General features: G+C 35.4%; 1 protein-coding gene across 2 annotated transcripts; it reads right to left on the bottom strand.

Annotated features, from left to right (window-relative positions):
- Nucleotides 1-49534: 49534 nt before the first annotated feature.
- On the bottom strand, nucleotides 49535-120916 carry LOC149540037 (RNA-binding protein Y14-like). Of its 2 annotated transcripts, none has more exons than XM_089801227.1 (6): nucleotides 120779-120916; nucleotides 120575-120638; nucleotides 87714-88058; nucleotides 87309-87445; nucleotides 49940-50085; nucleotides 49535-49851 (listed from the first exon to the last, which is right to left on the bottom strand). In XM_089801227.1, exons 3-6 carry the CDS (start codon nucleotides 88027-88029, stop codon nucleotides 49803-49805), a joined length of 648 nt encoding a protein of 215 aa, XP_089657353.1. In that variant the 5' UTR covers nucleotides 88030-88058; nucleotides 120575-120638; nucleotides 120779-120916; the 3' UTR covers nucleotides 49535-49802. The 2 variants fall into 2 exon arrangements, with proteins under 2 accessions (XP_089657353.1, XP_089657354.1); XM_089801228.1 differs by having other exon boundaries at nucleotides 87714-88061.
- Nucleotides 120917-144179: the final 23263 nt, after the last annotated feature.

Raw genomic sequence — 144179 nt, forward strand, 5'->3', positions numbered from 1 at the left:
TAAAATTTGAAATGTTCCCTATTTATTTTGGCCTTCTTAATGTACACAACAAGTCTTTTACTTTGATCATTTTCTTTCCATTGTAGATAATTTGCTGATAGTGCATACCTATGCATACTTTTTTATATTGAACTATCTGCATCCAATTTTTATAATTGTAACAAGGTCCTACATACTCCATCAATTCAACAACCTTGTTATAACTGACCTTTATGCCATCCATGGAAAATAGGCCCAAATGATGTAATGATGATGGAGCTATGTGATACATCCTATCGTTAACATAAAAATCAAAGTTATTGGAGGTAATTCCTTGGGTAGCCATTCTTTCTCAAGATGTGTGTACATCAAGGGAACCTTGATGTTTCCATTTGTCTCATCATCATAAGAACATGACCCCCTTGAGAAAGGAAAAATTGCATGCTTTTATTGAATTTTCTTCTAATCTTTTGCCCTCTAGTTTGTCTCTCTTTCATAGACCTACTACATGTCTCATTGTCATCTTCTATTCTTGTATTTCCCTCACTAGAGGAAGACAAATATGATAGATACCTATTTGGTGGTACCTAGAGCCCATCAAATGAGAGATATAGTTGAAGGAACAAAATATTTTTCTTTAAAATGAGGCCAATACTGATGAGGTTTTCCTAAAGTTAATGTCGAAGGTAAAGAGAAAGCAAGCATGCAATAAACTTATACCTCTTGATCCATGTTACTTTGTACAATCCTTGTTAAAGGGGTATAATTTCTTGCATGTGCAAATAATTTGTCTTAAGTTAGTTACAAATTACATGATACTTATGCAACAAATTATGCATAGAACATAACATGAACAATATGCATGCATCGCAAAAAATATAACATTGTATATTTTTCAATTGGTTACCTCTACAAAAAATATATTATAAGTAATCAACACCTAATACATTTTCATTAATCATGTCATTGATCATCTTCTTTTTCCATCTCATCATCATTAACATGTCATCATTATCACCATCATCATCCAAATCATCAGAATGACCATTGTCAACATCATGATCGTCACTATGACCATCATTGTCATCATTATCGCCATCATCATCACCATCACCACCACCACCACCATCATCTTCACCACCACCACCACCACCACCACCATCAATGCCATCACCATCACCATGAACATCTTTTCCATCATCATCATCATCATCTCATTCATCTTTGCCATCATCAACATCATCATCTCCTTCTTCATCTTCACCACAATCATCATCTACTTCATCTTCCACTTCTTCAATATCTTCTTCCTCAATCACATTATACTTTACTGGTCTTCCTCTTGGATCATGCCTAATGACAAATGACCAACCTAATTTATGTGGAACACCAAAGTAAAACACTTGCTCACATTGGCTTGGAAGAATATAAGGCTCATTTCCAACTAGCTCAAATGACCTTGTATTAATCATTGTAAATCCATTATCATGTTCAATAACAATTCTATCAGGATTATTTTGATTAAGTTGCAACTTGTACCATTTGACATCGAATAGAACTTGTTTGTAGGAATTAAAGTCACACTCAATTATATCATCCAAAACACCATAGTATCTATTTTAAAATTATTGAGGATGCATGTCATTTCTAGATGAAATATTGGTGACCTCAAACATTGCAATTATCCCAAAATTACAAGTTCTCTTTTTCTCGTCCACCTTTTTTATGTGAAATTTATGACCATTGTAGTACATAGCTCTATGGTGCTTGACCTATTATTTTTCAAACATGTCAAAATTGTGCATCCATTCTTGAGTTGATATTAATAAAATGGGTCATGATAAATTAACTTATATGTACCTTTCCACCTCTTAAACCATTTGCTAGATCAATTACCATTGGCGTAACATTGGGATCTCCATTATGATGAGCTTCTTTAACTAATGAAGCAACACCTTCATATGTTAATGAGCGACCATTTTGTTGAGATCACTTAATCCGTACCATCATCGAATTAAGATTATTTGCAATATACAAATGAAATACATGCCTCTCACGAGCAACTATATAAAATAAATAGACTAGTTAGAAATAACTTATATTGATGATGGATAAGAATTAATTAACTACATAATATCTTATAATTACCTCTCACTTTTCTCAATCTACCTTTCTCCATTAAGTACTCCCCTTTGAATTTTTTCATGGAGTTGGGATCCCAAATGCGATCTACATGGATCTTTAATGCAAACTTGGGAAGATATTTACTAATGTAAACCATGGTCTGGTAGACTATATATCTCTCGACCATGGAAGCCTTAGGACATGCTCTCTATCAAACCAAGCCCTTCAAAAATTTTAAGTGCCTCTCAACCATCCACATTGACTTAGTTGGTACAGGTCCACACAATTTGATCTCCTCAACTAGATGTATGAGGTAGTGTTCTTATGCATTGAAAAAAATTGAAGGTAGACACTTTTTCATCTCACACAAAAGTTGAGGAATTATTCTCTTCCATTGCTTTATGTCTTTTAGTATCAATCTATTTATATGACAACCACTTAGAAGATATGCATCACAAAAAAAATATATTAACGATATTAATAACACTTCTATACAACAAATCTAAGAATTAACACTTCTAACTTCATGTATTTCCCAAGATCATATATAATGTGTTTGACACTCATGCTGTTGAATTTGTGTGGGAGAGATAGAGGTAGAACGTACTACAATAATAATAAAATGATCTTTTCAATATATTATAAAATAAAACAATCAAAGTACATGATGTTTTACAAATTTATTGTAAATAGAGAAGAACATGACTTACCTTAATGAAGGTATCCCAATCATGCATTTTTAACCCTGACCCAAAATCACCTTTCTTTGATATGACACTACTTATGTTTGCAACAAATCCTATGGGAATTTTTTTTTTTTTTATGGCTTTATATATGGCATCAGTTTGTTGCTGTGTTAATAACTAAGGAATGACACTCATATTAATCTGGTTTCCATTCCTATTTGATTCAATGAAAAACTTCAATGCATGATTGGATTCATCAATGTCATTACAAATTTTGACCAATTTTTCTTTGTCATGCCTTCCATTTAATATTTTCCATAGCGTCTCTGTTACATTCTTTCCAATATGTATAGCATCAAATAAATGCATGATTGGGAGGTTCTCGTAGTATGACAACCTACTAAATTGTCTAGGATAACTTTTAAGTCCTTTTGGAAGTATATCATTGATGCCTCAATGACCTTCAAGAACATCAATTATATCATTAGTAAACAAAAGACAGTATCCAAATTTAAATTTCATACAAAAACCTACATTAGATGGAATGCCATTAGCTCGATGATTCATTCTATTATATTCCAATTTCCACATGTGAGGTGTCAATCTTCGTGGATTTGATGTTGTGGAGAAAGTGTCTATGCTCATTGAACACCTACTTTCCTCAACTTTTTGAATGACGAGATTTCATCTTTGGACCACAAATTGGACATGCACATTTTTCCTTTTTCTGAAGACCTACAAGATCGTGTATAATTGAATGACATGTGTACTATAAGATTCATATTTACAATTATCACACACAACTTAAACATACAACAAAAAATATGTGTTAACAGTTTTACATACCACAAAAATGTGTTAGTCTAGGGGCATCATGTATCGTCCATACAAGCATTGCACGAAATTGAAATTGCCTTTCACCAATTGGTCTAGAGATGTCATACATAGTGATCCCATTTCATAACTCCAACAACTCATCAATCAAGGGTTCAATATATACACTCATATCATTCACTTGGTACTTCCCTAGTTGAATGAACACAAATAAAACATAATTATTACGACAATTTCAATATTGTGTTTATAAATTAATTTAGATGACTATTAAATAGAAAAATACTTGGTACAATCATTTCCAACATTATGTGCTCCCTTTTTTACGGACATCCAAGGGGGAATGTTATTGTTAATAACAAAAATAAGCCATTTGAGTAAACAGATCTCATCTCTCCAAATGGATTGACACTGTTTGCTACCAATGAAAGCTTTAAATTACAAGGTTCTTGTTTAAATACTAGCCACCTATCTTCTATGTTCTTAAATATAGAACCATCCACAAGCATTCAGATGATGTCATCTTGACTTCTATTGCGTGCATAGTAATCCATAAATTGTGCCAAGCTAGTACACTTGAATAATAATTGAAGACATGGAATAATAAGAATGTACTGAAGAACCTTATGAGGCACCTTTTTCATTATTTAATCTGATCAATATCTACTAATGTGACAACTAGGGTATTCTGTTGCAAATTCATGTTGTTTATGATATATAATATGATCATTGGGACATGCATGTATTATTTGATACTCCATTCCAATATCTTTCATAAAGGTCGATAATTCTGGGTAAGAGCGAGGTAGAATGTTTGATGGTGGTAACAAACACTCACCTATCAACCTATGAAAAAAATTGATATTAATATAAAGAACATTAATGGTATGCTAACATAGACAATGACAAAAATGACACTATACCTTAGCATACGTGAGATTGCTACATTGGATATACCATTCATAACCTTGAAGTTTACTAGCAACAATACAACAAAGAGAAGTGTTGTTTGAGAGCCTTGGTACAAAGGCTCGTATGCCTTTTCAATTATAGGTATATCAAAGTTTTCTTCATCATCATTAGATGCATGAATATCATCGTTTTCATCATCTTCATTAGTTGTGCCAGTAAAATCTTCTTCAATCTTGTTCTCTAGCACATTATCAATTGCACCAATACCAACATCTTCAATTGTGTTCTCTGCCTCAGAATCATCTTCTTCCATGGGAGTATTACCTTTTGCTTCGATATTCACACCTCCATGTTCCACCAGTTCGAAATCCACATTCACCAAAGGACAAAAATCCTTTCCCCCTTCAATGTGATCATGTTGCCTACAATGTCTCTGAGCTGATGTGATTATAATTCTTCAATTCTTTAAACCCTTGCATTTTTTGCAAGGACAATAACATTTTCCATCACCATTTCTTTTGAATTGAGACCACAATCTAGCAACTGCCACCTTATTTTGTTCTAGGTTCATATTGTTAGGTGTGGACGTTCTTCACAAGCAAATATTTGGGCTATAAAATTATAACAAATTTAAACATACGAGCATTAGTAGTATCTTGAATATAATCAATAATAAGTAGTATCTTGTATATAATCAATAATAATAAAATAATAAAATATTGCTATCTCTTTAGTACAAATGGCATCTAAACAAATCAAATGAATTATACAATATAAATATTGGCATTGATTTTGAACAATATAGCATTAGCATTGATTCTAGATTTCATTTAACTTGGTAGAAAGGTTTTGAACTACTACATCCATGAGGTAAGGAAGAAAGTACATAGTGCACTATGATGATCCATGCTACCTAACTATGTCCAAGGTGTCTACACACTAGAGGCATACTCTACCTACCAGGTTGCCTACATGCCCATATACATAGGATCAAGACCCTTGAACTACTCACTCTAACGAATATGTAGTTATGGTTTCTAATTGTTTTGATATAGTTGTATTCCTATAACCACTGGTGAAATTTACTCACTTAATATAGCTCTTCACCATCATACACCCACTCAAACGAATAAGATGGTTTTCTATAATTACAATCCTGTAGTACCCTAGTGAAACCTTTGTGTTGTAGTTTATAGTTAATGTAAGGTTAACACATATACGTCCTAACTCACTCCTTATATGGTTATGTTTAAAAGCCTGTGACAATAATCAATGTGTCTAAATAGACTAGTCAAGTTAATGCTAGCTGGGAACAACTGATTGTTCATTTTATTGTACCTAATCTAATGACAATTCCACGGGAATTTTTAATCAACCCAACTAATCAACAACTAGACCAATTGACCTGTATACATCCTAACTCATTCCTTATATAGTTATGTTTAAAAGCTTGTGGCCCTTGTTGAGTGAATTTTATTATTTATATACATACATACATATACACATATGTACATGTATTTATGTGTATATACATGCATACATACATACATACATATACATCGATGAAAATGACATGACAACGAAATCCTAGATTTTGGTGTAGGGGCCATAGGTCCTAAATAAGGTAGTCAAACACTAGGTAGGATAGTATAGAAGGTCAATAAGCATCCAAGTTGACACAAGATAGTTTAGGCAATCTCAAACATGCATTTAGGAAAGTTGTTCACATGTTGTAATAAGATTATAGGCAAGTCAAAGGTTGGTCAATGATTGGTCAAACATTGTAAGTTGACCAAAAATCTCTATTTTTATGTTTTATAATCTTTTTTCATATTGTGGTATAGTTTTGAAGGCATGTGGAGTCCTTTAGTTGTAATTTGTACATAATAGTTGTAAAAATTGCAAAAATTGCAATAAAAGTTGTCATGCAACTTTTTGCATTTTTTCTTGTAATCTGGAAGTCTAATAATAATATCATTATTTTGATCAGACCTAGAAGGATGAAATTTTAAGGTCAAGAGTTGTGACCTATAAACTTATTATGTTCAACCTAATCTGGGGTTGGAATAATACTATACAGATTTGGAATGAAATAACAATCCTTTTGGTGGGAAAATCATGCACAATCAAACTAAATCTTTCTAAAATCTATTTGCAGAGTGATAATGAGTTGTTTTTATGTTTTTAGAAAGTTGAGTTTTTGAGGATTGATGAATGCAATAACTTGTTTTTTTCGAATAAGAGAAAGTGGTTTTAGTTTTGGATTTTATTAAGCCTATTGTTTACCCTACCCTACAGTTAGGGTTTGAATGAAAATAACAAATACCTCCTAATTCCTATAGTGAAAAATCTTGATGGCTAGTGAGTGGAAGGGTATGAGGATGGGGAAGAAATTCTTGGTTTGTGTTTTAAAAAATTCCACCTATCTATACTGTTCCTTCAACATTTGAATCTCAAGTTTCAATAGTCAAACTGCTGGACGTGCTGACAGACTGTAATTACATTGCAGAGATCAAATACAGACTGCACATTCATTTAATAAGAAAGCCTTTGTTTTTGCAAGATTTATGAGTTTTGTTCATTTTTTTGGTTATCTTTGAAGAAAAGTTGATCTTTAATGAAACAAGGAAATTAACCTATGATCTAATCTTCCACTTTCATGATTTGATTGAAAGTTTCCAAAAGTGATTCCATTCATGTTTTGTTGACTATCATAATACTCTCCAATTTGTAGGTAGTTTTGATGACTCAAATATGAAATATTCATTCCATGAATGTAAGTTTTGGGTTCTAATGGAATGGCTTGTTTCCAATATGCACTATAGAAACTAACAATTCTACATGCATTTGTGGAGGGAATGAAGTATTTTGGTGATCACCATAATTAATTTAAGGAATTTTACATTGAAATTGTTGGGTATGCTACAATAGTAGCATATTGGCCTTAAGGGGTGGCTAATTTTATATTGGATTGTATCTACATATGGTAAGAACAAGGTGTTCCATCCATCAGTTGTTGAAGAAAGTGTTGGGAAAGTATAGATTGAGGAAGTCTTAGTTTTAAGGGTTTTGAAACACAAATTGGGGCTTTTGCAATTGTAGGGTCTATAAACTCAAACTAATTTCAAATTCCTTTAATTTAACTCATTTTATGAGACTGTGGAGAATCTTAAATTTTAGAGGTAAGTTTCACTCATAGTTGCTTTGCAAATCCATCATCTAGGAGGCCTAAATTGTTGATCAAGCATTAAAATAGAGATTGTTTTCCAAAGTAACCTTATCTATCATTTTTGGCATGTTGAAGAATTCAATAAAGGGTATCTAAAGAGGTTATATGTTTACTTAGTTTTTTGGAAGTCTTAAAAGTAGTTTTTTGGAAGTCTTAAAAGTTATGCATTTTAAAAGCTTGTTGGAGACCTATTTGGCAGGGCTGCTAGGCCTATCTTCTGCATTTTCTAGTTTATGACCACAGTGAATTTGTGGAAGGGAAGAACCAGTTGAATCACCTTATAGTTGATATTTTAAGACCATTCAGACCAACTTGGATCATACTATAGGTCTTCAACAATCATTTAGGTGGAGGCATTAAAGGTCATTTCATTACATTAAAACTTGTGGATTTTTGCTTTTTCCTCACTCTTGCTGATTTGGTCTTCATCCCATCATAACATATACATAGATACATATATACATATACATACATACATACATATATATACACATACATGCATGCATACATACATACATACATACATACATCTGCATATGCAATTTGATCACCTTATTTAACTAACTTTACTCTCAAATGAAAATTTAGGAACTAAAATATTTATGTACATTTTTAAAAAGCAACTAAAATTTTTAATGGATTAAAATATGATATTTTTTTTCATATGGATAATAATATTAATAATTGATCATTTTCTTACCCTTTTCAGAGGGTTGCATATAAGACATTTTACTGGTTTAGGATTCTTTGTTTCAAGCTTTGGCATTTCAGATGTTTCTGAGGTCTTGTATCTTAGGTTTGTCATCTTTTCTCATTCAATATTTCTCTTTAATTGATTATTATGTTCTTGATTTTCATTTTTAATTCTTTCTATTTTCTAACATTCTGGTCTTCTCCAAAGTAACAGAGTCATGAGAACTAGTGGCAACAATAACATTACATGGCAACCAATGATAGTCTTGTGCAGAGAATATGTATTTGTTTTATACCATGAAGGCATAGACCCATTTTATTATCACAATCAAGGGCACTTTTTTGGTTTAGTAAACACTTAAAAATCTTAAGTGACGAGGTCTTTATAGAATACAATTGAGAAATTGGGCAATATGAACAATGTTTGAATCGCCATAATCGATGGCCAAAGTAAAAATTACCTTGAATCGTCATCATGAAATTAAGCAAGTTGTAAACAAAAATTACCTTTAATCCTTACAATGAAAATGAAAAATACCTTGAACCCTTATGTTGAAATTAAGCAAGTTACAAATAGAACAGGATGAGACCTTACCTTGAAAGCAAGTTCCAAACAGAAGAGGATGCGGAGAATGAAAATTAATCCATCAACCTTACCTTGATGCCACTAAAAAGCTCTTGATTGGTCATGCCTGAAGCCTCATGCCCACACTTTTTGGCGTGATGAAATGAAGTTTCACTTTTAATTTTTTTTGTTTATATCCCTAACAATGTCAAAAGTTCGACACAAAACTTAACTTTCGTCAAAATTTTGACATTATCGGGATCAAATTTTATTAAAAATGAATTAGACAAGCCAAATTGGCCTTTTGTAGAAAATTAACATTGAAAATTACCCCCAAATGTACTAGTGTGTAAATCAAGGATATAGAATCCTAGGTTCAATACATAAACACACTTACACAACTCAAAGAGGGAATCAAGGAAATTGATTCTTTTAATGTAAATCCTAAAGGATTAGATCTATAAGGATTATGCTAGCCAAGAGAGAAAGGAGCACTAATTCAAGCTAGATCTAAAGGGGTAGAATAGGGGAAAAGATGCAAAAGTCATTGAAAACCCTTGAGATAATGGGAGCTAGCACTAGATATGTAAATAAAATAAATAGATATGTTGAAATGATTATGAAGATAGAGGAAAAAAATTTTAGATTTTATTTTATGCTTGTGTTGTTCAAAGTTGATAAATAATGTTAGATTTAGGCCTAAAATGTTGAAATCTACGAAATCCAGAAATCATTCGACGATTTGACAGAGGTGACTTCCGTAGACAGGGGTGACTTTTAATGACACCAAATTCAAGGGTGAATTTATTCAACCCTATAAAATTGTGTGAGGCACTAATTATGATTTCTCAATTTAGAAGAAAGCTAAAAAGGGTATTCAAATCTACAATTTGTTTGCTAATCTGAGGTTGCCAACTTGCACTAAAAAAGGGTTTTTGTTGTTGATGGGGGGTTTTCCTTGGTTAAACCCTATTTTAGCAATTAACATTAAATTGAAATAACTGAATTGCAAAGATTTAAAGTAAATTTAGGAATTCACCTTACAATAGTAGGATCTCTGAAATTGAATGCAATGTGCTTGCTTCACTAATTGTTTTAGATCAAGAAGATGAAGATGAATGGATGTAGAAGATGCAATAAAGGATATTGAATGGATTGAAGAAGATCTTGAAGATAAACTCCTTCAATTTCTTGAATGCTTGAATCCTTGATCGTAAATGGAGGAATTACTTGAAGGATGCTTATAAACTTGAAAATCTTGAATGCTCGAGAGATGGAGCACTAGAGTGCTTGTGCATATGTGATAGTTATGTCTTGATTGATGAAATGAAAAAAATGGAGGGATTTATAAAGGGCTCAAAATTGACTAACTCACGCATGTTGACCTACCTACAAGTTTGCACCCTAAAACTATTTGGATGCAAGATCAAAGCAAAGGACCCAACATAGGGCACAAATAAGGACACGCTATGTCCCTGATTGGCCCATCAGGGGTGCACTTCATCCATGATTGAATAGGGGTGCATTGCATCCCTAGAAACCAAGGCCAAGAACCTCTATAATTCCTTCAGAATCCCAAAATAGGTCCTAGATCTTGAAAATCTATTACATAATCTTAGATATATTTGTTTTGATGCAAATAAGAGGTTATGAGTAATTGGATAAAGGAAAGAGGTGACCTAAGTGGTTAGATTATACCTTGAGCTTTACACCATAAAAATAGGAGCTTTAAAGAGGATCCATTAGTTCTTTCTTGAATTTCACCTAGGTGAAAGGAGAAGAAAAGGGAAGAAAGAAGGAAAGATGCAAGGAGATGGTGATTTTGCATCAAGTAGGTGCTAAACCTTTATTAAATTGAAGTACTTCCAATTTAAGACACTACACAATTATTTTAATTTCAATGTTAATTCCTAAAATGGGGTTTGACTAAGGAAAACACCTATCAACAAAACAAAAACATTTTTATTGCAGGTTGCAGATCTTAGAAGGGAAATTAGGTTGTAGATTTGGATACCCTTTTCACCATACTTCATAGTTTTAGAAACGGTTTCACAATCAAGCCCTATTAAGAATTGACACACTATGTCCCTACCAAATTGACTCTACTATGGAAATTCAACCCTACTAACAAAATTTGACTTTACCAAACAACTAAACAATTTATGGATTTCAAAAATCTCGTAGTCGCAAGTTTGAGGCTTCGACTATTCACTGATCAAAGTTGCAAAGATAGCAAAAAATCAGATCCAATACTTCTCTTCATTTTCAATTGTTTTCTTTATTTCAACATATTTAATTTTTAAATCTATTATCTTAATTACATTTCATAGCTCTTTCTACAATAGGTTAAGCACCTTGCATTCTTTCTCTAATTCTATAACCATTAGATCTTTGTTTGCATTAGTTCCCCTTCATCATTTGAATTGACATTAATATCCTCATCTAATCACCTTAGAGTTAGAATTGAAAGGATCAATCTCCTTAGCTTCCCCTATGAAGTGTTAGGTTATGCGATGCACATAGGTTTATTTCCTTGCTTCACATTCCTCCCTACACAACATTATTGAAGTTTTCACCTTGGTCTTTTATAAGCTCACCTAAGTGTAACTATCAGTTTTTCTTTAGACCAGTCAACCTTTCTTTTTCCTGAAAAAAATATTGTAGAAGAAAATACATGTACCAATAAAGCTTCATACTTCATTGATTGCTTGTTATTTTTCTTTATACTTATTGTATTCTCTAGAAGTTGAGTCCTTGCCATCTTGCATAAGTCATAGATCACATCATTCTTTACCATTTCATGAGTCATGACATGTATAGAACCTATTGGTACACTATGGTTCTTCTTGATTGATATAATTTGTATCCAATAACCTGTGAAGAAAAATAAACTTCAATGTATTCAATAGTTTTAGCTTCTCCATCATAGCTCAACTTGGTTAGGTTAGTTACCAAGTGTGTTGAAATCTTCCTTACCATGCACTCCTTTCCTTGAGAACAATATAATGTTACTCTGTGAATGATTGTCTTTAACAACTTGTGTGTTTCTTCCAACCATATGTATTGGTCATGAACTCGATTGAGTACAAATCTTATCTAATCTACATGAAACTCAATGGGAATATCAAAAATGTAGGTTAAACATTTTGTATGTACATGTGTGCGCTCATCGTTTAAAACTACATTTGAGTACATCTCCCCATAATCCCTTTCGATTGATTATGCTCTCAATTCTTCAATCTTGCACTAAATATATGCCTAAACATCCTCCAATTGCAAGACTTCTGATGATATTGTGAACAACATTCTAGACATGTCCACTTCAAATTTTTGGTCCACTTGGGGTGTAAATTGTTCTATATTTCTCTTTGTTGTTGATCAATGTTAAATTGTAAAGGATCATTGTATTTGCATTGCTAAAGATAAGGAATGTTTGAATCACATAATTGTTATTGTTCTCTAGATCTTTCTTTGTATTTATTGATTTTGATACTTGCAAGAATGAATTCTTTTGATATAAATAATCTATGATAGGGTACGTGGGTGAATGGTCATGTCTGTAATGACCATTCACCCTTATATCTTAACATAGATTAGTTAACAATGACAATTGCTAATGTAAATTGGTTAGTATTACATTTATTCATTATTGTGTATGTATAACTCACACATTAAACTTAAATAAATGATAATGCCAAATAAGGATCAATGTTTCCAGTCAAATCAATAATCATGTGAGATAAACAATGGTTAGCATCTATAGCCATGCTGATTATCTTATGAACATATGAACTTTTATCAATGACATGTGTTTGTGTGTGTGTGTGTGTGTGTGTGCGCGTGCAGTAGTTGTATTCAGAAAATAATATCAAAATAGCATCAAGCTTGTGTATTGACAATATGTATATATGCATATAGTTCATATTTGTTATTCGTAGTGTTTTTCTAATCGAAGTTACATACTTTAATGCTCCCTCTTAGCTAGGGAAGATGAAATATATATTTCAATAAGTTCACCTTATTTGGAAGAGTGATATCACCTATCTTGTGACATAAAAAATAATATGCTTAAGAACATCAAGTCACATGATATTCTTCTTATATTTATATCTAAGTTATGGTATGTGCACAGACATCAAGTTTCATGATGTCGACTATAACACATCATGGCATCTCACCATGATTATCTCATAAAGAACATAGTGATCTGCAATAGGTATCACGTATCATGATATCCATCAAAATGCTCAAGAGATACAAGTATGACATATTTAGATATCGCCTCACTCATGATATCAAGGAGTATATTGAACATCAAGTCAACATGATATTCATATATCCTAGTTATGGTATGTGTATTGACATCATGTCGCATGATGTCTATCATAACTCATCATGGAATATCCATAGATATTATATCACATAATATCCACCATGATTATCTCATAAAGAAAATATTGATACACAACTAATATCAAGTCAACATGATACCTATCAATAAGTCCATGATATATTAACTATCAAGACATTTCTAATAATATCAAGTCAACATGATATTTGTCGTGATAGTAAGCTTTGTAAATTTGTCACCTTACAGTGCTAAATATAAGTGTATATTATTAGAAATATTGTCACCTTTTTATAATGTACATAGGGGGTAGGCCCATTAAAGTCATGGACTCACACACATGACATCAAATTTTTTTACATAAAGTCACCATGAATTCTCTCACATGGTGTTGTCATGGTGTCATAGTCATGACATCCACCATAAATCATATCATAGGGTGGCTCCACCATGGCCTCTTCCAAAGGGTGGAATAAGAACTTTCACCTAAAATTTCTCTCTCATAGTGAAGAATGCATTTCAAGGGATTACACTTAGAACTCCTCCACGAAGAAGAACTAATGAAGCAAACACTAGCCTTTTGACCTCCTCATCCAAGGTTACTTCTAATGAATTGTCAAAAAATTCCTTGGATATCATCCTCATGACCTTCTCATACAAGGTTTCCTGTGATGAATTTTTCAAACTCCCTCTAAATGTTAATTCTCCCTTTTTTGAAGAATTGATCTAGATATGTTCCACCAACTAATCCCCATGGTAGAAAACTTGACCCTGTGAATTTTGATCTTTTAATCACTAGAGAAATTTTCTCAACATGATTGACTTCCCTCTGAAAGAAAATGTTCAAGATCCTTTGATGTCAACTGAAGTAGATCCTCTCAATCATGAAAGATATCTTGTTCAAAGAGACTCATCATCAGACACATGATTTAATACTCACAACATTTTCCACAAGAGAAAATTCTCATACACAAATGTACTTGTTTGATTCATTGTAACATGAGTAAAATGTAGATTTATACCCATATTTGGCTACACTAGCCATTCATGCTAATTTGGCTTCCTTCTAAAGCTCTAAGTAGATTTGTCAACCTTCTGACCTCTTCATCCAAGGTTGTTTCTAATGTAATGTTAAAGTCCTTCTAAATTTTATTTTCCTCTTCTTCAAAAATTTTTTAGTCATTAACTTAGTCCCATGATTGTAAGCATTTAAATATCCATCTATTTGTGAAGATTAATTTAATCAGATTCTCTAGCTACTCCTTGTTATAGAGAGATATTCTTACATAATTCCAATAGAAGATAATATACTCACATCTTCTAGCATGATGAACATATGGTTAAGATCCAAAAAAACTTTGGAGCTTCAGTCAAGCTTTAGTCCTCTATAATGCCTCGACAACAAACCTAATGCACCATTCTTCTTTTAATGGATTCATATAAGAGTCTCCTGAAGCATTATTTGACATCAAAGACACTTTAATATGTCAAAGCCTATAAAGTCATTACTTATTGCTTTCCAGGTGAATGCAAATGTCTTGTTGACATGTCACGTATAGATAACATTGATTTGAATGATGGCTTTAATCTTCCAAAATCTTTAGTATTCTACCATGATTGGTTCTTTTAGTTAGACATCCTTGACACATTATTCAATACTGAGTTATGAGGTATATGAACCAATTTTGTTGTCGCATTTCTATAGGTAATGATATTCTAAAAATGTTACACACATCATATATGTCTATGTCTTACATAACAGTCACAATGCTTCAAGCCAGTAATATACATGTCACGAGTTTCTAGTTCTTTAACATCAATATTGACTTGTATGTTTGGATTATTCTGCTACCATATTGTTGCAAGAATGGCTCTCTACTAGAGATTTGCTGGAAGGACATTAACTAGTGGCCTGCAAGTGCAAGTTTAGGCATATTGATCTACCCCACCAAAGACTTCTACTGCTAAGACCCATGCTTTGTAAAGTTACATATGTTGGATTCCATAGGTTATGAACAATTACAATTTCAATTCTACCTTTATAGGTATCTACGTCATCTTACAAAAGTTCATCAATGCTTCGAACAATTCAATAGCATCCTCAATAGTTTGCTAAATGTGGGATTCGAAACCTAGTCTCCATTGAGTTAGTAACTAATGATACTTGATTCACACCCCATCTACCTATTTGCAATGATACTTGGCTCTCACCAACTAGGCTCCCACCCTTCTACTCATGAGCTTACCTTGTTGAAGTTGTGGGTCGACTGTGACTGGGTTTGAAGGAGTCAACATGGTCTCTTGGTCTCATCTTATTTTAGGAAATTTCAGATCCAAGACTTGGACCAAATGTCACATTAAATATCTACAATAATAAATCAATCAATCTTGACTAATATGAAAACATCTACTAATAATCTTGATCTACATATGATGCAAATCTATAATGCTTCTTATTGTATATACCTCCACATATATAAACCATGATCTGTTATTGGGTTGATTCAATTATGCTTGTGTATCGACCATATATAATTGCTTCCCATTGAGTTTCCTTTATTAATGCTAACCGATCTCTAAATTTTAATAGGTAGGAATCTTCCTTTAAGTGGTAAAGATCTGTTTAAAGGAGCATGGCTCTGATATCATGTTAAATTGCAAAGGATCATTGCAAATGTATTTGTACTGCTAAAGATAAGGAATGTTTGAATCACAAAACTATTATCATTCTCGAGATCTTGCTTTGTATTTATTAATTTTGATACTTGCAAGAATGAACTCATTTGATATAAATAATCTATGATAGGGTACGTAGGTGAATGGTCATGTTCGTAATGACCATTCACCCTTATATCTTAACATAGATTAGTTAACAATGACAATTGCTAATGCAAATTGGTTAGTATTACATCGATTCATTATTGTAAGAATTTGCCTTAGGGCAAAATCATCCAAGACCAAGAAGCTCAACAACTAGCACAAAATAGACCAATAGAGTATGATTAGAATAGAAATATGAAATTCAATTGATGTTGTATTGATATACAAGTACACTAGAAGTGTCTATATATAAAGGCCTCTAGAATGCTTCTAGAATGACTAGGAGTTAGCAATATGATAAGCCTCACAATTAAGAACATGTCCACCAAGAGTGGATTATCCTCCATTGATCACATGAGTTAGTGCGATGATGAGAGGATAAGCCTATAAAGGTGTTTCACATAATATTATGTTGTAGACACCATGTGCTTAATTAAGAGTGTGAACAATTGTGTTGTCTACATGACAACTCAGTTGATTATGAAAACTCTAGTGTTGTAGACACCATGTGCTAAAATAGAGTTTCTTAATCCTGTGTTGTCAACATGACAACTCATATGAGTATGCAAACTCTGAGGTGTCTAACCTAATAAATAATAAATAATGCATTTATCCTAAGTAAACTTAAGTGTAAATAATAATTATTTACACTAACGCCCTCCTTTAAGTGCAACTCAGGGGAATTCACTCAAGCTCACAAAAGTTATGATGAAATGCATAATGGGTGTTAGCTATTAGGCCATGTTAGGTGTTGGTCTGATTTTTCACAGTGTAGAGAAATTTTAAAATTTTAGTGAAAAATCATTTAAGTCATGGTATCCTATAGATTAGGGTTTTGTTCCTTATAATTTTTCAAACTCTTAGGTTATCCTAATCATGTCCTGGTCTCTGTGTTGTTTGAGTTCTATTAAATTCTCAAGGTTTGTCATCAACACAGTCTTTGAAAAGCCCTAAGTGTGTAAAAAACCCTAATGCCTTATCTTATTTTACCCTAGTTTTTGAAAATCCTTTTGAAAGTATTTTTTCAAATTTTTAGGCGGGACACATTTATCCTAAGGATGGGTTTATGCAAGGATGATCTCATTAAAATTTGATAAAAAAATTGTTAATGTTGCTTTGTTTGCAGTTTGCTCGAGGTATTTTACTAAAAAAATCAAATACAACACCTTTTCGCCAGCCATTGATCTTAGTTAGATCAACGGATGGCGCATCCCTACAATCTTGAAATTGAAGGTCTTTAAACAAAGCGGGCATGTGCCATTGTGACATGTAGCATGATGGGCCGGCCTCTTCATAAGGTGACAGTGGTATATCTTTCGTGGCAGTTGTCAGGTGAGTTGGACTAAAAGGACGTATTTCATTGGTTATTCCAGCTGACTTGATGTTATAAATATGCATGATTTCACGATCATTGATCTATGTATGATCCACGGTCAGCGTTTACCCACATTATGGAGTTGCTCAATTTTAAATAATGTGGGAAAGTATTATGATGACACATAGCAAGGTGGGACCAAGCATAAAAGGTATGTGCTATGTTGCGCCAGACTATAAGGAAAAGTTGATGTGTAATGCCAATTAGGCCAGTAAAATGATTTGTCAATTAAAAGGGTTGGAAGCTTTGCGATCATTGATCTATGTAGGATCAATGGCTAGTGCATGACCGCATTAAGAAACTGCTCGAGAAATAAGAAATGTGGGTATGCGCCCTTCTGCTGCATGTCATAGTGGGGCCAAGATCTGGGGAGAGTGTTGAGGCACACCACGCTATCTGACACATGTGCTTAGCTAGAAGTGTTGATTGTTATGTGCACAGAAACTTAAACATTAATGCAGCAGTTAGATTTGTTAGAGCATGAGGTTTAAGAGGAGTTATTTCATTGGTTCAAGTGGATGATGGGACCATAAGAGACAAAGTTCATACCTACCATCAATCTTGATCAGATCAATGATGGGTGCATGCTTGCATAAGGAATTTGGAGGGAGTTTAAGCAAAATGGGGATGCGCCAGCCTGACGTGTGGCAAAGATGACTTCAAGCACTCACTTTCTCAAAGGAATAATATGGGACCCACTTGTGTGGAAGCCTGTTAGTATGCACTAATTCACATGGATAATTCTTATTGGTCAATATAGTTGACTGGGCTTTATTCAATTATAAATTTGTGTGATCGTTGATCTTGTCTTGATCAATAGATGGTGCTTGCCCGCAATTTCAAGATGCAAGAAATTTAAGGAATGTGGGTAAGCGGTATGTGACACGTGGCCATTTTTTTAAAGCCATAAAGCTCGTTACTTTTTTGAATTAAAGCCATCCAATCTGGTGAAATCGACCGATAAGATTTAAATTTGGATGCAACTTGAGAATAATGACTACTAGAAGTTAATATGGTTCAGAGCTCATTCGTGTGATTTCAATGCTCAAATATAATTCATGATCTCACCATTATTGAACCACAGAATTGCAAAAGGTTATCAAAGCACAGAGAATTTCCAGAGCTAGGGCACAAAATTTTGCAGAGAAATCTAATGAATTGTAGCCAAAATTTCACAAAAAAAAGGAAAATTTTGTGGGTAAGTGCTATGAAACTTCTAAATAGCAAGAATTTGGTGTGGTAAAATTTTAAATCTTAGAAAATGCCTCTATGAAAGGAATTCTCTGGGCAAACTGATTACCTAAAAAGGGCTATGAATGACGATTTCCTTGAACAATTCCCATTATCTGTTAATGAAATCGCTAAGGGGAGAGAGTTGATTCCTAAGAACCCCATGGTAGTTGTAGCTGAGGGTTTTTATGATAGGGAAAATTGGGTAAGAGATGCCTAGGTCTCTGTGGGAGGTTTAGAATTGTTCAAAAAGTGGTTCTTGGAATGAAAATTAGATACCCCCATGAGCAATGTTTGGGAATTCGACATTGGGAAGTTAACAGTCCCTGCAATTTTCTTTGATAGTGATCTATTGACTGACCTAGCCAAGAAGTATGATCCTATCACGGGGTGGGTAAAGGATCATGCTGGAGTAATTCTTTTTAGATTTTTCCCTGAATTGATTAGTGAGGTTTTCAACCTCAATCCTAACCACGCCATGCATGAAATAGATGATATGGATGACCTTCAAGCAAGGTACGATGCACAAAGGATCTACTTAAGGACATGGTCATTCCAAGAACATGCTGCCAAGATTGGTACATTGTCTGTGATTACTGCTAGTACCCTAGAGCCATTATTAAGGAGGCATTTTAATATCAGGGCTCAAGCATTATATTTCTCTCTTTGCAATATTTTTGAGATGGATGAAGCCGAAAAAATTCCAGGCTCCATTGTTCTTATCATGGTTTAGACTCTTCAATTTAGGATGAACACTATTCTAGATTTTGCCACTTTTCTTGCATGAGAAATTCATAATGGTTTGGTGGGGATAGCACAAGGGAAAGTAAACAAACCATTATGTTGGTATTCATTTCTCATGCATGTATGTCTGTATAAGGGAGTTACCTACTTCTCTAAGGGCATGGAGCTAGAAGTAACCAAAGATGGAGAGAAGAATCTAGTCCAATTGTGGAGTGTTGACATGACCTCAGAGGCTAGAGATGCTAATTTTGTGAGGTTTGATAGATATTTTGCATCTCAGCTTAGATTGCTCTTAAGAGGAGACAACCCTAGGATTCCACAGTCACTACTTGAGCTGTTCAGGCCTAAGGACCATGCAAAAGGGCTTTTGGTTAGTCATAATTGAGGGGATATAATCCCATATAATTTTTCCATGGTAATAAGAGTATATGGCTTTTTGGGGAAGCCTCATGTACTACCATTCCATGTGCCTCTGAAGATAGGGATAGCAGAGTTGTTGTGGCAGATTGATACTATTGATGAAAGAGATTTTCCCAACAAAGGTACCTTTTTCCCAGTTGTCACTGTAGTACATGATTTTGTCTTTGTAAGAAAAGGACAGAAACACCTCAACTTATTTTTGGATAAGTATAACATTGCAGAGTCCCATGCACGATTTATGATCCAGAAGGGTTTTATGACCTCTTAAGAGAAAGGAAAAAAGTTTCTCGCATGGTACAATAGGTATACTTTCTTGAGGATATTATTAGAAAAAAAATTTCTTTATAGGAATAGGAATTAAGGAAATAAAAATGGATAGTGTTCAGTAAAACATTGGAATTTATCAATGATTTTGATTCTAATTATGACCCTTTGAAAGCTAAGAAATATTGGGGAGCCAAGATGCAAGCATTGATGAACAATTTTTCTATAATAATACAAACAATGAATGAAAAGAAGGCTGCATATGTCAAGACATATCCAAACATGGCTACAGAGATACATAGGAGGATAAATAGTAGAAACCTAGTAGCTCCTGGACAGTACACATTGCAGAAAAGGGCAAGTTATGTGATGGTGTAGAGTGTACAATAGGCTCCCCTTCAGCAAAGACCAAGACCAGAAAGTCCATCTACAACCAGTGCCCTAAAGAGGCAGAAATTGGAACAGGGATCCTCCTCTCAGGTAGAACAATACTCCCCAAGCCAAACCCCAATTCCAATAGATGATGAAGCATCTTTGAGGGATCAACTAAGGCAAATTGGTGGAGAAGGGGATGTTATTGTTACTACCACAGACCTAGAGATTGGGGAACCACAAGAGCCTCCTGCACCCTCCTTGGACCTTACTGTTGCTAACTATCAAGGTAAGGAGATAGATCCTATAATGGCCCAAGCTTTTGAGAAGTTTATCAATGATGAAAATTTTGTGAGATCTAGAGCTTTTGCACAGTTTTTGTGGAGATTAAATATAGGAAATTTTGAAAAAACTTGTGAGAAAATAAAAGCAGAGAAACCTAATAAATTAGACTCTTTTATCAAGGAGGAAGTAAAATTCAAAATTTTGAGTGATTTTGCCCAATTTACACTTGAGGCTAGGAGGCAATTAGTTAAGCAGTCAGGGGTTCTCATTTTGCCAGAATGGGACATAGCCAATGCAATGATTTTTGATTCAGTAAGGAAACAAAAGGATGTACAGTATAAGACTGAGGAAGAGGTACTGGAGGCTCATAGAGGAGTCAAATTTAGTGATGACCACTAGGCCCTGGTAATTTGGTCAATTGAGAAGAGGGCTAAAACCAAAATGTAGGAAATCTCTACTGCAGAGCATACTAGTGCATTAACAGTAATCAGGGCTGGTGAGGTTGGCAACGAGCAAATTATTGGAATGGCTTCAGAAATACTAAAATTTGGCTGTGTGGTGTCTAGTCAGGAAGAGGATAGGTTTTCCCAACTCAATGCTAGATCTGAGGAGGTTTTAAAAGCATATGAGGATAGGGGTAAACAGATACAATCATTAGAAAATCAAATATCTCAAATGGAGAAACAACTAGGGAAAAGAAAAGTAGGAGAATTAAGCAAACCCAGGATTGCATGCCCCAGGCCACCTATTGAGCCTTTTAAGTCAACTCCAATTATTGAGATACTAGACACCCCAAAAAGGCCTCAATTCTACACTGCAGAGGATTTTGAAGAGGAAAAGAATAAGTTGTATGCACTGCACGTAGAATTAAATAACCAGTATGACGAAAAGATAAGGCAAAGTGTAATGTATCTAATGCATAGGATAGAATGGCCAACATTTTTTGACCAGTTGGCAAGGATTGCAGCCATTAGGGATGAATTGAAAGGAAATGAAGAAAGAATGAAGCTTATTATACAGAAATGGACTAAGACAAATAATGATATTACCCTCATGTATGTATCTGTCATCCAGCTAACCTGTCACCAGATAGAGAGGATTTTTGACTTGTTAAATAAGCTAGAAAATTTTGATGACAAACAAGATTCTTTCAAATAAGAGTGATAGTTTGTTTCTCAAAGTACATAGCTAAAAAATTTGATCTATTTTCTAGTGCTCTCAAAACTATTGATAAAGTAAAGGAAAAGGAAGAGTGGAAAAAGGAGTTGGATGAATTGTTTTGTCAAAGATTAAATAATGTAATAAATGAAATGGGGCATTTATTATGGGTAAGACCAATGAGGCATTGGTTAAAGTGCAGTTGTTTTACAATGCCATCAGAAAAGATTTTGTTGAAATAGAAGCTATTGGAAATTATTTAATAATTGTACAAAGGGATGTCCTAAATTTTGATTGGCCTGATGACACTATTTACAATGAGTGGAAGGAACAATTTATGTCTACAGAAGATGACGAGGAAGAAGAAAATGCAAGAGTAACTATTACTTTAATTGTTGATGATGAAGACAAGGAAAACCCTCAACTTAAAGTAGTCTTGCAAGTAACTGAAGAGGACACATCACTTTCAAGCCTCATAGCCATTTATTCTAAAGATTTAGAATAACTAGATAATCAAATCATAAGGCTTCATCGTTCCAAGAAATGTAATAGAAATGGGGCCTACCAAAAGAATGTAATGACATTTAAGTTTTTTGTTACACACATTTTTGTCTTTTTGTGACAACTGCCTATAGAGATTCTTTGTAAAAGACAGCTATCAATTCTCTTTTCCTGAAGCTTGTTGCATCTCACATTATATAAGCGAGATCCTAGGGCTAGAGAAAAGGTCCGCACTTTTGTATGTTTGCAATTTTCAAGAAAGTGCAGTCGATCCAGTCATGTGTAGTTGTTTTTAAGTTTACTTCCAATTATGTACTTTCTAATGACAGATAAAACTGACAAAATTAGGATGAATTTATGGGTGTCTCATTGAGTTTCTATTGGACAGTGTATTAGTTAGCAAGAAGGATAATACAAAAGGGTATTTACACCATATTTGTGTCACCATTTTCTATCTCCATTTCATGAGTTTATTAATTTTGAGATCATTTGAATAATGTTCATTTGATTGAATGCAGTCTGGATGGGGTGTATATTGGTTATATTGTTTCTTTTAATTCAATGGATTATGTAAATGCTTCAATAAATCAGTAGAATTCATGAGTTTATGAAAAGGATATCTCATAAAAATGGAAATAGGTGATTATAGTTGATAAATTCAATTACAAGTTAATTGAACAAGATCTCTTGCTAATAGTTGACTCTTTGCCCCCATGGATAAGGCACTAGTCATATAAATTAGAGGTGGTTGAGAGTAAATTCTACTTCTACATGTCAAAACAATTATAGTTTCAAATTCATTTTCATTCCATTTTGTTCAAGGTTATAATTCTGGTCACCACTCATTTAAATTTAGTTTCTAAGTTTTAGGTAGCTACTATTTGCAAAAGTACTTGTAAACTCTAGGAGAATTATGACCAAATTTGCTTATGAGGGATGTATATAAACTTGTAAGTATTAAGGAAATTGGTAAACTGTGTATATGCCTAAGGATAAAAGATAAGAGTCAAAATGAAACTAAGATAATTTTCATACAATAGTTTGCATTAGAATCATCCCTAGGTATACCCACTTTGGTTTTGCAGAGCCTAAAGAGTAGGAATTCATCCTTGATTTTGTTGAAGTTGGGTCTGAATGGTGTACTTATGTAATTGTTAATAGAAATTGGCTAATCCTTAGGTTATATGAGTATTATCATGTTGGTACTAAGCATTTTGTTGTTCAGTAGTTTCAAACACCAACATTAGGTACCCAAGTACAAATGCAATGTTGTACACACAATGCAATGCAATCTCTCTAAAAATAGAGAAAGAGGGAAAACCTCATGGGAAAAACCCTCCCCCAAAAAGAGATATAAGTAAAATAAAGAAAGATGCATGTATGGATGGAGTAATCAAGACCCACCCACCCCCCGCCCCCCCCCCATTATGACATACATCATGCATATACAATAGAGAATCCCTCTATGAAATCTCCCCCTTAGTGAAGGATCTCCTAATGATGAGTGCTTGAAGACAAAAGAAAATCCAATGCCTACAAACAACATTTCTCCCTTTAGGAAGAAGATACACCAAGTATAGGTGCAAGAATGCTTCCCACTGTGGATAGGAAGATGGAAGAGGGATCCATATGTAGAATGGTGTGGATGTTGCCTCTAAAGTCTACTCATATGTCAACAAGTCCTGGATAAATGTAGATGCCACGAACTAATCTGGTGAATGCCCAAAAGATGGTGGCAAACAAGGTAACATGTCCATGTATGAAGCTAAATCAACCTCCAAAGATGATGAAGCATCTTAATAGGAAGATATGGGAAGAGAAGCAATGTTGCCTCCCCTCAATAATGAACGCACACCCATGAAAGAAGCTCCTTGATGATTGAAGAATCTACACCATGAAATTTGTTGCTCATTTTTGCGCCCCGCCAATATTCAAATTTTAAATGCTTAGTTGCCAACGGCTAGTTCTCAGAGTTAATATTATTTTAATGCCTAAGAAACATCAAAAAATAAAAAAATCAAACTTATGATATGTTTCTGCGGGCCCGCAAGTTCCTCATCGTTGGATCAATCTAGATCAACGGTTGGCACTATGTCGCTTTTGAAAGTTGCACAATGTTTTGCATTAGAAACATAGCGCCCTTCTGTCGTGTGTCAAGTGGGTCCCTCTTTGCTTGGTTGTTTCTCCGATGGTGGTTTTGGATAAATCAACAGAGGGTGCTATGGCGCTATCAAAAAATTTGGGGTTCTTTCCATTAGCGACATAGCGCCCAGATGGAAAGTGATCCTGCGGCAAGGTTTGGAAATACGGTGGTTCCCAAGTGTGCCCCGTCAGATATCGTGATGTGATTTGTCAGACGCATTGACAGTTGGTCAGTTTTCATTGGCTAAAGATGACTGTGCAGAATGTGGTTCCTATTTCACTTGGTGGGCCACAAATGAGGGTTGTTAGATAGGTTGGCATGTGGCCAGTTTCTATTAATCGGTATATTGGTAGGACAGACCCATCTTGCTCACCGCCAGATTAAGGAACATCTACGGTAGGCATTATCGTGCTTTTGAGAGTTGCACGATATGTACCCATAGCAACATAACACCTCGACGATGTGTGGCATAGAGGACGTAATGGGCCTGCCCTTCTCCAAAGTGATAGTACAGCTCGTCCTCAGTGGCAGTTATCAGATGGGTCATAGTACAATGGCAATTTTTCATTGGTCTATTCGGCCAGCTCGATGCATAGTAGTACAATTTTGTGGCTCACCGTAGATCTAAAGGAAGATCCACGGTAGGCGCTATCTCGCTATGGAGAACTGCGAGGATGTTAATGTTAGCAACATAGCGCCCTTTCGCCATGTGGATCAGTGGGGCCAAGTGCTATAAAGCTGCGGGGATGGTCCCAGTTCGGGCTGAGTCAAATGCCAGGTTGTGCCAAGTGTGCTGATAGTGGTCAGTGGGCCCAGAAGTCTCAAAGGCAAGCGCAGGAAACGACGAGTCCTCACGATTGTCATATTAAGGAAGATCTACGGTGGGTGCTATCTCGCTATGAGAAAGCGCTCAGAAGATAACCATAGCAACATAGCGCCTAGATGACACGTGTCCCGATGAGTCCAATGTAGGCAATAACAGTTAAAGGTTGGCAGTTATGTTGTAAGCCATCGCAGTCAAGTTTTAAAAGGTTGGCGCAGTTAGTGAAGAAAGAGAGTGGTCAACATGGGAAGACCTTGCGGGGTGGCAGAAAGAAATGCAGAGTTTAGTTGACTTGCTGACTCTGTTGATTCATGCACCAAAAATGATAAGAGATCAATTTTTCTGCATGATTTGATATCTATGATTGGTCCCAACCACCCAGAAATGAATGCTGAACGTGGAAGAACACTCTACCACCCCAATCCAATCTATCTACCTGGTCATAATGGCTTAATGGCACCGTTTCTGTCTTCTCAAGGCATTATTTGACACAAAAGATCAGATTTTCTTCAGATCCCCATGATTGTCCTTGGCAGAGCCTTGATGGTGGTGGTTGCAGGACAGTTTTGGAGGGAAAATCTCAGTTATGCCTGCACTATAAAGGCAAATTTTGTAGATTATGTAAAGGTTGACCTTTCTCTGACTTTTCTCTGTTGTTGCTCTGCAATTCCAGTGTAAATTCCCCTATGCCTCTGAACTGTATGATTCTCTACTTATCTCCTTCAGCCATTGGTGTGAAAGTGCAAGAATCCTTGCCTCTCATTGATGTTTTGTGGATATCTATAACCTACATGACTGTATCTCTGGTGGCCTGTGAATGATATATAAGTGAATCTCTCTTTCCTTATGTCATTCATCTTGGTTTTCTGATTTGCATGTGATTATTTGATTAAAGCAAGTCTAAATGTGTATATTCTTAGTTTCATTCTAGTTCAATAGTGCATATATGGGCAGAGATTGGTCTGAACACTCTATTTTGGTGCATCACCTCTTTAGATTAGATTAGGTAGATTTGCTTTTATACTCTCCTTCTCCATTTCCCTCTCCAAGAGTAGTTAGGTGCACCCTGATAATAAGAGGAAGTCGTCCTTCTCTGGAGACTCAACCTCACAGTTCAAGTCTCACAGCTTGGAGGTTGTTTCCATGTTTCACTAGGTTGTCCTCACGTATAGGCTCTGGACAAGGGTGCAAACCTAAGTGACAAAAAAAGTTGAATGAAGTTCCTCCTTGTAGGAAGAAGTGGTGCCATAGGTGTAGTAGAGAATGTTTCCCAACTAGTAGGAAGAATCCTCAGAAGATATGGTGTCTAAGGAAACTAGAAAACAATCTCCAAAGATTGGGATGTCTCCTCTACAGTGAAATAGTCCTTCTCCAACTGTTGTAAAGAAGTGTCCACAAGTATGTCAGTCTCAAAAGAAATCTCAAGTGGTTGAGGGTCAGAGTGTTCCCTCGCAACAAGTGAAGAAGTCTCCTCAACAAAGAGAAGATTGATGTCATCAATGATGTCTCCCACATCTTCAATGTAAGACTCCACAAACAACGCTGCAATGTCTAGAACGAAGTCATCCCATGAAGCTGAAGTAGGAAGACATGGTATATCCTATTGTACTAAATTAGGAGCATCTGTGGCTAGAACTAGATCAGTAGAAGCAACAGGAGCATCAGGAGGTAGGATCTCAACTAGAGTTGTAGGTACTATAACTGGAGTGATTGAAGATAGAATGTCCTCTGGAAATGGAGGAACTGTAGGATCTCCATATGCTTTTCAAAGATGCATCCAAACGTCATAAGGTTCAATTGCCTTTCTAATGACAGCTAAACCATCAGCATTGAGACTGAAAAAAATGACATTTAAAATTATTTTAACATGTGGTAGATCAATGGAAGAGGGCAATTCTTTGGAACATAGATAAGAAAATACTTTCTTATGGTTTCTTCTTAGATGATCAATTATCAAGGCACTCCATTTGTGATAGTTTCTTTTTGTCAAGCTTGGTCTAATAACAAATTGACATGTGAAACTCCATGAGATCAATAAATGTATGCACCCCCCAAAATGCAAAAATAAGCAATCAACCCCCCCTAATGTATGATTTGGCACTTTATACTTAGTGTGATTACAATAGGCCACTTTGTCAAAATGGACTTAGTGGACTTTTAATTTTTTTGTTTACAACCTCCTCTTATAATTCAAATATGGAACTTTACAATGTAGCTCAGAAATACAACAATTTTGAAGCAATATAACGCAAATAAAGGTCTTATTTTTTAAAGTGGTATTTTTGTCCACACAAGCCTATAATTTGATTGTATATCTAGAAAGTAGAAAAAAATTATTCATTTAAAAAAAAATGGAACCTATTGATGTGTCTAGATGAGTCTATATAGAGCATTTGAAGTTGCAAAATGTAGGATTGGACAGGTACAGTAACCAAAAACTACAATTTCTGACAAATCCATGCACCAAAACTAAAAAATAATAGCACCACTGAAAATTTCAAGAAATTCTAGCCAAAATTTTAAAAAATTGCACCCGATTTGGAGCTCGGATGAATGAGATATGGCCTCCCAAAGTCAGATTGTCAAATCAAAACTAAATTTGGAGAGGGGTCTGATTAGTAAACTGTGAGGTTAAATTTGATGTCCAAATGACTGTCACGACAATGCAATCTGAAAAAGGCCTCCTTGGGTGATGTGGCAGGTACAAATGTTGACATCACTCTATGAAATAGGTTGTGTTAGTGTACAGATTAGATGTGGAGTTGACGTATTAGGTTACAAGGATTCTCATGTTTGCTGATAAGGTAGACGACTACTGAGTCATTGCTTGCTGGCGTGGTCATCGATGTGGATGTCAACTGGGCACAATGCTAATGTGGCAGGCTCATTGCTAGCTCTCTAGATGCTGGTGGGAGGATTGTGATTGGTCAACGATGAGTTAATGTGTTAGGAGGGCAGAACTGCTAGCGAGGGTTTTAATGCTGCTGGTGAGGATGCAATGGCTAGATTTGATCATTGGTGCAATAGTTAAAAAGCCTGTAATGGGAGTTTAATCCCACATGCACAGTGGGGCAGTGTATTTGTGCTTAAAAACACAAATGTGCAATGTTAAAATAACTCGTGAGCTGCCAAGTAATGCAAATGAAAGCCAATTGCTGTGTTTGCAATGTGGTTGGCTATAATTGTTGGATCCACCGATTATGGAATATTCGCTAGATAATTTGAAATGCCACTAGAATATGCCAAAATTTGTGATGGAATATTACTCTACAAGGACCGAGATTTGACCACCCGGTTCCTATAAAAAAAATTCTCTGTAGGCCTGATGGCCTGGAAAAAAATTTTGAAAAAAAAATCTAAAAAATACAAAGAAAATACAAATCTGAAAATAAAATTCAGAGATCTGAAATGACCATATCGAATTTGCAAATTCAATCATTCGGTGCCAGTTTGCAAAAAAAACTTGCCTCAATTTTGACTATTGCCCAACATTGGCAAATTTGTAGTCAGATTTCAACGAATCGACACTCCGAACACAATGGTGAGGTCTGCTCTGGCTCTAAACGCTCCCAATATTTGCAGATTCTCTGGATCTAAATCGAGGTGCTCTCAGGGAGGTGAAGTAAGAATGGTCTCCAATGGCTATGAAATGATGCTCCTATGGCTCTAATACCATGTAAGAATTTGGTATACCTCTGATACCATCTAAGAATTTTCCTTAGGGAAAAATACCCAAGACCAAGAAGCTCAACAACTAGCACAAAATAGACTAATAGAGTATGATCAAAATAATAATATGAAATTCAATTGATGTTGTATTGATATACAAGTACACTAGAAGTGCCTGTTTATAAAGGCCTCTAGAATGCTTCTAGAATGACTAGGAGTTAGAAATATGATAAGCCTCACAACTAAGCACATATCCACCAAGAGTAGATTATCCTCCTTTGAGCACATGAGTTAGTGTGATAATGAGAGGATAAGCCTATAAAAGTGTACCACGTAATATTATGGTGTAGACACCATGTGCTAAAATAGAATTTCTTACTCATGTGTTGTCAACATGACAACTCATATGAGTACGCAAACTCCAAGGTGTCTAACCTAATAAATAATAAAATAATGTATTTATCCTAAGTAAACTTAAGTAAAGTGTAAATAATAATTATTTACACTAAAAATTATTGTGTATAACTCACACATAAAACTTGCATGAATGATAATGCCAAATAAGGATCGAAGTATCTAGTAAAACCAATAGTCATGTGAGATAAAAAATGGTCGGCATCTACAACCATGCCGACTATAATACGAACATATGAAATTTTATCATACACACACAAAGATATATATATGCAGTAGTTGTATTCAGAAAATAATATCAAAATAGCATTGAACTTGTGTATTGACAATATGTATATATGCATACAATTCATATTTGTTATTCATAGTGTTTGTCTAACCGAAGCTACATACTTTAACAATCAAGGCAAGCATCTTGACATTCTTTTTTGTTATTTCTCTTATAGAAACATTATTCTCAATCAATAATTCAAATTGATGGCTCGTAAAAGACCAATTAGGGCTCATGACACCCTCAATTGTAATTTCTCTTCTAAAATCTCAATACCTATCTTAATCAATCAATTTGATAGTGCTCAATGTTACCTTCGTATACACAAATGAAAGTAGAAGTGTGAAATAAGTCACTTTACCACTATTTTGTAAGATAGATGTTGCAATCTCTAATGTTTTAAATAATATCTTTACCAATGGTAAGAATAGTGTATTTTCAGCAATTAATGAATACTTATTGGTTAGTTCTTCTTTCAATAGATATGATAGGTTAACTCTTAGTGAAACTTTAGAATCTTTATGATTGGTTGATATTGACTAGTCAAACTTTCCAATTTCAAGACAAAATACCTTTGCACTATATCTTGTAATTTCATCCCTTCCTTTTTGCCAATGTCCATGTCAACATCAAAAGAGTAATTTAGTGTTTTTAATAATTAAATTAAAAATTATTTTAAAGTTTTATCTTAATTTTAAATTGAATTAAAAATTATCATTTTGATATTGGCATAGACATCACATTCCTTTCTTAGCTATGGGGACTGTTAGATAAGTTTCCTTTATGTGTATTCCCCCTAACTTCACTCAAGAAGCTTCACCACACAACACTAATTAGAACCTTCCATTAGATTCTCTCACTTGACTTGCCTTAACTTATTTAATAAATGACACTTTTCAATGATAACTCAACTCTCAACTTAAGTGAAATTATAACTTTATAATAAGCCATTTAATAATTATTAATAATTTGGCCACTAAAAATATAACAACTCCCGAAATACTCATCATTTAAATACGTCGTCTAAAATAGGAGTCATACGTATTATTTCTCCATTTGACCAAATGCACTTTCCAAAAATAGAAAGGGTCCATCTCAATCAACACCAACTTACCACAAATAGTAAATACACAAAACCAAGCCCAAATGAAGTTTGATCTGAGCCAAATGAAGACCAACCTGTAGCTTACTAAGATGTGAAAAAGATAAGACCCTCCCAAGCCAAGCCACTGCCACAAAAGACCCTCTATCCACAATAATTAGCCTATGAGGATCACAATAATAGGCTAACCCCTGAAACTCCACCATTGGGAAAAATGGGGACTTAATAGTCCTCCCTCCCTGAGATTGCTTGTCCTCACGCAATTCGGCATCACAGTGAACTCCAACCTCCACCCAGATCCCAAATGAAGAATTGTGTGACATCCCTGTCAACACTAAACCAACTACCCACTAGCATCATTAGGACCAACTGCATGTCCTCCAGCCTAACACCCAAAACTTATGTAGACGATGTAGAAGTTAGAATGTCACTAGAAGGCAACTCCGTAGAAGATCTATGCAACCTCTTCTTCCCTATATCCACCCACATAATATATATTGAACTAGAATCCTAAAACATACGTTGAAAAAGATGTAGCTATAGGTGAACCATATGCACTCATGTCAACTATATCAACAATAGGTGTAACCACATCAAAATATATGGACATGGGAACAATACTAACTGCTGCAACAAAAAACTGAACCAAATCTCCAGTTGATGAAAACTCATAATCATCAACATGTGTGCCATCATCAAAACACACATAAAAAATTGCATGCATATTGCTAAATTCCTCCATAGATGGCTTAATCGACCCAAAAGTAGCTACTAACACCAATGACTCTATCATCGCATGCTCTTACTCCCACTATCATCGCATCACTAGTGAATGCACAATCTTGGGGAATCATTCCAACAACTGCATCATTTGACTATTTTACAATACCCTGTAACTTAGATTCTCCATCCCTAAGGAGATAAGTATGTCCTCTAGGAGTATAATATCTACCTAGAATGAATCTCTTGTTACCATCCATGTCACCAAATCAATCAAAAAAATAATCAGACAATCTTAGAAGAAAGCACAGACCAAAATAATAATTGAGCTCAATTCCTGTAGGCTAGCAGGAAACTGCTCTAATACCACTATAAAAACCCTCACTTGGCCATTACTTGAACAACTCCTATTTCATCGACTTTTCTCACAAATCAGATTTTTTGACTTTTGTCAAACATTTGAACACCCAACTCTCTAGTAAAATAAATGGAAATGCATGTATAGTTAATGCTCTTTGATCTACACACCTTCCCTATTGTTTGCTCTTGATACCTTACTTTTCTATGATGGATTTATATAAATTTATGTGTCTTTTCCATATCATATAAAAATATTGAAACAATAGCGAAGTAGAGCTTTGCAAAGCAATATTTTTTCTCAATGAAACTTAACACCATAATTTACTTTAAAATTCACAACCTATGAACTTGGAAGAATAAGATTTGTTTAATGATGCAGGAGCATCCTGGGTGTAAGAGCAATCTTGCATCATCCAAAAATATTTCATTTCTAGTCTTTTCTATTTTAATAAGGACTAGTAGATAGGATGGTTACTATTTATGATGTTCACCATTGGAGGCCTTAGAGTGCCTAGATGATGTTATAATAGCCAATCGGAACAATTTTTTGAGAGTTATGGCCTTTCGAAGGTGGGCTGCTCAAAATATCTAAAATAATTGTCAAAGATGTATTTGGCTGACTCTATATGTATTGTTAAGGTCTGTCAGCCCTAGGTATTAGGTTTCAATGTCTAGAACCTTGTCGGGTAGAATAAAATTGCCTATTTTAGAAAGGCTCAAACATTGTCTAGGATAGCTCTGGGTGTTAGTTCGCAACTTAGTCTTGTAGATTACTATAATGAAAGCGCCCATGTGGGTTAGCATATTGTACTTGTGAATTTTGTAATTCCATATTTGCAGCACAAATAAGAAGTCCATATTTTGTTCTTGCATTTGTTGTTGTTTCTTTGTTTCTATTATGAGTTTGTGGTTTTAAGGGGAGCACCCTTCATCAAGACTGATCGAGTCATTATGTCTTCTTTGTTTCTTCAATTTCTCATTGAGCTTTGGCAAGATTTCATTGTATTATTTTAGCTTTTCATTTGCATCCTTCTATGTTTGTAGTTCTCTCTTTGATTTCTCATTTTCTTCCTTTAGCCTTAGGGTTCTAGTACAATTTCTTGATTCTCCACAGTCCTTGCATGAAGGTGTTCACACATTATGGCATTTTCTTGGAACATACTAAAGATTTTTTCATCTTTTTCATCTAGTGCATTCTCATAATTTCTCTTGGCATCTTCTGCAACTTTCCTAGCATCTTCAACAACTCTTTTTCCTTCTAGGTCTTCACACATTCTATCTAATTGGCTTTCCAATTTTCTTTTCAAGTTTTTGACTTTCTTTTAGCTATTCATTTTTCTCCATCATCTCTCAAATTCTTTTGATAAAGAACCTTTAGATAGTTATTCAATTTACTCAATGTAGTCATGACTTTCATTCAACTTTATAGCAAAGTCTCTTCTTATTGCAAGAGATTTTGTCATCTTTTCTTGTAGCTCATGAATCATGTTAGCTTGCTCCTCAAGCTCTTTCTCATACATATACCTTTCAACGAGTGTGTATCTTTCCTTCAAGTTACTTGCTAACTTCCAAATTAGAAATCAAATAACAAGTATCAAAAAATAAAGCGGAATAAGATCAAATCACCACACACATACCACAACATAGTTATTTTGGTTATGGGAAATCCTTTCTTAGAAGGTAAACCCCATGATGTGGATATGACACCCACAAATCTCACTAACACAATAAATGAGTTACCCTATTAGGATCATACAATTACCATTTCTGGGGGTTCACCATGTTAGGAGTGCTTTGTACATGGTTAGAAGTACAAATAGATTTTCTAGGATCTACCTTGTTAAAGGATTTTCAGAACTCTTTCGAGAATCTAACCTTTTAGGGGATTTACAACTAGAGTTGTACGAGTTCACCAAATTCAAGGATTTATCAATTATGACTATTAGGAAACAACTAAATCTCTAATATGGTTTCAGCACTCCTTGCTTGTCAAATCCAATTTTCTATTTGATCTGATTCCACTGCACTATGTACTTCTCTGCTCTATACCTTGATCACCACTGCTTGATCACTCTGCTTCTCTACTAGCTTTCCTTTCTTTCTACTTTGCCTTCTTACACTGTTCATTCTCTTTCTCCAATTTTTTTTCTCATCAACATCATACACTCATTCTATTACATAACTTATATGTTTACCTATATTATTTTTCCTCTTAATTGTCACCCTTCATTTCAATTTTAAGCTTCCTGCTCTAACTTCACATATCTCAATGAGTTACCTTGACTAGGTCAGCCTTCATATTGATTTACTTGTCCTCTACTTGGACTATCTCAAACGTGCTACCTCTCCCAATGTAACCTTACATTTTTCCTAACAATTTCACACTATCTAATGTGATTTACCTTACTAGATTTGATTTCCTTGACTAGTTGCAAATCCTCTAGACTCTGTCTGATGGTCACTGATCGTCACTTAGTGGTCATTGATTTGCACAAGTGTCCACATACCAATCATCCTTTCCCTTCACCATTTATCCTATTGGGATGTGCAAACTTAGTTCTCACCCATCAATTTTGTGGATAATGTGGATTGCCATCAATGACAACCATATTATAACCATATACTTCTCTAATCATGTACTATTGTCTCCAATAGGCAATGTCAATTATCTCCTAATAATCTCCTAATGCAAACATGATATATCTATTTAGGGTTGTTCTTATGGATTTGAGTCTTGACCTATTTGTTTGTAATATGTTCATCACATAGGAACAAGAGTAGGACCAAACCAAATAATTTGATCAATATGCTCAAAAGGAATGGAATCAGGTTGTGTGGTTGGAATTATTGGATCTTGATGATGTTACTAAGTGATTCTTACAAACACACATTGAATGGTGATCATTTGACAAAGTTATAGGATTTTGATGTCTAATAATGAAAAACATTCAATTAGATTATTGATTGGTAAAGACAAAAGTGTTTGTGGAATCGATCGATAATTGTAGGATATGTGATGTGCCCATACTGGTATGTAAAGTTAGGTATGAATTGTATTGGTTGATCTTATTGAAGTTTCATGATGAAGTGCATGTACCTAGGGAAGTGTAATATGTTTTCACTTATGTTGTCAAATTGATGCATGATTGGATCTTTTCGTCAGTGCAAGCTAGAGATCGTTTCAAAGTATTGAGGGGGGTGAAAAAACCCTAAATGAGGGAATGTATTTATATCATTTTATGCATGAAGAAAGAGTAAGAGACAATAAAGAATATAGTAGAAATTGTGTGTGGGTGGAAATATATTGTGAATCAAGGAGCGTGATTAAGATAAGAGTTAATGTGAATGCGAGGAAGAAGAGTGAGCTTAATTGGAAATGTACAAGCAATGCATTTTGTGATATTTATCAAATCAGTTTACTTGTTCCCTAACAGTGCCAGTGGGCAAAATCCCTTAACAAGGTATTCTTAATAGTGTGAGTAGGTTCTTTAACAGGATTTGAAAGATAAATCCTTTAACAGGGTAACTTATTAACTTATGGTTTGAATCTCTTAGCAAAGTAGTCTTTAACAAGACTTTCTAGCTCCTAATAGAGCTAAGATACTCTTAATCAAGTATAGCTTTAACAAGTGATTGTAATCAGTCCTAACAAGCCATATTTTCATGGAACTTGGTGAAATATTGTGTCATCCCCATCATGGGTTTTCCCTCTAAAAGGGTTTGTTAGAAACAATAATCCACCAAGATAACTGAAGGGGTGAATCAGTTATCCAATAATTAAAACATTTATTATCCTTAAACAATATTATACATTCAACCAAAGTAAACAACAACCATAGCAAGATGCACATAGAAAATTACACCAAATATGTTAACTAGGGAAACCCTTGATCAGAGGGAAAACCCTAGTGGGAATGATGCCCACAACAGGATGTACTAATATAAATATTCCTTGTTAGAGGATGGACCTTGTTAGGAGTCTATTACAACATTTAGTACATAAGAGTCCCTGTTAGGAGACTTTGAATCCCTATTAGGAGATTCCAACCCTATTAGGAGTTGTGCCAACATTGTTAGGAGTTTTAGAAGACAAAAGGATCCACTATCCAAACAGCTTTTGGGCCAAGACCACTAAACTCACTATCCAACTGATCTCTCAACCATTCCTTGTAGAATAATTGTGTGTATTGTACTTCAACTTCTTTCCTCTGTCCTATCAACTAAACCAATCACTATCAAACCTTGTAGACCAAGTCACAAACCTCGGATCCAAGTATCAAACTTTAGATCACACAATAAAACCTTAGAAATGAAGTTTCCTTCACTTCTACTCCACTCTACTCAACTTTGCATTTCACTCTTCGTGTTGCTTACAATCATCTCATATGTCACATCTAAGATAAAGGAAAATGTCCTTCCTTTATACTGAATCCATAAAATAATTCCTTGAGTCGGTTGTTACACCTTCTCAATTAATTATTATAGGACCACATTAAGAACATGTTACACTTAGCGATAACAATAATCTTTCGCCTTGCAACGTGAATAACTTTTCGTACACGTAACATTATGATGAGCGAGTTTAACCATGTCATCGCCAACATGTCTTCTTCATATCTGTAACATTGGCTTCTCAGAATAATAACTCTGCTAAGAGATATAACAAGTTTACCAGAACATGCCTCTGTAAACTCTATCTCAGAATAGTCTTCGCCAAAACTTCCATAACTTCTTCTAGACTTGATATATTATGCTTCTAAGGTTACCTTTGTATAATAGACACATAGTATAATCTCCCTTTAACCTCACTACTAAAAGTAATCAACGATCTGTTCGTACCAACTTGATCTTTCCACTGTTCTTCTGTCAAATACCACAAAAAACTGCTATGTTGACATCAATAACAAACACAGTCATGAATGTAACATATCATCACGATAATAATCTAATCATGTTTCTACAATACTCCCCCATAGGAATATCATCAACATTCATGCTTCCAACAATCTCCCCTTTGGCATTGATAGAAACATAGATGAAAAACATCTAATTCCAAGAATACCAACTGCAAAATATTATTAACCTTTCATTTGAAATCCTCTTCATCAATCATTCTCCCAAGCTATTAAACTTCTCCTGAACATGTTATTCTTGTTCTTGCTTGTTTTTCATGCTGAACTTCTCCCCCATTGACATCAATGTCAAAGGTTTCGGCAACCATCAAAACTCTGCAACAATATCCAACAAGAGTCCTTGATGACTTTGTCCATCACAGATACTCCCCCATACAGGAAGCATTAGCATTCAGTCCAGACAAACAATGGTGCTCTGTTACGCTAGATAGATGCATTCTTGCATCTTCTACTCTAATGTAGGAAGGGGCATAACCCCTAACATACCTTACAAATACTCAAAAGTCTCCTTGGGAAGAGGCTTAGTGAAAATATCTGTAATCTTCTCTTTAGTGCTCACATACTCCAATCTAATTTCCTTTTTTGCAACTTTCTCTCTCAACATGTGATACTTGATAGAAATGTGCTTGGTCTTAGAATGCAACATTGGATTCTTAGACATATTTATTGTGCTTGTATTGTCACAATGTATGACAACAGGTTTACTGAATTCTATCCTTAGATTCTTCAACATCTGCTTCATCCAAACAACTTAATTACAATTGTTTGTTGCTACAACATATTTTACTTCTGTTGTACTTTGTGAGGTACAATACTACTTCTTGCTTAGCCAAGAAACCAATCTTCCTCCAAGAAAGAAGGCTCCACCACCGATATTCTTTTTGTCATCCATACTACCTACCCAATCAACATCAATATAAGCACATAGAGTGAAATCATTAGACTTATCATACCACAATCTGAACTTTGGTGTTCCTTTTAGGTATTTAAATATCTTTTTGACTGCTGCATAATGTGTTTCTCTATGATCAGTTTGGAATCTAGCAACAATTCCAGCTGCATTTGCTATATCTGGCCTTGTGTGAGTCAGATACTGCAAACCTCTGATCATAGATCTGCACTTCTTCTGCTCAACAGTAGGTGTCTCATCCTTTGTAGATAATTTGTATCTAGTTAACATAGGTGTTCCAACAGGTTTACATGCTTCCAAATCAAACATTTTTAGTAAATCCTTCAAGTACTTAGTCTAAGAAATAAAGATTCATTTATCCTGCACGATTTGTAATCCTAGAAAAAATTTATTTCTTCTATCATACTCATTTCAAATTCCTTCTTCATTTCTTCTGCAAACTTGTCACTTTCATCATCATTTCCTCAAACTATGATATCATCAACAAATATTACCAAGATCATTAATCCATCATCAATTTCTTTCCAATACAGATTACTATTTGCCATACCTTTCCTATATCCAAGCTTTGTCAAATGCTTGTCCAACCTTACCAAGTTTTGGATGCTTGCTTCAAGCCATACAATGCTTTCTTCAATCTGCATACTATGTCATTGTCATCTATTAAAGGACAACCTTCAGGTTGTTCAATGTATACCTCTTCTTCAAGTTCTCTATTTAGAAATGCTAACTTGACATCCATTTGATATACTTTGAATTTCTTATATGTTGTATATGCTAAGAATAACCTTATTGCTTCTATTCTTGCCATAGGAGCATAGGTCTCATCATAGTCTATTCCTTCTTGCTATGAGTAACCTTGACATACCAATCTTGTTTTATTCCTTACAACATCACATTTTTCATTCATCTTGTTCCTGAATACCCATTTAGTTCCTATCACATTTTTGTCTGTTGGTCTAGGGACCAATTCTCATGTCTCATTCTTTACTATCTGATCCAATTCCTCTTTCATAGCTTGCTTCCAATAGTCATCTTTACATGCTTCATTTGCATTCTTAGGTTCAACTTGAGATATCAAACATAGTTCTTCATTGATTTTGATTCTTGGCATCACACTTTTATCTCTGCTTCTAATGATCTGTTTGGGTGGTTGATTCCTTGTCATATTCTTACCCGAAGTAGGAGTTGTTAGCTCAATTCTTAGCTCTGCTAAAGGTTCTGGGCTTTGTTCTTGCCTTGGCTCTCCTTCATTCTGCAAATCATTGCTAGTCTCAAGGAATACTTCATCATTCCTTGGTTTAATAACAACATCACCATCTGAATTGTAATCAATTATTCTTTCTTGTATCCTAAATTTCTCATCAACTCTCACATTTGCACTTCCCATAATAGTCTTAGTTCTCTGGTTATAAGTCTTTATTTTCAATGAATAACCAATAAACATACCTTCATCACTTCTAGCATCAAACTTACCAATATCATCATCTCTTTTGATATAACACTTACTGCCAAAAAATTTGAAATACTTAACTGTAGGTGAGTGACCAAACCACAGTTCATAAGGGGTCTTATTTGTGTTTTTCCTGACCTGTACTCTGTTCATAGTGTAAACCATTGTATTCACAACTTCTCTCCAAAACATCTTGGATACATCATTCTCAGCTAACATAGCTCTTGTTGCTTTTGTTACTAACATGTTTCTTCTTTCTGCTATACCATTCTATTCAAGGGTTCTTGGAGCTAGTAATTGTCTTTTGATTCCATTTGCTTCAAAAAAGATGTTAAACTCATTTGAAGTAAACTCTCCTTCTCTATCTGACCTTAAACATTTAATCTTCACACCTGATTCATTCTCAACTCTATTCTTGAATATCTTGAAATTATCAAATGCTTTAGATTTTTCTTTAAGCAATGCAACCCACATCATTCTAGAAAAATCATCAATCAAAATCATGAAATACCTTTCACCATAGAGTCCTTTAGTCTTCGTAAGACCATTGATATCTGTTTGTACAATCTCCAATTTTGTTGTAGTAAACTTCTTACAGGGAAAAGAAAGTTCTATTATGCTTTGCCAAAACACACTCCTTGAAAATTGCGTTAGAAAGTTTTATTATCTTAGGCAAATCTCTAACTGCAAACATACTACTAGTCTTCAAAATGTTGTCAAAGTTTATATGACAAAATCTCTTATGCCATCATCTACCTTTGCAACCAAACATCTCATTTCAGTAGGATTCAACTAAAATACATTACCTCTAGTAGATCTAGTTCCTATTCCAATTACCTTTCCATCTTTGTCTCAGATCATGCATGTCTTTTTTGTGAACTGCAACTGATAACCTTTATCCACTAGTTGTCCAACACTCAGAAGATTGTGCTTCAAACTATCAACAAAATATACATCCTCAGTGTTAGTTTTACCATCAAGAGTTATAGATCCAATACCTTTAACATAGTATGATGCATTATTTCCAACTCTGACAATGCCTCCATCCTAACTATTGAAGTTAACAAACTTGTTCATATCACCATTCATATGATATGAAAAACCACTATCAATTATCCAATAAGATTTCTTTTCAACTTGTGATACCAAAGCTACTTTTTCTAGACATTCTTCTTTGATTGCTACAAATTTTATTTCATCATCACTAGCATTTACTACTTGTTCATCAGATTCATCTTCTTCATTTGCATATAGACACTCTCTATCTCTTCTAGGTTTGAAATTTTCTTTATACTTTTTCTCTCTTTTAGGACACTTAGATGCATAATGACCAAATTCATTGCAAGTCCAACATTTAAAGATTTTCTTACCATCTTTTTCTCTTCTTACCAGAAGGACTACTTCTTCTCCAATCTTTTTGTCTTCACCAGATCTGCTATTGCTAGCAAAGTCTCCTCTAGCACTTGTGCTCCTTGATAAACTAAGTCGAATATTCAAGGCACTGAAAGTTGTTTCTGTTATGGTCAATTATCCGGACTGTCTAATCTCATTCTAACTTGCTTCAGTTCTTCCAAGCAATGTCTCATTTGTGAAATCTTTGGTACAAGATATCAACAACTATATCATTTGAACTATTGACTTAAATGGTAGTGTTAAGGTCTTCAATATCTTCCATATGACTTCATCATCTTCTTTGGTTCTTCCTTGAGATTTAATACCTGTAGTGATTTATGATATTTTGCCTACATATGATCTTATAGATTCATCTTCCATCATTTTAGCATCTTGAAATGCACAAATCCAATTTTGTAGCTTCAATTTCTTAGAATGTTCATCACCTTCTGTTATGTCCCCCGTATTTTTAGCCTCTCAATGGAGTTCTTAGCCTTTACATTCTCCAAAGGCTAAGTGGAGAAATAAAGAAAAATTGATTAAATTAATTTCTTATAAAGTTATTAAATAAATTAAAATTAAAATGTGACTTTATGTTTAATTAATTTAATTAAAAGTGACTAAAGTTAAATTAATTAATTAAAAGAATCTACTAGAAGGACGAATTAAATATTATTTTATTTCTTCTAGAAGGAGGTCCATCTATTGGAGGAAAAGAGTAAATAAGGAGGGCAACCTCATTGTTGAGCATCGAATGTGTTGTCTTCTACTCTTCCAGATAACTTGTGGAGCCAAGGGGTTTTTGCAGTTGCTACATTGATCATTGGGAACGAACACTGTCATTGATTTGCATAATTGAGGTGGTGAAATATCTTCCAAAGGGTTGTGGTTGTTGGAGAAGACAAATCAATCTTTTCATTGTGTCGAATTTGTGGCCTAGGGCAAGACTTGTGGAGAAGGAATAAGTTGGATATTGCTATAGGAACTCTGCTACAACATTGTTGCTACAATACCACTGGTACAGTAACTTTGCTATAGTATTGTTGCTATAGTACTGTTGTTACAATGATGTTGTTACAATGACATTGTTACCGTGCCGTCATTACAGTGTCATTGCTGCTACAGGAACTTGCTATAGGAAAAATTCAGATTCCCTTAAGCAGTTTCCTAGGTTCCTATCTATTTCATTTGTAATGCATGGAGTATAGATTTGAATATTTTAGGGCATGTGAAGAATTTAGAGATCATTTGTAATCTAATTTATATCATATTTTTACATCAAAATTGTTGCCCTAATGTCTTATTGATATAGATGCATATTTTCTCATTTATAGTCAATGCTCTATGTTTCCAAAAAAATACAAAACATTTGTTGTTGGTTGTTTGGAGTTTTGCAAGCGTATCAATTAAAGTTTGGCATTTAGAAAGTAATCAGACTTTAGATCTGCCATATATATATATATATATATATATATATATATATATATATATATATATATATCCCTTGTGTTTAAAGTGTTTGACGAAATTCTCAAGTTAGCAATCATGAAATAAAAATCAGAATTGCATAGGATTTTACAGTGGTATAAGAGTTTGCTTGCAAAGTGTTTGACAAAATGTCAAACAAGTGAATTAGAAAAGAATTTGTGGTTGAAGAATTTATAACCAGTTGGGGTTATTACACCTTCAAAACTAGTTTCCAAAGCTTTCCAAATCAAATGTGAAGTAACAAGTGACTTTACCTGATTGTATTCAATTTCAGGAAGTGCAGTCAATTGTGCTTCTCTAGCTCTCATGTGGCACATAAAAAGATCTCTTTCTTCCTAGTACAAGTTTCCAAATCTTTTTCAGCAATGATTGTCTTTGACGTTTTTGTCAAGATTAAATATCCTGGACCAATACATAGTAGATGTGTCTTCATCTTTTCCTTCCAATTGTCAAAATTTGCTCCATCAAACTTTGGACTATCTTTCCTGAACATGCTTGCCATGGATCTCCCAAAGTTGTTAAACTTTATCTTCAAGAACTTGATGCTCTAATACTAATTGTTGGAAAAAATAGTACACCAAGATTAACTTTAGAGACTCTTAGGGTTTGAAAGCTTGGGAAGGAGCTCTTCTACAACCATTCATTACCACTTTGCAAAAGGATTCAAGGTTGGTTTCTTCTTGCTCATGTATTATTTTTCTTCAAAACTTGCATAAAGGTACTGCATCCATGAGCATCTAGGGGATCGAGTTCATATTGTGATGTAGTATTCATGTAAATGTTTGAATGGTGTTTTTACCATGTAGTTAGTTTGATTTCATTTTGAAATTGAATGTTGGTATTGTATTCATGAGTATGTAGGTAAGCAGAATGCCATTGTAAGAAGAAAAATGTGATATCATCTTGTAGCTTGTTGTGTTGTATTGTGTTGTGATGAGCATGGAGTTTGGGTTTTCATTGTTCTTTTGTTTTTCTTGAGTTTCCATGATTTGTGCATGAGTGTTGTTATGGGTGTGAGGGCTTCACTCACCCTTTAGGAAGGGAAAAGAAGTCCAAGATGAAGGGCTTAGTTGGGCTTGAAAATGTATTTGAGAACCTTGGAGTATGTGCTCCATTGTATGCCATAATCATTCATATCTTGTTGGGGGGTGATAAGGGAAGTATGGTGCAAAGAGGAAATTTATGGATTATGTGTTCCAAGGAGGTTATAGCTAATGGTAGTGGGTTTGGAGGATGATTTGAGAAAGCCCCGAAAGGGCATGAAATTTGCTGATTTGTGATAGCCCCGAAAGGGCATGAAAATTGTTTATTGCAGATATTGTTTGATATGGCAAATCTCCATTTTTGAAGCACACCTTCTCCCTATGTTTATGGTTCCATTGGTGAACCATTGTGTTTTATCCTTGGGATGGGATTGTTCAAGCTTTGAGATGTAATGTATATATTTTTGCAAGTCTGTATGTAAATCCTAGTTTGAGCCTTATTTCGCTAGCGTGGGGGTGGTCTCTTTGGAGGCCTATGGTTGAGTGGAGAGCACCCATGGTACTTGTTGTTTTGTTTTGATGCATTTGCAGATCTGTGTTCAAAGGAGCAATGGAAAAAGGCTTGGAATGATCATCTTGTAGACATGCTTGAAGGAGGAAACTTGTCTTTGTGCATTGTGCATGTTATGGAGAATCTCTCTCCGTCCTTTTCCTATTGTAGCAAGGAATGGATTGCATTGTATCAAGGGAGGGGTGTGTTAGATCATAATGCATTTGCAAGGATGGATTCTTCCTCTGTTGTAGAATATTACATTGTAAAGATGAAACCTTCAATTTTGTCATTGTGTATTGTATTACAAAAGTGGAGTCCTCATTTTAGGTCCAGTTTTGTGAGAGATGCATCCATGAAAGAAATTAAGGAATTTGGATATTGTCCTATATAATTGTATTGAAAAATTCAAGGTCATGTATTTAGTTGCAATGAGATGGGAAGGTTGACAATCTTAATAGTTATCAATGGAGTATAAAAGAAACACATGTTATAAGATATAACATTTGTTGATCTGCATTGTTTTTATCCTGTTCATTTTGGAATCATGAGTGAATACACTTCCAAAATATTGTCCATTTAAAGAAATTAGATGATGCCATTAGTCTATAAGAAATATCTTTTCAAGTTCCATTGCTGATAGAATAGATTTACCTATTAGTTTCATACTTGATCGGGGTTTTAAAGAAAATTCATATGCTAAGTAGTCATTCTAGTGATTTATAATAGATCCATTTCATTTGATTGTACATTGAAATATCAAAATAACATCAAATTAATGCCAAGTCTGGACTCACAATAACATAATTGCATAGAGAAGATAATTCTAATTAATACTAGGACAAATATATCCTAAGGGAGATGTTATGTCAAAATAGATTATAGGTTGGGAGAGAGTTTTTCACTCTCTGGAATTGGTGTGGGAAGTGAGAAAATATCTCACTCCCAATTACAAAGCAATATAATATAAAGTAGGAATATACCTAGGACACTAATAAAATAGACATCCCCACCTATGAAGCTAGAAACAAATTTAAATAAGCAATTGCCTATGAGACATATATGTCTAATCACCTTGAGATAAAGAAACAAATATATATATATATATATAACACTTTACCTTGAAACAATCCCATGAGAGTTAAAGCGCCATCTTCCTATGGCATTAAACAAAGCAACAAATATATATATATATATATATATATAATCATCCCTAGACATCCTCACCTCTCTCTCTCTCTCTCTCTCTCTCTCTCTCTCTCTCTCTCTCTCTCACACACACACACACACACACACACACACACACATATATATATAATATATAATCATCCCTAGACGTCCTCACTTGTCTTGTATACACCTTGGGGCATGTAAAAAGGGTACTTTGAGGACTTTTATTCTGACATAATTATGATCCTCTTCCCCTTTTTTACACAACCATCTTCTTTGTGATTGGAAAAGGTAAAGGGCTTCAAATTTGGTTGGAGGATAGTGGTCCCCATCCCAACAATCCACCATCATGCTTGGGAGTAGCTAGGCGCGGGTTTCCATGTTGACAATGACTCTTGACTAGGCACCTTAAACTCCTTAGAACATTTGATGGGATTTAACTTATCCCTTGGTCTGACTTTATGTCAGACTTCCCTTCCTCCTCACGCCTTGGGAACATGGTGAAGGCGTCCCACTTTAGGAAGTAAGCCTATCTTCCATTATGTCACCTAGTAGGGGTTAAGGGTAGTAATTGGGGTTAGGAGGTGGTAATTAGACAGTTTAATGTTTGGAATGTAATGAATATTAAGGGATATAGGAAAGTGGGGTCTTGGGTATACTAGTAAAAGTTAGATTAGTTAATGCTAATAGTTTTAGATAGGATGTTGTTTGGTGTTAAAAGTATTGAATATTTTTAGATGTAAGTAAGTAGAGTTAGGAAATGTGTTTGTGGGAAAATTTGTATGATAAGTAGTAAGTATAGAGTATTTAGTAAGTAGACTAGTTAGGGACAACAACAAAATGCATTAAGCATAACATAGAATTTTAGTATTAATTTAGTTGGAGTAAGTTATAATTAGTTCTTTATCTAACCAAATTAATAAAGATAGTTAGTAGAAAGTAAAGGTTAGTAGTATTGTAGTTAAGGGTTGAGGTATTATAGGCAAGTATATTATGATGCAATGTATGACATGTATAATAAGTATATCTTAGATGTGATTTGCTATATGAGTGTTATAATATAGTGATAACATATATGTAGATTAATATAAATATACTTATATCATGTGATTAAGTAAGTGTGTGTGTGTGTGTGTGTGTGTGTGTGTGTGTGTGTGTGTGTGTATCGCGTAATTATAGTCTACATAGATCTAGGTAACTTTCAATATAAAAGAAGGATTGTGTGTTGGACATCTATATGAAATATGATCATAAATCAGTGGGTTAGAGGTCCCTCGAAAGTGGGGTAAAGATAGTTGTTAACTAATAGTTAAGTTATAGAATCTGAGACTAACAACAATTTAGTAATTTAACTTAGGAGATGGTAGGAATTAGTTTATAGATTTGTTTGGAGATATTTGATAGTTAATAGAATTGAACCTAGTCATTACAAAGCATCAAATGAATAGTAGGTACTTCAAATGGTTAGTTGATAAATTCATTTAGTTAATGGACCATGTTTTAGAATTTGGTTAGTAAATGGGAGATCAAATGATGGATAGCGTGGAAATTAAAATAACCCTAATAGTCAAGGTGATTAGATTTAAAAGTGAGTATTAGTAAAAGGGAGTTGGATGATAGTTGGTCATTTGAAGACGTGGATAGTTAGTTAGAGGTGGATTATCTAGTAAATATTTTATCGATGGAGTAGCTTAAGTATCATGTGTAGTTCCATATATGTTTGTGTGTGTGTGTGTGTGTGTGTGTGTGGTTTATATGCATGAATACATCTATGGCTATCTATGTATGCTAATAGTGAAAAAAAAACTTGAAGAATGGGATTTTCTTTTTTAATAGGGTAGTAACCACCGAAAGTCTCCTCTAACTTTGGATACCGTTCATGATGCACCTTTGACCAACTTAGTATGGACCGCTTTGGTTAGGGATTTGATAACATGTTGCAACACCATAAGCATGACATATATTCATTCACATCTTAAGTAAGAGTACCCCTTCATTGAAACCCTACCCTTGATGCAAGGTCAAGTTCATATTGAGTGAACGCCATGACTTGATAGCTAGTTAAACCTTATATATATAGTAACTCGAGAGCATAGAGGAGATTGATTTTTCATATAACCATGATGATGTATCTATAAAACTATTTCCCTACTTTCTGAAGCAAAGTAGAGATGAACCTTCATTCTACCTAGCAAGGGTCACTTCAGTTAAGTATGGTAAGTATGTCACAACCCTATGAAGATGAATATCAGATATTTTGTAGTCTTGGTCAATCACTAACCTAGTTGACAATGTATAGCCCTTGTGAGAGAATTCTTAAGAATTACCTTTCAAAAAAAAAAAATGTAGTCATCTTTTGCCCTAAATTTCGAGCATGGGGCTGAATAAGTTATCCAATAATTAAACCGCTTATTATCCTTAAATAATCTTATCCATTCAACCAAAGTAAATAGCAACCATAACAAGATGCACATAGACAATTACACCAAACATATTAACTAGGGAAACCCTTGATTAGAGGGAAAACCCTGATGGGCATGATGTCCACAAGATGATGTACTAATATAAATATTCATTGTTAGAGGATGGACCTTGTTAGGAGTCTATTACAATATTTAGTACATAAGAGTCTTTGTTAGGAGACTTTGAATCCCTATTAGGAGATTCCAACTTTGTTAAGAGTTGTAGAAGATAGAAGGACCCACTGTCCAAACAACTTCTGGGGCAAGACCACTAAATTCACTGTCCAACTGATCTCTCAACTATTCCTTGCAAAATAATTGTATATTGTACGTCAACTTCCCTCCTTTGTCCTATCAACTGGACCAATCATTGTCAGACCTTGTAGACCAAGTCACGAACCTCAAATCCAAGTATCAAATTTTGGATCATACAATAAAACATCGGCAATGAAGTTTCCTTCACTTCCACTCTACTCTACTCAACTTCGCATTTCACTCTTCATGTTGCTTACAATCATCTCATATGTCACATCTAAGATAAAGGAAAATGTCCTTCCTTTATACTGAATCCATAAAATAATTCCCTGAGTTAGTTGTTACAGCTTCTCAATTAATTATTATAGGACCACATTAAGAACACGCTACACTTAGCAATAACAATAATTTTTCGCCTTGCAACATGAATAACTTTCCGTGTACGTAACATTATGACGAGCGAGCTTAACCACGTCATCACCAGCATGTCTTTTTCACATCTGTAACTTTAGCTTCTTAGAATAATAACTTTGCTAAGAGATATAACAAGTTTACCAAAACATGTCTCTGTAAACTTTATGTCAGAACAGTCTTCACCGAAACTTGCATGACTTCTTCCAGACTTAATATCTTATGCTTCCGAGGTTACCTTTGTATACTAGACACATAGTATAATCTCTCTTTAACCTTGCTACTGAAACTACTCAACGATTTGTCCATACCAACTAAATATTTCCACTGTTCTTCTATCAGATACTATAAAAAACTGCTATGTTGATATCAATGACAAACACAGTCATGAATGTAACATATCATCATGATAATAATCTAATCATGTTTCTACAATACTCCCCCATATGAATATCATCAATATTCATGCTTCCAACAGTATTCTACCAAAAAACTTGGTGTCTTGAGATAAACTTTGTGGATGTTGGATGTAGTAGTGTTCTACACTGTTTTTAGTATTACATGTTGGTTGCTTTGGAAGTTTTCAAGTTCAATTATCATATTTGAGATTCAATTCTGACATTAAATTTGAGCATTTTGTCAAGACTGCATCTCACACCATCTCAAGCTACACAGTTTAATGTGAAAACAATTTTTTATTGAATAATAATAATAATAATTAATAAAGCCTTTTTTATTCCCCAACAAGTTTGGGTCCAAGATCATTTAAGCATACAACCAAGGTAATCTACCAATTAGAAAAGACAATATTCTATTCCAAACGAAAGAAAAAATATGTTGTGATATTGCTATCAGGGTTTAACTGTGTGATTTTGAGTCAAACTCATTGACCCATGCTTCATGAGTAGTGGTTCAACATGAATCCATCTCTCATGAGAATAAATGGAACACTTAGCACTCATTGGATCTAGGTGATGCTCACAAGGGTGAAGCAATGAGACTTCCCGGGAGGTCATCCATCCTAGTACTACTCCAGCTTGAGCGCGCTTAACTATGGAGTTTCCTCCACGGTTAAACCCAAAGCTTGCAACCCCATTTGCAAAACCTTCGCCAAGTGTTGTACCTTGTGAACCATTCATTTAGAAAGCCCCTTAAGCTCATCAATTGATAAGTAGGAGATAATTTCCACAGCAAGTCAAATTGTGATATTGCTATCAGGATTTAACTGTGTGATTTTGAGTCAAAACTCATTGACCCATGCTTCATGAGTAGTGATTCAACATGAATCCATCTCTCATGAGAATAAATGGAACACTTGGAATAAATGAACAATTTGACTTGCTATGGAAATTATCTTCTACTTGTCAAAAAATATATGGTTTTCAACTTTATTGCTGTTAATAACTGCTACCTACAAATTACTATCTCTGTGTCAATGCATATCTGAAAAAAGCATTGATTTCTAAAAAGGATCTTCAAAATTAAAAAAATTAGAGATCTTGTACATAACAAAGCAAACAAAACTGTTTTCAAATATGTAAATACACATGAATAAATGTCATTGCAATACCCTTACACATCAATAAAGGAGTTGCCAGCCCAAAAATAGATAAACGTTGTAAATGAACTGTCATGACAGTGATTTCTAATATGCAATTATATGCATGTAATATATAAATATTACAATCCAAATCTGCCAACCATGCTTGTAAATGATTATGAGTCAACATAACTTCCAGCTGCTTTATGAAATCATTACATAATATAACATAACTCAGTATCTTTTTCTGACAGGACTCCTTGAACGGTGTCCACGGGGTGACCTGAAAAATTTAATGAATACAAAATCCTTAGCTCTATTGCATTTCTCTTGCTAGTGAGTGGCTACAAAGAAAAGTAGACATTGCATACCTCCTCCGGATATTCCTGCGTCGAAATGGCCCATTGCTGAATGCCCAATCAACAGATATTGTTTGAGTCAGTAATTCTGCGCCATTCAGATTTGCTATTGCAGCTTGAGCTTCATTGTAAGTTTCATACTCAATCAATGCATATCCCTGATTTAGCAACACAACAATAAATTATGAGAAATATAGAAGCTGTTATCTAAAAGATATCTAAATGTGCAATAGTATATCAGTTTATTAACAATTCAGTAAGCAAGCACAAATTCCAACAATATATAGTCACAATAATTACAACATTGTCAGAGATGGATTCACTATTAAGTACCATGAGTATATTTATTACAGTGAACATCTATTGTTCGCCATGAACCAAGACAAGAAATATCAACAAATTCTTGGATAATCTTCTTAAAACGTATTGTTTGCCATCTGATTCACATATAGAAATGAGTTTTCTGATAATCAATCATGAAGTCTTCTGGATTTGTTTTGATTTTTTTTGAAGTCTTGTAAGTTATTTTGTTATAAATGATCTATTTGAACCATTGTAGCTGCACTTCTACTGAATTTACAAAGGCATACCATTGACATCCATTTTCCTTATATACAACAAATTGATCAGATTTCCTGTGTTAGTTGTCATGTCCCAATCAAATCACAAAGCTAGTTATTTGAAACCATTCAAATTCTTCAGGTCTCCTACAAAGACAAATCTGAATGAAAGATTTGGATTTGTAATGCTAAAAATAATAACTATAAAAACAAGTAATAAACACGGCGGTGCATTAAGAATCTCGCCGATAAATTCCTTCCACAGAGACATATATACTCGGCAAAATCAGAGTAAGACACAAACAATTCCCCATGTACTGCAAAGTATTGGTTGAGAAAGACCAAGCTTGTTAGAGGCATATGCAAGAGAGAACATTTGAAACAGCTTTAACAATACTCTCAGGCTTCAGCACCATCATGAATATCAGTTATCCAAGATGGTATGCATCAAGTGTATTTAATTGTTGAGCATAATCCATTATTAGGAGCAGTTACTTTCATCCACTGTTGATTTATTAGCCATTGAGCTATTAAGAATGGAAAATATATCAAGAAACAGAATTGCAGGTCAGCAATCATATTAGAAATAATCATCACTCTTGCACAGGTCAAAGGCATCAATGAAGTGGTAATAGAAAGACATGATTAATTGAACAAATCAATAGAAGCAAGAATCATTTATTATTGTCTGAGAAAGAGATTAATGAATAATTGCTCAACAGGAAGTTAATAAAGATGGGTGGGAACATACATTCAAATGACTTTGAAATAAGACAACAAAATATTGGCAGTTTGACGAAACTATAATTAAAGAGAGACTCATTAATGATAACTGGTTGCTAAGAGGACTCTATGCCTTTTGAAACAATAGTAAACCCTTTTCAAAGAGGTGCAACTAAGCATACAATAATAATTACTAAATGGTAAAGGAGGAAGCAAGGGATATAGAACAGAACTTATTAAAATAGAAGCAATTATGTTAACAGCAGTTAAGGATAGGAAGATCCTTGTCTATGTAGGAGGCATTTAAGAGAAAGAGACATTTCTTCACTTCCAAAGCATGCAACCCATCAGTATTACAAGACATTTATATCGAAATTGAATTCAGTCATTGGGGGAAGGGATGAGATCATGGAAAGGATCAGAATTATTATTATAGTTGGTGCTTATCAAAGGAAATGAATCGTATTATATGGCTGGAAAGCACCATGTGACGGAAAATTATCCCATAACTTATCTGAGTGAAATACTGATTCACAGAGTATTACATCTGAATACTATTAGGAATAAATGGCTGATCTACGGTCTAATATATATGCTGTAGCATTTACATCTATTAATAATAGTGAAATCAGAATTCTGTATACAAACACACACACATATATGTATATGGGATATTGGTATGTTCATAGCCTATTCCTTGGTCACTCACCATTGCCCCTTCTGAGGAGTGGTTGATTTTGTTGAGAGGTAGAGTGATTCCTCACAAGGTAGAGATGGGTTAAAAATGGGGTCCTAAAACCTTGGGGGAGCCTACTTGAAGATTGGTTTCCAAGCACCTTATGACAAGTAATTCTCCACCCTCCTTAGGGTTGCTAATTAGGAAAGAAGTATGTAACTGGGCCTTAAGTATGTTAACTGTCAAATGTATTGTGAATCATTAATTGTTTATTAATTTAATCAGATTTAAATGCATATTAATGTGTGTTAATCAATTGGAATTGGCAGCTTCCTAGAAGCGAACATTACAGAGACTAATTAAACTGCTGATTCTGAGTGCACTCCAAAGCCTAGTCGGGAATCTTAGGGTAAATCAAGTCCAGTCCCAGTAGGGGGCATTATATTAATGCTAGATTTCAAGGAAAAATAAATAACCAAGATCTAGTGTACTAGCATTAGCCACAAAAACACTATTCTTATCAATGTTCCAGAAACCAAAATGGAAGAATAATGCTATCCCATAAATCAAGATACTGAGGATGCATTGAATTTAAGTGGTGAGTACATTTCTATTAAATGGGAAACGGAGTTGCAAATACAGCCAATATAAAGTTAACTTCAGAATCTCTAAACGAGAAAAAGGTAATTTGTGCAAGGGACGATAAATCACACACAACTCATTCGAAGACAAGGCAAAGCAAGCTAAAACTAGGCGTGAGAAAACACACAAAAAACCAATAAATTTATAAAATGACATACAACCTACACCAACACCTGCCTCGCCTTCCAGCACCCCCACCAAGCATAGCTTAGGTGGGTGAACCGTGAAAAAAAGATCTTGCGAAATATGTAGCCATATAAGTACCCATGAACAAATGGTTCCCCTCATAAAGAAACAGCCCCCAAAAAAGAAAATGGAAACACTTCCCCAAGAAGTGTGAAGATAAAGAACGAGGTATCCCTAACCCCAAGGAATAGCCACCTGCAACCCCAACAAAGCTCATAAATGAAAGAATTAATTTCTAGGGACAGTTTGGCGAATTGTTTTCTATAGTTTGGTGAAGATATCCAAAATCTACTGTTGGATATCCAAAATCTAGAGTTTGCCACCCGTAATACCACAGTCCGAACAACATGAAATAGGGGGACACAAAGTAGAGGACAGGGAAAGAAGTTGAAGCCCTCCACCTAGAGATGCAGAGGGACAAGGGGATCATGAGGCCTCGGTTCACCAGATTGAGCCACCACTGATTATAGACACCGACAGTTGTGAGAGCCCCCAAAGATATAGGGGATGAGATTAGGGAGTTAATACGACTCCAACTACCTATTTTTACTGGAACCACAAATGGTACACAGGCACAGGCATGGTTACAAAGCTTAGAGAGGTGCTTTGGTTTGCGACTTTATGGGAGCAATCTAAGGCACGATTTTGCATACACCTATTACGAGATAATGCTTCCAACTGGTGGAAACAAGAAGAGGCCATAGGTGGTGTGAGGATAGACACTCTTACATGGGAGGCATTTGTGGCCAGATTGAGAGATGGGTATCTTTCAAAGCATTTCAAACAGAGTCAGATTGAGGAGTTTCATGACCTCCAGCAGAGGGGCCTTACAGTGGCACAGTATGAGAGCAGATTTCTAGGGCTCCTTATGTCGAGTACATGAAGGAGGACAAGCTTTGGATCTATCAACTCACCAAGGGTCTTAAATTATCCCTTCAGAATTCAATACGGCTAGCCTTTCTTGGCACCTTCAAGGAGGCAGAAGATCTCCGTAACAAACAGGATTCTCGGGATCAGTCTCATAAACGAAATTCCTCCCAGTATTCAAGATAGTAGAAACCCTCATGGAAGGGTAATCAAAGTCACTCAGTGGGGTCCTCTAAGGGGTTATCAAGGCTCTAAGCCCAAGCAATGGCAGTCATAGGGTTCCAAGCGAGACCGTAGGCCACAGACTCCTTATGCACAAACAGCTAGGGCTCAACAGTCCTTCAGGGGTGGTTATAGTGGATCCAATAGGACAGGGGGTCAATAGCAATCTAGGCCACAGGCCCAAAGGGTGTTCAAATTCAAACTCGTGGACCAAGTTATACTTGCAGTGGTATGGGCCACATAGCTAGAGAGTGTCCACAAGGACCAACAACCAGTAGTTAGCAGGGGGCCACTTCAGAGCCTACAGTGGGAGACATGGGTAGGTCCCACAGAGTATTTGCAATCACCATCTAAGCATCAGGCCACAGTTATTGAGGTCTCAGGTATAATCAAAAGCACTAGTGTTACTATATTATTTGATTTCAGAGCCACCGATTCTTTTATATCTCCTTTTCTAGTGGAGTGTTGCGGGCTACTGGCAGCTAGACAAGATGTAAATTGGGAAGTTGAATTGGTCTTAGGGGCTAGGGTGTGTGTTAGTTCTTTTATTCATGATTGTTAGATTCAAACTGGAGACATGATCATGACCTTAGAGCTACGTATCACTCCCTAGGATCCTCCGATGCAGTCCTTGGCATGGATTGGCTATGTGCCCACATCGCCAAGATGGATTGCAAACAGAAGAAAGTTGAGTGTTTAGATGATCATGGTACTCCTATGGTAATTTCGGGGGGAAAAGGCCAGTGTCTCTTTGTGTGATATATGGCATGCAACTTAAGCGGTGTCTGTGAAAGGGATGTCAGTTGTTTGCAATAACTATCAATGATAGGGAGGAAGAAGACGGGAGGGAACCTTCTCTAGATGATTATCCAATATTGCAAGAATTTGCAGACGTCTTTCCATCAAAGCTTCCGAGTATGCTACCACCTAGGGCAATTAACTTCCACATAGATCTCGTGTTGAGGGCTGAGCCTATCTCTAGATCTCCTTACAGGATGACTACACATGAGCTTAGCAAACTTAAGATCCAACTAGAACTCTTGGAGAAAGGACATATTTGTCCAAGTGTGTCACCTTGAGGTGCACCAGTGATCTTTGTGAAGAAGAAAGATGGGTCACTTAGATTGTGCATTGATTACCAACAATTGAATAAGGTAACCATCAAGAATCGCTACCCAATTCCCAGAATTGATGACCTATTTGATCAATTGCAGGGTGCCCGAGTATTCTACAAGATAGATTTGAAATCCGGGTACCATCAGTTACAGATTGTGGAGAGTGACATTCATAAGACTGCATTTCGCACAAGGTATGGCCATTATGAGTTCGTGGTGGTACCCTTTGGCCTCACGAATGCTCCAATTGTATTTATGAGCCTCGTGAATGGGGTATTTCGCACATTCTTGGATAAATTTGTCGTAGTGTTCCTAGATGACATATTGATATACTCCCAAGATGAGGAGGAACTCGAAGAGCACCTCAAACAAGTTTTGTAGCAACTAAGCGAGAATCAATTATATAGTAGTTTGTCTAAGTGTGCCTTTTTCAAACGAGAAGTGCACTACTTAGGTCATGTGATATCAGGAGAAGGGATTTCAGTGGATCCATCCAAGATCCAACCCACCCTAGATTGGCCAGCACCGACAAATGTTATAGACGTTAGAAGTTTCATGGGATTGACAAGATATTATAGGCAATTTGTGACAGGATTCTCTAGGATAGCTCATCCCTTCACATCCCTTTAGAGGAAAGGGAAGAAGTTCGAATGGACAAAAAAGTGCGAGAAGGCCTTCCAAGAACTCAAGAGGGCACTCACTAGCGCAACAATCCTAGTAGTACTCGATCCTTCATTAGATTTTGTAGTATGCATAGATGCCTCATTGGATGGGATTGGAGTCATCCTTATGTAGAATGGTCAGGCCATAGCTTACAAGTCTAGGAAACTTAAGACTCACCAGCTCAATTATCCTACCCATGATTTAGAGCTTGGAGTAGTAGTTCATGCCTTGACACAATGGCTCCACTTTCTCCTAGGTCATCACTTTGAGCTTCATTCAAATCACCAAAGTCTGCAATATATTTTCACGCAGCCGTATCTTAATGCCCGACAAAGGAGATGGATGGAATTCTTATGTGAGTATGGTTTTGATATACATTAGATAAAAGGCAAGGAGAATGTAGTTGCAGATGCCTTGAGTAGGAGGCGTCACGAGCTATCTTCTATGACCATTGAGATAGATTTGAGAGAGCACATATTACACCACCTGCTCGAAGATGTATTTTATGCAGAAGTCTGTCAGTTGATCCACTCTTAGAAACCCCTTGAGGGTAAATTTTCCGATTTCTCGTCAGATTCTGATGGATTACTACGCCATAAAGGGCACACTTATGTACCCTCCACTGATGACTTGCGTGAGTTCATTGTTTTGGAAGCCAATTGAGCACCCTATACAACACATCCGAGTGTTAAGAAGCTTCATGCTGATTTGAGACAGTTATATCATTGGTTGGGTATGAGAATGCAAATTGCCAACATCGTGGCCAAATGTCTAGAATGTCAAAGAGTTAAGGCAGAGCACGAACATCCAAGTGGACTCTTGCAACCACATGAGATACCTAAGTGGAAGTGGGACACTATCTCCATGGATTTCATTGTTGGTCTTTCGATGTCTTCTCGTCGTCACGATGCCATCATGGTAACAGTTGACACCTTGACCAAAGTTGCCCATTTTTCACCCGTTTGTACTACCTTCACAGCACCCGCAGTTGCCCAGGTGTTCTTGCGAGACATTGTCAGACTCCATGGCATTCCTCATAAGATCATCTCAAATAAAGACTCCTTATTTACATCATCCTTTTGGAGGGAATTGTAGTCATCATTAGGCACTAAGCTCAACTTTAGCACGACATCTCATCCTCAGACAGATGGACAAACAGAGAGAGTTAACTAGATCCTAGAGGATATGTTACGAATGTATGTGATGGACCACCAATCTAAATGGGAGGAATACCTACATCTTGCCGAATTTGCCTATAACAATGGGCATCATACTTCTATAGGCATGCCACACTATCAAGCCTTGTATGGAAGGTCCTGCAAAACACCCCTGAGCTAGGATAGGATTGAGGATAGGGTACCTATCGGGCCTTAGTTAGTCAAGGATATGGAGCAACAGGTGATTCTAATTAGACAACATCTTAGAGAAGCCCAAGATAGGCAGAAGAAGTATGCGGATGCGAAGAGGGTAGATAGAGAGTACATGGTTGGTGATAGTCTTCTTGAGAGTGCGACCACATAAGAGCCCAATCCGTTATAAAAAAAGCTCTAAGTTAGCACCTCGCTTTGTGGGTTCTTTTGAGATTTTGGAGTGGATAGGACCAGTTGCTTATCGTCTAGCCCTGCCACTTAGCCTGTCGTGCATCCACAATGTACTTCATGTTTCAGTATTGCGAAAACATATTTATGATGAACCTCACATCATAGATTGGGATGTTCTGCAGGTGGAATCAAACGGACAGATAGCGTTGGAGCCCATTCGCATTTTGGCCCAACGGACCCTCACACTACGAGGCAGAGAGCTAGACTAGGTTAGAGTCCAGTGGGGTTGCTACGATGAAGTCATGACTTCGTGGGAGGATGTAGCATAGATCAAATCTCGGTACCCATACCTTTTAGATGAACTCTAGGAGGAGGTTCATGTCTAGGGGGGAAGATGTGAGGCCTCACCTCGACCCCTCATAGCATAGTAATCTTATTTGCATTTTGACACTCGGGACTTGATACTTTGACATTTATTCGAGATTTTGATGAACTATGACTCATAATATCTACTTGATTTTGGTATTGATCTTGGTGATTTTCACCTATGATATGTATTAGGACCTAAATTTTATGTTGGATGATTTAACAAATATAGATTATGTATTTCACCATTATGTTAGGAATTGGATTATGATGTGGTTCAGAATGTTAATTTGATCATGTGATTAAGTATTAATGTGATATGCAGATTTTAATATCTTAATGTTTTAAATGCTTTATATGAAATGTTTACGAAACAAAAGTTAATAATGATGATTGAGTGTGTTAATGTAAATTATTCAATAAGAAATTGTCATGCACCTATATACATGTATTTTATATGATTTTTCATTGGGCTACTAATGTTTTGGTTTAGTGTGCAAGAAATTGAACCATGGAAAAATTAACTGAAAAAACAAGGTCCAAACTTATGTGGACATAGTTTAGCCAAGGCGAATCTTTGGAAGATTCAAAGTCTCGTTGTGATGTGTTTATTTCGTAAATTTAAGTTTGCATGTGTGTGATAAATTTAATTTCATTAATACATTAGGGACATGGCATGGTGATGTGTAATGTATTTTAATGTGTCACTTGACACTTGTAAATTGTTTATGTGTTGATGACATGTCACCTAGGATTTTAGTCATGGTTGCACTTAACCTTAAACTAATTGCCTTTCAAAGATTAAGTAAACCCACTTGGAGAAAGGATAGGATGGGTCACCATCAAGGGAAGTTCGAATTCAAACTTCAAAAGGATTTTGGAGAGTCAATAAGTGGTCCCAAGGTGCCATTTTTGTGAAAATAAGCCATCCATATGTTAGCATAACATGTTAGGGGCCTAAATTAGACCATTTTAGTGCTTAGCTAGCCTAGGGGACCCCTTAACCAATGCATTCTCCCACCAATTCGAAATATGAGTTGTTCTATGAGTTTATCCCCATCTTTCTACTTAGTCAAAAGTAGCAAAATTGGTAGGGACAAAGTTGTAAGAGATAGTGGCTTGATATTTTTGCCAAAATGAGTTAGTGGAAGAGCCTTTTTAGTGGACTTGGACAAACTAGTGGAGTGTTCACCCACTCTCTAAGTTTAGAGACAATTAGGGTTTGGAAAGGGGAAAGGACTAAGGAGAAGGCTCTTCAACAATTTCCATTTGCTTGTAGCTTGGACCAAGGTTGGTGCCCATGCTATGGCTCTCATTGCATTTGCTCAACGATGTTGTTCTTGCTCATTTTGTGTTAAAATTCATGTAATGTGTTTGTGTTGAGATTGTTGGTATGTATCATTGTTTGTGATGGATTTGTCTTGCAAATTTTCCTTGTTTTTGTGTGTATGAATGTTTATGGGTGTGAAAGCTTCACTCACCCTTGGGAGGGAAGAGAAGCCTTGGGTGGAGGGGTTAGTTGGGCTCAACAATGAAGTTGAAAAATTCTCCTCTTGGAGAGGGTTTAGTTGTTAATGGAGTATGGGCTTCATTGAAGCCATATGCCTTGTTTTGTGCTATGGGAGGTATAAGTGTATTGGTGTATTGAGGAGGATGAATTTGATGGCCTCGAAAGGGCATGATGCAATTGCAAATATATATACTTGTAAGGCTATGACATTCTCCTCTTTGGAGAGCTCACCTTCACCCATGTCTCATGATTCCAATAAAGAGTCAATTGTGTTAAACTTTGGGAGGGAGTTTATATGTGTTGTAATATTATGTTGTATGCATTGTTGGTGCTTGAGTGTAACCCGTTTGAGCCTTGTTTCCCCTCATTCGGTGGGTGGCTTCTTAGAAGCCTAGGATGGGAGGTGAGCCTCCATGGTTCTTGGTTTTATGTTTTTTTTGCAGGTTTGTCGGCATGGGGTCTAAGAAGAAGTTAGGGTTATCCCCTTGGCATTGTTGAAGAATCAAGTGTTGTGCTGATGCATCATTTAGTTGAAGGAATCAATCCTTCCCATGTCATTTTGTAATGCGTTGTGATGGCAAAATCTCCATTGTTGTTCTATGTAATATGAGAAGAATTTACACCCTATTGTATATTAATGAGAATGTGTAAATTGAGATTTGATGCTATGCATATAGTTGGCATTGTAAGAGAAAGATTGTATCATTTCCATGGTTGTATATGAAGGAAAGAAATAGTTACATGAGAAGGAATAACCATTGTTATGAAGTCCATGTAGAAGTTATGTAAATGGGATATTTCTTCTCATGTAGACTTATGAATCAAACAATAAATATATTGCATAGTTTGCTTGTGTGGGTGAAAATTACTGTTATAGCTAATTCAATTCAAAACTTAAAGTGATTGCATTGTAAGATTATATGTTATGTATTTAATACAATGGCAAGAAAATTCGTGTGTTACAATAGCCATATGTAGGTATGAGAGATATTTCACTATGTTTCAAGTTAATGAGAAATCTCATATGGAATTTTTGCAACAGTGGGAAGTATATATTTGCTCTTGTGCAATTGCATCCTTTGTGCTAGACTTTTGATTTTGTAAATATTAATAATCATGTAGATTAGATAGATGCAAAGCATAATATCAAAACATGCAATTGAGACTATTAGAGATTACAAATCAGACTAGCACCAAATCCTTAGTCATGGTCTCTTAAGTGAGAAGGCAGGAAAATGCATAAGATTCATAGTGAAACCTTGCTGTAGATGCACTTTTACTCTCCAGAATTTGTATGGGAGAGGAAATATTTACCCTCCCAATTACAGAACAGTATTTTAATCCTAGAGATATTCCTTGGAATCTTCCCTATAGGGTCCCTATAAAGTAAAACTTCTAAACCAAGTCAAAACAATAAAGTAATAATATCCTAAACATATTTAAAATATAATGATAGAGACACTGAACATATATGTGACACTTCCTTAATTTTACTTATTCATAATACCTAGGAAACCTCCCTTTGAAAATGCAGACCTATGTTGATAAAAGAACCACATTTATAATAGTATTATACCATCACTAAAATGGCCATCGAAATCCAAAGGGGACCAGGTACATGTCAGCAAAAGGAATACTGATAATATGTCTTAAAACTATACACTATCCTAGGGAGCGGCCACCTCACCCAACCTAACACATGTAATAAAGCAAAAAAATGGACAAACCTTAAACCTATCAACATCTGCAATGGGCTGACCACACCACCTTCAATGAAATAAAGCCAATCACGTGCATTGAGGGGACTCCTTTCCACCTCGTACCTCAGGCACACATTCACCCCAATGCATGGCATAGGGAAAAGAGCAAAGGGGGACGTTGGGCGTGGAAAAAAGGGGGCTTGTACTTTGACAAGGTCTTTCCCCCTCCCTAGACAAACATCCTTAGACCCATCATGACAGGCCGCCAACAATCAAGTCGGGTGGGGCCCCATACATTAGATGCATTCAAGCTGGGCAGGGTCACATGACTTAGGAAAGGGGGTGCCTTATGCTTGGGAGAAGGGTCTGCAATGTAGGAAGTTATCGTTAGGTCAGCAAGTGTATTATTAAGTGGTTGGGGTAAATTTTATTAGTTTACATTGATATATAAAAATAATAATAATAAAGTTAGTAAGATGGTTATTACGTAATTAGGATTTAGTGATTTTAAGTATGTTTATCATGAGGAGTGTTTTAGTGGTTAGAGTTAGAGTTAGTTTAGTATTAGTAAGTAGTTAATGGGATTTGGATAATGATTAGGACGGATAGTAAAGTGAAAATTATTAAAATGTAAGGTATCATATTTATATAATAAATAATGTTTAACCAATATGATTCGAATATATATAATATTTTGGATTCAGTAATTAAATATAATTGTACTTCTTTATATGGGATACATGGCAAAGTTTAAAAATATGTGTCAATCAACAAATAGATATTTACCATGGAGGAATCCAATGCAAATCCCTATAGCTGCTCCATGTAAATCTCCTTAAATATGCCCATGAGGAAATGCACTCTCCACGTTCATAAGATAAAACAATGATGTACTAGAACAAGTGTGAGGTGGATGGAGTTTTCTTTACAACAAGTGCAAAAGTCTCCATGTAGTCAATAATTGGAACCTGTCCCCCATGAATGTATGCCTATAGCTGCTCCATGTAAATCTCCTTAAATATGCTCATAAGGAAATGCACTCTCCATGTTCATAAGATGAAACAATGATGCGCTAGAACAAGTGTGAGGTGGACAGAGTTCATCTTTACAACAAGTGCAAAAGTCTCCATGTAGTCAATAATTGGAACCTATCCCCCATGAATGTATGTCTTACCGAACTTAACCATGTTTCTGATAGGATACATTTCAAGTACCAACAGACGAGTGGGAAACATCACATCCTTTCTACAAACTTACGAAAAAAAGGTAACATTTTAGCAACTAAAAATAAATAAAAAGCATCAAGCAAGGGAACAAGAAGTGGTTGATGAAGCTCCCACAAGCAACCCCAACATAAAAGAACCCTAGTTACTACCAAAAAAAAAGGCATACTTATTTTGACAATTCTCTAATTTGTGAAGAAGATGATGAAGGTAGCAACAGTCATAAGAGAACAGCAGTAAGAAGAAAGCATTAGAATATCAAATCTACATCATTTGAGGTGAGTTTATCATCCATTGTTCATTTGCTCGAATTCCTTTGCATTTTTGTTTTTGTTTTTGAAAGGGAGAGTTTTTGTTTGTTTTCTATTCTATGTTTCAACTTAAATTTGTGCTTTGAAGTTCAATCAAAAACAATATGAGAGATAATCAATGTTGTGTAAGTGAAGAAATATGAATTCAACAAAAGACTCACATTTCTAGAGGTTCTTCTAAAGGTGATATTGTTACAGAGATTGTGAGTTGAATAATCCATTTAAATGCCCTCCTAAAATTCACAAAATCTATTGAAAAAGCCCATTTTATCACATGCATAGGCAAAGACCAAAAAAAAAATACTAGTGTGGCTAGTCATTTAGACTACAAAGACTATAGGAGTAGCTGTTACAAGATTCAAGAATTGGCAGATTAATGGATTTCCGGATGATTGATTAATTAACAGAGGAACAAATGTGTTCCTTATAAAGAATTACAAGGAAGTTGTTTCTTTTATGCCCTCCTAAAATTCACAAAATCTATTGAAAAAGCCCATTTTATCACATGCATAGGCAAAGACCAGAAAAAAATACTAGAGTGTGGCTAGTCATTTAGACTACAAAGACTATAGGAGTAGTTGTTACAAGATTCAAGAATTGGCAGATTAACGGATTTTCGTATGATTGATTAATTAAAAAAGGAACAAATGTGTTCCTTATAAAGAATTACAAGGAAGTTGTTTCTTTTAGAATCAGCGTAGATTGAAGATGAAATTAGAAACAAAACTGAAGACAGGATAGGAAACATTCCTATCTAGATTGAAAGACGGACTACAGACAAGTAGTTGACCAATATAGAAAGTATTTAACTAAGGAGATAATATCTTAATACCCTCCCTTAATGGTCAACGTACGGATGTCGGAACATTCTGGGATAACTGAGACCCTCCCTGGATCTACAGAATGCTGAAACCAAGAAGCTTTGCCAGAAGAGCGCTATGACTCAAAACAAATTGCAATTACAAAACTTCGTTTTTGTGGAAAAAATGGTAAAACCCAGAATCTCACACAACCTAGCGTATTACAAACAACATGAAATGATTTTTAAGGAGAAAACCAACAAACCCAGAAAAACAGAAACAGATTCAGAAGGCAAAAAATGCAACTTCGCCTTGATCAAGAAGCTCGACAACTTGTGTTGTTGGCTAGGAATTTGATTTATTAAAAAACACAGAGCCGTTTGAAAATGACTGTGTTTGACCTCAAACAATGGCGGATTTGGCAGGTGCAAAGGTTTGTAAAAAAGTGCAAAGCCGCAAATTTCTAGTCGCAAGTGGAAACAACGACCAGAGCCAAGAGCCAATAAAAACGACTGATACCATGTGAGAGCTTGCTGAAGAAAAAACAAGATTTTCAGAGAAAAACTAGACGCCAAAACCTGTGTTTTTCAAAAAACAGATGCCAAACATAAACCCTAGCCATGATTAGGTGTACGAACACAAACCCTAGCCGGGTTGTTTGTGAAAAACCAGAAGTAATTTCGAAAAAAACTTAACAAATAATTTCAACAGAAATTATAATTTTTTCGAAAAAAATTGGAGTATTTGCTCCGATACCATGTTACAAGATTCAAGAATTGGCAGATTAACGGATTCCCAGATGATTGATTGATTAACAGATGAACAAATGTGTTCCTTATAAAGAATTACAAGGACGTTTCTAAAAGGAACAACGTAGACTGAAGACAAAATTAGAAACAAAACTGAAGACAGGATAGGAAACATTCCTATCTGGACTAAAGACAAAAGAGACAGGATAGGAAACATTCCTATCTAGACTAAAAGATGGACTACAGACAAGTAGTTGACCATTATAGAAAGTATTTAACTAAGGAGATAATATCTTAATAGTAGCTACATGAGTTTATAATCACTTTTTTTATCAATAATTTTTGTATATTTTATTAATAGTAATAAAGTACATTTTGAAAAAGTTTTTGCAAACCACACCATGAAACCTAACCCGCCTACCCCAAAACCACTATTGTAGCAATCCATCGAGCTTCTACCACCCTTACAGTCATATGTCATTCGGCTTTATACTTCAAAGAATTCTTAACATCATCAACAAACCTCCACCTTCCCAAACAAAAATAATATTCATAGAATATGAAATTCATGGAATCAAAAGTTCACATATATCATTATGAAAGCTAGAGCATAGAAGACTACAGCTTATAGTAGCCTATGTCCTCCTATGACTATGCTTAATATAGGTCATGGAAGATTCTAGAGCCATCCTCTCTCCTTGTGTTTGAAGTTGAACCTTACGGACATGCTCATCCCCCTCATCGTCATCCTCATAATCCTCATCATCAAAGTTGGATCCATCACTCTCAACCTCGAGGTCCTGCACCAGGTCTCCTCGTGCTCTAGCTTCCTCCACTACCATTGCTACAACCTCTGCCTCTTGATCCACCTGATCAACCCACTCCAAGTCTTCATCATTGAAGATGGGATCATCAATCTCAATGTTCCATTCTACTTGTGGATCAACCTTGTCTAATACAATAAGCGATGTATCAGTGCCCAAAATATGTCTATGACAAAGGCAATGGTTGTAGTGAACAAACACAAGATCATTCAACTTTTTCACTGCCAACCTATTGCTCTTCTTCGAGTGTACATGCTCGAACAAACTTCAATTGCGTTCACATCCTAAAGCACAAGATGGCTGGCCAAGATACAAATTGCAATTCTCTATAGATTTGGCACCTTAGTACCAAACATCTTCCACCATGCATCCCAATAAAGAAAATTTTATATTAATTTTATAACTTTGACTTTATCAATCTAAAATGGCAATAGAACTAGAAATTAGGATTTGGAATCATAATTTTTACCAGGCATCAACAATGTTCGATTTTTCTTGCATAACTCTCATGCAAGTATCCTTGTACTTTCTTATACATTTCTATCTCACGAACTACAATTGTTCCAATTGTTTCATCAAGTGACATTTTGTCTATAACATCATAGAGCCCACTCCACACATCATCATCAACCTTGAAATTTAGTTGCATTGGAACGTCGAATTAAGGAAGTGGACAGTTGCATGTATAGGCATCCCATATGTGACCATGTTTATCTCAACTTCCTACATAGAAAGCTCAAATGCCCTCTTGTGCCTTATCCATGCTCTCATAAATGTATTCCATTGAGGGCTTCTCTCCATCAGCAATCCATTGGACAATAATAAGAGGCTCTATGAATTGCAATCATTGTGAAAGGTACGATAAGCTTTAAGTTTTAAGTTTTTCTTTACAAAATGAACAATGAAAATAAATAAGTGCTTAACAAAAATGATGAAATGAAATGGAAATGAGCACAAAAAAGGAAAATTACCTCCACAATCTCCATAGCTGGTTGCCAAAGCCACTCTCATCAAAAACCCAATCAGCCATCTCAGCCCTTACATTGGTCTTTGCATATAATGATGTCATTAACTCCTCACATATAGACATGTTTTTCAAACCAGCCTTTGACTTAAGCAAGAATTGCAAGCTAAGAAAATTTGTTGCAAATCTAGTGACCCCTAGACGAGACAACTCTTTTTGCTTTGTGTATTGCCTCATAAGGTTGATGACCAAAGTATGATTATTTATGAATTTACAAATATTCCTTCCTTGCTCTACACATGTTTTTATTGAGGGAAGTTTACCAAGATCCTCCAACATGAGGTCAATGCAATGAGAAGTACAAGGGGTCCAAAACAAGTGGTGGTGTTTCTCCATAAGAAGTCTACCTATAGCAACATAATTTGTTGTATCAGTTGTGCACCACATCATCCTCATCCACCTCCTTCAATACTTCATCCATTACCTCACAAAGATGCTCTACATTTTTTGTTTTCCCCGAGGCCTTAATTGACTTCAAAAACACTGTGGCACCTCAAAAAAAATAAAACAATTTAGTATATTGATCAATCATGATTAATAACTTATAAGTTAAAAAGTTCAATACTTGACTACTAGTAAGTCCTACTACTAATTTATAGCTTTCTATCACAAACATTAACATCTATCACAATTTACTAATAAGGAGACCTAAAGAAAATTAAATAAACAAATGAGTATACTTATTAAGTTATTAGTATATTACTATTAACTTTTAGAACAAATGAAATAAACAAAATAACCAAATTCTTAAGTCTTGAAAGCAAGAGAAGTAGGACAGAGAAATTTTAAATTAAAATAATAAGTACCTTGTTGCATTAAATGGAAGGTTGTTGTAGAAAAAGAAATCTCCAAGTGTCATTTTTGCTTGCTAATGCTTCTTATTCCAATCCAATTCATCAAGCAAGGGTTGTGCACCTAGAATTGTGCATGGAACAAGGATGGAATCTAATGGCAATTTTTGCTTACAAATCCAAGGCCCAATGCTCACACTTATAGAAGCAACGGTAGTAGTAGGTGGAGAACGATAAGTTGAAGAGCCTCTCCAACTAAGTATGTCATTTCTCCGTGTTACTTCTTTCTTAATTATTTTTTCACTTGAGTTGTCTCTAAAAAAGCTTGCATATCACATATCACATCTAAGGGTGCTCCTTTGCATGGTTTAGCATCACGTCTTGGTATATGTTCAAGGTGATATTTCAATCTATTAATGCCTCCCCCATTATATGCATCATACAATGACAACATGTAACAACTCCTTTTTTATGGCCATGGATGGCATGTTTCCAAGCCCTATCCCTTGATACTACAACAAGGTTTACATCAAGGTTAGATTTAGGCTTACATCCACTACCCTTAGACTGACATATGATCTTATTACTTCTAAAATATATCATAAATAAAATAAGCATCTACAATAAAGAAAATCAGATTTTCAAACACTAGGTTTTCTTACTTTTCAAGTTTTTCATCAACATAAAATGGAACAAATCTAAAGACTAAAACAAATGCAAATAAAATGGAAAGCAAAATATAATTCATGAAAGTAAAAAAAAATTACAAAATAGTACAAAAAAATGTAACTTACCTCTTCAAATTTACTCTAAAAAAGGAAAAGCAACTCAAGTTTATAGAAGCCTCCTCCAAATGCTTCTTTTAACTCCTCTCAATGCTTAGATGCAAGCTACAAATTGGCACAAATGATCAACATCATGTCTCAGCCTAAGGGCAATGGATCTAGACCTAAATCTAACAATGATGCAAACCTCGTTACAGTATCAAGGGATAAGGTTTGGAAACACGTCATCCCTGGCCATAAAAAAGGAGTTATTACATGGTGGTATTGTATGATAGCATATAATGGGGGAGGCACTAACAGATTGAAATAATCACCTTGCAAATATACAAAGGCATAATGCTAAACCACACAAAGAAGCACCCTAAGATGTCATACGCGATATACAAGCTCTTTTAGAGGCAGCTCAAGAGAAAAAAGAATTAAGAAAAAAGAAACACGAAGAAATGGCATACTTAGTTGAAGAGGGCTCTTCAAGTTATGGTCCTATTTTGGCCTGACAGGTGACTAATGTAAAAGTTGAAATTGAGGAGCCACGTGAGGTATGGAGGGTGAAGGGTTGCACCATCATGACCGATGGTTGGACTGACAAAAGAAATAGAACAGTACTAAATTTCCTTGTATCCTCATTAGGTAACTGTAGACAATAAAACCTATACTGAAAAAGTTACAAGATAGTAGTAGTACTTACTAGTAATCAAGTATTGATCACGTTTTTAACTTATTAATCATGATTGATCATTGTACTAAATTGTTTTATTTTTTCTCGGGTGCCACAATGTTTTTGAAATCAATTGATGCCTCGAGGAAAACAAAAAAGGCAAAGTATTTTTGTGAGGTAATGGAGGAAGTGTTGAAGGAGGTGGATAAGAAGAATGTAGTGCAAATAGCCACAAATAATACAACAAATTATGTTGTTGTGTGTAAACTTCTTATGGAAAGGCACTCCCACTTGTTTTGGACCCCTTGTACTTGTTGCATCCCAATTTTTGACCTGGTTTAAAATATAGCCATTGAGGTTCACATGAAGTGAGTTGACAATTTAATTTGCTATAATCTTGCGAAATGGTAAGATGGTTGGTCATTATAATTTCAAGTGAGGATAACAAGTTGGTTGATCATTTATCACAAATTCATGGAATTGAGAAGATCGTTAACCATTATGATTATTTACAATTAAATAATTTATTATGATAATATAATTTAATTACGAAGAATTTCCTTGTAGGAAACATGTCGAAGGGGTGGAAGCATTGTCAGAAAATAATTGAGCACAAAAGCATCACCATCACTGGGCAGATGGGTTGAGAACTTAACAATTTGAAACAGGATATATTAGTAGGACCCGCATGAGCTATTTAAATAAATAAATTGAGAAACATAAAATAATTGAGTTAAAATATAAAACGTACCTCTAAGGATTTAATATGATCTTTCACCTTATTATTATAATAGATATATCTATATACGTACATATAGATATAAAAATGAGATGGCACCATTATATTATAATAATTTAATAAAGTGATGTCACCCCATTAATATTTACATGTGCATATATAATATAAAATTATAATAATATTCAAATATAATAACATTTGAATTATAATAATATTCGAATTATAATCTTCCAACTCTATTCTTTCCATTTTAATATTCTTGTTTTTAATCGATTGACATTTGGCATGTTAAATCGAATTTATGTTTTAGAAATTCGAATAGACATCTTGGAAACCGATAAAAGTCGAGGAGTCTCGGCAAGCATTTAAAGAAGTCATGGATCGACCAAGGCAAACATCATTCCTTCTCCTGTCAAATACTTCCACTTTTCAAGCCAAGTATAACCATTTCCAGCTAAACAATCATCCCAATTTCATAAACCAATATTGCCTTGTTTTCCCCTTAATCCGCCAGTGAAGGAAATCTACAAACAAGTCTCAGCTAGCGGGTGAAACAACTACCCAACTAGAGTTCCGGCCGAGAACAAAAGGAGCCACGCCAAACAAACCTCAAGCTGCTCTCAGGTCATGCTTTGTGATTCTTTATTCCTTTCTTTCCCAAGTTTAAGACCAACTGTAGCCGGCTTCACAAAGCTAGGACTTGAATTGATACATTATATGTTTTCGTATTCCTTCTTCTCTGAAGTTTAAGTCCGAATTGCAACCGGATATGCATTGCTAGGACTGTGAATAAGATACTACATGCATTTGTATGTCATAAGATTTCTTATAGCCGACTATACTTTGTTTGAAATCAAGTACTTTGTTGTTAATCTCTTGCAACCCCATAGAGTCATCGGGATCTTCCTAGCATTATCTTTGTGGAATGTATTATCATTTCGGATTCAATGGTAGCTGTAGCAATTTAAATGATTGTATGAACCAGCATTAAAAACCATGCTATCACAATTTCCGAACAAGAATCAAAATACTATAAATTCTCCAACACCTAGGATTCACCGGCAAAGATACCATGAAATGGTGAAGAGGTGTAAATAATAATAGAATGCTCATAATCTTATAGATATCGAGGAATTCACCAGCAAAAAAGCCATGAAATGGTGAAGAGGTGGAATGAATCTTCAAGAACGCAGAAGAGAAATCAGATATAATTAAATTAATTATTTAAACAATAAATTCTGCAATCCTTAAGAATATCATTTTGAAATCATAAATTCTAATAAGCTAGAATATATATGTTATTCATGAATTTGTTGGAAATCAATAGATAGAGCCGATTGCTCTGAGATCCGAACACCTAGGATTCACTGGCTGTATAGCCATGGAAAGGGTGAAGACATGAAATGGAGTCTGCAATGATTTAGAAAATAAAGTTAGATATGATACATTAATCTAGAATAATATCATTTAATAGCTCGTGCATGATCCTATTAATGTAACTCCTATTGTCAAGTCTAGTGGTGAACTCCTACTGTCGAGTCTAGTGGTGTGGTTAGATACCAGGATGCTCGGTAGATGACAGATGATCCAAATCCAATTCCGAGTAGAAAGGGTCTTTCTCGTTCGAGATTGTGTGGGGAATAAGTTAAGGTCCGAGGTTGGGTGGTAAAGCCCCTGACAATGTTTCACCTCTCCCCAAGTTGTCGGACTACAACAAACAAGATAAACTATACATTCAATTGTTGTCGGAAACAAGTATTGTTACTTTTATGATGTATATGCAAGAAGGTAAGATTAATTGAGTTATTTCATCGTTACAGTTATTTCACACCTAGATGCGAGAGATAGATGTATGGATTTTTTCATTCATATGAATATCGAATATGAGCATAGTTTCTAATCTTGAGTTATTGTGCCAGTTAAGCAATCAGAAGGAAAGGAATGATACAATGGTATCTGAAACCCTAAATGATACAATGGTATCTGAAGCCCTAATTGATTCAATGGTATTGGGAGCCTTAATTGATTCAATAGTATCTGAAGCCCTGATTGATACAGTGGTATCTGAAGCCCTAAATGATCCAATGGTAATCGATGCCCTAATTGATACAGTGGTATGTGATGCCCTAATTTTATGTAGTAGTATTTAATGGTAATCAACACTTGATTTTGATATAGCAGTATCGAATGGTAGTCGTTATATGATTTTGTTATAGTGGTATTTGTGGACTAATCTGGGTGATTGCAGAAACCTTCTTACAATGATTTATCGGTTCAAATTTCACAGTATGTGGATTTTAATTTCTATGGTAAATTCATTAATGGTATTTTAAGTTATTAGTTAAGAGATTTTGTTTTATTGATTTTAACGGTAAATCTCATTCACATGAACATGACTAATATGTCTTCCTATGAAATGAAGTAATAACTATATTTTCTTGAATATGTTAGTTGTTAATTTAGACCCAGGAAAACGGGATGTTACAGTACTTCTCATTGCATTGACCTCATGTTGGAGGATTTTGGTAAACTTCCTTGCATAAAAACATGTGTAGAGCAAGGAATGTTTGTAAATTCATATATAATCATGCTTGGGTCCTCAACCTTATGAGCCAATACACAAAGCAAAAAGAGTTGTCTTGTTAAGTGGTCACTAGATTTGCAACCAATTTTCTCACATTGCAATCTTTGCTTAAGTCAAAGGTCAATTTGAAACGCATATCTGTATGTGAGGAGTGGAAGACATCATTATATGCAAAGACCAATGCAAGGGCTGAGACCATTGATCAGGTTTTTTATGAGAGTAGCTTTTGGCAACCAGCCAAGGAGACTGCGATGGTAATTTTCCTTTCTTGTCCTCAGTTCCATTTCATTTCATCATTTTTATTAAACAATTGTTTATGTTCATTGTTCATTTTAAAAGAAAAACTTGAAGCTTAATGTTTCACCTTTCACGATGGTTGTAGTTCATAGAGCCTCTTATTGTTATCCTACAAATTGCTTGTTGTGATGTGGAGCCTAATCAAACTCAGAGATTTATTTGGCATGGTTTCCCCCCAGATTATTTCTATGGGGGTTTGGGGGCAACGCCTCTAGTGCACTCCCTATCACAGTATAGGGTGGGGTCAAGGGGCAATGCCCTTGAAGCCAAAAATGACTCTACTATTGTAAAAAGGCATTGGCTGTTATTTTTCTATTGGACAACTTATTCTAGCCCTAATTTTGCAAGCCACAAAAGCTTGTATAAAATGGCTTACAGTTAGGGCTTTATAATGTATGATGACATTGTAGCTTCTTGCGGTGGTATTGACCCGTAAGGGATTGCAGATTGTAATCACTAGATAATAATAATATTGGACTTGTTGTTGTTGGATGTAGTCTAGGGATCGAGTGAACCACATTAAACCCTTGTGTCTTGTGTTCTCTTTTGTGTGATTTATTATTTTTTGATATTGGTAATATTTGCATGTAATTCTTATTTTTGTTTGTGGTTAATCCTAACATTGCTGATGGAGAGAAGCCCCCAATGGAATACATTTATGAGAGGATAGGGTGAGAGAGGCCATTCAAACTTTTTATGCAGGAAATCACGATAAATATAGTCCATATGGGATGTGATTGATAGGCGATACTTCACACGCCTATACATCCAGCTACCCACTTCCTTACTTCGGCATTCCAATTCAGCCCAAGTTTCAAGGTTGATGACAAGGAGTGGGCTCTATGATGTTATAGAGTGAATAATGTCACCCGATGAAACAATTGGAATAGTTGTTTGTGAGATAGAAATGTATAAGAAAGCACAAGGAGACTTATTTGTACGAGAGTTGTGCAAGAAAAATCGAACAAAACTAGTGCCTGGTAAAAATCTAGAATTCCAAATTGTAATTTCTAATCCATGGTAGGAGATGTTTGGTACTAAGGTGTCATATCTATAGAGGATTGCATTTCTTATATTGAACCATCATCTAGTGCTTAAATATGCAAACCAATTGGAGTTTTTTCAAGCATATACACTAAAAGAAGCACAATAGGTCAGTAGCGAAAAAGTTGAATGATCTTGTGCTTGTTCACTATAACCTTTGCCTTCGTCATAGATAGATCTTGGGCTCTAACACATTGCCTATTGTATTAGAGGAGGTTGATCCACAAGCAAGGTGGAACACTAAGATTCATGATCATATCTTCACTGATGAAGAATTGGAGTGGGTTGATCAGGTGGATCAAGAGGCAAAGGTAGTAGCGATGGCAGTGGAGGATGCTAGAGCACAAGGAGACCTAGTGCAGGACCTTGAGGCTAAGAGTGATGGATCTAAATCTAATGATGAGAATTATGAGGACAAGGATGACGATGAGGAGGATGAGCATGTCCTTGAGGTTCAACCTCAAACACAAGGAGAGAGAATGACTCTAGAGTCTTTCATGACCTAAATTAGGCATACTCATAGCAAGAATAGGCTACTATGAACCTTAGTCTTGCTTTTATTTTGATATTTTTTTGAAATTATGATTCCATGAATATTGTAGACGTTTGACAGTGACACTATATTTCTAATATATTATTTCATTTAACTTTAACCAATTTCCTTCAGAAATTCGCATTTATACTTATGTGATCTATGCAAAGTTGTGTTTGTGTGCAAAGTAGCTTCTACTTATCTCAACTATTGTGTTTTTTATGTTAATTGACTAAATGATGCATATAAAAATTTGAAATCCTTAAAAATCTTTGAATTTCTTGGGTTTTTCGATTTGTCAAGTCTTTGCCAATTCCAGATGCCAAGTCCAAGTCCAAACTAGATCCTCAGCTTGCCAAGTCTGAGCCAATTCAAAGGCGTGTAACTATGGTCTATATTCATAAGACTCAGATTAGTAATTTGCGATATCATAGAGGCATCAACTTTCGAAAGTTGAGTTGATCATCAAAGACAAAGGGCATATGGAACTAAATTGTATATGACATGTTGGGTAAAGCAACAGAAATGTGACCATACAGTCTAAGGCACTTATCTTAAGGCCATGAGATATCCTATATAACCCTTTTACTTGAAGCAACATTATTGATAGTTATTTCCATTTGAAATATTTATAAGGTGCTAAAAGTTGGTCGGTTGTGAAACCATGATATAAAAATAAAGGAGATCACCAAAATCAAGCTTCGAAATTTTTACAAGTCTGTTAGGTGTTTCAACAGGATTTTACAGTGTCCAACTGATCACAACTTAGTAGTTTGAATTTAAATGAGTTCTTTCGATACCTTATATCATTTTGATATAACTTTAGCTGGAGCAGTTTATAGTCCTTAAGCATAGAGTATAAATCTACCTCCATTCTTGTTAAGTGATTAATCTCCTCTATTAGAGAGGAAAGATTATATTTCAATGATCTCCAGTTCATTATTAATATGAATTAATATTGTTACATTTAAATTTTTTTTAGACTAATACCTGAAGGAATGCTTAAAGTATAATTATAAATCAAAATCAAAATAAATAAGTACACCACTCTATGTTATATGAAAAAATCAACTCTTAAAAGAATAGGACCCAAGAAGAAGTCTAGATCTGAAAATTAAGGGGTTACAAAATTCCAAAATGTATAGTTAGTGTAATGATCCATTTCACTTTCGTCATGTTCCGAAAGGAGATGGCTATCAATCATTCACCAGAAACGCAATGGAAAGACTGTATGTTAGTGTCTGATGGCAGTGAACCCAATGGAGGCCATATATTGGGATGCAATTAGGAGTCCTACAAAGCTTTTGAAATGACCATACGGTATTAGGGAGATGGTCATACGGTATTTGGGGAATGATATACGGGTTGTGTCCATACGGTGATGATTTCTAAGCCATGGAGTGCAATGTCGTACAGTATGTGGTGTGTTACATCCCAAATTTTGACCTAATTTTAAATTTATTTATAGCCATTAGATTGAACGGATTTTCTTTCATAATCATGTGAAGAAGGTAGTTAAATATATCCGTTGTATTCATATGTTAACTGTTTAATGAAGATGGTCGTTATCCATTATTTGTCATGTGATGTTAAGCAGTTGCTTGATTTTGGAATTATGTTTAATAATTAAATTCTTTATCTATTAAATGTTATTGTGAAATTATTATGGAACTTGTTATTATCGTGGAAATATTGCACAGGTGATTGCAGGAGAAGATGAAGGAGGGGAGCATTGCTAAACGGGATCAACAGAATGGGATACTAGCTTAGTCCAATTATCAAGTTGACAGGTATGACCTTTAATTGCCTTGGCAAGGACCTAGCGACTTGAGCATCAGGATACAATCAATGGACCCGCATGAGCTATTAAATAAACATTAATTATTTTAATTAAAAATAATACGTACTTCAAATGGTTTTTGATTGATTTTCCCACCACATCATTATAATGTATACCTATGTATGTGCACATAGATATAGGAATAAAAATGACACCATAATATTATTTAAATAAATAATATGATGCTACCTCATCAGTATATCTACGTGCAAGTAGATAGATATATATTGTAATTAGTCTTGATTTATAACCTTCAAATCTTTTTTTCCATATTTATTCAATTTATTGCTAAACCCGAAATGCACATTTGGCATTTTTTGGTGATCAAGAGCCAAGTCTCTTCTTGGTAAGTTACGACTTCTTGGAAGCCAAAGAGACTTTCGAATACCTTTTTATTATGAAGCCAAGAGAGACAGAGGATATAAAACTTATCACCCACCTTCCCTTCGATATCATTCTAATTTCTTTTCATATCATAGGATACTCTGCATATGTCACACTATATCCCTGCAATACATTACCCGATAACTACTGCAACTTTCCTTGCAACGTTTTGCCTTTTTATTTGATATTTTGTTGAAGACATGATTAATAATCACACTGAGTTTGCACCTAAAGATTTATTCTGAGGAAGAACTAATCATTAGCGTCTAACACGACTCCATTTTATTCCAGATTTTACTAGGTTATGTGGTGTCCATATTCCAAGCATTTCAATATGTTTTATTATCAGATATTACTGCATTCCGATTTACTATAGCAGTAAGATACAATTTTGTATTATGATGCAAAACATCTTGCTTAAATATCATCAGTTAGACCTTCTCCAAGATAGAGTTGTTTACAATAAATGAAAGCCAAGTATCCATGACATGCTATCATATTTTATTTATGGCACTGAAAGTCAGAATCAAATGTTATTTATTCTGCAAGTCTTAAAGATTACATATCTCAGATCATAGATTATGATAAGTCGGAAACATATAATATTCATATATCAGTCGAGGATCAACAGACAAAGCTGATTGCTCTGAGATTTGAGCACCTAGGACTCACCGGCTATATAGCCATGGAAAAGGTGAAGAGGTGAGATGGAATCTGCAATAACATGGAAATAAAAGTCAGATATGACATAAAAAATCTAAATTAATTTCATTTAAGAGCTCATGCTTGTTCATACCATTGTTCCCTGTTGTCAAGTTGAGTGGTGGTGATCGGGTCATTGAACCCATTAGAAAACTTTGGCCAAGGTCATTTAAGGCATCTTTGCCATATATGATCACTTGATGTCAGTAGAGCCAGTTATTCAGACATGTCCGTCCATTAACTGTGCGGACATTCTAAACACCGGAATGCTCAGGTGGCTGGACTAAAAGTATCCCAAGCTTGATCCCGGGGTAGGGAGGTCCTTTCTGTTCAATAGATTGTGTGGGGATCAATATGCTCCGAGGTTGGGAGGTTAAGCCTAAGTCTGCTTCTCCTCTTGCCGAAAGTCGAGGCTTGCACAACCAATTAAAGATTCACCAGATACTTCTCGTATGTTCTTCTTTCTTTTTCATGTTATGCATTTACTTTACTTATATGCATGGAGAGATAGTAAATTGTTATTTTAGTTATTACAATTGATCATTGTTACAGTTATTTCAATTGAACGTTATCATAGTTATTTCTGTTAATCATTTTTATAGTTGATAAGTAGGAGATGATTTCCACAGCTAGTCAAATTATGATGTGAATATCAGGATTTAACTGTGTGATTTTTGAGTCAAACTCGATGACCCATGTTTCATGAGTAGTGATTCAACATGAATCCATCTCTCATGATAATAAATGGAACACTTAGCACTCATTGGATCTAGGTGATGCTCACAGGGGTGAAGCACCGGGACTTCCCGGGAGGTCACCCATCCCAGTACTACTCCAGCCTGAGCGCGCTTAACTACGGAGTTTCCTCCACAGTTAAACCCAAAGCTTGCAACCCCATTTGCAAAACCTTCACCACGTGTTGTGCCTTATGAACCATTCATTAGAAAGCCCCTTAAGCTCATCAATTGATAAGTAGGAGATGATTTCCACAGCTAGTCAAATTATGATGTGAATATCAGGATTTAACTGTGTGATTTTTGAGTCAAACTCGATGACCCATGTTTCATGAGTAGTGATTCAACATGAATCCATCTCTCATGATAATAAATGGAACACTTAGCACTCATTGGATCTAGGTGATGCTCACAGGGGTGAAGCACCGGGACTTCCCGGGAGGTCACCCATCCCAGTACTACTCCAGCCTGAGCGCGCTTAACTACGGAGTTTCCTCCACAGTTAAACCCAAAGCTTGCAACCCCATTTGCAAAACCTTCACCACGTGTTGTGCCTTATGAACCATTCATTAGAAAGCCCCTTAAGCTCATCAATTGATAAGTAGGAGATGATTTCCACAGCTAGTCAAATTATGATGTGAATATCAGGATTTAACTGTGTGATTTTTGAGTCAAACTCGATGACCCATGTTCCATGAGTAGTGATTCAACATGAATCCATCTCTCATGATAATAAATGGAACACTTAGCACTCATTGGATCTAGGTGATGCTCACAGGGGTGAAGCACCGGGACTTCCCGGGAGGTCACCCATCCCAGTACTACTCCAGCCTGAGCGCGCTTAACTACGGAGTTTCCTCCACAGTTAAACCCAAAGCTTGCAACCCCATTTGCAAAACCTTCACCACGTGTTGTGCCTTATGAACCATTCATTAGAAAGCCCCTTAAGCTCATCAATTGATAAGTAGGAGATGATTTCCACAGCTAGTCAAATTATGATGTGAATATCAGGATTTAACTGTGTGATTTTTGAGTCAAACTCGATGACCCATGTTTCATGAGTAGTGATTCAACATGAATCCATCTCTCATGATAATAAATGGAACACTTAGCACTCATTGGATCTAGGTGATGCTCACAGGGGTGAAGCACCGGGACTTCCCGGGAGGTCACCCATCCCAGTACTACTCCAGCCTGAGCGCGATTAACTACGGAGTTTCCTCCACAGTTAAACCCAAAGCTTGCAACCCCATTTGCAAAACCTTCACCACGTGTTGTGCCTTATGAACCATTCATTAGAAAGCCCCTTAAGCTCATCAATTGATAAGTAGGAGATGATTTCCACAGCTAGTCAAATTATGATGTGAATATCAGGATTTAACTGTGTGATTTTTGAGTCAAACTCGATGACCCATGTTCCATGAGTAGTGATTCAACATGAATCCATCTCTCATGATAATAAATGGAACACTTAGCACTCATTGGATCTAGGTGATGCTCACAGGGGTGAAGCACCGGGACTTCCCGGGAGGTCACCCATCCCAGTACTACTCCAGCCTGAGCGCGCTTAACTACGGAGTTTCCTCCACAGTTAAACCCAAAGCTTGCAACCCCATTTGCAAAACCTTCACCACGTGTTGTGCCTTATGAACCATTCATTAGAAAGCCCCTTAAGCTCATCAATTGATAAGTAGGAGATGATTTCCACAGCTAGTCAAATTATGATGTGAATATCAGGATTTAACTGTGTGATTTTTGAGTCAAACTCGATGACCCATGTTTCATGAGTAGTGATTCAACATGAATCCATCTCTCATGATAATAAATGGAACACTTAGCACTCATTGGATCTAGGTGATGCTCACAGGGGTGAAGCACCGGGACTTCCCGGGAGGTCACCCATCCCAGTACTACTCCAGCCTGAGCGCGCTTAACTACGGAGTTTCCTCCACAGTTAAACCCAAAAATCACACAGTTAAATCCTGATATTCACATCATAATTTTTATAGTTATTAAAGTTGATCATTATTACAGTTATTTCAGTTGAGCTTTGTTATCTCAGTTAATCGTTGATAGTTAAAAGCAGTTAATGTCTCATGAATAGAAATTCAATATATTTTGTTCAATAAATAGTTGAGGAAAACTCTTTCTAGATCGCCTTTAATTTTGTTATGACAATTCGTTTGTTACATGGTGTGGAAGTTGTCAAGCAAGAGGGACACCTAGGTCATACGGTGGAATAGTTAGGCTGTACAGTAGGAGGAACAACTAGGTCATACAGTAGAGCAGTTAGATCGTACGGTAAGTATTGTTTGGACCGCAAAACTGGTAATGGGTCATATGATGAGTGAAATTGAGCTATACTAAGTACCAGAGCAATACGTTCGCTAATTAATGCCAAAACAATTGATTCAATCCAATTCCAAAGATGTATGTATGCATCTACAACAAAGATGGTGCTCCAATTTGCCAAATACAAGCAAAGAAATACACAGACAGAATAGGGTGAGGGTTGAATTCCACTAAAACTAGAATAGCCAAGTAGGGAAGATCTTTCACTTCCGAAATGGCAAACAACAGTGAATCCCAACGGAAAATTGTGGTAAAAAGAAATAATCCAAAGCGCATAAAAACTACTACCAACAAGTCGTGCTTAAATACCAGTCGGGGAAACCTTTCCGAGGGTGTACAAAGATGGCCGACGGCCACACCTACCTATGAAAACAATTAAATAAAATGGGTTCGAGATATACTAAATCAATCGGCCCATTAACAAAGGTTTGATTAATTAATTATTTTATGATGGGAACATTACAGTCCTCTCGTCCCAAACTTTGCTTGTCTTCAAGCAAATGCAATTCCAGATGCTGCAAAATGTGTTCGCCTTCCCAGGTCGCGTCGTCCATCGACAAGTGTTTCTAGGATACCAAGTATTCCTTCAAAGTACAATTTCCTTCAAAGTACAATTCCACAGGGTCTTCTCACGTATATCAATGATCTCAGTCGATTCCAATATGAGCTTCCCTTCTTTATTGAGTTACGGAAGGTCTGCAGTTACTGTGATGTTTTGTCCCACAACTTTCTTTAGGCAGGAGACATGAAAAATGTTATGAATGCAGCTTCCCATTGGATGTTTCAGATCATAGGCAACTTCACCGATGCGGCGAGCTACATGATAAGGGCCATAAAATCGTGGCTTCAATTCTTCTTTCCCCTTTGCCTTCAATGAGGATTGTTTATATGGCTAGACCCTGAAATAGACCAAGTCTCCCACTTTGGAAATTCTCGATTCGGTGTTTGTCGGTGTACATCTTCTGTTGATTCTGCGCCCTTTGTAAATTCTCTTTCAAACATCCTAGGATGTCTTACCCTTCCTAAAGCCAGCCCCTAGCCCTTAGTGCATGATTGTCACCCAGCACCATGTCAACAAATAAAAGGGGTTCATACCCTATAGTGCTTTGAAGGGTACCATCCCGATGGACATGTGGCAAGTGGTGTTGTCACAATATTCCCACAGATGCATCCATTTGACCTATGCCCATTGTGTCGAAATGTAATTTTGAAGGTACCTTACTAACCACTTGTTTACAATCTCCGTTTGTCCATCTGTCTGAAGGTGGTAGCTAGTACTTAGCAACAATTTTGTTCCTGCCAACCAAAACAATTCTCTCTAGAAAATACTGATAAATCGACCATTCCGATCACTAACAATGTTTTGGGATAACCCGTATAGATGAAAGACTTATCTGAAAAATAATTCAGCTATCTATGTGACCTGGAAATCTAATGAGATGGTGAAGAAGTGTGCATACTTTGTCAGTCTGTCAACTACCATGAAGATACAATCCTTTCCGTTCACCTTGAGAAGTCTAGTAATGAAGTCCATCAAAATACTTTCCCACTTCTGTTCCGGTATAGGCAAAAGTTGCAGTAATCTGACGAGTAGAGTAGGTTCAGATTTGTTTTGCTGGCAGATTGCACACTCTCTTACATACTGCAATACATCTCCTTTAAGGCCTTTCCATGAAAACCTCTCCCTGAGTTGTCTGTAAGTTTTGAGGAAACCTGGGTGTCCCATGAAGGGTGAGACATGCATCTCCTTTAAGATTTTCTAGTCCAATTTGGATTCAGGCACTAAGTATATCCGATTCTTATAGTAAATGATGTCTTCCACCACTTTGTACCGATCATCCTAAGTGTTGCCATCCATAAGCTCACAAGAAAATGTGTTTTTGGAATATTCCAATAAATGTGTTTTCCAGTCAGCTGAAATTTGAGTCAGTACACAGATGGCAGGTTTCCTGGACAAGGCATCTGCAACCACATTGTTCTTTCCCTTCACATATTCAATGTCGAAATCAAAAGCCTGAACCTTGCTTACCCATTTTGTTGCCTCTTATTTAAGTCTCATTGCTCCATAAAATATCTCAAACTATTATGATCAATACGGACGAAAAACTTGACACCCACCAGATACTGTTGGAAGTTGATCAGTGCATGAACGATGCCTAACATCTCTTTGTCATAAATGCAATATAGATGCTCTGGTTGTGTAAGCTTCCAACTCTCATAGCCTATAGGGTGTCTATCTTGCATCAGTACCATGCCAATGCCTTCTTCGGATGCATCACACTCTAGAATGAATGGTTGATTGAAGTTAGGTAAGGCGAGTACTGGGCAAGTGCTCATTACTTCATTCAACTTATCAAAAGTGAGTTGTGCCTTTTCATTCCACTAGAAAGAGCCCTTTTTTGTCAGCTCTGTTAATGGTGTGTTGAGCTAAGAGAATCCTTTTACAAACCTTCAATAATAACTGCACAGTCCAAAACACCCTCGCAACTCAAAAGAGCGTTTGGGGGGGGGGGGGCAATCAAGGATAGCCTGAATCTTCTCTTGATGAACCTGTACTCCATATTTATTGACAACGTGCCCCAGGTACAATATTTTTGTCATCCCGAATTCACACTTGGATTGCTTGGCGAACAAGGACTAAGCCTTCATGATCCTTAGGACTTCATCCAGATGCTTCAGGTGTTCTTCCCACGTCTTGCTATAAATAAGGATATCATCAAAGAAAACCAGTAAGCATTTATGCAATTGTTTGAAGATGTGATTCATACATGACTGCAACGTAGCAGGTTCATTCGTTAATCCAAACGGCATGACCAAGAACTCATAATGCCCGTAGTGACAACAAAAAGTCATCTTCTCTATGTCTTCTTCCCTCATGTGGATCTGACGGTATCTGGAATGGAGATCTATTTTTGAAAAATAAACCGCACCATATAATTCATCCAACAATTCATCGATCCTAGGAATAGGATATCTATTTATTATTGTCTTTTTGTTCAATGCACGGTAATCCACACACATGAGCATTGTTTCGTCCTTTTTAACCAATACTATTGAGGATGCAAAAGGGCTATAACTGGGACGGATCCATCCTTTCTCAAGCACCTAAATCGTCTTTTCGATCTCATCTTTGAATTTCTTGGGATGGCGGTAGTGTGTGGTTATGATTGGTTTGGCGCCTACTTCCAATTCAATGGTATGCTCAAACCCATGATGGGGAGGTATGCCAGAAAAAATGTCTATATAAACTTTATCATGAGCACTCAAGATATTCTAAAGATCGTCATCCTAGTGAGGTGTCTGTTGTCCTTTTACGAGTTCTGTCGAAAAAAATAGTGTGCAACCCATACAATGTCATCATGCCAAAAGATTGCTTCCATCCGCTGTACCGAAACTTCCTTCAGTCCCTCACTGGCCATTCCACGGAGAACCACCTTCTTCCCACCGACAACAAAAGTGAAGTCCATCTATTTGAAACTGAGCGTATTCATCAAGTGTCTCCATCCACTGTATGCCCAAAATAACCTCCATATCATCTAGGTCTACTATAACGAAATCCTCTGTCACAGTGTGGTTAGAAATGGTGATAGTTGGGGAACAAGGTGTGTACATGGTAGAAGGGTCCCTCCAACGACCTTAAACTGGAATCCCATGTGCACCTTAGTAGGTAGACCTCTTTGTTTTACCAAAGACGAGTTTCTAAAGTTTAGAGTGACTTAGCTATTGAGCATCACAATGACCCTTTGTCCTTGAAGGGTTCCCCATACACGAAACACCGTACGCCTCAGGCTCCCAGCTAAGGCGATAGTTCCTCCGCGCCATAACAAAGCCGCAATTCTCTTCGTACGGTTCAGGCTAACCATTTTAGTGTCCTCGTGGGGATGGTTGTCTTTGGTAGGTAGATCCTCCTAATCGTCCTCGGCATTGGATACGACTTCAATGTAGTGTATTTTTCCTTTACCGAGACATTTGTGCCTAGGCTCCCATGGTCCCTTGCAATTGGAGCATAATTTCTTCCTTCATAGCTCCTGTCTAGTGGCTTCGTCCAATGGAGGTCTCTTTGGTAGAGGTTTGTTATCTCTGTCATTGGAAAATACTAGCAGTTTCGAGCGTGCGTAATCTCGAGAGGATGATTTCGATGATGATGCCATTCTCCAAACCTTCTTTATAGCCTCCGAAAGGGTCGCGGGATTGAAACTTTTTACCCAACCTTTCAGTGGTTCCATCAATCCGTCCATGAAGAGCACTATCCATCTCCTTTCGGAAATGTTTGTGACCAAAACAGAGAGTTTTTGAAATTCTGTGATGTACTGGTCCACAGATCCAGTTTGCCTCAATTGTGCCAATCTTTGAAATTAAGTTCTGGATCTTTACCATCAAATTGATCTATCAATCTTTTAGTGAATTCTGCATAAGTATTTATTTGATCGTGCCCTAGTGTGATGGTGTCGTGATGCCACCATAAACACGCCACTCCCTCCAAGTGTAGCACTACAAATTTGATTCCTTCTTTTGGCATTAGATTAAGTTGGAAGTAAGTATCGACCTTCATTACCCATGCATGAGCAAATATGGATCCGGATCCCTCAAATGGTGAAAAATTTATCTTAACTTCCTTCTGAGATCATCATTAAAATATCATCGATTTCCGCCTCGAAAATATCTCATTCTCAATTCTGTGTAATCTTTGTAGGATATATCCTCCTCCAGATTTGCATTCTTCCAGTCTTCTCTCGACTATTCTTGAACTTCCTCAAAGGTTCTCTGCTTTCTTCTGTGTGGTACCTTCGTCTATGGAGAGAAAGACAACATGGAGGGTTGAGTGTGTGTTGTATGAGGGCTTGGCTTACATGACACCGAGTCCGTGATGTGACCATTTTATTCACCGGATTTTTTATTGTTCGCCAATTTCCTGAGAATTTCTTCCATAAGTCGTTGAGTATCATTGGTCTATGTCTGATTCCTCGAAAGATCTCTTAGTAGTGGAATGAGTTCGGCGGCAGTGGGTTCTTGTTCCGCCATTCTATCAACTGAATGGGACCTTCTCTTCTGGCTATAAACTCTCATTCATTGTCCATAGGCTAGCAGGATGATTAGCTCTGATACCACTGTAATGATCTATTTCACTTTCGTCATGTTCCTACAGGAAAAGGCTATCAATCGTTCGCCAAAAAATGGAAAGGCCGTACGTTAATGTTTGACAACAGTGAACCCAATGGAGGTTGTATGGTGATATTGGGATGCAGTTAGGAGTCCTACAAAGCTTCTGAAATGACCATACGGTATTAGGGAGATGACCGTACAATATTTGGGGAATGATGTACGGATGGTGATATTTTGGAGCTGTGGAGTGCAATGTTGTACGATATGTGGTGTGGAAGTAGTCAAGCAAGAGGAACAACTAGGTCGTACGGTGGAACACTTAGGCCATACGGTGGAGCAGTTAGGTCGTACGGTGGGTTTTGTTTGGACCACAAAGCTGGTAATGGGTCGTACGATGAGTGAAACTGAGCTATAATAAGTACCAGAGCAATATGTTCGCTAATTAATGCCAAAACAATTGATTCAATCTGATTCCAAAGATATATATATGCATCTGAAACAAAGATGGTGTTCTGATATGCCAGATCCGAGTAAAGAAATACACAGACGAAATAGGGTGAGGGTTAAATCCCAACGAAACCGGAATAGCCAAGTAGGGAAGATCTTTCACTTCTGAAATGGCGAACAATAGTGAATCCCAACGGGAATTCGCAGTACAAGGAAATAATCCAAATCACATAAAAACTACTACCTACAAGTCGTGCTTAAATACCTTTCGGGGAAACCTTTCCGAGAGTGTGCAAAGATAGCCGACGGCCACACCTACCTATGGAAACAATTAAATAAAATGGGTCCGAGATATACTAAATCAATCGGCCCATTAACAAAGGTTTGATTAATTAATTATTTTATGACGAGAATATTACAGTTAGACAGCACGAAAAAATTTGGAAAACTGCTAGCAAAAAACGAAGGAATAAAAGCAAAAATGATCTCACCAACATACAACTAGGAAAAAGAAACCCAGTATTACAAATAATGTGACTAAAGTCAAACACTTAATGGTTACAAAAAGGCCTCCCAAAGTCAGGTGAGAAAAGAGAAAACTCCCAATTGTGCAAAATGCCCTCTCCATAAGATAGTGTTGACATTGGTACTATGCAAGTGGCATACACAGTTAATAAAGGCACCTAGCAGCAAGTGGAAGGGTTTAAGTTGGTGTGATAATATTATCATTGCAATAAATGGGCTCTCCTAACACATACAGGGGCCACTTAATGGATGTCCTTAACTAGTGTGGTACTTAGTCCAAGTAAAGGAGCAACTCACCAATTTATTATCAAAGATTCATGAGACACCCTCTAACAAACATAACAACAAAAATATACAAACGACTCAAGGTGTTGTTGATGGGAGGACATTACAATGAACCTATCCACAGTGCAACACTTTGGTGGTAATAGGATTTCAAATAGGTACGAGCTAAAGATGAGGCGACACAACAAACACAAAGAGCCATGAGGGTATTACCAAGATAGATTAACTAATTTTGAAAAGAATCTTAAACTTCAAAAAAAAATACAATTACTCTCCTACCAACAATTTAATATTTGAATTTTGGTGGATGTTAAAAGATCCTTGACCTCGCGAATGCAAGCTCGTACACCATACAAACATTGAAGAATGTAGAATAGAAAACTTTAACGAAGGCCTTAAGAAAAGTTCTCTTATTTCAGCAGACAAATAGTCATTCCTAAATTTTTAGCCCTCCCTAATGTAATGAGAGGCACAAAAACTCAACATAATCCTCTAAAAGTTGTTAAACCTACAAATGATAACCCAAAAAATAGAACCCAAAAGTTCATTTTGGGGGGAAAAAAAGCCAAAACCAACTATACCAAGCCTTGTAAGAATCTAAACATAACGGTGAGCACAAAATCACTACACCATTCACTAAAATCAGCTCAACTCACAAACATTTAAACCCTAGCACTCTCAAAATGAGAAAAAATAAATTTAACTACACACACAGCTCTAATATTGTATTAGATTTGGCAGTAAGTACTAAATAGACAAGACTTAGCATACGAATGCTAGCCACGAAAAAATAATGGTAACTGATGAACCAGAGACCAAAAATAGAAGATTGTTATTCCACTAATCAAGATGTTTATGACACATTAAATGCAAATGAATACATTTATGACAAATATGAGGAAGGTGGCAAAGACAATGCAACTCTTGAATCTCTACATGAGAAAAAAATAACTCCAACTGAAGATGTCAATGCTCACACCCTATTACACATTCCAAGCCAAGCCGATGCAAGCTTAACCTAAATCTTAGAAAATACATTATAAACTAATAAATTCTTTTAAAATGCCTACGTCATCAACTAAAAAAAGATTATTTTATGTAATGGACAAATTTGAAAAATATTGAACATAGAAGCAACAACTTCATGATAGATGGAGAATTGAGAACACAGCATATACAGTAACAAGAGGTTCACCAAATACGCCACCCCCTCCCTCAGTATGCATACTGATATACTTAGTATGGGTACACGCATGATACCATGCCTACCCATACCCAAAATCAGGGCAAATTTTTTGCTGCACCAAACACATCTGGATATGGTAATGTGTTCATCTGTGTTGTATCCAGGTGAAATAAACAAATAAAACTAAATCCTAAAACATTACAAACCCCTCTTGTTTGCATACTTTTGAATATGAATTGTCTCCCCTACAATTATTTGCTGTCTTGACTTTTTTCCACTGCCCTAAACTACTCTGCCCTCTTCTGCATAAACACCAAATCAACCTCTGTTGACTGAATTGTTTTTGTTGCCATCTAGAATATGAATAAAGAATGCATGATAGAGTATTAAACATTCACACAGATGTTGGAAAACTACATCTGTTATTTCACCCTGACAAAGTAAGAATATGTGGAGGAACAACTTATTAGATTTGTCAAAGCTTATCTATTAGTTATGTGAAGACACACTTGGTAATATAAAATTTTCAACTCATATACTAGCAAACTAAGCACATTCTTTTTATTAAATAAGGAGCAGACATTTTCGCACACATTTAAACCAGTAAACATAAGCATTATCCAAATTTGTATAACACAATAAGCAAATAAAATGAAAAGTAATAATTAAAAACTCTAGACCATTGACGAACCTTTACAAATCCAGTTCTGCGATCTAAATTCAGGTGCAGGTTTTTTATTTCTCCATACTCGCCAAAAAGCTCCTGAAGATCAACCTCTTGGGCCTCTTCGTGTACTCCAGTAACCAAAATGATCCACCCCTCGATAGCTAGTGTGATTAAAGATAAACAATCAAAGAAAATTTTGATTTGACAATATGCATGAATAAATTCACACAAATGACATTCTAACAAACACAGAGACATGAATTAACATTATCAATTGCCACAAGGCTAAGTAAACATTATAGAATGAAAAACATATTTTCATGTGTACAAAAAAATTTGCAATTTCATCGCAGCTGTCTGAACCATTTACAACTGTATGATAGTCAGGGATCAGTAAAAGGACATCACATTCGAAAAACAAAAGGATACATCTCTGTGGGCCAGGGCCACCACCAGAATCAAGAGAGTCAAAGTCTCTAGCTGCGAACCGGGTATTGCGTTCAACATCAATTTCTTCTTTGAAACCCCTGCCTTTTGTCTTCTTGGGTGGACCTTGCTCATGCTTATCATGTAGCTGCAGCTGTGAGGTGGTGCCAGTTATTGTAGATTTTAATTTAGGCGTTGGAACTGAAGGTACCATCTCTGCATTCCCATTGCCACTTGCCTCCTCCATTGTTGCATCATCATCCATAAGATCATCATCTTCTGGCTCGAAATCCACTGCATCGACCTCTGCACCAGCCATTTTCGCTCTGACAGAAACTTTGTTTCTTTCTGCTAATGGAACAAATGAAATCAGGGAGCAAAAGATGCAGAGCAATTTGCTTTCATAGTCAACTATTTGCTATTCAATTAATGAAAATAAATAAAAAGAATAGCTTTATCCAATAGGAGAAACGAACTAAAATGACAATTTCTAATACAATAGGAGAAACGAATAATAATACTGATATCCACAAACGACAAAGTAGACTATGAGACTCAAAAGTAACGCCTGTTCAGATATACAGGCAAACAGAACCTAAAAAGATGAAGCTACCTATAATTGTACTAAGCCCAAAAAAAGTAGAACCTAAAAAGATGAAGCTACCTATAATTGTACTAATCCCAAAAAAAGGAGTAGAACCCAAAAACATTTGAATCCAATTCGAACCTGCATTCAACTAGGGTCTAGGCCCAGCCTAGCTATTCAGCCCAAATACATTTGACAAAGTTGGGCCCCAACCAAGTACCCAGGACAAAACTGAACAAATTTGAGGTGAACCCACAGGTTTCTTGAAAAAAGTGTATTTTAAAATCATTTTTTTAGAAAAATACATAATTAACCCTAACTTATTCCAGAACTGCATCTGTCGAAGGATTTATAGCTTGGTTAAACTTAAAAGCGATAGAACTATGAACATGGTGTGCCCCAAGAAGGTTCTTGTGTCCTCAAAGGCCTAAATTTGGGTCTGCTGACAGCGATGCCCCTCAACCCCACTGGGAACTTCTACCTCCAGACACCCACTCTGGGTTTAAAAAGCGAGAACATAAAACTGCTTTGTGCTGAACCAGATGGAAAAGTGACATTTTTTCCATTAATTTGGATTGAAATAATGAAAACAGTGATCTAAAATCTATTTCCTTGCTTTTATGAATGTTTCAGCATTCTTTAGTTTCTCAAGCTTTCCCGAGTTTTTCTTGATTAAGTTCTTTGTAGTGGAAATCAATTAATACTTTTGGTTTAGTCTCCATTAATACTTTGGTGAAGTCAATCCGTAATGTCCCCTAATAGGTTTAGTCTCCATTATTACCAAATTAGCACAAATTTGATATTTTTGTCCCAAGCTAAGGCATATAAGACATTTGAAGTTAAAAGAACTACTCATTTATTTATTCAGATTAAGTTATCTGTGATTCTGTATATTAGTTACTCATATCCTACCTTATTACTATTCCAGCTCAACTACGGAAGGAGTAGGTGTTATCCAAGTTGCCCAGATACCAGCTGCGATGGGCTCCCTCAAAGTTTACAGATCCAAGCCCTTAGTTATTATTGGGTCTATGCCCGCCAAGAGCTCAGGGTCACTAATCCCTACCCTATCTTGGGACAGATAGCCATTGCTTGGATTTATACAAGCCCCTCCTTGGACACATCTCTTTCTTCTCTTCTCAAATTACGTCATAGAGCGTATACATAGTTTTATTTATTAAAGAATGCATATGTATATATATATAATCATGTGATGGCCTTTCACTCTTAATAGCATGTATAAAAAATATACACACACATATATATAAGACCACACATATACTCTTTGTTAGTTACATACCAAATTTTGATACATTAAACAATATACTAGCCATTGGAAAAACTTATTGTGAAGTTAGTTATTTAGTAAATTTGTTGGGAGTTATGGTTCATGTGAAATTGATTTATCAATAAAGTTTTGATGATATTTTGATTCTTGTGAAATGGAAATTTAGTTATTAGATAATATGTCATGTGACATGTTAGGTAACTGTTATGATGAATTTGGAAAGTGAATATCTTACGAATTTAAAGTGATTATGCGATATTTTTGTTATTTCAAATTATTGGAAATATGTTATTATCTGGGACCATTTCCATTTTGCAGGAGCATGATGACGAGGTGAAGTGTTGCCAAAATGAGAGTTAGGAAGCGGACACCCGAATCCATCGTCAAGCCATCAAGTATGAACTTAACTGCCTAGAACAAGGACTAAAACGGCTAGGCAAGCAAGAAAGTACAAGGATTACCATGAGCTATCCAGATAAACAAAACACTATAAAGAATTAAATAAGAAATGCCACCTTCATTTTGTAATGATCTTTGTGTACCTTGCAACCTATCATGTCTTAGTATAGTAATATCATCATGTCTATACTCATACTTAGGTGGGTATGAAATATGTACATATGTACACACACACACACACACATATATATGTTTATCATAATTAGTAATTACTCAAGCAAGCATGAATATATAGGAATGACATTAATATACTAAGGCATGGTTCGGGCGTATGTTGCCACCTTTACTTTACATAGTTTCTTGACCTTGACTTTGGTCATTTATTTAATTGCTTGGAACGACCACCTGTATTGTATCTGCCACCTTATGGCATCAGGCCATAACATTCTTTTTTTCTTAATACTTTGAATTTAAAGTTCTTGCAACATTCTTGCCACCTTAGTCTTGGCGTAACTAAGCACGCCGCAGGTGACCTTTACCATCTTGGTCAATTCCTTGTCTTCCATTTATACTCTTTGTTCTTGTTGCGGGGGCATACCGGGCTTTGCTCATTGTTCATAGCATTTCAATTATTTCTTTCTTTATTATACCACTGTGCTCTCGGTTCGAACTCCAAAAACAAGAGTTCTCAATAGTGATTATCATTACCAAGCCGAAGCTGTGAGTCAAGTTTGCAACTCACATTGAGCACCATTGGAATCATGGTGTCGGCATGCTGCAATCTGTTATACCAACAGTCCCCACCGATTTGATCAGGTCATGCTTTTGTTTACTTCCACATTTACTATCTTGTACATGTCGAATTTCTTAATAATCTTCGGCCTCTCTTTTAATTTGCAAGTTCAAAGTCAAATGTGATAAATTTTCCACAGTGATCTTATAGTTTCACCGATATGCTCAGTCTGAAAATAATTGCTGTATGCATTTACATATGTTCTAAATGAATGAGTACCATACAGGGATATAAAATATAGATCTCTGAGATGGAATATTTCTCTCATTGAATGATATCAAACAGAAAGAAAACCATATTAACTTATGATGCCATAGGCCGAAATTGGCATGAAGCATGGTAAAGGAATAAGTGTTCATGAATCCAGAAATTATAATATGAAACTCCCGAGTAATGAGGACCTTTATGGTCGAGCTAAGGGGAGAAAAGAGTGGGAAAAAATCCTACAATTTAAAGAAAGAATGTAATCAGTATTGACATCTAAAACGAATATAAAGATAGCTCATGGGAAGCCATTGTATTTTTCTTCTTGTCAAATCGAGTGGTGGGTGATCGGGTACATAAGTTGACCACCCTACATCCTTGGCCAAGGTAGTTAATGGTGTGTTGCCACCATGATCACCAGAGGTCAGGGTGCTAGCAATTGTAAGATAGGTTGATTGGAATGAGTCCACAATTTCGATAGTTGACTAGTCGAGACTCTCACCAAGATGCTTAGCAGTTGGATAAGGGTGTCCCAAGCCAACTCCCAGGGTAGGAAGGGCCTTTCTCGTTGGAGATTGTATGGGGGATACATGGGTCCGTGGTTGGGAGGTTAAGCCCATGGCAATGCTTCTACTCTCTTCTAGATGCCAAGGCTTGTACAACTTAGTAACATCAACTGCTTTTATTCTAGTAACCCTTTCATGTTCTTCTTGTACTTTATTTGCTATATATGTTGCTTCCATCAGAATATTTGCTATTTATGTTGCTTCCTTCAAAATATTTCAGAATTGTTTTTGCAAGTGAAATTGTAGTTATTAACTGATTGTCATATGAATATGGTAGTTAGATGGTTGTTCGTTCCTAAATATATTGAAATGTGGTTATAGTTAGTTCATATTTCCATTTCATGTGAAAGAGTTGAATAACTACTTTAACAATATTTCCTTTTAATTGGTTAAGAATTGTGATTAGTTTTCCTTAATTAAGGATTAGCTAGTTTTTGAAATTTTAGTATGTTACACTATTTACTCCTAATTGATTTCAGATATAATATACTATAGATGTAGAGAAATATTGATTCATAGATAAGCCATAGCATGATAGTTTGTGGTCACATGATATTTGCCCGCAATAAATATAACTTATTTTTATTCTTTTGTCTTCCTTGTGATGAATACCAAAAATATTTGTAACCTCTATTTGAATGAGATATACATATGGATCTTTCTTTAGTAAAAGCCTGATCTCTTTCTTATATTCCTTTGATGGTGATTTCAAAGGATTACAACTCTTCACAAGGATGTGATGTATCTGTCCATCACCCTTCTTCGTAAAAAGTGCTCAGCTAACATGCAAGTTGGTAACGACAATTATTGTTATCCTCAATCATCATCATTGATGTACTAACATAATCAACGGCACAATTGTGGTGCTTCGCCAACTTTATTGCAAACATTATTGATTGGGATTAGTATTAATCACAATCATTGTATCCCTTAAGAGCCCGTTCCATTATATGACTCAATATTGATCAACGATGACCATGCTATCTTTGTCGGATCTATCTCTATTAGGTATCGGGGATATGTAGAACATTTTATCTTTACGCTACTATAATATCATCATCCCACTTGATAAGAAACATCGTCTCATTAGTCAATTCCTAGTAAAGGCATTTGTGTTATGTAATGTCCCTTTTTGAGGACATTATAAAATTACAAGTCCAACTTAAAAAACAAATTAAAAGTGACTTTGAGTTGAATTAAAACTATATAAATAGTCTCTTTTAATTAAAAAGGGGAAAAGGTGAGAAAGGGGAAATAAGACGGAAGACGGAATGGGAATCTCAAGAGTCGTTGTTGAGCATTAAAAGAGGAAGTCGCATTCATATTGGGCATGCTCAGATATTGATTTGGTTTGAGATTTCTCTTGGAGAAAATAAAGAAGCTTTAGCTTCTATTTAGTATCCGAGGACGCAAACCCTCAAGATCTTCTTGGATGGATTGGACGTAGCCTCGATACATCATTTGTGGTGAATTCGCAATGGAGTTCATAGTTGCATTTAAGGTTCATTTCTGGTTATCCAATTTGACTGATGTCACTATTTTTATGATTGGATTGGATTATGTTTTGTAGCTTTGCTCGGATAAATTACATCAGGATATATATATATATATAATAGTTTAATTATGATAATGAACAAACATATCCTATGAAGGGACATGTCTATTCTCTCACTTGCTTATAAATATAAGGGGAGGCTGCAATAGGAAAACACATACCAAGTATTATGGCAGTGTTATTACATTTGCAAAGAACTCTGAAAATCAACATGGTATCAGAGCAGTTACAAAATACTAAGAGAAAATAATCAATCTTATTTGAACCTATGATAATCCTCTAACTTGAACAGGTTGTTTATACCATAGAAATTTTAAAATTGCAGAATGCAAGACGCTGAAGAGGTTGTCCACAGTTGAATTGTACATTTCCTTGAGGCTTTGAAATTTTAAGCAATCATACATCAATCGCATTCCACGAGAAATGGTCCACTTGGGTATTGGTGTTTGTGCTTTTCATCTTCACATGCCTCCTCATCTTCAGAGCTAGGTTGCATAAGAATAGAATAAAATAGAAAAGAAAGTTCAACAAAGAAGCAGCAGTGGAAGCATAGTCTACAAAGGAGGAAACAATTTTGTGATCATTTAAAAGGTCAGTACTTCACGAGAGCAATCTCTTATGAGAACAAGGCATCAAAAACTACCAAGCGTACATTGGGACATATTGTGAGAATGAAGGACCGAAGGATGATGTTTGACCCAAGCATGTTGATGTCCTTACATCCAACAATGGGCGCTCATTCATCTACACAAATATCTCAACCCTCGAATTGTCCACTGCCATTAGTGGTCATTTATAAGGTCAATGCTTCATAAGAGCAATCTCTTATGAGAATAAGGCATCAAAAACTACTGAACGTAAATTGGAATATAATCTGAGAATGAAGAACCAAAGGGTAATGTTTGGCCTGAGCAAGTGTGTTGATGTCCTCACATCTAGCACTAGGGTGCTCATTCATTTGCACAAACATTGCAACCCTCGAATTGTCCACTACCATTTATAGTTGTCTCAATAAATATTAAACATGTGCACTAAATAAGGAAATGAATTAATATTGAAGCTGACAATGCAATAGAGAGAAGAAGAAAGTCGATAAGAAAGGTTGGAGGGAGAATAAAGAAGGTAACGCGCATAGGAAAGTTGGTCTAAGCCACATTGATTAAAGACAGCCTCATATTCTTTATTGGACAGGTTCTCTATTTTTTACTACTTGCACAAGCCTCTTTATATAATAGCCAACGTGGCTCTTAGAGCCCACGTGGCCCTCCACTATACTCCAATTGATCATTGTTCAATACCAGCACTTCTAAGCCAACGTGGCTTTTCAAAAGACCAATGCACACACAAGACGAATCAACATATTTATTTCATTAAGGTTGCAGCATTTACATATGCCGAAGCATACAAATTACATTGGAGGTATAGAGTCACAATGAGTCGTATGTAAATAAAGGAATTCTTAAAATGTGTGAAGAAGTGTGATTAAATGTATCTACCAAATACATTCAAGGAAGTTGTGATTAGTATTTATCATCTAAAGAAAGTAAAAGTTAACGTTGGATGCAAAAGACCAAAGGTGTTATCAGTCTAACACAGTTCTTGAGGGCTAAGGCAAGTATACATATGTAGGTACTATTTCATTCTTATGATTTCATTTCAAATATGTTTTGCATTTCTATATATAATATGATGAATATGAAACATTTTGAGTGATATAAAACAAGGTGAATATATATTAAAGTTTCCTCTACATTATTAAACCAATGAATAATATGATATTAAATATATGGTGATTATACATTAAGTCAAATATATTTTCTAAATGGGAGATGACAAGGGGAAAATGGTTGAACGGTGGAGAGCAGGCTTCTCGAGCAGGACTGGGGGTGGTTACAGTAAACAAGGTAGAAGTTTTCAGCATCCTAGAAGGTTTGAACCATTCCTGCAAAACTCAGATTGGCTTGTCGGAACTCTAATAAATAGAGATGGGCCCTATGGGAACCGGATTCTAGTTTAGAACACTCATAAATTGAACCGGCAAATTGGTTTAGATGCAGGGAAATTCTGCATGCACAAGGGAATTCTGCATGCATAGTTGGCCGGCTCATTTCTTAATGTTACGTATAGAATCTGGCAACATGAACTGCAGGATAAGCTATAATCTCATTTTCCGATTATCCGCCTTGCTGCGGCAAATACCCAATTCTCAATGCCAACATGGGGTAGGGCTGCTCGTTGAACAATCATTGCCCTATAGTTGGAAGGGGAAGAGGCTTGTTGAACATAATAGTGCTCCTCCGTGCCCCACCCTCGGGCAAGAGTGGAAAGGGCAGGCAGGCTGCCAAACTACTAGGGTAATAGAAATGGAAGATGGTAGGGGGAAGGAAGAAATTTTCAAAAGAGGGTTCAATGAAAAAAAGTGGAACAGCAAAAGGGGGGAGTTGGCAAAATGAAGGTGAGAGGAAGGGCTTCTATGGACAAAGGAGCCACCCAATGTAGAGATTCACATCTTTTAATTAAGGGGGAAGTAGATTTTGAAGAGATTGCAAAGTGAATGAGGAAACCACAAGTAGTGGAGAACTAGGAGAAACAACAGATTGAGGATCAGCAAATGATAAGATGCACAGTGGAAAGGGTTGTTTTAGAACAAGGCCCTATGAAGGAGAAGAAGGATTTTTTGGAAAAGAATGCTTTCTTTTTAAAGTGAGGAGGACCATGGCCTGCAAATAGGGAAGTTAAAAAACTGGTATGATGAAAAGTGGGGAAGGGTGAAAGACTTCAAAACTTTGGAGAATGGGTTTTGTATGGTAACGGTGGAGCTGGCACAAGATAGAGACTGGATTTTAAATGGGGGACCGTATTTCCTTGAAGGGTTTGGTTTTTACATGAAAGCGTGGGTTCCAAACTTTGATTCCACAAAAGAAATAATAAAGCAATTTCCTATATGAGTAGGCTTGAGAAACCTCCCTCAGGAGTATTGAAATGAACACTGTTACAGGAAGATAGGCAATAAACTGGGGACATTTGTAAAGGTGGTCGAAATGGTGGATAAGGAAACTCGACAAATGTTCCTGAGAATATGCATAATGTGGAATGACTGTCATCCTATACCAGAAATGATTGAGGTTTTTAGTGAAGGGGAGGTTTGGAGGCAACCTCTTTCAATGGAAGAAGGTCTAATGGTGTGTGAGCATTGTCTATGTGAGGACCATGAATCAGAAAAATGTAGGCAAGAGGGATGACAAAAGGGGAAGGAGGATGAAAGGTTACTAAATAGGGTGATAGTGTTGGCTGAAGCAAAAGTAGGGATGCAGAAAAGAAGAGAGAAGAGCTCAAGGGGGGCTGCTGCGAAAACGGAACACATTATGATCTAGAAAACCAAAGAAAACAATTGTAGAGTAGAAAAAAGGGAGGGAGTGAAAAGATGGTGAATGAGCAAGGGTGCTAATCGGTGAGAAATTGTTTAGGAATATGCAGCAAGAAAGCGAGGAAGAGAAGGGAGGTGAAGTTGTAGTCCAAACTAAAGTTTTGGAAGGAATAGTAGGTAGTGAGGATGTGCAGTGGGTGGGGGTCAAAGAACAAGGGGAAGACTGTGGGGTGGGGGGAAGATCCACTAGTAGTACCTACTAGAGAGGAACCTCAAAATTTTAGAAGAGAAATTTGTTGTGAAGAGGATGGGGTTAGAATGGCCGTGGAAGTGCATAAGGGCAATGTGGAAGCAAAAGACTATAGGTCTGTTATAGAGGAGGACAAGGATAGAGCTGAGGCTGAGGTCTTTAAAGATATTGAAATCTCCCCAATCACAAATTTGAAGGGGTGCTCTGGAGACTCAAGTTTTGATGAGAGCTCGAATGAGGAAGAAATAAGAAGGGAGGATATGCTGGAGGAGGATTACCTAGGTTTGGAGGAGAAGATGGCTCTTAAAGAAAAAAGGACCATGGCTAGTTTAGAAAGAAAGAGTCACAAAGTTCAAGTGGGGGAAAGTCAAAAGAGAAGAAGCAGAACACTAAATGCTTTGATTCAAATTGCTGGAAGTACAAGAGGCCAAAGTAAGCTGAAGACGGGAAGGGGGAAAAACCCTTCCCGGAAGGAATGAAGATCCTCTCGTAGAATGTCAGGGGATGTAATGCCCCTAACAAATATCGCTTAATCAAGAGAGGTCTAGATCAAGCAAGACCAAATGCGATTCTTTTTCAGGAAACAGAGATAAAAGTAGATGATATAGGAGGTGCTAAAAGGAAGTTTGGGAAGTAGCAAAGTAAATCGGTAGCTACAGAAGGAGCTTCAAGAGGAATATGTGTTTTATGGAAGGAAGATTCAATCAGTGTTGTGGTGATGCAGCAGGAGAGAAATTGGCAATGGTTCATGGTAAGCTCAAAACAACTGGGGACAGAATTTTATGTGATCAATGTTTATGGGCTGGTTCAGTGTAGGGAAAAGAGAGTGTTATGGAGATCTTTGGCAGAGGTTTTGGAGGTTCTACAAGATGAAATCACAATCTTGGGTGGTGATTACAATGTTATTCTCCACCCGAGAGAGAAAAAAGAGGGGAGGGATTGGAGATCAGTTAAGCAGGAAGACTTCTCAGCCTTGGTGACTAATAATGGATTAGTGAATATCCCCTTCAAGAAAGGTGAATTCACATGGAATAATAGAAGACCGAGGCTTGTGAACATAGCAGAAAAGTTGGATGACTAGACACAAGTTAAATGGATGGTGGAAGCTGAAATATTACCTATCCATGATTAGATCATTTTCCAATAAGTCTGAGAACCAGGAAGATTGTTCCCCAGATAGATGCCCTTTCAGATTTGAAGCAATGTGGCTAAGAGCGGATGGCTTTAAGGAGCTAGTTGAACAATGGTGGAAAAGAGCCCCTGCGTATGAAGGGAATTAAGCTTTCAAAATGTTTTAAAAGTTGCAATATATAAAAGGGAAATCAAAGGTCTGGAACAGGGAAGCCTTCCAAAATATTTTCAAGCGGAAAGAAGAGCTGGAACTCTCTTTGAAAGACTTAAATGAAGGAATACTTATGCATGGAATGAGGGAGAAGAATTTCATAGAAGAAATGAAGTTAAAAAAGGAATATGAGGAAATCCTATCAAGAGAAGAGGTGTATTGGAAGCAGAAATCAAGGAAGACATGGCTAAAAGGAAACAGAAACACCAAGTTTTTCCATAATTCAGTCAAAGTGAGAAGAGCACACAATAAGATTTTCTCGATAGAAAATTCGGAAGGGTTGATGGTATATGACCTGGAGATAATAAAGGAGGTTGTAACCTTTTTCAAGGATAGAGGAAGAAGGTGGGGAATTTGAAGGGGAAGTTTTGGGGTGTATTCCAACTTGTGTTTCAAAGATGGGTTTAGGAAAGGATAAAAGTCAAGGTCTAGATGGTTTCACAGGGAGTTTTTTCATATTTTTTTTGGGACTGCTTGGGGATGAAATGTGGAAGATGGTTGAGGAATCTAGACAAGGAGGGTTTGTATTAAAAGACATAAATAACACCTTCATAGCTCTAGTGCCAAAGAAGGAAGCTTGTCGGACTTTTGAAGATTTCAGGCCTATCTCTTTGTGTAATATTTTGTATAAAATCATCTCCAAAGTGATTGCAAATCGGCTAAAGCTAGTTCTAAGTGATTTGATCTCAAAGGAACAGAGTGGGTTTGCACCAGGGAGATCTATCTTCGAAGGTGTTATAATAGCCCATGAAATGATTCATTCTATTGGAACAAAGAAACTAAGTAAAATTATGGTGAAATTAGATATAAGAAGAGCTTATGATGAGATGAATAAGGGTTTTTTGTTCAAAGTTCTGAAAAGCATGGTTTCAATGAAGAATGGATAAGATGGGTCAAAGGTTATTTGAGTTTTATTAGATTCTTGGTTTTGGTTAATGGCAGTCCTTAAGGTTTTTTTGAGTTAGAAAAAGGAATAATATAAAGGGATCCATTGTCCCTTTTTCTCTTTATCATTTTAGCAGAAGTATTGGGAAGATTGATTAGTGTAAAAAGAGCTAGAGGCCTTTGGAAAGGTGTAAAAGTGGCTAGGGGTGTAGATGCTATCTCCCATCTCCAGTTTGTGAATGACACCTTTTTAACAGGGGAAGTCTTAGAATAGGAAGCCAGAACAATGAAAAGGACTTTGGAGACATATGGGAAAGTTTCATGACAGAAGATTAATTGGGCAAAATCAGAAATTTTCTTCTTTGGAGACATATGGGAAAGTTTCATGACAGAAGATTAATTGGGCAAAATCAGAAATTTTCTTCTTTAATACCCCTATTAGCAAAAAAGTGGCAAGTTGTAAAATCCTGAACATAAAGCAAGGGTTACTTCCAAGTAGATATTTGGGGATTCCTTTGTTCCAGGGCAGAAATAAAAGTGATGTGTGGAAATGTTTAGCAGAAAAGAGTTTTCAAAAAATAGAAGGACGGAAAGGTAAGTGGCTATCATCTGCAGGGAGAAATTTAATGTTAATATTAGTAGTGTCTGTAGTTACAATCTTCTCAATGATGTGTCTTAAAATCCCAAAAAAGGTAATTAATAATGTGGAAAAATAGATGCATAGGTTCTTTTGGAGTGGTGCAAGGAAATGTAAGAAATTACCTTTGTTAAAATGGGAGAAAATATGCAGACCAAAAAAGAATGGGGGAGCTGGAATAAGAGATTGGAATCTTATGAATATAGCTTTAGGAGCTAGATTAGTATGGCAGATGGTAACAGATGTTGATCAGATTTGGACTAAAATTCTAGGAGCAAAATACTTGGATTCAGATGAAGGAACAAGGATTTTAATAGTCCAAAACCCCTTAAAAGGGTCGGTAATTTGGAACTTTATTATTTCATGTCGACATGTTATAACAGACCACATTTCTTGGGTGATTGGTGATGGTAACAAAGCAAATTTTTGGGAGGATTCATGGAATAGATATAAAACTCTAGATGAAGAATGTTAGAATGGTGACCTGAAACAAATCTTATGTGGTCTATGGGGAGAAAAAGTTAGAGATATCTAATTGAGAAGGAAGGAGGCCTAGGAAAGGTTTGTGAATAGAAGGATTGGAGGGTTGAGAGCTTGTCTCAGAGGCACCAAGAATCTCTTAAAGATATTTTTGCAAGAAGGGAAGTTTGTATAATTGCAAAAGGGGATCAGATAAGTTGGTTAGTTGCAGCTTCAGATAAGTTTTCTGTAAAACTAGGCTATGAATTAATAGCAAATAGAGAGGATATTAGTTTTGAAGCCAATGATTTATGTTGGAATTAAGATATTTTGCCGAAGGCAGGAACCTTTTCATGGTTAGCTATTCAAGGCAGAATTTTGACTGGGGATAGAAGGAAGAAATTAGGTATTCAAGGTCCAACTAAATGTGTAATGGGTGGTAAAGAGGAAGAAAATGTGGATCATCTATTGTTAAATTGTGAGGTAGCAACAAAATGTTGGAGTCATGTCCAAAGTAAGTTGGGATGGATAGGACCAATGAGTCCCTCTCTAATGGACTTCTTCATCTCATGGCCAAGAATGAGGAAAAGAAATATGTTGGAATGTGTGTGGAGGATAAGCCCTTCAATAGTAATATGGGAGGTGTGGAAGGAGAGAAATAGGAGAATCTTTCAGGAGGTGATTAAATCGGTGGAACAACTCTTGAGAAGGATTGACCACTCTATTGAAGAAGTGGTAAATGCAACGGTTTTTAAGAAAGATTTGTTAAAGAGTGTTTTTATGAGAATTGATAGAGATATTCAGAAGGAATGGCCTCAGATCAATATTAGAAAAGTTGGAGCAAAGAGGGGGAACATTTCAATGATGAAATTGAGAGAAAATGCAAGGTGGGAAGCTCCAAAGGAAGGATGGATAAAAGTAAACTTTTATGGGGCTGCAAGGACTAATCCGGGCAAATCAAGGGCAGGATTCATAGTGAGAGATCATAATGGAGATTGCCAACAGTGGCATGTTGTGATGGTTAAGTTGTTGCATTGTTATCCTTGCCATCAAGGTTCAAATCTCATGGGGATGAGGTCCCCCGTTTGTGGCCTCACTGGTTCATAGCTCCAGGTCAAAGTGTTTACCCCTCTTCAAACAAAAAAGAGAGATCATAATGGAGATATGTAAGCAATAGGGGCAAAAAGATTATCAGATGGCACAAACAATGAAGCTGAATTCCAAACAGCACTCTTACCAATTCAATGTGCTAAGAAGGTGGGGAAGTTAAAGTTATTGTGGAAGGAGATTCCATGGTGGCGGTGCAAGCAATAAGAAGTAACATGATTTTTGCTTGGCACTTAGAAATTTTTTTGATAAATATTAATGAAGAGCTAAAATCGTTGGAGGACTTTAAAGTGTGTCATGTTTATCGAGAAGCTGACAGGGAAGCAGATCAACTTTCAAAATGGGCAACAGATTGTTTGCCGGCGAGGTCAGAGTGTTTTCAATGGTGTAGCCGTTGGGAGGGGGTGTTGGATGATGATTGAAGGAAAATAGAAGTTAAGTTTAAAAAGTGATGTAAATGATCAAGTGGAGGATGACAATTAAAGGAGTGTCAGAATAAGTAAGGATGTAAGATTTGGGTGATTTGTAATAAATGCTCACATAATGAAAAGACCAGCTAAAAGCAAAGGACAGAATGTGAAGTTACTTAGTGAATGGAAAAAAGTGCAAAAAAGGAGCTACACGACATGCTATAAATAAAGTAGCTGAAAAGGAAATTTTAACAACTTTGAATAGTAATTTGCAGATTTGGTGATAGTAACAAGAAGGAAATTTAAATAAGAAGATGGAAGCTACCTTCATGTTCAAAACGACCAGACAGCACAAGGCACTTTATGGCCCGATTCAAAATCAGAGGCTGAGGTTGTTGCTTCAATGCCCATCACAAGGTGTCTTGGAGGCAGTTAAGGGAACGGTGAGGGAATTGTTCCAAAATTCAACCCACCATTGGAAAATCAATGTGGATATAGCAGCTACAATGATGGCGTGGGGATTAGAATTGGCATTTCCAAAAAAGGAAGTAGAATGGGTGATGAAGTCATTATTTCCCAAAGATTTAATAGTGGGGATTGATTCTCTGCTGGAATGGGCATGGCCAAGGCAGGGTTTCAATTACAGCGAATGTTTTGAAGATGAAGAGAAAGGGAAAGCTTGACGTAAATTCGGTTTTATATGGTGGCCACCAAGAGAGGATAGGAAGGCTTACAAGGCAAAGATTAGAGTAGCATGGCTTCAGTTGGTGGAGGGGATCTGCAATTTCAAAGAGAGGGAAGGATGGAAGGTGATAGGGTTTTTGGTCTCCCATCCAAAATGTCGAAGAACTATAGGAAATAGGAAGAAGAGAAGGGTGGTGAGTGTTTTATTCCTGGTAAAGGTGGAAGAATAATCGGAAGGAGAGACAAATTTTGCCTTTTTGTTTTGTTTTTTTCACAGATTAAAACTAGGGCAAGGTTTTTTAATTTGGGTTTTACATAGTAAATTCAAAGGATAAGCCTCGGAAATGGAAAGCCAAAGGGGTCAAAGTTTAAGCAGAAGATGGGCAGCCTACAGAAAAATGGTTATAAATGCTAAGGGTTGGTTTTGATGGTGATATGCAAAAGGAGAAGCTACAGAGGACTGTCAAGGAAAGAATTTGGCAATGAAAAAAGTGGTTTAGCGAGCGGAAAAAAAGGAAATTTTTTTGCAAACATGGGACAGAGCCGAAGAAGGGCAGATAGCAGATTTTTAAGGGTCTCACATATATTTCGGTCAAGGTGGATATTGTAATGTGTATTATGTATAGCCCAATTAAAGGGGTAATATGTGAATAGGATAGAAGATTAGTTGTGTAGAGGAAGATGGCATAAGTTGTAATAGGTGTGGAAAGGCTATTTTTTTTGGCCTATATATGTATCTTTGAAAGCTTTTATATGAATAAATAAAATATTATTATCCACCAAAAAAAAACATTCTAAATAATTTGTAAATAATATAAGTGAAATTGGTCAACTTAGATTATTATGTGGCATTAATAAGAAAACAATATGTTGAAAATATAGATTTGAATTAGATCTATATTATATTGAAATGATCTTATTATGCAGAATTATTATCCTTGAGTATTATAGTAGTCTCTCTCTTATTTATATTTCTATACGAGCTATTTGCCTTGATCTTTTCCTTCGAAAATGTTCTTGCAGGAAAAAGAGGGAGCTTAACATTTCATTAGAGGCAACCCTAAAAGAGAAGGAGCAGATAGAGGATATGATTCAGTGAATCTTCGGTGATATCAGTCATATTGATTCAGAGAGAGTAAACCATGTTGAGATGGATTTTCCAGTAATCAATAAATTGTAGCAATCAAGAGGTCTGTGATTCATGAATATACCACATGACTGTGATTTTAATGGGCCTATCCCCTGTGTACATCATGAGGAAGTGACAACTTCCAAATTATGTCACTTGTATTTGCAAAAGTTATTGAAAGGTGACAATCTTACAATAACTTAATTTTCTATTATGATGGATATCTTACGATGTCTATGTAGATCATGATAGATTATACTTTGCATAATGGATGTTTATATGGTAAGCATTATGAGAATGCGCGTACACATACCTTATAAACATTTTTTTTGAGTACATGGTGAATGTTATGCAAATTGATGTTATGGAGAGCCATTATACAGAGTACTTGGTGAATATCATGTGACTTGATGTTCTAGAAGGCCATTACTCACGGTACTTGGTGAATATCTTGCATCTCAACATTCAGGAAGGCCATTACTCAAAGAGTAATTGGTGAATATAATGAATTCTGGGAGACTAATACTCATAATATCACATGTGATGTCAAACATTTGAGTAATCGGTGAATACCATGTATTCTAGGAGACCAATACTCATGATATCAAATGTGATATCAAAACTTTTTGAGTACTTGGTTAAAATTGAATGTTGATATTCTAGGAGACCAATACTCATGATATCAGATGTGATATCAAAAACTTTTTGAGTACTTGGTGAATATTGAATGTCGATATTCTAGGAGACCAATACTCACAATACTAGATGTGATATCAAACCTTACTGAGTAATTGGTGAATATCATATGTTGATATTCTGGAAGACCAATACTCATGATATAAAAATGTTGAATATCTTTTGATCAAAGATATTCTTATATTACATTGAGGTAATATATGGTCATGTGTTTAGCCTCGCTAGCTAAGAGGGAGTGATGATGTTTGTAGTTTTGCTCAGATAAATTACATCAAGACATATATGTGTGTGTGTGTGTGTGTGTGTGTGTGTGTGTGTGTGTGTGTGTGTAATTATTAGAGTTTAATTATGATAATGAATAGACATGTCTATTATCTATTATCTCACTCTCATATAAGGGGAGGCTGCAATTGGAAAACACGTACCAAATATTATGGAAGTGTTATACATTTGCAGTGATCCTCTTATATTTATGAGAGTGAGAGATTAGACATGTCCCTTCATGAGACATGTCTGTTCATTATCATAATTAAACTCTTATAATTATAATGCAATAATGTATTTGAGGTATTTTTAATGAGCATTTATTGGTTCCTTTGGTGGTTTGATTTGCATAAGTTATCTATTATGTGCTGAAATCTGTTTATGAGAAGAATTAGTACAATATCCATTTGGGATATTACATGTTACTACTTCTTAACTTATAGTGCATGATTGATCTGATGATTTATCAAATTATTTGTTTAGTTGTTACATGCCTCTCATGAACACTATTCATTATTTATTTATATATTATATTATTATCATATGATATTACAATGTGTCATTTATTTATTAGTTCCTGCCTTTGGCAGGAAACTAATGGAATCACCAAGTTCCATATTAGTTCTATAATCTAAAAATTTCATTGATATACCAATGTTTGCAAAAGGTTTATTAATTTGCATTTTTTTTTTAAATTGAAAAATATAATTGTTTTAAAACTTTATTGGTTCATGATGAAAAAGGCAATGAAAAAATTCGATTTTCTTCATAAAAAATACAACTACTTTTTTCAACACCTCTATTAATGCAAGATTAATTGCAACCTTATCTTTTCTTGTGACAAGTGGATAAACTTTTTTTTAAATAATCATTTTTCTAACACCTCTATTAATGAATGCATTAATTTCAATTTTATCTTTTCCACATTTGTGACAAGTGGATAAACTTTTTTAAAAAAAGACAATTAGTTTTAATTGATGTTTATCTTTGTAATTTGTAAAATGTTATTCAAATATAGATATTTTAATCATTGATATTCCCACATAAACTATCTATTCCCCTATTCCCATAAACTCCTCCAAACCAACCACCACAATAAATTCCCTTCCCCCCCCCCCTCACCCTACCAGCCGCCCATAAAAGCCTTTTAGGCTGCCCTCTATTCATTGGCAGGGCTTCAAGTGCAGAGGTATATTATCGTAGGGGCGAGTGGGAGTTTGAAGAATATAATAATAGGGCCATAGGTGGCATTGATGGATAGTGGCCCACAGAAACTATTCCGAGGATTGAACCAACCGGAGATAGCAATCCGATGTCGTCATCAGTTTCAATCACTAGCCCCTCCCTGCCTTTGGCAGGAAACTAATGGAATCACCAAGTTCCATATTAGTTCTATAATCTAAAAATTTCATTGATATACCAATGTTTGCAAAAGGTTTATTAATTTGCATATTTTTTTGAAATTGAAAAATACAATTTTTTTTGAACTTTATTGGTTCATGATGAAAAAGGCAATGAAAAAATTCAATTTTCTTCATAAAAAATACAACTATCTTTTTCAACACCTCTATTAATGCAAGCATTAATTGCAACCTTATCTTTTCTTGTGACAAGTGGATAAACTTTTTTTTAAAATAATCATTTTTCTAACACCTCTATTAATGAATGCATTAATTTCAATTTTATCTTTTCCACATTTGTGACAAGTGGATAAACTTTTTTAAAAAAAGACAATTAGTTTTAATTGATGTTTATCTTTGTAATTTGTAAAATGTTATTCAAATATAGATATTTTAATCAAATAAAGACATTTTAACTCTTTTAAATTGTCAATTTTCAAAAATTATTTCTTATATAGTTTAATTTCATATTTATTTTACTTTTAATTTGTATATAAGTTTAAATTAGAATTTAATTATTTTTATTTTTACATATCTAAACCAATGCTTTTAATACATTTTCTTTTATTTTTTATTTATATATATAATTTTATTAGATTATACATTTATTTAACATATATAATTTTTACTATATTGATATTTTTAATTTATACTTTAAAATACATAATATTAATTTTGTATCAATTTTAATAAAGTTCAAATTATTTAGCTTGGTATATTATCAACTTTATTTATTATAAGTGTGTTTGGTTTTTTTAAAGCATAAATGTTATTTTTAAATTAATATATGTTTTTTTTTTCATGCATTATATTTAACCTTAAGAATATTGTCCAACTTCTACAATTGGATGAATTTATCACTTGAACAAGATATATCAAACAATTTAATAATTGAAATTAATCAATTTAACTTTTTTTTAAAAAAATTTACAATTTTATCTATATCTCATGTATAATTAATTGACCAATATCTTTGGTATGATAAATGTTCTTTAGGATGTCATCTAATTTTAATTTAGCATGATACTATAATGTTTATTTATATATTTTTTTACTATTTTAATTAATATACATCATTGCAGTTATATAATTTAATAATTTACTAACTATACTTGTAATTTAATTTAGTTTAACACTGTAATATTATATTTTTCATTACTATTTATTTGTTATTTTATTAAATTAAATATATTATATTTTAACCAAAATCTACTTCAATCAACCATAAAATCATGAAGGCAGGAACTTTGGCGCATGCGCCCCTTGTTAAATCTTTCTTTTGCAATTAATATTTATTTAATATGATTCTACTATTTCACATTTATTTATTATTAAATTCTACATTGGAACAAGGACATGACACAATCCCTACTCCAACCAATGCTCCTATAATTTAAACCATAGTAACGGAAAAAATGAAAAACACACAATGCTTGCATTTTAAACATACATGTAACCTTTGGCTGAAATTCTAACAAATTCACCTAGAATCGTTTACAAGGTCAAACTGGGAAAAATTGCCTCTAATTGAAATAAAATGCATTTGAAAAGCATGTGCATTTGAAAAATATAAAGGCTTTTCAACACGGTATTGAGTTTTTAAATGTTCTCTAATTTTTTCATTGGCTGCCCCAAACATCTAGTGCTTATATGAGGAAATATACAACTCTTTCCACTAAACTTCAATATTATACATTCTAATTGTGTTAGCCCTTTGCTTGTGAGAACTTTCTTACATTTCTGCTCTATTTGGTAGAATCCTACTTAATCACAAGACCAGTGGTCTTGACATTTAATATTATAACTTTATATCAGTCTCAGAATTGATATATTGTTCCCTGAACTTCCCAGGCATTGGATCAGCATCACTAGTTTTTAATGATCTATGGATATTAAAGAGCTTTCTGCCTTACTATTCCTCCAGCTTTCAAGTCTTCCTCTATGAAGACAATTCTTATAATAAATGTCTAGGAAACCAATCACAAACATAGAACTGCAATATACACAGTCAGGAAAATCTCAATGAAGCATCTCCAAAAGCTAATTCACACAATGCAAATGAATATCAGATCTACTGCAATGAATATCATGCTCAATAAAATATGCAAAAATGAATTAAAGACCCTTAAAAATGTGACAATTAACCTAAGCATCAACAATAACTGATTAATCCTATTATTCAACATGATTTCAACTTACGGTCAATTCAGTACTACTATTACAAGACCTTTCAAGGAATAACAGCAGCAACTTTTATTAATTGAAAATGTAGAAAATATACTATACTGGTGCTCGAGGAGCCACGTCATGATTACAAACCCTAGGCATTAATGTAGCCACCTATCACCTTAACACATATGCACTGTAGGAGTTGCCAAAACAACAAGAGTGGCACTATGACAGTCACTTGATACCAGAAGTAATGGCAATTAGAACACCATCCCCAAGAATGATCTCTGCTCTGAAAATTTGCCATATAACCAGCAATTAGTTGCAGCTTAAGCATAATGCATGTAGAATTGCACTAGTTTGAACCGGGGGCCTCCGTCTGCTAAACCACTCATGGAAATTAGGGGGTTCCATCTTCCAATCTCTGGTGAGGGACAAAAAAGATATACAATTTAGTTGAGAATGTCAATTAAATAAACAAGCATACCATCTTTCATCCTTGGTTTAGCTCAAATAGGCACATAAGCACCCAACTTTGCCCCAATTAGACATGTTCAAATTCTTCCATTTTTCCCTCCAAAAGAACCTTACAACCATGACCCATGCAACCTAAGAAATAACTTAATTACATAACTCGAAAGGCCTCATAAACTTGCCACCCTCTTCAACAACACTTAAGTGGTTCTTTATAATAACACCCTTATGTAATACAGTTCATTTCCCTAATGATAATTCCCTAAACACACAGGAAATGACAAATGTGCTATCAAATCGTCATGGCAGTTTATCGGAAATGGGAACAATACTGTCAAGCCTCCCCAAATTTGCTTTCCCTCGAGCAATGCAAATTTGACCTTCCAACTAAATCCTCTTCGGAATACCAGGTTTCCAAATTGACCTAGAGAACTGGCACGTCGATCTATTCAATCTATCAAAGGGTGGGACAACTTTTGCAAACTCTATTATTTGTTTTGTCCATGCAATTTTAAACTTTTGGGGGACTCGTTTGTTTGAAGGATGAGATCGGCATCATGCTTGCATTGTGCTTTTCTAATATAATTAGAAGCCGACTTCTATTTTTCTTAATGTCATTAAGCAATTCTTTCATTTAAGTGCTACCAATTCCGTGTAGACTCAACTCATTTCATACAAAAGGTATCATACCAAACCCAATGCAAGAAAAAAAAATGCTGCTGCTTTGTTTAGCAAACTGAAAAGTTTATATGGAGGGCAGCCTTTGTTCTTCATATCAAATGTTTAAATGAAATATGTGGGAACATTCACTCTGTATTGACAACCTTGAGCAAAAGAATACAAGTGCCCTTTGCTGTGAGTTATATTCTCATCCTTCGCTTAAATCCTTTAGGACTTTGCATTATGACAAAAGTCTTGCCATAAGCCTCTACTAATATCAATATTTTCGTACCATAAGCCTCTACTTATATCAGTACTTACATACTGGTGACAAACTTTTCTCATGTTTGAAAAATTCAGTCGAAGGGTGGACCCACAATAATGAGTATACACTTTTTTGCCTAAACTGACACTGAACTGTGAATTTTCAAGAAAAAATTCACTTTCGGATGCAAATTGTCATTTAACGGTTAGAAATTTGAAGATGAAGTAAAATAGAGTCTTTTAGGATTTTCTGTGTATATATATATTTTTTAATTGATTTGATTGAATTATTTTTTCTCCCACAAAGATTGGTATGTTATCAAAAACCTGATTTTTAAAAAGTGACATTGTTTTTTACACAACTTTTTTTCTACAATAGATATCAATGTGATTCTTTCGAATTTAGTTTGTTAACATCCATACCAAAACCGTGGAGGTGATCTGAAGTCTTTATCCTTAATATTTCATATTTTATCAGAGTTTAAAGTTGACCTAACACCAATTTGGACATACATGGCTTTTCACACATGTAACCTATTATATATTTACCCAATTTCAAATTTATTTATTTTTATTGAAATAGGACTCAAATAAGGAGACCGTGGTTATTTTTCAAAAGTTTTGTTCACTTAGTTACTACTTTTCCATGAGCGTTCAATATATAGGTATATTTTTTATAACAACCCTCTATTCAATTAATGTAAAAAAACGTATACTTAAAATATTCAAAATGTATCAAATCCATAGTCATTAGAAAGCTCGTTCTAAGTACTTGTGTCATGCAAAATGACATGTCTTTGGTGCTCCTTCTGAACCTAGCAATTGAGCCTGGAAGCCATGAAAACAACTGAAAATATTATAGACTTTGTAAAAGCCATCTAGCTTGCTAGTTTCGATAGAAACTAACTTTCTATCGAAAGTTTTTAGATAGTTCCTATAGAAACTATTTGTATTTAATTTCAATAAAAACTAAATAGTTTCTATCTAAACTATTTACGCTGTTGATTTGTTGTGCTTGCTTAGTTTCGATCGAAACTAAATAGTTTCTATCACCCATTTTTTGTTTAATTAGTTTCAATCGAAACTACCTTCAAAAGTAGTTTTGATCGAAACTATATGATTACTTTCTATCAAAAGTTTTTGGGCCAAAAATCCGTCTTTCACGATTTTGGAGGAATGTTTTCCTCCAAAAAAGTGTAACCCACTATTGTGGGTTCATCCCAAATCTTGTATCAGTGTTGTGAATTCACAATTATTAGTCCCCAATCCTTCTCGTGATGCAGTCAACTTTTGTTAACACAACCTCTAGACGGGAGCAAGAAGATATAATAGCATTCAAACAAAAGAAAGGTTATCAAAATATATTTCTAAATCCATCTTTGAATGTGTGTAATTTAAAAGAGATTAAAAGTTGATGTTTCTCTTTGAAAGAATCTTTGTATTACACCAAATTTTGGGTCATATTCTTCCAACATCATCTTGTTTGTTCCCAACTACCTCTTCCTCAAGCTGCTTTGATTATTGAGCTTAAATCCCTTGCCAAACTGTCTCATTAAGCCTGAGTTGGTATTTACAACTTCTATCTTCCTTAGAAACTGTTTTAAATCAAAATCCTCTTAAAGCAATCCAATTATCTACTTGATTTCATTTGCCTTTGCTTCATTCTCTTGAGCCCTAAAACTTGCTAGAGCATTAAACTGTTCTTTACGTCCAGAATCACTATTTGAATTTTCTAGAGAGTCCTTGGTTAATTTAAGCTCTAAGGTAAGTTCATCAAACTTTTCCTTCTTCTCCTTAAATGCATTTATAGCTATTTCCTACAAATCTAATGACCATATCTCCATCTTTAATAAAATGCAGATATTCTGATTTCATCGATATCCCAAGTATTCTTCACTATTTGCAAATCTGCAACAGTGACTGTAGATTTAATCCTAAAAATATCCATTTCATTTGTCTCCTGACCCCTCTTACAACTTAGTGTTAGCTCTTCAATAACCTTTTAGAGCTATCCATCTCAATTAGGACTTGCACCTCTTTCTCTTTTGTTACCAACAATTGCCCTTCCCATTCATGTAGCTCTTTAGGCCTATACAAAACAATGGAAAAATAACATTTCTTGCCTTGTTCTTGGATACAAAATCTATAATCTCCACTTAAGATCTTGGAAGTGTTTTGAGGATAATCACTTGAAATGAAAAGAAATGGAAGGGTTTTAATGATGTCTGCAAGACCACCGGTCCAAGGGACCAAAAGAGGTGCCAATAAAGAAGGCTGCTGTAACTTCTCTAGGTTGTTCTATTTGTTGTGTATCTGCATTAGGAAGGTAGCCATCTTGTGTAATCTTGTCTCCTTGAAAAGTTCCTTCATGCTGCTCACTTGTAGGTTGTACTTGTATTGGTTACAAATATATTGGTATGTAGCACAATCTTTGACAAAGCACCATTCCATCATTCCCACCATTCCCTTCTTGTAAAAAGTACAGATTCTTTCCTCCCATCCCTCTCTACGAACCTTCCATCTACCGATTTCACATCATAAATGATGAGAGTTGGTCCTCAATTGAGCAATTAAAATTTTGGCCTTTCCTTTAACTATAGATCCTAAATATTCTCCATCCCCATCTTCCCATGTGTGATTAAATTCTTTGACATAATAAGTGTTTTTCTACCTATCTAGTTTGACCACATGGCAGTCCTAAATTTCTCTAACACCCATTTCTTTATCTCTATATTGTTGTTCGGGCACTCCTGAGGATTAATGTTCCATTTGTTCAACCACTTGCTATTTTGTTTCCTCCACGTTCTCTTTCTACGTTTTAGCTCCTCGTCAACGACCAACTTAGGCCAGCGATGCTTATCCATATTTCCCAATTTTTTTAAATAGCTTAGCAATTGGATAATCGTTGAAGCCTCAACTAGAAATGTGACCACATCTGCAAAAAGGATCTCATAAAGAACCGTTGACTTGACCTTGAGGTTAATACTAACTAGATGTTCATGGATTCTTTCTATTTACAGCCAATTTTGATGTGTTGCTCCCCCAAACCTTACATCCATAAAGAACAACCAAAACCACCAAAAGACCAAGGAGGGTCTTCCTAGTCTTCCAATCCCACAACTCCGCTTTCTTGCATCTATTCCAAAGAAGGTAAGAGGCATTCCATCCCCCCTGTATTCTTTTTTATCCGCATGTCTCCCAACTTAATCTATAATGGAAATCAATTCCTAGATATTTGTAATCCACAATTTCTAACGAGCTGCCCTCGAATATGAATGTGTGCTGCTGCTTTTTCTTTTTCAAAGACAAGATCATGACTTTAAACTTAGCGATATTGACTTCCATTCGTACCTCCAAGCAAAAGGTCTCTAAATTTTTCAAATGCTCTCTCAAACATTGAGCAGTTTTTGCAATAAAGATAAGGTCATCAGCATAAATAAGCAGTTTTATCACATAACCTATTAGTTGTATGCCTTCCCTATTGGCTTTGTTTGGCCACTCTTCCAACTAATCAATGTAAAGGCCGAATAAAGTAGGGGACAAAGGGCATTCCTATTTGACCCCAATGTCACTCCCAAAACATTCAAATGTGCCCTCTTTAGTTCTGATTTTTGCTTTAAATCATTCATACAACATATAAACAAAGCCATGTACTCTTTTGGGACTTCTAATTCTTCCATCCTATGCCATAGTTTATCCCTAGGGACGGTGTCAAAAGCTTTCTTAAAGTCCACAAAGCAGAAAAAAGCCTCCTCTCCCTGTCTCTCCCACACTCTTTCAATGAAATATCTTAGAGTGATGCAAAGGTCAATGGTTGAGTGTTTTGGTCTGAAACCAGCTTGATCCATTGCTCTTTTCTCCCCTATTTCTTCCCAACCATTGATTCTATGCTCTAACATACTACCAAAGAGTTTGCCTGAAAGAGGATTCACCATTATGGTACAGTAATTGGAGGCATTGTTGATGTCGCCAATCTTTTGCAGGGGAATAACCACACTGGTAGTCCAATCAATAGGGAAGCAACCCTATGTGACCCTCTTAGAAAATGTTTTTGATGTGTGGGACCAAGAGATCTACGCCCCACTTTTAAAATTTCTGCCTAGAGCCCATCAATATCCTAAGCTTTGTCACTTGCTAACCTCTTTATACCCACCTTAATGTATTTAATAGATAATAACTCAGCAGAAGTATTAGCTATAGGAGGGGGAGCCTCCGCAGTTGGCCTCTCATATAAATCATTGCATACTTCAACCATTGATTATTTGTAATATTGTTTTCTTAATTGTTGTAACTCTCAACTAAAGCCCTTAGGATTATGTTTCCCTAATGAGATTAGCACTTTCCTACAAGCAATCACATAATTATCTTTTTTTAAATTTTATCAATTGCTTGTATTCCTTTAGATTTCCTTTGCTTTCTTTCCTCCCTTTAAGAGCTCTCTTCGCAGCATTGCATACTTCATCGTACCATGGTTTAGCTAGAAAAGTGTTTGAAATGCTCTCTTTGGTCTTGATCTCTAACATCCTTGTAAGACAATTTGAACTAGAGGGGTCATCATACAATTTGAACTAGAGGGGTCATCATACTATTGTTTAAGTGCTCATTCTCTCCATTGTTGTCCTTGGAATTATTGTTGTAACTAGTTATTTGGATATGTTGTTCAAGAGCATCACAAAATAGCTCTTTATTCTCACATTTATAAGGATTTTACCCGGTTTATGACCTTTAGTGCTAACACTTTGGGTTTGTTCACTTTGCGGTCTTCTTGCTCTTACGTAATATTTAACAAATAGAGGCATTGATAAGTAGGAGATAATTTCCACAGCAAGCCAAATTGTGATATTGCTATCCGGATTTAACTATGTGATTTTGAGTCAAACTCATTGACCCATGTTACATGAGTAGTGATTCAAGCTTTGGGTTTAACCATGGAGGAAACTTTGTAGTTAAGCGCACTCAAGCTGGAGTAGTACTCATGTTGAATCACTACTCATGTAACATGGGTCAATGAATTTGACTCAAAATCACACAATTAAATCCTGATAGCAATATCACAAATAGAGGCATGTCATCAGAGTTTAATTCCATAGGGCAGCGTTCAATATTGAAATCCATTAATTCTTCATCATATCACAGATTAGCTAGAAAAATGTTTGAAATGCTCTCTTTGGTCTTGATCTCTTACATCCTTTTACGGCACTCTGAACTAGGGGGGTCATCATACTATTGTTTAAGTGCTCATTCTCTCCATTTTTGTCCTTGGAATTGTTGTTGTAACTAATCATTTGGAAATGTTGTTCAAAAGCGACACAAAATAGCTCTTTATTCTCATAATTTGTAAGGATTTTACTCGGTCTATGACCTTTTGTGCTAATACTTTGGGTATGTTCACTTTGTGGTCCTCTTGCTCTTATGTCATATTTAATAAATAGAAGCATGTGGTCAAAGTTTAATTCCATAGGGCAATGTTCAACACTGAGATCCACTAATTTGGAAATAGATGAGTGACAGCATATCACATAATCCACCACGCTTTGACCATTGTATGTTTTACAAGTGATTCCATTTGATCTTGGTCAATACTTCATGTCATTGCAAAAACCAATTCAAAAAGGCTACAAAGCTCCAACAACTCTGCTCCAAAGTGTGACACACATTCCTTTTCACCCTGAGAAATCCTTTTACTGAAGTTATCTTCACATTCCTTTAGCCACAAAGGGTTACTGTCCTCTCCTAAATCACTGCCCTGTTGAATAGATTGGTTAACTATTGTCCTAGCACTGAAATCTCCTAGAAAGATTGTGTTTCTTGTAAAGCTAAAAGCAGAAATATCTTTCTTTAAAGCTGCCAAAGGGTTTTCATTGTCTAGATTGCTCCTCTTGTTAAAAATTGTGCATTTAGGCACAAAATACATGCAGCCAGCCATGTGATCCCCTTGCTATCCTCAATTTTCAGCCATATAAATTGTTTATTTGGGTCTTCTTTCTCCACTTTTACATTTTTGCTCCAAGTTTCCTTTATTAGTATTGTGATCCCACCACGACCTTTACCTATTTCCATCTCTTCATTCCAAATAGAGATTTTATCATATCCTTCAAATTCTGGAATTCATCCTTCATGTTCATGTGTTTCTATGAGACAAATAATGTCTTGTCCCTCGGCCTAAGTTATTGATGTTGGTTCTGATGCTGAAGCTGATGCGGATGCGGGTTGCTGATGCGTGGATGAATGAATTTTTTTTATAGGGGATTTTGGATGCATTTGGCTGCATTCATATATATATATATATGCAAAGAAATGCAAGAAATATACAAAAATAAACCATTCCATTCCACAGCATGATACTTCACCATTGATTGTTCAAATTGAAATAAGGTGAGCTGCAAACAAAATGGGAAGAATGAGCAATGAATGACCTCTTTTAGGGCTGTTTAGGGTTTAGGGGCAAAAAAGGGATTAAGAAAGTCAATTAACACATGCTTTTTAAAGTCACTTCAGTGACTGGGCATTGAAAAAGTCACAGGTGCTCTCTAGATGCTCCCAGATGTTATCTAGATGCTCTTGGAAGCATCTCAAGCGCATCCACAAACACTCACCGGTGCAGCATCCAAAAGCACTAGCGCATCCTAACACACCAGCATCAGCACCCTGGGTCTTTTGGAGAAAATCACTATCTAAGCCCTCGGCTATGGGCCCCAACACTGGTCCTCTTCTCCACGAGTATCCTCGGCAATTATAACTCACCATGTTTAGATACTCTCGTGGGGCCCTAAATTCCTATTTTTGTGTCATTGGTCTATAAGCGATCTGTGCTTTACCATTTTCCAGCTATGCCCATTTACCTGCAGCTCTTGTTGTTTTTACTTTCTCTTGTTCTTTCCCCCTCTCCTCTTGCTGGATAATTGTTAAATTATCATCTAGATAAATCTAAGCATCCCTAAGTGACCCCTTGTTCTTCAAAATCACATTCTTGTCCTCTATGCTACCTAAAGTAATTCTCATATGTTTGTCTTTCCCTACTCCCTTACTTCTGCCAATCCTTTTTGCTTGTATTATATTCCCTATCCATTTCAGCTTGTCCTTGAAGAAGACTCGTGCTAGAATATCTGTTTTTCACAATCCCCGTAGTCCTTCAATCCTTTAATAATGATGGTTACCACTTTCTACTGTTTGTCCTTTTCCTCTCAAATTTATTTCTTCATTTGCTTTCAATTACTTGGGCCCAAGATTTGGCCTCTTTTATCTGCTCCTTTAATTTGTTTTCTCTCAATAGCATATCTGCTAGTGCTGCATGAACTTCCTCTATTTGTGTTGGTTCAGGGCTGCTTCTCTCTGTTATTTCCTTGTAGTCCATATCTTGTTTGAGGCTGATTAATTCTTGCTGAGCTATCTTGGTGTCATTTTGTAGACTTAAACCTACTTTTTCAGCCATTTGTTCTCTCTCAAGTTCCCAACTAGCTACTGTAACTTCCTGCAACTTTTCACTCTCTTGTTGCCCCTTTGCCTCTAAAGCTTCAAGTCTCCTTTTCATGAGCATAAGGTCACTTGGTACAGCTCTGATGACCAAAGCAAAGGGCGGGAGCAGGGGCTTTAAGTCGATTGTAAAAGGTGTCTTGTGGTGGATTTTGCTCCACATTATTAATAATTCGAGTATTGAAGTCCTTTTGATGACCCCCATAATATTCTTTTGAACTTTTGATCTCTCTCTCTCTCTCTCTGGTTTCTTTTAGATTCAAGGACCATGTCAGGGTTGAATAGTGCAGACTGCAGCAAATGATAGATCATTCTGAACTTCTGGCTCAAGAGCTCTGTATTCACTTAATAAAGGCCTTAAAAATATTTTGAATCTCTCTCTCTCGCTCAACTCTTCTATGGTGCCCTGTATTCTCATCAATAGACATTCAGTGTTAACTGGTTTCTTTTGGATTCAAGGACCATTTCAGGGTTGAATGTCGCAGGCTGCAGCAAATGATAGATCATTCTGAAATTCTGCCTCAAGAGCTCTGTATTTGCTAAATAAAGGGCTTAAAAATATTTTATTGAATCAAATTGCCTCTTCTTTTGGTGGATCTTCACTTTTGTGAAGGAATTTGAGTTGGAATTCTGACATTCTACGAGCTTTCTACCCTGGATAGCTTGCATCATCATTGCCATCATGACTTTGAGTGCTTCAAACATTTTCCTCTGCACAACAATCAGATTGACCACTACTTCAAACACTGTGTGCACCTTTTCTTCTTTGTCGAATTGTGCCTCATCCTTTCTAGCATCTCGTGTCTCCTTTGATATACTGCTATCTACTCCTCAGCAAATAGTGTCAACCCTTGTTCCCTAGGTTAATAGGATCAATGTTTTGATACCACTGTAACATACTTAATAAACATGTCTAGATCTTACTTCAAAATCAGATCTACTGCAACAAATTTTATGTTCAATATAATATGCAGAAATAAATTAAAAAACCCTTCAGAATATGACAATCGACACAAACATCCACGATAAGAGATTAATGTTATTATTCAATATGATTTCAACATACAGTCAAGTCAATATTACCATATCTTTCGAGGAATAGCGGCAACAAATTTTATTATTTGAATCCACAGTTATGGCACTAAAGTAGCCACCTCAAGATTACAAACCCTAGGCACTAAGTTAGCTGCACATCATTCAAACACAGGCATTGTACGAGTTGCCTAAAAAACAAAAATGGCAATATGAGGGTCGCCTAATACCAAAAGCAATGGCACTTAGAAACGCCATACCCAAAAATGAACTCTGCCCTGAGAACTCACCATGTATAATCAGCAATTACAGCTCAACGACACTATGTGGAATTGCAGTAGTTCATATCCACTAATCCTGCAATGGAAACTGGGTAATTTCTATCCTCCAGCCTGACATAATAGACAGACAAGATGTCCAATCTATTACATGACATGAAAGGACCCATAACTTTGCCACCCTCTTTAACAACAGTAACATGGTTCCTGAATACAAAACTCTTATATAATATAATTAATTTCCCTATGATAATTTCCTAAGCCCACAAAAACTGGAAAATGTGCTTCCAGATCATCATAGAATTTTATGGGAAAAGGGGACATTTCACTCAATGGGGTTTTCTCACCTCCCTGAATAGCTGTATTTTGTCTTTTCATTATGTCATGTAATAGTGCCAGTAATTGGTTTTTATCTGCTATATCTGCTTGTGTATGCAGGATCCTAGTTTCCTCATCTCTGTATGGTTTTATTGGTTTTTGGCTTTAGGCTGGGGTCCCTTAATTAAGATCACAATAATTATATTAAAAATGCCATACCACTGAACACGAACCAGCAACATAGCTATGAACAGGTCCTGCTTCATATCCACAACAGACAAGATGAACCACTCAACTTCATAGTATGCAATGTCCGACAATAGCAAAATAGATTACTCAGATTAAAAACAATACTGTCAATGTTGTGGAAAATAAATATTCAACTCTTCTGTGGCAGTTCTCAACCAGATAACAGAGAAGCATCCTATAAAACGAATGGGTGAGAGAATGATTGAATGATGTTCTTTTAAAAATTATCTCCTTGTTTATAGTATATACTCTCCCAGGATTACGTAAACCCCAACATTGCATAATGTAAAAGAATCCAATGTGTACTGGAAACGCCATATTATATCATGGTAATCTTACGCCCAATTTTATCGGTGCCAGCTAATTCACCTCGAAGAATCATACTCATCAAACAAATTAATAATATGTCTTTTGCTCTGAATGTCTTCCAGGCCTTTTCAAATGGCATCTTTCCCAAAGTCGGTAACATAATGGTCATCCACTGCCCTATTTTATACATCACTCCCGCTCTGTAGTGATTTTTCATCCAATGCCAGGGACACTTCTTAGTTCTTTGTGTAAGTCATCCATGTATACATGTTTTATAGTATTGTATTGAATCATTGATAGATATAACACTGTATGTGGTAGCTCAATGGCATTTCCCTGTTATTTAGATTTCCATGATAATTACAACACTAGAGCTCCAATTGTTCTGGTAATTTTTATCATCTAAGCCAACGAGTGAAGAAGCAAAGCAAGGGCTTCGTATTGTGTGTATTAGCTAGCTCAATGACATTTCCCTGTTATTTAGATACAAGGCTCGAATTTGAATATGGTTTTGTCAATCATAAAATTCAGATGAAATTTGGCAAGGGTAAAAATCCAAAAAACAATTGCTATTAAATTTATCTTATATAAATTTATTTACTTTTAAATATAAGTAATATATCCACAAAATTGTCAAAATAGTTTGACATTGCTAAATTGTTAAACTAAACAAGTCAATATAATTTTAAAATAAAACAATATAATATTAAATATCATAAAATTTGGATGAAGTTCTGAAAGGGTAAAAATTTGCTCAAATTCGAATTTCATGGATGAAACTCGACATACCCTGTGACTTAGGTTACAACACTAAGCTCCAATTGTTCTGAAATTTTATATCCTCTAATCCAATGAATGAAGAAGCAAAGCAAGGGCTTCGTATTCTGCATGCAATGTTTCTTAGTTAATCTCTGTTTTCCAACACACGCTGGGATGAAGATCGAAACAGAAACGTGTTATCCTTTTTTAGCACAAAATTACAGTCTCAAAGTCAAGAGAGATAAAAAAGGAACGCGTCTAAATCAAGGATGACATGTTTATCATATTCCGGGTGATGAGTTCTGGGTTATATAAATTACCTGAAAAGAAAAAGCTTCAACGAGAATTCGGGTCTCACGAGGTAAGATGGTATCCTAAAGGGGATGCTGCAGCCGACATTACCATTGGACGCTTTAATGTTTGCTCGATTGCAAAAAATAGTCTGATAGACGTTGTTTACCACCAAAGGAATGCTTAGTCTAGAAAAATATATCCGTTGCAGTTAAGAATGCCTACTTAAAAATCAAAACACGGTGAAGACCTCCTTAAAAATAGAGAACTCTTGATGAAACCTACTTGACTCACTTGTTCGGAAATTTTCCCAGAAGTTACTGTCTACGCAGAATCATATTCACGGTAAAGCTTAAAAAAAAGTTTTTCTTAATTTTAGTGCATCTTCGGAGAGATTTATAGCCATGTACATGGCTAGTTAAAGCCTCGAAGATTTTTATGTTTAGTCCTGGAAAAAAGCAATGAACCATTGGCTTACTCACCAGAGCAATGTAGAAGATCGCATTTACCACTATAATATCATTTTTAACCAAAACTCAAATGCAGAAAGTGAAGAAAAAACCCTACCTCTGTCCCCAACTGCAGTGCCAAGTTGGATACCGAGCAACAAAATTACTTTGCCTGCCCCTTCCTGTCAGATCAGAGAGATTAATAATAATGATTTCGACAGCTTGAAACCTATCTCGCCCTTAAATTTTGAAAAGCCTTTAGTGAGCGTAAGTGTCTGAAATTGAATTGCTTAATGATTCTTAGAGCCACAACTCTGCTTACAGTGTTGCAGACGTAGGGCGACTCTAAATTTTCTTAGCAGAATTTCACTGAAGAACGAAGAGTCTGTCCTTCAAAAGCTGTGCGATTAAGAGATTGGAATCCTCCTTTTCCGCTTCGCCCTTTCCTTATTGTTGAAGTTTAAACTAGCAGTTATATTTGATTATAGATAATTTTGTCATAGGTAAAATGTTTAATTACATTCAAAATCTAAAATTGCATTCCTTATAGAGAAATACTTTTAAATTATTTTTGAAAATAAGGTTGCATTGTTATTTTGTTATAATAATATAGAATGTTAAGTAATTGTAGAAATGTGTAGAAGCAACATGTGAGATGATGACTTGATTTTATTCTTGCAAAAGAAAGATCTCACCATGTATAGATATCAGCATCCTCTGTCTATATATAGAGGATTATAGTATTATGAGTAAGCATACATCTAAACTAGAAGCTTCCTTCGATTAAGTAGCACATGTAGAGGGATCACGTTCGTCAAATTCATTCGGGTGTCAAATCCAGCCCAAACGCACCTTTAGGGGTGTGAACCTTGATGGATGACATTATATCCCCTTACCATCACCCTCACCAATTGTGCGCAATCTATTGAAGATTTTAATATCATATTGTTTGTGCTAAAAATTGTGTTAGATGTTAGTAAAGACATGAAGAAAGATTGTGACATTTTTTTTTCTAGAGTTTCCATCTAAATAGTATATTTATGTCTCAACTTTAAATATAGCAAAAATATAAAAAGCTAAGAAGAAATATGATGTATAATATATAAATTTTCAAAAGTAATAAGTTTGGTATTATGTGAAAATAATTTTGGCAATATTTTCATTAATAATAACAACAATAATCGACAATACTAAGAGTTTGTGAGAAAACCATAATATGTTACAAACGGGAAGATAATCCATTCTCTATTAATTACTAATTTTCTTTATGAATGTAAATGTCTAGGGCTTCTAAACTATTTTGTGGATGACTACCTTGTATAAATATATTTTGGGCTATACCCTTAGACAATTTTTGGTGAGGAAGATAGAACCAAAGAATCATCAACTACTACGTGTTGCTTGGCAATATTGGGCATGAATTTGATTGCTTGGTATTGTTCCTTGCAATAGCAATGAGTTTTCTAAACCAAAGGACTGTCCTCTAAAAAAATGAGAATGGTACGAGTTAGTCAGGCAAAAGATTTTTATTTTGAACTTTACTACTTTTGAGAAATGTTAGAAATGTGAGGGGTGGGTCTAAACATGGTAGGGAAAAAAACAATGATGATGTCGTGCTTCTCCCATTTGATTTCTTTAAGTCGTCCTAATGGATGCACCATTGATGTTCTTTCTTTCTGAGTGATCTTGTTAGGACACGTGAGTGGTCTACACCCCTAGGGTGATTTGTTTATGTTATTGTATCAGTAGGATTAAGTTATGCGTACACCTAAAATTGTGGTCATGATGTATTTGATGGTTTCACTAAGGTTTGTGCCTATGGTTACCTGGATCCATATGGTATCACGATGTTGTTTCGTGAGTACCCCTAAGATGGGAACAATGGTTGCATTGTGTGTTATTAATAGGTTTGTTGTAGTTGATTGGATTCTTGCAACAGTGATTGACTCATGCAATTGACCATGTTGACTTATGGTATTTTGGTCATATATATTCTTAGTAATTTATGTTGTTGCTTTAGGATGACTATTTGAGATTCATGTATATCGTTCATTTTTATGTTGTTCAGTAATTGTTATTATTTCTATTATTAAATGCTTGAAAAATGAGAATATGAGATACATATTGGATTCATTGATGTATGTGCTATGAATATTCGCCCTATCTCTTCCAATAAAATGATGTAAAATGGCTTATTTAATGATTATTTAAATGGGGTTAATTAGATGCTCTAGTTACACGATTATGCATGCTTGTTGCTTTGGGTATGATATATTGTGCATCTACACTTAATTGTGTTTGTTTAAAATGCAGGACTTATATCCCTGGTAGTAGCACGTAGAGTTAGTGATCAGACCTTTCATATTGAGTCAATATCATCCATGTATGGGTGATGCATCTTTATTATGTTGCTTTAACCCTCTAATAATTGGTAAATCCATATTCATAATGCATTATGTGATTAGAATCATAAGCTTGTTTGTGCATTTAGGATTATGCAATTGTCACAGAAAAGATTAAATTAAATGTTATTTTAATAGCATAAAGGGATTTTATTTATTTGATTTAATCTTTATTGTTGGATAATTTATCGTAGTTGAATTCCAATTTAATTGGAGTTGCTTGATTTTATTTGGGTTAAGGGAGTTAATTATTTTATTTTATTTTGATAATCTAATTTAAATGTCACTCTGTAAAAGTGCTTACATTGGCTAAAAAGTTTGTTTGTTCTCACTTCTCACTTTGGAATTTTGGATTTTGGAGCAAATCCTCCAAAACTCTTGTGGGAGTAATTTGGTTTTATGTTTGTTGTGTGAGTTGTGTTCATGGGATCGCCACGAGATTAGGCTCGTTGGATTTCTAGCAAGGAACTCCCCCTTTATTGAGTGTTTCATCACTTTTGAAACCCCTATTATTTTGTGGTGTCTCTTTCTATTTCTGCCCTTTTGGTTGTGAGGTATGGATATTTCATTTTAATTTGTTTGGCTCATTTTAACTTTCATTTTTTATTGCTTTATGGTTGGAGTTTGAGAACTAATGTTCCCCTCTATTTTCTTAGGTTAGTTTGGCCCAGTTGGGTGGGAAAGAGTAAATAGGACTCTTTTGATGTATTAATTTGAAAGTTTGTGATGTTATGTTGTCCAAATTTTCATACAAACTTGTAACTTGTAATTTATTTGATATTTGGGTGTTTTACCCCACTTTGGGAAATGGGTTTTAATTTCGTTGACTTTTGACAGCTTTTATTTTTTAGCAATTTTTGCATCACCTCATTTTGCAATAGTAGTTGGATAGGAATACTATTAGAATTTGTAGTTGTTATGGATAGAATAAATTTCTAACCCTACTTCCATTTTGTGTGCATCAAAAGGGAATAATGATATTGTTGTTGGAAACTACAATTGGAACAATTGTTATTTTGTCATTGATGTCAAACCTTATTGGTAAGACATTTACTAATAGTGTAGGGTGTCATATCAGTTGATTGATGAAGAGGATTCGAAAAGAGAGATAAAAAGATGAACTACTAAATTTGTTGAGTAAAAAGAAGTAAGAATGATGGAATTACAATGGGCACTTGATCAATTGGTATTTGACAAGATAATGTGTTGTTTGATCATTGTATTAAGTGAAAAATAAAGTTGAGTTGAATTCTGGAAGAGATGATTGATGAAAGACAGGAAGTTGATTAAAATACTAAGGTTAATTGAGTGACAGATCACTACGTCAATGAAGAAGTTGAAGCAGAAGATTAAGAACTTAAGAAATAGCTGAGCAAAATAATATTAGTTGAATAGTTGTAAAGACCAAGTGCAATGTAAGTCGAGCAAGACTGAACAGTAGAGACCAAGCTACCCAATGATGATCGAGTTGTAGAACATAATGATGATTGAGTGTTAGCAGATTAACAATTTTTGAAAGAATCAAAATTTAAAGTTAACACAATTGAATTCATGAATTGGTCAAAATCTGTAGAAGATAAGGATTGATGAGCTAGAGTATTTAATGCACAAATTGAGTTTGTTAAGCGATCTAAGGTGAAGATTTCATGAGAAGTTTCTAAAAGTTTCAAGGAATGAGTGGAAGGACAAAATGATGGATAGATTTAATGAATATGATCAAAACCTAAGATTTACAATTATGTTTAAGAAACAAAAGATTAACCTACCTATTTAAGGAGATTGAATTTGTGAACAAGTGAAGAATGGTGTTGTAGAAGAAAACTGAGAAGTTGGTAAACCTGAGATTACTTGAAGAGTTTCCAAGCAAATCAAAGATGGAGAATGTAATGAAGTCCATCCAATGAACCAAGAATGAGCCAAATGGAGATCTGAATTTACAAAGGTTGACTCTTAAATGAGGTCAGTTTAGAAGAGTGAAAAAGTGGTAACATGTTACTTGGTGGTTTTTTCCAAACTGGATTTCCACGTTAAATCCTATTGTCATAGTTTTGTGAATGTTGTTTTCATGTTTCATGTTTTTTATTGTTATATGTTTCTGTTATTTGACATATACTAAATAGAGAGCTAAGTGTTGAATGAATAAGTTGGATTACTGATGAGTTATTGTATTGGTTGAGTGGATTTATAAGTTTGATTAGGTTGTTTAAAGTTTTTAAAAGAGGAATTGGTACATCTAGTCCTAAGGATAACTAATTCACTCACCCCCCCCCCCCCCCAAGTTATTCTAATCACTCTAACAATTGCCTCTCCCCCTCTAGAATTGAGTGTGTGTGTGTGTGTGTGTGTGTGTGTGTGTGTGTGTGTGTGTGTGTGTGTGTGTGTGTGTGTGTATTTACATTAATGTGTATATATTAGATAGATAATAATTACATTTTTATTTCATGTGTTGCTTCATTCTTCACAAAAATGCATATATTTTGTGTTAGATGCATCGCATATATTTTGTGTTAGATGCATCTTTGTAATATTTTAATTATTTTGCTTAGAACCTTACATAATGGTATTGGCACACTTCTTAATTATTAATATGTTATGTTTGGATATATTAGTGTTTGATTAGTATTATAGCTAGACTACATGTTCATTTATCTACGTAACTATGTATGAATTTGCCTTAGGGTAAAATCACCCAAGACCAGGAAGCTCAACAACTAGCACAAAATAGACCGATAGAGTATGATCAGAATAACAATATGAAATTCTATTGATGTACAAGTACACTAGGAGTGCATGTATATAAAGGCCTCTAGAATGCTTCTAGAATGTCTAGTAGTTAGCAATATGATAAGCCTCACAACTAAGAACATGTCCACCAAGAGTGGATTATCCTCCATTAAGCACAAGAGTTAGTGTGATGATGAGAGGATAAGCCTACAAAGGTGTGTCACATAAAATTATGACGTAGACATCACATGCTTAATTAAGAGTATGAACAACTATGTTGTAAACATGAAAACTCAATTGATTATGCAAACTCCAATGTTTTAGACACCATTTGCTAAAATAGAGTTACTAACTCTTGTGTTGTCAACATGACAACTCATATGAGTATGCAAACTCCTAGGTGTCTAACCTAATAAACAATAAAATAATGCATTTATCCTAAGTAAACTTAAGTAAAGTGTAAATAATAATTATTTACACTAACACCCCCCCTTAAGTACAACTTAGGGGAATGCATTTAAGCTCACAAAAGCTATGATGAAATGTATAAAGGGTCTCGACTACTAGGCCATGTTTGGTACCCAAGTACAAATGTAATGCTGAAATGCAATCAAATCTCTTTGAAAATGAAGAAAGAGGGAAAACCTCATGGGAAAAGCCCTCCTCCAAAAAAATAGATATGTACAATATAGAAGAGAAGAGTCATGTGACCCCCCTGGTGAAAAATCCCTCACCCCCAAGAGATCTCACGAGTGAAGAAACTTGACCTCCATGAAGGGCTTGGTGAAGATGTTAGCTACCTATTACTCAGTAGGACAATACCGCAATGCAATGACATGCTCATGAATCAGCTCTCTGATATAGTGCATACGAACCTCAATATGTTTGGTGCGCTAATGTTGCACTAGATGTTTTGAGATTTCAATAGCACTTTGATTATCACAATGGATGATTGTGGTTCTGGGTAGATCAAAACCAAACTCTTTTCAGAATTTGTTGCAACCAAATAGCCTCTATTACTACATTCACAACTCCTCAATACTCAACTTCAGTCGATAAAAAGAGCCATGGTGTTTTGGTTTTTACTTTGCCAACAAATGGGGTCGGAACCAAGATGAAACATATATCCTAAAGTAGACTTGCGAGAAACAAGATCCCCTGCATAGTCTGAGTTTGTATAACCTACTAACTGAAGTCTTGTACCAGCTGCATAGTGTATCCCATGTGTATGTGTACCCTAAATATAATGCAAGATTCATTTGGCTACCTTCCAATGAAGTTCATGTGGCTCTTGCATGAAGTGAGAAACCATGCCAACTGCAAATGAGATGTTGGGGCATGTATGTGTCAAGTACATGAGGCTTCCAACCAACTGTCTATACAAAGTCACATCAACAAGTGGAGTGGAACACTTGGTTTCTAACTTAACACTTGAAAGAAAAGGGAGTAGGTGCAGCCTTGCAGTCACTCATGCGAAATCGAGCAAGTAGATCAAGAGCATACTTGGGTTGTGAAATGTTATCCCTGATGAAGACTGATGTATCTTGATACCAAGGAAATAGTGTAGTAGACCCAAGTCTAACATTGAAAACATGTCTTGCAAAGTAGCCTGGACACTATCAATAATGGATGTTGTGCTCCCTATAATGATCAAGTCATCAACATAAAGCACAAGAAGCAAATGTGAATCATCCCTCTAAAGAATGTAGACATTCGGATTGAAATGACATCTGGTGAACCCTGTTGAGAGAAGGAAGGAATCCACCTTGGTATACCAAGCTCTGGGAGCTTGTTTAAGTCCATGGATAGACTTGTTCAATTTCCAAACCAAGGTAGAATCCTATATGAATCCTTGTGGCTGCTCCATATAAATCTCCTCATGAAGATCCCCATTCGAGAATGTGTTTTTCACATCCATCTGATGAACAACCCATTTCTGAGCTATTGTGATAGCTAGTGTTAAATGAATGGAATTCATCTTTGCAATTGGTGCAAAGGTCTCAGTGTAATCAATACCAGGTAACTAAAAAAAACCTTTTGCAACAAGTTGAGCCTTATGTTTATCAACACTTCCATCCACTGTGAATTTGGTCTGATAGATCCACTTACATCGAACCAATTTTCTTCCCTTAGGAATAGAGACTAAGTCCCACATATCATTTCTCATGAGAGAATTATATTCTTCCTCCATTACTCTATCCCATTCTAGAATACCTAATGCTTCTTTGAATGATTGTGGATATGAAGCAACTGCAATATAAGCACGTGGGAGTGAATTGTGTTGTGATATGTCCTTCTAGAATCTGAAGGATTCCCTACCAATGGTCTTGCCACATCCAATGTCTACTTAGCCCATCTAGATCTAGTGGAAGAAGATGTAGAAGGTTTATCCTCAATCTCAACTATTTGATGCCTCTGTTTTGGTCATGGACGCACATCTTCCAAGTCACTATTATCACTATCACTCTCTTTAATGAAGGAGGAAGAAGGAGGAGTTTAAGAAGTAAAGCTTGGACAACTTTCTTCAAAGTGAACACTCCTCTTATAGAATAGAGGCTTTATGTGAGTCTGCATATCCAACAAAGATGCAAGGTTTGCTTTGAGCTTCCAATGCCTTGCATTTTTGTGGAGGTATTTGTGCCCATACTGGACAACCAAAGACTCTGAAGTGCTTAACTGTAGGTTTCCTGCCAGTCCATGCTTCAAAAGGAGTTATACCATCCAAAGCTTTATGAAGACTTCTATTCTGAATATAGTTAGCACAATTCATTGCTTCAACCCAAAAAACTTAATCAAGAGACTTGTTTAGTAGCATGCAAGTGGTCATCTCTTTGAGAGTTTTGTTTTTCCTTTCAACAACACCATTCTAATGTGTTGTATATGGTATTGAATGCTAAAGGTCAATGCCCTCTTGAGTACACAAGTCTATTAGTCTTGAGTTCACATACTCCCCCCATTATTTGTTCGAAGAACTTTGATGGCTTTTCCTAACTGCTTTTCTACTTGAGCCTTAAAGCTAAGAAATATTTCAAACACTTCACTCTTATGAGCCATGAAGAAAACCCAAGTAAAGCGAGAGTAGTCAACTATGAAGGTGAGTGCATAGTGAGACTTGCCAAATGATGGCACTACAAATGGGCCTGCCACATAACTATGAACCAATTCAAGAACACATTGTGCTCTCCAAGACTTCTCCTTTTCATACAATTTTTTTGGTTCCAAGTGAGCAACTTGAACAAACACCTTCTAAAAATTGTACTTGAGGGAGATCATTAACCATTTTCTTGTTGCTAAGTTATTGAAGAATTCTATAGTTGAGATGTCCAAATCTCTCATGCCACAGTTTGCTTTCTGCATTTGAATGTAGTAACAAGGCTTGTGCATTTAATTTTGGCACAAAGGAGGAGAAAGTGTAAAGCCTTAAATCATGATTGGCTTCATGTATTGCAATCATAGATTCATCCTTGATGCTTTTCACTACTATTGAATTTGGAAGAAATTCAACTTTATTTCCACCTCTATGGTGAGTCATTTGGTAGACTAAAAGAAGGTTGGAGGTAAGATTAGGAACATATAAAACATCCTTGAACGCTCCATTGTCCATTTCAACTTCACCTTTACCTTCAAATTCCACTTTAGTATCATCACCTACAAAGATGTGTGGTACCTCTGAATGTGTCATGGAAGAAAAATCTCTCTTTAATGCACCCATATGATGTGTGGCACCTGAATCAATGATCCAATCTCCCTGACTAACAGTGTTTGTAAGTAAAGCATGCCCTCTGCCCTTATAATATGAAGATGAAGATGCTTTCTCTTTATAAGCATTAGGTAGTGGAACATTATGTTTCTTCATGATGCTCTTCAACTCATTAATCTATTTATGATAACACTTATGTTCATCATGACCCATCTTCTTACAATGGGCACACTTTTTCTTCTCTTGATTAATGTCCCCCTTTTTGTTGGTATTAGGGGAAGACCTGCCTTGTTGATTTGATGTTGGTGTTGTCTTTTGCATATCCTCTTGTTCGTTATTCTTCCACTTCTTCTTTTTGCCCTTTCCTTTGTTTGAACTTTGACCAACTGAATTATGAGAACCCTCATTATTAGCCACCAATGCCTTAGATTCTGAAGACTTGAGAATTCCCATTGTTTGCAACTTAGTTTTTTCATCCTCTAACAGTTGAGCATAATCATCCAAAGTGATTTTCTTATAGGAAGCTCGTAAGGTAGTCTCTGTGGTGTTGAAAGAAGAGACAAATGTGGAGTACTCAGATGACAACTTATTATGAATGAGATAGATTATCCTGTCATCTTTAATAGGATTGCCACAATCATCAAGTTTTGTTCTTAATTCATTCACCTTAATGATAAAATCTTGAATAGAATTAAAGGTCTTGGGATCTAGGGAGACAAGCTCATCTTCAATTTTGTAAACATCCTGCTCAGTCACTTTACCATATAGGTTTTTGAGGGCATCCCAAGTTTCCTTAGATGTATCATACTTCATAATCTGATAGAGGATCTTGTCTTCAACCCCTAACCTAATATCACTTAAGGCTTTCCTATCTACCTTTACCCAAGCTTTGATATCACTTTGAGATACTTTATCACCTGTTAGTTTAGGAAAGGAACCATCTACATATTGAGAAACTTCATCATGCATCAATTCATGCCATTTTTTAATAGACCATGTGGCATAGTTATGTGGTGTTAATGTTGGAATCTTAAGATTTCCCATGATGCAAGAAATGAAAGATAACAATAGGAAAAGAGGAAAAGAGGAACACAACACCAAGAGACAACCCCCATATTCACTCAATCAAGAAACCCCCCCAAATGAAAGATTTTGGCACTTTATACTTAGTGTGATTACAATAGCCACTTGCCAATTTTGGCCTCAGTGGTCATCTGATTTTTCTATTTATAACCTCCTCTTGGAGTTCAAATCTAGAACTTTACAATGTATCTTAGATATACAACAATTCTAAAGTTTTATCAAAGCATTACAATGCAAAAAAGGACCTAATTCTAAAAGTGGTATTTTTGTCCACACAAACCTATAATCTGATTGCAGATCTAGAAAGTAGATGAAAATTTATTTACTTAAAAAAAAAAAAAATTGATTTGGAGTCCAGACGATCTCGTACAGAGCAATTGAAGTTGCAAAATGTAGGATTAGACAGGTACAACGAGCAAAAAACTATAATTTCTAACAAATTCGTGCACCAAAACTAGAAAATAATAGCACCACTGAAAAGTTTAGGAAATACTACACAAAATCAAAAAAATTGCACTTGATTTAGAGCCCGGATGACTGAGATATGGCTTCCCAAAGTTGGACTGTCAAATCAAAACTAAATCTGGAGAGGGGTTTGATCAACAAACTATGAGGTTAAATTTGGCATCCAAATGACCATCACAACAGTGCAATTGGCCCTACAATTGATGGTCGAATAGTTGTCAAATTTAAGATAGTATTTTGATGACATCAACAAAAAAGCCTCCCTTGGTGACATGGCAGGTACAGATGTTGATGTCATTGTACAAAATAGGTTGAGGTGACAAGGCCATTTGGCTACTAATATGTGCACTACATTTAATGCTAACATGGGGATACGTAGGCAGCTTAGGTGGCAGACTAGGGCATGACTAGGCTACTGACTGTATAGTCTCTACATGGCTCGCTGCTTTGGATGTTGACTAGGCATGACACTGATGTGGCAGGGTCGTTGCTAACTCTCTAGTTGCCAGTGGGAGGATTGTGATCAACCAACAATGAGTTAATGCACTAGGAGGGCAGAATGGCAGGCAAGGGCTTAATGCCACCGGCGAGGATGCAGTGGTTGGATTTGAACTCTAGTGGAACAATTAAAAAATTGACAATGGGAGTTTAATCCCACATGCGTGGTGGGGGCAGTATATTTTTGTTTAAAACCATAAATGCACAATGTTGCAAAGTGGATGTGAGACTGCTGGTAATACAAAGGCAGTCGTCATGGTATGTAGTGTCGTTGTCATACTTTGATTGAATTCGTAGGAATTGGATATGTGGTGCTCACCGATGTGTGATGCCAATGGAATATTCAGTCGCAATTTGGTTGTGGTTGTCGAAATATGGAATATTCTGTCGAATATCTTGTGAGGCCAAGATTTGACCACCCGATTCCTGCAAAAAAAAAATATTTGTAGGCTTAATAAGTCAAATTTTTTTTTCTGAAAATACAATTCCAAAAACTGCAAAATAGTGACAAAGAAAATAAATTCAGATCTTAAAAAAAAAAAGCGCATATCTAAAAAATGATCATACCAAATTTGCAAATCGAGCCTTCGAGTGCCAGTTTGCAAAAATAATTTGCCTCAAATTTGACTATGGCCCAACATAGGCAAATTTATAATCAATTTTCACTGAATCAACACTTTGGATACAACGGTGAGGTCAACTTTGGCTGTAGACACTCCCAATAGCTGCAGATACTCCAGATTTGAATCAAGGTGTCCTTAGAGAGGTGAAGCAAGAATGGTCTCTAATGGCTATAAAATGATGCCTCTATGGCTCTGATACCATGTAAGAATTTTTCTTAGGGAAAAATCACCCAAGACCAAGAAGTTCAACAACTAGCACAAAATAGACTGATAGAGTATGATCAGAATAACAATATGAAATTCCATTGATGTACAAGTACACTAGGAGTTCCTATATATAAAGGCCTCTAGAATGCTTCTAGAATGTCTAGGAGTTAGCAATATGATAAGCCTCACAACTAAGCACATTTCCACCAAGAGTGAATTATCCTCCATTAAGCATAGGAGTTAGTGTCATGATGAGAGGGTAAGACTACAAAGGTGTGTCACGTAAAATTATGTTGTAGACATCATGTGCTTAATTAAGAGTGTGAACAACTGTGTTGTCAACATGATAACTCAGTTGATTATGCAAACTCCAGTGTTGTAGACACCATGTGCTAAAATAGAGTTGCTAACTCTTGTGTTGTCAACATGACAACTCTTATGAGTACACAAACTCCTAGGTGTCTAACCTAATAAATAATAAAATGATGTATTTGTCCTATGTAAACTTAAGTAAAGTGTAAATAATAATAATTTACACTAACAAACTACATTGCATCATTATAGATGTATTAAACTAAGACCATGTTAGATTAAAGAACATGCATATCATTTTAATTCTGAGAAAATTTATTTATAAACTAATCACAATGGAATTAAAATTAGAGATATACATCCAAAATAAAATCATAATTCCAAATATATATAACATCATATATAAGTATTTAATCAAAATAGTTAGCATTGTTCAAAATATGCTTTGTAACCCAAAATACAAACATATATATAAGAAATCAATTTACATCCATCTGATAGTGTCTACTTGAGCCATTTGGTTCATGATGAGAGGGCAGTGGCTATGGAGTATAAGGAGGTCTATGGTATTCCATGGAGCATTCTTGTCTCCTATATACACTTTTTATCTTATAGGCTCATATGACATTTTGCATCTCTTGCAAATCATGCCAAGAGTTTGCTAGCTCTTGCTCCAACCACTCCATTGTGTGTTGGAGTCACTTTCACTCCTCTATTCCCTTTTTCATCTCTATATGTATAGATTCAAATGTGTCCTTATGTGTTCCAAGGTCTTAGTATGATTCAATGTGATTTGCGAGGATGATGGGATATGTCTTGCTAGGGCTATATCTCTAACAATGTGACTCACAAAATTGTGACATCTTCTAATTCCAACTATAACATCTTAAAATAATATCAATAACATAATATGTAATATAAATATAAATATTTAGTTCAAAACTATCATACCTAAATATTTCTCTTAGTACTCAAGATTATCAACATTTGGAGCCCGTGGTACTTTCCTTGGGATGGTACTCAGGTCATGGAATGGATAATCTCTCCTTAGTCTAGGATATTGATCTCTCTTATGGGTGATATTTTAGATGAGGCTCTTTGTGTTGATATCCTTAGGGGAGTACTATTTATCTCCTCTACTTCCTCCTCCTCAACTCCTCCAAGGTCACCTCCTATGTGCGCCTGCATTGCCTCAACTCTAGGTTTATTATGACCCTCATCACCCTCCCCCTCTTCAACATGCTCCTCATTTACATCTATCACTATCTATGCCCTATTTTATGGCTTTAAGTATCCCATAGGGTTTTCCATTACAAAGATGGGTCTCACTCCATGAACATTGGTGTCTCTAAGGGTCCGTTCGGTTGTTGGAATAGGAATAGAAAATTTGGAATACATTTTCAATTCTCTATTTGGTTCGTCAGTTTAATTCTGAGAACATTTATTTCTAAACTAATCACAACAGAATTAAAATTAGAGATATACATCCAAATTAAAATCATAACTCCAAATACATAAAACATCATATACAAGTATTTAATCAAACTAGTTAGCATTGTTCAAAATATGCTTTCTAACCCAAAATACAAACATATATATAAGAAATTAATTTACATCCCTTTGATAGTGTCTACTTGAGCCATTTGGTCCATGATGAGAGGGCAGTGGCTACGGAGTATCAAGAGGTCTATGGTATTCCATGGAGCATTCTTGTCTCTTAGATACACTTTTCATCTTATAGCCTCATATGATGCTTTGCATCTCTTGCAAATCATGCCAAGAGTCTGCTAGCTCTTATTCCAACCACTCCATTGTGTGTTGGAGTCACTCTCACTCCTTCATTCCCTTTTTCATCTCTACATGTGTAGATTCAAATGTGTCCTTATGTGTTTCAAGGTCTTAGTATGATTCATATGTGATTTGCGAGGATGATTAGATATGTCTTGCTAGGGCTATATCTCTAACAATGTGACTCACAAAACTATGACATCTTCTAATTCCAACTATAACATCTTAAAACAATATCAATAACATAACATGTAATATAAATATAAATATTCAATTCAAAACTTTCATACCTAAATATTTCTCTTGGTACTCAAGATTATCAACATTTGGACCCTATGGTACTTTCCTTGGGATGGTACTCGGGTCATGGAATGGATAATCTCTCCTTAGTCTAGGATGTTGATCTCTCTTATGGGTGATATTTTACATAAGGCTCTTTGTGTTGATCTCCTTAGAGGAGTACTATTTATCTCCTCTACTTCCTCCTCCTCAACTCCTCCAAGGTAACCTCCTATGGGTGCCTGCATTGCCTCAACTCTAGGTTTATTATGACCCTCATCACCCTCCCCCTCTTCAACATGATCCTCATTTACATATATCACTCTCTATGCCCTATTTTATGGCTTTAAGTATCCCATAGGGTTTTCCATTAGAAATATGGGTCTCACTCCATGAACATTGGTATCTCTAAGGGCCCGTTCAGTTGTTGGAATAGGAATATAAAATTTGGAATACATTTTCAATTATTTGTTTGGTTCGTCAGTTGGAATAGGGAATAGGAATACATATTCCTATTTTGCCTCTAAAATGAGCTTATACCAATTCCAAAAAATAGTTGTTATTGGAATAGCCATTCCTATTCTCAGTATTGCATCCCCATTCTCCATTCCTATGCCCGCAACCAAACGGGCCCTAAGGTACTCTCTGAAAACACTCACATTATATACATTAGTTTATACAAGAACATATCATCCCTCTTCTACAAATGAATTTTTATATTCTATCTCATGAAGATTGAGTCTTATTTGGGACCCATGCCTTTAAATATAATGTATTCCATGAGAACATATGAGTGTTATTTGAGGAACATCATGTGGGAAGTTGAATTGCATCCTCGTTATGTGAAAATAGAAAGGTACTACAATATACATGTGCATCCCCTCTAACCACCTATCACTTTGCATAAATATCAACTAAAATGTATGTATATTCATATAAGAATTTGTTAGTAAGGTATCCACGTAACATTGGTTACTTATAATTATTCTTTATTAACTCCAATGTAGAAAATATCTCCATTGCAATATGATTTTCAATGGATAGTAAAACACACATGGGTCTATAGGGTGTATAAAAATGGGAAACATATTAGTTGTGTACAAGAAATATTCTCAAATATCAATACCCATAGCAATGTATAGGTAGTAAATTTCCTCCCCTGATAGCATATTAATGTAACAAACTCGTAATATATATGGGCAAGATCACTTATTCATCATGAGAAAATAGTATGATGTTTCTCCATACTTTGTACTACATATAAAAATAAATAAATACAAGGTATTCCCTTTAGTATTAGGGTATGTTCTCATTGAAATACTAGAATTCATCATCATCCATACCATAGGAAAGTCCTCTACTACATATAAAAGAACCTCTAAGGATATCTAATTACTATGCTCATCAAGGTGAGCATGAACAAAGTAATATAACTAATCTCTAGAAACCTTTGTTAACTATTATGTGGTGCATTTGGTTGTCCTCCCATAAACATATAAACACATGATGTAATTATAATCCTACAGTGAAACAATCATCTCTTTTGTCAGAAGATGGCCTATTGATGTATCTTCTTCCTGTATTTCCACGAGAGGCTTTGACATAGAACTTTGATATACCATGCTCAATAATCGATATTCCCAATAGAAGTTGACATCTATGAGTAGGGCTATATCATCCAAACTCACTCTCTAATCTATCCTCTTAGGTATGAAATCATATTCACACTTGAGCTCCCTAACATGATAGAACACTTCTACAATAACAAACCAATAAAATAATATCATTGTACAATGCATGTATCACAAATAAAACTGCATCAAAAAATGAAAAATCAGGACACTAGGTACATGTTGACTTTCTAGAGATAGGTCAACTTTCAAGAACATGATAACCTTTTTGTAATGGGTTAAATTTCTATAGACAAATCAACTTTCGGGGGACATGTCAACTTTTCTAGATTAGGTTGACTTTCTAGGACTATGGGGGCTCAAATGGTTTAGGATAACTTAACATGCCTATGATGCATACTAATCTCCTATAAAAACTCAAATTATAGGGAAAGAAAGTCAAATACATGGTTCATGGAATATGTCATCAAAGTATGTCCCTTATCTGTGACTAAAATGTACCAATCTAGGAGAAGGCCTTGTTGAATGTACTAAGTCATTCCAACCCCCAAATTTACCCTATAATTTATCTCTAATTATCTCTTTAGTCTTTATGGTGGTCCTTATTAAGTTCATATAGTATGTTCAGATGTATCCCTATTCCACATGCCATATAGACTAATTGACTTTGCGTACCCTAAGGGACAATGGTTAGTATTTCACACCCTTAGTGTTTAGCCCATACTATTTCCTGCATGTCGACTATATGAACTATACAACTAGCCAAACCTATGTACAATATTCACCCTACTACATACAATGATAAGATAAAAAACACCTTAAAATCAATGCGGCTATACACCTATTGGATTAAAGTAATCCTCGTTCCTACAATGCTAGAATGTATGATGGAAGAGTTTACATGGAACAAGGTAGCCATATGATCAATATTGTAGGGGTCACATAGTAGTAGAAATTAGATACACCAAATAAAATGATCAATTTTGTCTTAGTTTTCTTATGATCTTATGATGTCAACATGGGTGTAGAAAAGATAAGAATTGCTAGGAGATCTAAGTTTTACAACCTAACCTAACTTGTCTCGAGTTTCTTTACTTGGAAGGGAGGAGAAAAAGTGTGCAATATCAATTTATTAGAGAGATGATATCATATAATAGATTCAAACAACAATAAATCTTCATATCATGCAAACACCAAAGTTGACTCATCACCAAAGCTAGTCTCACCAAAATACATTCTTCAATAGAAATACCATATTACTTGTAATGTTTTCCAATTTAGATAAGTGAATTCAATCACCCACAAATAATAGAATTCTACACCACATAGTTAGTATGTTGTCATGAAGTTTGGCAACACAAATAATGATGTAGAGCCTCACCTATGAAAACTTAGGATGAAATAAATCACTTGACTAAGTCTGCATCAAGGGGTTCATACACCTTTAGGATTCATTATTTTGCTTAACTTAGATTTACATTATTTTGCTTTCTTAATACAAACAAATGTACAGAGATGCGACAAGAACTCATTCGACTTCCTATAGCAATATTGGCTTTTCTACATAGATTTAACTTAAACTGACTAGATTCTTCCTTACAAAAATTCAAATACATGGACAACATAAACCAACTTTGAATGTAAATTGAGAACATGAACCATGGAGAGTATAACAAAAAATAAAGAATGAAATAACATAGAACTCTAAATTTTATTGAAGATACTTAAGAAACAACTACAACTATCACCATGACTGTCAATAGCCAAAGGGTAGGATAAATTTTACATTTTTTCTCTTCCCTCTAAATTATCCCAATTTCTCTCTATTGATCACCTTTATAATTACTTTTGGTAGTTACAAGTGGCTATTCATATTCTTGTCGGTTGCATGACTCTTTAGATTCCCTTTTAGTTGTAAAAGATTTTTCATTACATTTGGCACATCCATCATGCAAATTTCTTTCTTAAATTTATAAATATTTTCAACATGATATAAAATTCTACATTTTAATATGCTGTAATAATTTTTGTCATTGTCAGACTTCGTGTATCAAAACTTCTACATTTTATTGATATTGTATGTTGCCTTCCTGTTGCCACCAGACTTCCTATTGCAATAAAATTTTGCATTAGTAATATTGCATGCTATCTTCTTGTAGCCACTAGACTTCCTATCGCAAACATGCTTCTGCACCATATTCCCAAATTCAAAAAGTTTTCATGTCCCAAGGAAACACCTAAAAAAAAACATATGGATCCCTTCAGCTTGACTTTTGGTTTGTACTTGTTCTCCATCAGAAAACTTGGCCTTGCTTGAACTTGTATCTTTTGAATTTTATCTTTCTCCTTTAACCAACTAATTTTCTCAATACCCACTGATAAATTGACATGCAACAAGAACTATCTTGACCTCCTTTCGCCACATTTTAGTTTCCTACATCAACTTAATAGAATTTGACCCGACTCTTTTGCAATGTATTTGAAAATACCTTTTTAGGAAAAGAAAACTTAACATCAATCCAACTACAAATTGGCTAGCAAATAGCATTTACTCATAGCCAAATCTACACCACCTTTTCTGCTTGTGTGGATTGAAAACCCAATAATAGACAAATTATTGAACATGACATACTCTGTCATTCTCCCAAATCTGCAAGTTTTTGCAAAATTCGAATCAACCTTTGTCCACATCACATATCAATTATGTGATTTTTTAACATATCGGTGAATATGTATAAAGATATTTACCCGATTCAATAGCTTTCTTCCACACGGCCACAAACATAAATGAATGAAACACAAAACATGAAAAGAGATAACAAAATATTTACACAAATCACTGCAATTCGAGAAAGTAGATTGCAACGAGTCTAAAAGACTCCCATTAACTAGTGCAACTCTCAAAATAGTAGAAATTTACATTCAACTAAATCAAAAAATTGTGTTTCCTATAACAACTTCAAAATAAAATAAATAAATTAAGGTTCAAAGTTTATTGATACGATGTTGTTCTAAAATGAAGGCATTAATAAGATCTTGAAATTATGAATATTGATTTAACAAAGAAACAAAGGAAAATTGAGCATTCGAATCACAGGCTCACAAAATCAGTAAAAAAACTCCAACTCTTTCTATTCTCCTTTACTGTATCTCCATATCCATTCAATTACAAAAATATGTCTTTTTAAATCCTTTCCCCTCCCTTTCTATTATGAAGATGAAACATTCTAAAAAAAAAGAAAACATTTTTCAAATCATAACAGGATCGGTTAGAATTTAGAATCTGTCGCCAACTTTTTCCAGCTATTTAAAGTTTCTTGTATCTATCGATTCTTTAGCTAACTTAATTATTTAAAAAACACAAAACTCTTAGGGTCCATTTGGTTCCTAGAAGATGAAAGGAATTGGCTTTTTCAAAATTTGGATTTGAAAATTTTTGCGTTTGTTTCAAAATTGGCAAAATGGAATTAGCATACCAAACTTCCAATTTTACCTCAAAACTAGGTTTTCCAACTTCCTACTAGCGAGTAGGAATTTAAAATCAAAACCTGGTTATGTTTTTAAAGGAGTGTAAAAACAATAGATTGGACTACTTTTTGAAATTTTCTTTCAACTCTAAGATTACACATAAAAATGTGTCTTCACATGCATCTTTCGAGTAAAACAAACAGTTTAAGTAAAATTCGAAAAGTCAGAATAAAGATTTGCAAAACCTTGATTTAGCTAAGCCAAGGTTTGTAGAAATTCAAGTTTTTTAAATTCCACGAATCAAATTAACCCTTAAAAAAAACTAACTCAACTTAAAATGAAACACACTTTTTCCTAAGTGGCTATAATTGGAGAGTTTATCGAATCAATCCTCCCTTTATGCCACTGCATCATAGGACTTTATTACAAACATTTAAAATTTAAAACATGACATTAACTTTCTACATAACTTCCTATAGCATCTTTAATCCTATTAGTTCTTGTAGCAGAAATTGTTTGGTTTGTGACTACAGCATACTCCCGTGTAGAATGAATCTCAAGCCCTCTTGAGATGAGATGTTGTAGTGATGAACCATGCTTGCTAATTTGTTTCTCATCCATCCAAATATCTTCTATTGTAGGTCTACTTTTCCAACTAACTAAATACTAAGTATATTGTCTCCTTTGGGTCTTCTTAGAAACACCTACAAACATAAATATTAGGAAAGAATAACATTTCTTCATCTTTACTTTAGGCTTATATTCATCTTCCAGTTGCAATCTTATATTTTCTTTTCCTCGACTCATTTGTATCTATCTTTCCTTCTTCATCTTAATCTTTGGTTTGTCTTTGTTTCGTAACATAAAAACTATTTTTTGCTGATCATTCATTTCCAATAACAACTTTGTCCCATGTAACACTTCCACTACTACATACATTTGTAAATCCACAAAATACACTTGCCAAGGAAATTCTTCTTTCTTGTCCTCACAAACATACCATATCTCCATACAAGAGAATACACAAATACTTGATCCCTTTCATAGCCCACGACCAAATTTTCTATAGCCTCTTCTCTTGGAACCTAATCAGATTTCTCAATATGAATTTCTTCAGCCTTGTCATAAACATAATGAGAATTTATTACCTCGTCATAAACATATTCAAAACTTGTTACCTTGTCATAAACATATTCAGTCTCATGTTCTTTGTCCATAACATCATCAGATATCTCTTCTTTCGAAACTTCTTCATGCTAAGTCTCCGTACTACGACCATGCCTTTGCCATTCTCTCATGATGGTTGTAAACTCTTCACATAAATTAGATTCTTCTTTAGAACTTGCTACTACACATTCTTTATCTTCATCCTCATGTCATTCTTCTTGAAATTTCATTGCACCATGCAATTCTAAGGCTTCATCATTTGCCTCCAAAATCTTTTTCATAGGAGTAACTTTCAACATTGTACTCATCTCTATTTTCAAAGGACATATTACTATTCCAACTAGAACTTTATCACACTCAAATCCCATAACACTTTCCGCTTTATTGTTCTCATCAACATTTACTTGTTGCACTTCTTCTTGCTGCCATTTATCTTCTTTTTGCACTTCATGTTCTTTCCCTTCCAAAGAAAAACTTACATCTATCATTGTTGAGATTTCTATCCCAACTTCACATACATCTACAATATTTATAGCTACCTTCTCCACAATTTCATTAGCCTCTACCAAAACTTCTTTCATTTCCTCTTCCACTTCATCATACATTGAGAATGCTATCCTATCAATAAGGCCTAGACTTCTTGATTCCTTCCATGTTTCATCATCCTTCAATGGAAATAAAACCAAATTCTTTCTATCCTTGTTGATAGTATATGTGTTCTCTCTACAATCATATATGGTTGACTTGTCATATTGTCATGCTCTTCCCAAAATTAAGTGACAATCATTTAAAGGCATAATATCACATTCAATGCTATCAAAATATGGTCCAATATTAAAAGAAATATATGATTTTTCAAAGACATCAATCCTATTGAAAATAGATTGAAAAGATCATTGTTGAGAGAGATTTTTGAATTAGATTGAAAGAGGGAGATTTTTTAAGAAGACTATATGATTAAACCATTGCTTTGTCACTAATGTCAAACATATTATTTGCTAGTAAGATAATTGCTTATAAGATTCAAGTACTATCACTTATTTGATTGATGAAGAGGATTTGATCAAAAGATGTAACAATAACACCTAGAGGAAAGGTTGAGTTATGATTATGTAATGAAGTACAAGAATTAGTTAAGATAGTGATGACATGATGAATTGATAATCTACTTAAGGTTACAAAGGTTGGTTACACTAAGAAAGTTTAGAAGAACAAGCTACACAAAGTTTGTTCGCCAAGCTTGACCGAGTGCATAGTAGGTGTTGAGCAAAGATAGAGCAAACCGAGAAGAAAATTAGTTGAAGTTGAGCATATGCTTATTCCAGTGTATGCCGAGCATAATAGTGGATGCCGAGTAAAGTTTGGTTGATGCTGAGCATCAGTAAACTTTAGTTCATGCCAAGTAATTTCACAGTGGATGCTGAGCAACATAGTATGTGTTGAGCAATAAAAGCTTGATAATGTTGAGCTATTGCATTATTTAAAAGATCATGGATTCGATGAATTTGAGCCAACAAGTTTGTTTTCTTAGATTCTGTGAACCAGGTGGAAGATAAGGTTGATGAGTTGGTGGCATAGAATTCAAGGTAAATCATTTTTAGGCATATTCAAAGTGGCTTCTAGGAGAAGTTTCTAGAAGAGATATGAGATATGAGATAGATACATTGTATCCTACCTAATCCATCCAAAATCTAAATTGGACGATGGAGAATGAACGATAAAATATCTTTATTTCCTACCTATAGGAATGGTTGGTCATGAAGCAAGGTTGTCATGTGCGAGAAACTAAGGAAGACAAGGAGTCAAGGGTTTTGCTTCATCAAGTGACCCAAGAGAAGAGTCTATAATGACATGTTAATCAAGAAGGATTAAGGAGATGGATGCTTGAAGGGTGAACAAGCTAATAGAGCTAAAAAGTATGAAGGCCAAGTAGAATTGAGGACTGAACAATGACCTGTAATTTGCAAATGAAGTTGTAAGTTGTATAAGATCAAAGCCCTACCATTACTCTCTAACAATTGTATTAGCCTAGGTAAATCCTTTGGATTAAGGTTGACCTAAGAGTCATTTGTAAATCCTTTAACTAGGTGACATTCCAAGTGAATGGTCTAAAGTCCTCTAACAAGGCTCACTCCTAACAAGGTGATTAAAATCCTTTAATAGGGTCACATTTAACAGTGTATATTGTAAAATTTAACAATGTTGGCCTTTCATAGGGAATCACTTTAGAAGAGTGAAAAGAGTAGCATGTTACTGATGGTTTTTCCCAAATTGAGTTTCCACATAAATCATTGTGTCAAGTGTGTTGATGAATCTATTATGTTTCATGTTTTACATTTCTGTGAGTTGATTTGATAGTAACCTACAAGTTTTAAGTGATTGCATAATCTTATGGATGCATGCATGAGTACAAATGTTTTATGGGTTCACTAAATTGTGAAAAGTTTTATTTATAAATCTAGACCTTGGATAACTGATTCACCCCCCTAGTTATTCTAAAGTATTCCAACGATTGGTATCAGAGCCATTTGCTTAAGATGACTAGTTTGAAGGCACTAGAAGCATAAATATCAAGACGCCAAAAAGAGACGTACCCAAGCTTAATAGAGATAACTTTCTTGCATGGCAAAGTTTGACAAAGCTACACCTTGGAGGACTTGGAGATCATGCACAATCTACCAATTCAGTGGAACATGTTCATCCTGTTGGTGCCCCTACTGCTGAGGATATGAAGAAGAAGAAAGAACATAGCCAACCAATTTTGGAGATTGCCTTTACCCTAAGTTATGCCAAATTTGATGATATCAAAGGTCTTGACAATGAAAATAAAATGTGGGATGCCCTAACCACTATATATGGGGGAGATGTAAATGTTCTAAGAGCCAAAGCTAAAAGTCTCAGAAGTAAGTTTGATGATATGAGAATGGAAGAAGGTGAGAATATTGCTCAATATGTTGAAAGGATAAAAGAAGTTGTTAATGCAATAAGAGAAGCTACTTGTAGTATAGATGATGATACTATACTAAGCAAAGTTTTAAGGACATTATTGCCTATATATGCTATTAGATTTTCTGCAATTCAAGAATTGAGATGTATTCTAGGGAATAAACTATCACTTGAAGGTCTGGTAGGTAGACTCATTGCTTTTGAACTATCTAACTTTGACAATTACAAACCTGAAAAAATTGAATCTGCTTTCAAACCTAAGGTATCATTAAAGGAACCTAATGAGAATAAGAAAAAGAAAAAGAAGAAGTATGTGTCCAATGATAGTAATAGAAATGAGGAGGATGTTGAACAACTTGAAGCACTACTAGCAAGAAGATTCCACAAAAGTAATGGCAAGTTCAAAGGTAAGTTACCCATTATTTATTTC

The sequence above is a fragment of the Cupressus sempervirens genome, chromosome 9 (genome assembly GCF_028749045.1).
Source record: "Cupressus sempervirens isolate cs-2001-9-10 chromosome 9, ASM2874904v1, whole genome shotgun sequence".
Taxonomy (NCBI): domain Eukaryota; kingdom Viridiplantae; phylum Streptophyta; class Pinopsida; order Cupressales; family Cupressaceae; genus Cupressus; species Cupressus sempervirens.

What these genes read in the sequence shown, in the direction of transcription:
- LOC149540037 (XM_089801227.1), bottom strand. Translation starts at nt 88,029, where the DNA reads ATGGCTGGTGCAGAGGTCGATGCAGTGGATTTCGAGCCAGAAGATGAT. An exon ending in TGGCCCTGGCCCACAGAGAT is followed by an intron (nt 87,446 to 87,713) that starts GTATCCTTTTGT and finishes TAATCACACTAG; the next exon opens with CTATCGAGGGGTGGATCATT. An exon ending in GCAGAACTGGATTTGTAAAG is followed by an intron (nt 50,086 to 87,308) that starts GTTCGTCAATGG and finishes TTGCTAAATCAG; the next exon opens with GGATATGCATTGATTGAGTA.